Genomic DNA, 144,179 nt, shown 5'->3' on the forward strand with positions numbered 1-144,179 from the left:
GGTCAAGTTGAAAATTTTATGAAGTATGGTCTGGAAGTGGAATTAATGTAAAATGAAGATTGATTATTGTGGAAGCAAATTTGAAGGATGATCAAAGATCATTGAGGAGCAACAGAGCCATATTTGATCAAGGAGAATCTAATGATGCTAAATAGAGACCTGTAACTAGAAAATTCAGTTGCATCTTGTTCAGGTCAATTCATTGTTGCTTTCTAACCATTGTAGCAGTGATTTCAAATCTCTTAATAGATTTGGTTTAACAACCATTTTGTAAATCTTCTAACAAGGTGATAGTTCAGTTGAATTGTTCTAAAGACCTCTAGCAAGGCCACTCCTAACAGGGTGATTAAATCATCTAATAGAGTCACACCTAACAGTGTGTATTTTAACCTTTAATAGGGTTGGCTCCTAACAAGGCTCACTCCTAACAGGGCTCACTTCAGAAGAGTGAAAAATTGGTGACTAGTTACTTGGTGGTTTTTCCCATATTGGTTTCTTCATTAAATATGGTATCTCTTGTGTTCATTTTGTTTTCAGTTACATGCATGAATGCTTGAAGATAAGTAATAATTTAATTTACTAAGTTACAAAATTTTTTTACTGAGTATCAACAACAACTAGATCTTTAGGACATCTAAGGGATCTGTGGATTAATTTTTGTGAGTAACTGATTCACCCCCCCCTCTCAGTTACTCTATCTTTATTCCCAATAGAAGTAACCATTTTATGCCCCAATACAATGGAAAAATGTTTCAGTTGGCTTTGAATATTGAGGAGAAGATAAAGAGAAGGTAGGATAATTCAATTAGGGGTAGAATAGGAAGAAATAGTCAACAAAGGGGCAAAGGAAAATTTCCTAGAAACCAAGATAAGAGACCATAAGATCATCAACATAATGAATAGTGGAATGATAGTGGTAATAAGGGTAAAATTTCTCATAGGGGTGGCAAAGGATTCAAAAGTCAGAGGAGATCATTTGGAAGAGGTAGAGGATATGAAGGTGGATAGGGAAGAGGACATAGAGTCCTAAAATATTATTCTTGTGGGCAGCCAGGGAACATAATGGATCAATAGCCACTCAAAACCACGAATGATCCTAACAATGCTAAAGAAGAAGGAACCAACTAATCATGAATGACGAGTCTAGTAGTAGTAATAATGTAGCACAAGTTGGGAGTGCAACACCAATATTTGATGGGGAGAACGTGATGCTAAGAAAGACTATGCTGAAGATGTCCTTGAAGTTAGAGCCACCAAAAATATAGTCTATATTTATGTTAGGGTTAACCTCAAATAGAAATAATAGTTACATGAAAATATAACCAATATTAGAAAATAATAGATCACACATAAGAGAACACAAGACACTAAGATATAATGTGGTTCACCCAATCCCTGAGCTACATCCACCAACAACAAGTCCAATATTATTATTATCCAATGATTGCATTCTGCAATCACTTACAACTTAATACCACAACAAGAAGCTACAATATCACCATCACATTGTGAAATCCCTAACCCTAATCCTTTTTATACAAGCTTTTCACCACTTAGAAAATTAGGGCTAGAATAAGTTGTCCAATAGGAAAAATAGTAGCTGATGCCTTTTACAATATAGGGGCATTTTTGTGCTGCCCCTTGACCTCATATTGGAGGCACTATCCTCAAACCCCCATAGAAATAATATGACTAGAAAACCATGTCAAATAAACCTCCGAGTCTAATTAGGATCCACATCACAACAATTTAGAACTCAAGGAAAGGCCTATGGTAAGCTATACAAAATCATAGTTGATTCAGGATCGATAGAGAATGTTGTATCTTTGGAAATGGTTGAGAAGTGTAAACTTAAAAGATTGCCTCATATAGCCCATCACAAGATTTCTTTGTTGAATAAGAGCCAAATTTTTAGACTAGAAGAGAAAGCATGGGTAGATTTTGAGTTAGGTGAATACAAGAATAAAGTCCTATGTGAAATCATCCCTATGGATGCCTTCCATTTAATCCTAGGAAGACCATGGCAATATGATGTGAAAGCCCAACACAATGGGGAGAATAACACCTATTTGATAGAGAAGGATGACAAATAGTTTAGAATGGATCTATTATCTAATCACATGGTGAAAAATAATGAGGACAGTGCAATTAGACTATTTAGAGGTAAGGATGTAGATGACTAAGGAGGAAGATTTTTAAGGGTATGCCCTAATAGAAAAGCCAAAGGATGAGGTCAAGGATAGGGAGCCACTACTTGAAAAGGTTAAAGACTTGTTAAGATGATATCCCTCACTAGTTGCAAAGGAAAAAAAAAGGAATTACCACATGTTAGGAGCATAAGCCATCAAATTAATTTGGTAACTAGTGCAACATTCCCAAATAAACCTGCCTACAAACTCACACCGCAACAAAATGAAGAATTAAGTAGAAAAGGGCTAGAATTACTCAACACAAGATTGGTGAGGAAGATTTTGAGCCCATGTGCATGCCCTTTAGTTTTGGCACCCAAGAAGGATGGTAAGTGGATGTTATGTTTTGAGTCAAGAGCAATCAATAAGATTACAATTAGGTATAGGTTTTCCATGCCTATGATTGAAGATCTAATGGATTATCTAGGAGATTCATGTGTATATTCCAAGCTTGACTTAAACTTAGGATATCACAAAATTAAGATTAGGTAGGGAGATGAATGGAAAACAAATTTTAAGACTAATGAAGGACTGCATGAGTGGCTAGTAGTGCCATTTGGCTTGAGCAATGCTCCTAGCACCTTTATGAGATTGATGAATGAGGTATTAGCGAAATTCATTGGTAAATTTGTAATAGTCTATTTGGATGGAATTTTGATCTTTAAAAGGAACAAATAAGAATACTTGGAGCATCTTGGAATGGTGATGAAGAAATTGCATGAAGAAAAGTTACACATCAGTTTGGAAAAGTGTGAGATTTTTAAAATTGAACTAGTTTATCTTGGGTTTGTGATTTCAAAAGGTTGCCTAAAAATGGATCCTAGTAAGGTAGAAGCTATTTTGAATTGGCCTAGTCCTAGGAAAATGAGTGATTTTAGGAGTTTCCATGGCTTAGCTACATTTTAAAATTTATTAAAGGGTTCAGTGGGATAGTAGCTCCCATACTTGATACCATCAAAGGGGGTCAAATGCAAGTTCAGGTGGACTGAAACAACAAAGAGGAGTTTTTTAATTCTTGAAGAAGAAGGTTGAATAAATTCCCACTCTAATGCTACTCAACTTTGATAAGGTGTTTATTGTGGAGTGTGATGCTAGTGAAATAGCTATAGAGCAATCTCAAGTTAGGAAAATCATCCCATTGCATTCTTCTCAGAGAAGTTGAATGAAGAAATGTAGAAGTATTCCACTTATGATCTTTAAATATACTCCATGGTACAAGCCTTGAAAAAATGGAAGCACTATCTCATGCCAAAAGATTTTATAGTTTACACAAACAACCATGCCCTCAACTTTCTAAATAGACAAGACAAGCTCAATCACAAACATGTTAAGTGGGTGGAACAAATCCAAGCCTTTAATTTTTATATAAAGCACAAGAAGGGAATTTCCAATAAGGTAGTAGATTCTTTGAGTAGAAGGATAATTACAATTCAAGAAGTCAAGTTGTAGAGTGTGGGATTGGAGTAGATCAAAGACCTTTATAAGGAAGATTCTAATTTTAGGGAGACTTATAAGAATTATTTGGATTATACTAACACTTTTCATGGGAGTTCTTTTATTATGTATTGTAGGATGCCCTATTGTTCAAAGGTAGTAGACTATGCATCCCTAAGTGATCAATGAGGGAAAACATCATCAAAGAAAAGCACAATGACACACTTGGAGGTCATTTGGGACAGACAAGACATTAGAACAAGTGTCAACATTCTACTATTGGCCTGGAATAAAAAATGAGGTAAGGAGATACGTTAAGAGTTGTTTAATTTGTTAAAAGGCCAAAGGGACATCATCAAATGTAGGGTTATATCAACCCTTATCAACACCTACAAAATCTTAGGACATTATAAGCATGGACTTTGTGCTTGGGTTACCTAAAATTGCTAGGGGAATGGATATGGTATTTGTAGTAGTTCACAGGTTCACAATGATGGCCCACTTCATCGCCTATAGAAGCAATCATGATGCCTCTCAAATTGCAAACCTTTTCTTCAAATAAATAGTAAGAATTCATAGGCTTCCAATGACTATAATGACTAATAGAGACAAAAAATTTATTGGACACTTATGGAGAACATTGTGAAAAAATATTGGCACACATTTGACCTATTCATCAGCGTATCACCCTCAGATTGATGGCCAAACTGAGGTAGTGAATAGGTCTCTAGGAAACTTAGGTTTTTAACAAAGCAACATGGTTTGATTTGGGACCAAGTGATCAATAATGCAAAATATGCCTACAATGACTTAGTTAATAGATCCATAGGGAGAACAAATTTTAAGGCAATATATGGGTTTCACCCAAGGGGACCCATGGAACTAAGGGATGCACATGAAATGAAGTCAAGAAGTGCCACAAGGGAGACACTTGTAGAGCTAATGAAGACAATGCATTACCAAGTGAAGGATCATTTAGAGAAGTCAGTGGCTAAGTATAAGGACACGGTAGACCATAAGAAGAAGGATATTCATTTCAAGGTGGGTGACCCAATCATGGCATTCCTAAAAAAGGATAGGTTACCTAAAGGAGCAGGTAGTAAACTACAAATGAAAAGAATTGGTCCATGCAAAATTTTGCAAAAATATGACAATAATGCATATGAGCTTGAATTACCACAAGGGAGAGGTATCTCACCTATCTTCCATGTAGCATACCTCACATTATTCAAAGGGGATAGTAGAAACATGAGTCCAGACAACAACAATAGGGAAGATTCTAAGGTAGAATGGGTGAAGGATTTACCACCCAACATACTATTACAATTGGATTGCATATTGGACACCAAGATAGTCAAGAAGACAAGAAAAAAAACCTACAAGGAGTACCTAGTGAAATGGAAAGACCTACTAGAGTCTTAAGTAATATGGATGATAGAGGAAGACATTGTGAAGCATGAAACCACTCTTTAGCACCTAGCAACTCAAGGGACTTGAGCTTTTCAACTGTGGGAGTATGGTTCAGGGGCCCAAGGTCCTAACTAGCTAGGTCAAATCATAATTTTAACATGTTAGAATGGTAATAAGTTTCCAAGTTAACACAAAACAATATGTTAGGTTTCAAGCACCTCTAGAGTTCATTTAAGCAATTTTAATCATGTTTGTAATAAGACCTATGTGTAAGATTTGGGTTAGTCAATGTTGGTCAATGTTGTGATTGACCAAAATTATGCATTTTCATGTTTGTTAGAAGTCTATTATGTTTTATCATGCATTTGTATACATTTGAAGGTATTTAGAGTTGTGAGACAATAAAAGATGAAAAGTTGTCAAGCAACAATTTTTGTTGTTGAGAAATTTTGGCAATTTTTGGAAGGCCAACAGTCATGGCAATTGAATGATTGATCAAATGTGAAAGGAGAAAGGTCAAAATTAATGACCTATATATTGTTTTTTTCAACCAAGCAAGGGGTTGGTGTTGGAATTCTTTAGAATAACTAAGAGGGGGGTGAATCTATTATCCAAGGTCCAGATGCATAGATAAAACTTTTCATAGCTTAGTGAACCCATAATACATTTATTATTATGCATGCATCCATAAGATTATGCAATAACTTAAAACTTGTAGGTTACTATCAAATCAATTTGCAGAAATGTAAACATGAAACATAATAGATTTAGCAACACAATTGACACAATATTATACATGGAAACCCAATTTGGAAAAAACCACCAGTAACATGCTACTAAAGATGCCCTGTAAAAGGCCAACCCTATTAAAGGTTACACTACACATTGTTAAGTGTGATCCTATTAAAGGATTTCAATCACCCTATTAGGAGTGAGCCTTGTAAGAGGACTTTAGACCATTCAATTGGAATGTCACCTAGTTAAAGGATTTTACAAATGAATATTAGGTCAACCTTAATCCAAAGGATTTTCCCTAGACTGATACAATTATTACAGAGTAATAATAAGGCTTGATCTAATAAACTTACAACTCTATTTGTAGATTAGAGATCACTATTTCAGTCCTCCATTCTGCTTGGCTTTCACACATTTCAATTCTAATAGATTGTTCACCCTTTAAGCATTCATAATCTTAAGCCTTCTTGCTTTACATGCCAATGTAGACTCTTCTATTAGATTACTTGATGAAGCAATATTCTTTGACTTCTTGTCTCCCTTAGGTTCTCACACATGACAACCCTTGCTTTTGACTAGCTATCCCTTTAAAGAGAAAATTAAGATGTTTTTCCATTCATTCTCCATCATCCAATTTAGGGTTAGGATAGATTAGGTAGGATTCAATGAATCTACCCCTAATTCTATATCACTTCTAGAAACTTCTCCTTCAATCCTCTTTGAATTTTCCTCAAAATGGTTTACCATGAATTCTATGCCACCAGCTCACCATTATTATCTTCCACCTAGTTCACATAATCCAAGAAAACAAACTTGTTGGCTTTGATCCATCAAATTCACGATCTTTCTAATAATGCTAGCACTTGACATTAACTTTCTTCTGATGCTTGGCACATACTGCGTTGCTCAACATCCACTAAAAAATCACTCGACACAAACTAAAGTTTATTGGTGCTCGAAATCAACTAAACTTTACTCAACATCCATTGTTTTTCTTGGCTCACACTAAAATGAACTTTTACTCATTTTCAACTAATTTTTTGCTTGGCATGCACTGAATTTTCTTGGCACCTATTATCCATTTGCTAAGCTTGGTAGACTAACTTTGTTTAACTTGTTCTACTGAACTTTCTTAGTGTAGCCAACCTTTGCAACCTTAAGTAGATTGTCAATGCACTATGATATCACTAACTTAGCTAATCCTTGTATTCCTTTGTATATCATAACTCAACCTTTCCTCTAGATACTTTTGTTACATCTTTTTGATCAAATCCTCTTCATCAATCAAATAAGTGATAGTACTTAAATCATATAAGCAGTTGTCTTACTAGAAAAAAGCAGGTTTGACATCAATGACAAAATAATGATTGAAACACATTTATCATACTTGTATCAATCTATTTTCAATAGTCTCCCTTGTTAGAAATGATTGAATTGATAATAAGAGTTGTTGGAATGATAAAGAATGTTCTCAATCATTGTTTTGTCATTGATGTCAAACTTGCTACTTGCAGGAATGACAATTGCTTTAGTGATCCAAATACTATCAATTAGTTGGTTGACAAGGTGGTGGAAATCAATAAGATGTAACTAGAACACCTAGAGAAAGGTTGAAGTTATGATGTTGTAATGAAGTACTAGGATCAGCTAAGCCATTGATGAAAAAGTGTATTTGATAACATACTATAAGATACAGAAAAAAGGGCACACTGAAACATATTAAAGAGGTTAGGTGTTAGCTAAGTCTCTTACAAAGCTCAACTAAGAGAAGGTGCCGAGTATATCATATAAGCCGAGTGATCTTCAGGTGCCGAGTAAAGAGTAGGTGCCGAGTAACACAGTTTGCTGTAGGTGTCGAGTAACACAATTTTCTGTAGGTGCCGAGTAACACAATTTTTTGTAAGTGCCGAGTAACACAGTTCTGTGTAGATGCCGAGTAACACTGAGATGCCGAGCATCAGTAAAACAAATAATGCCGAGTTGCTGCATTATTTCGAAGATTGAAGATTCGCCAAAACTAAGCCGACAAGGTTATTACTTAGAAGTTTGTAAACTAAATAGAAGATAAGAATGATGAGCTGGTGGCACAGAACACCATGTAAAACATTTTTGAGGATACAGCTGGTGAAGTTTCTAGAAGAGAACAAGATATAGGGTAGATGCATTGTATTTTACCTAATCCATATTGAAACCCTAAAAGTGAAGAGGGAGAATTGAGCAGCAAAGGCATATCAGATCTCTATATAAGGAGTCATTAGTTAATGAAAAAATTAATGAGAGAGGGGTGGTCAAGCATGAAAGTGTAAAGTGCTGAAGAAGGTGGAAAAGAGGAAAGGGAGCATAGTTACTCTGTTTCAATAAGTAGACCCCTGATATGGATGCATTAGTATAGTGAGTTAGAAGACTCAAGGAGACGAAGCTTGAATAGATGACAAGCAGTCAGAGCTGAAGAGATAAAAGCCAAGCATAAGGACTAAACTGAAAGTGTGATATGAAATCTGCAAAGTATGTTGTAAGTTATATCAGATCAAAAGTTCATTGTTGTTACTTTCTAGCAATTGTAACAATTAGTTTAAATCCTATGGACTTAGGTTGGTTTGATAGCCATGAGATAAATCCTTTAACAGGGTGACATTTCCAGTGAATGTTCTAAAGTCCTTTAACCAGGCCCATTCCTAACAGTTTGGTGAAATCCTCTAACAAGGTCACATTTAATAGTGTGTTGTAAGCCTTTAACAGGGTAGGCCTTTAACAGGGCATCACTTCAGAAGAGTGAGAATCAAGTAGCATGTTACTGGTGGTTTTTCCCAAATTGGGTTTCCACGTAAATCATTGTGTCATGTGTTGATCTTGCATGTTTTACCTTTGCATGTTGATTTACTGTAACTTGCTAATATGATTGATTTAAGCTTGGATGGTTAAAAGGTTTATGAGTTCACTACATTTGGTGAAAAAAAAAAGAAGTTTTATTAGGGAATTTGGGACCTTGAATAACTGATTCACCCCCCCTCTCAGTTATTCTAAAAGATTCTAACAATTGGTATCAGAGCGGACTGCTGATCCAGTTTAAAAGGACTAGAAGCAGAAAAGATCAAAATGCCTAAGAGAGAAGTTCCCAAGCTCAACAAAGACAACTTTGTTGCATGGAAAAGTTTGATGAAACTACATCTTGGATCCATAGGAGATTATGCCCAAAAATTAATTATTACTGAACATGTCAATCCAACAAGTGCTCCTACTACAGAAGATATGAAAAACAAGCAAGAACATAACCAGACAATGCTGGAGATTGCCTCTGCACTTAGCTATGCTAAATTTGATGATATCAAAGGATGTGACACCACATTCAAAATGTGGAAAGCCCTATCAAACATCTATGGAGGAGATCAGAATGTACAAAGAGCAAAAAGAGAAAGTCTTAGAGGAAAATTTGATGATATGAGAATGGAAGAAAATGAGAATGCTGTTCAGTACGGTGCAAGAATAAAAGAAGTGGTAAGTGCGATAGGATGTTTGGGTGGTCAATTGGATGAAGATACTGTTAATAGTAAGTATTTAAGAACCTTGCTCCCTATCTATGCTATTAGAGTATTAGCAATACAGGAACTAAGATGTGTGCCAGGAAACAATCTAAGTTTTGAAGGTATCATAGGAAGACTCATTGCATTTGAGTTACTAGAAAAAAGCAGGTTTGACATCAGTGACAAAATAATGATTGAAACACATTTATCATACTTGTATCAATCTATTTTCAATAGTCTCCCTTGTTAGAAATGATTGAATTGATAATAAGAGTTGTTGGAATGATAAAGAATGTTCTCAATCATTGTTTTGTCATTGATGTCAAACTTGCTACTTGCAGGAATGACAATTGCTTTAGTGATCCAAATACTATCAATTAGTTGGTTGACAAGGTGGTGGCAATCAATAAGATGTAACTAGAACACCTAGAGAAAGGTTGAAGTTATGATGTTGTAATGAAGTACTAAGATCAACTAAGCCATTGATGAAAAAGTGTATTTGATAACATACTATAAGATACAGAAAAAAGGGCACACTGAAACATATTAAAGAGGTTAGGTGTTAGCTAAGTCTTTTACAAAGCTCAACTAAGAGAAGGTGCCGAGTATATCATATAAGATGAGTGATCTTCAGGTGCCGAGTAAAGAGTAGGTGCCGAGTAACACAATTTTCTGTAGGTGCTGAGTAACACAGTTTTCTGTAGGTGCCGAGTAACACAATTTTCTGTAAGTGCCGAGTAACATAGTTTTGTGTAGATGCCGAGTAACACTGAGATGATGAGCATCAATAAAACAAATAATGCCGAGTTGCTGCATTATTTCAAAGATCGAAGATTCGCCAGAACTAAGCCGACAAGGTTATTACTTAGAAGTTTGTAAATTAAATAGAAGATAAGAATGATGAGCTGGTGGCACAGAACACCATGTAAAACATTTTTGAGGATACAACTGGAAAAGTTTCTAGAAGAGAACAAGATATAGGGTAGATACATTGTATTTTACCTAATCCATATTGAAACCCTAAAAGTGAAGAGGGAGAATTGAGCGGCAAAGGCATATCAGATCTCTATATAAGGAGTCATTAGTTAATGAAAAAATTAATGAGAGAGGGGTGGTCAAGCATGAAAGTGTAAAGTGCTGAAGAAGGTGGAAAAGAGGAAAGAGAGCATAGTTACTCTGTTTCAGTAAGTAGACCCCTGATATGGATGCATTAGTACAGTGAGTTAGAAGACTCAAGGAGACAAAGCTTGAATAGATGACAAGCAGTCAGAGATGAAGAGATAAAAGCCAAGCATAAGGACTAAACTGAAAGTGTGATCTAAAATCTGCAAAGTATGTTGTAAGTTATATCAGATCAAAAGTTCATTGTTGTTACTTTCTAGCAATTGTAACAATTAGTTTAAATCCTATGGACTTAGGTTGGTTTGATAGCCATGAGATAAATCCTTTAATAGGGTGACATTCCTAGTGAATGTTCTAAATTCCTTTAACCAGGCCCATTCCTAACAGTTTGGTGAAATCCTCTAACAAGGTCACATTTAACAGTGTGTTGTAAGCCTTTAACAGGGCAGGCCTTTAACAGGGCATCACTTCAGAAGAGTGAGAATCAAGTAGCATGTTACTGGTGGTTTTTCCCAAATTGGGTTTCCACGTAAATCATTGTGTCATGTGTTGATCTTGCATGTTTTACCTTTGCATGTTGATTTACTGTAACTTGCTAATATGATTGATTTAAGCTTGGATGGTTAAAAGGTTTATGAGTTCACTACATTTGGTGAAAAAAAAAAAAGTTTTATTAGGGCATTTGGGACCTTGAATAACTGATTCACCCTCCCTCTCAGTTATTCTAAAAGATTCTAACATCCCTCTTTCAAAAATCTCCCTTTTTGGAATTGATGGCAAACCAAGCTGATCAACCAAATAGGCTAGGTTAAAATAGTAAGACCAACAAAATACCCAAAAAGAAAATACTTCCTTGTATTGAAATTTCTCCCTCTATCAATGACTTTCATCTTCTTCATAGGTTACAAAAATTTAGACAATCAGATAATTAATTCATCCTTATGACTCCCTCTAAATTACTTCTTATTTCTCCCTTCTACAATAATCTCCCTCTTTTTAGGTAGATGTTATCAACAGATACACTTTTTTTTTTTCAACATTTCTCCTCATACTGTGTGTTAGGATTTCTCACTCTTTGTTTCCCCCTCTTTCTTGCATTTTTCCTGATCAGTAACTATCTACTTCTTTGACAACTATGCTAAAGACTTGTCATATGAACATGTAGATATGAACTTCTTTAGTTTCTTCTATGTCACCTTGCTTGTGACTAATTTGTAGGTTCAATTTTTTGATTACTTTAGGCAACTCCTAAAGTAAGATCCACTGCATCAATTTGTAACATATGTGAAACAACTTGTTTGACGCAAGGTACTTGTTTGTTACTTAGAAAGGATTTGATAGGGGTATCACCCCTAGTAGATACTCATAAGCATCCTTAGGTAGTGCTTTTGTGAGGATATCAACAATTTTCTCTTTTGTGTTAACATATTCCATCTCCACCTCTTTGTGAACTAATTCTCTCAAGTAATGATACTTGATTGCAATATGCTTAGTCTTTGTGTGCATTACTAGATTGTTTGATATATTTATAGTACTTGTATTGTCACAATGTGATCTCCTCCTTCATGCCTTTGAGTAGCCATTTGATCCATACAATGTTTGTACAATTTATAGTAGTAGCAACATATTCAGCTTGAACAGTAGATTGTGAAATGCAGTTTTATTTCTTGCTAGTCCATGTGACCAACCTCTTGCCTAAGAAAAATGCTCCTCCACTAGTGTTTTTTTTGTCATCAATGTTTCAAGCCTAATTAGGATCAGTATATGCTCTTAATTCAAATTTCTCATTTTTCTTATAGTACTAGCCATATTCCTTTGTTCCTTTCAGATATCTCATTATTCTCTTTACAACCATCAAATGATTCTCCCTGGGATTAGTAGGGAATCTTGCAATTATCCCTATAGATAATGCAATGTCAAGCCTGCTATGTATTACATATTGTAAATTTCCAATCATAGACCTGTACAATATTTGATTCACCTCATTTGAATCATCATTCTTTGAAAATTTAAGTCCTATCACCATAGGTGTACTTATTAGTTTGGAATCCAAAACATTTTAGTATTTCCTTAATATACTTTGATTAAGTGATGTATATAGCATATTTCATTTGATATACTTGCAAACCCACAAATAATTTGATCTCCTTAAACATAGACATTTCAAATTCTTGCTTCATTTCATTTGCAAAAGCCTTACATAAAGCATATTGACCTCCAAATATGATATTATCAACAAAAATTTCAGATAAAAAAATATCTTTTCCTTTCTCTTCCTTCATGTATAGATTGTTGTTATCATCAATCCTTTCAAATCCAATCTTCATAAGATACTTATGAAGTCTTTCATACCATGCTCTTGGTGCTTGTTTCAAACCATATAGAGCTTTGTGTAATCTACATACCATATTCCTATTGTTGACATCAACAAATCCTTCTAGCTACTCTATTGAAACTTCTTCCTCTAATATGCCATTTAGAAATGTAGATTTAACATCCATTTGATAAACTTTGAAACCATTTTATGTAGAATAAGCAAGTAGAGTTCTTACTCCTTCTAGTCTAGCAACATGAGAAAAAGTTTCTCCTTAGTCAATTTCTTCTTCTTGTGCATAACCTTTGTAGACTAATCTTGCCTTGTTCCTTGTGACTTTACCATTTTCATCTATCTTGTTTCTAAATACTCACTTGGTGCCAATCACATTTTTGTCTTATGGTCTAGGAACGAGAGTCCATGTTCTATTTTTTTTTTTTCTAATTTGTTCAATCTCTTCTTCCATGGCTTTACTCTTGTCCACATCTTTTAAGGAATTTTTAACTATTTTAGGTTCTTTCATGCTCAAAAAACATGTATTATTTCTCAATTTATTTCTTATCATTGGTTTAGCATCTTTATCTCCAATAATTTGTGTAGCAGGATGATGTCTCTTAACATATTTGGACAATCTTGGTTCAGCTGTAGTTTTTTTATTTGGTCTTTCAACTTTAGAGTCACTATGTACATCTTTGTTAGGTAGCTTAGCATCTCTTTCATGTACACTAATCTAAGAATCAAAATTTACCTTGACTTCATTCTATAACTCAACATTAGAATGTGGCTTGGTTCCTGAATGTAACTCGACATTCATAGTATGTGACTCGATAGTCACTAAAACTTGTTGTTGGTTTGCAACATCTTCTTCAACAAGCATACCTTCATAATGTTATAAATGCTTTAGAATAACTGAGAAGGGGGAAAATTAGTTATTCAAGGTCCAAAATGTCGTATTCAAACTTTTTCATCAAGTAAAGTGTGCCCATCAAACTATTCATTCATCCAAGCTTTAACTTTCCTATTTAGCAAGTTACTGTAAATCAACATGCAAGCATAACACATAAAAGATCGACACATAATAGTGATTTACATGGAAACCCAATTTGGGAAAAACCACCAATAACATGCTACTCAATTCTCACTCTTCTGAAGTGATGCCCTATGAAAGGCTTGCCCTATTAAAGGCTTACAACACACTGTTAAATGTGACCTGGTTAAAGGATTTAACCACCCTATTAGAAGTGGGCCTAGTTAGAGGACTTTAGAACATTCACTTGGAATGCCACCCTATTAAAGGATTTACAAATGGTTGTTAGACCAACATAAGTCCATAGGATTTTCTTTTACCCTAACTGATACAATTGCTAGAGAGTAACAATAAGGGGTTTTGACCTGATTATAGAATACAACTCAACTCGTAGACTTCAGATCACTTCTCAGCTCATATCATCGCTTGTCTTTTACTGTCAGTAGCTTTGACAACTTTCCCTCCTTTCAAGCTTAGTCTCCTTGAGTCTCCATGCTCAATGTACTAGTGCAGTCCTCTCTCTTTGACTACTTGTCAAAGCAGAGTCTCTGTGCTCTATTCTTCCTTCTCCTAGATGTCTTCTCCTTGACACCCTTCTAACCACTTTTCAATTTGGCACACTAACAGCTCTTGCTTCTTGGTCTATGACTTCTTAAATAGAAGTCTAGGAGTTTCTTTTCCCACTCAATTCTTTCCTCCTTTAATTTCAATTCGTATGGATTAGGTAGGATTCATTGAATCTAACCCATATTTTTTTTCTTCTAGAAACATCATGAAGAATCCTCTTGAATTCACTCAAAAATGGTTTACATAAAATTCTATTTCACTAGCTCATCATCCTTATCCTTCAATTGGTTCACAAAATTCAAGATAATAACTTTGTCAGCTCAGATTCAACAAATGTTTGTCATTTCTAATAATGCAACAACTTGACACTATTAAAATTTTGGTGCTTGGCACATACTGTGGTACTCAACATCAACTATGTTTTACTGATGTTTGGCACCTGAAGTTTACTCAACACCAACTAAGATTTTTTGATGCTTGACACATGTTACTTTTCTCGGCAATTAAACTTCACTTGGAACCTAAAGTTCACTTGGCACACACTAGATTTTCTATTTTCTTAGCTTCAATTGAAAATTTGCTTAGCTTAAACTAGCTTGCTAGGCACCCACTAATGAACTTAGTTTAAGCTTTGCAATCAACCTTGTTCTAACTTATACTTCTAGTGTTTCTTAGTGTGGCCAACCTTTTTATCTTTGAATATGTTATCAATACATCATTTAACCATTGTCTTAGCTGATCCTTGCACTTCATTACAAAACCATAACTCAACCTTTCCCTTAGGTGCTTTTGTTACATCTTTTTGATCAAATCCTCTTAATCAATCAACTAAGTGATAGTACTTGAATCTTATAAGCAATTGTCATTTTTATAAATAGCAAGTTTGACATCAATGACAAAACAATGATTGAAAACATTCTTTTAACAACAATCTCCCTCTTTCAATCAATCTTCTTCATCAATGATCTTTTTAATCAGATTTCCAACAATCTCCCTCTTTGGCATTAATGGAAAACCAAATTGATCAACCATCAAACCAAATTATTTAATCTAGTTATCAAAATGCTAACTAGGTTAGAACATTAAGTCAAATGCCAAAAAGTAATTTTGTTACCATTAGTTTTCACATCTCCATCTTTTGATCCACTATCCTGATTGCTTCATTTCTACTTCTCCCTCTTAGTTGTTGTATCCTTTTTCTTTTCTTCTCCCCCTTTGTATGCATTGTTCATCTTTTGCTATTTCTTTGTTCTGATTAGCTTCTCCATCTTTTCCCTCATACTGTTGATCAAAGGCTATTGATTAGTTTCTTGATATTTCTCCCTCTTTGACAACAATGCCAAAGACATATTATCTCAGCATCTTATCATGCAAGTGTAGCATTTGTAAGTTCATTCAATTTCTCCCTCTGTCACCTTGCTTATGACTAATTTGGAACTTCATCACTTTAATTACTTTAGGAGTTATCCTAAAGTAAGTATCCTCTACATCAATGTGTAATATTTCAACAATTAACTTATTTAATGCAGGGTAGTCTTGCTTTTTCTTAAGTAGCCTTGGCTAGGGGTATCACCCCTAACTTACCTCTAAGATGCTCAAAAGCATCTTTAGGAAGTGCTTTTGTGAAAATGTGTACAATTTTTTCCTTTGAGCTAACATATTCCATCTTCACTTTTTTTTCTTCCACCAATTCTCTTACATAGTGATACTTGATTGCAATATGCTTAGTTTTAGCATGCATTACATGGTTCTTTGATATGTTGATAGCACTTGTATTATCACAATAAAGTATCATAGGCTCATTTACCTCTTCCTTCATACCTTGCAACAAATGTTTGATTCATACAATATTGGTTGAATTGATAGCAGCTACAACATATTCAGCTTCTGCTATGGACTATGAGGTACAACTTTGCTTTTTTCTGGTCCATGTAATCAATCTTCTTCCTAAGAAAAGTGCTCCTCCACTGGTGCTTTTTCTGTCATCAATATTACCTCCCCAATCTGCATAAGTGTAGGCTCTTAGCTCAAACTTTTCACTTCTCTTGTAATAAAAACCAAAGTCATCAGTTTCATTTAGGTACCTCATTATTCTTTTTATTTCCATCAAATGATTTTCTCTTGAATTTGCAAAAAATCTTGCCATTATTCCAACAACTAATGCAATATCTGGTCTACTATGTACAACATATTACAACTTTCCAATCATTGATCTATACAATGTTTGATTCACTTTAACTAACTCATCATTCTTGGATAGCTTGTGTCCTTTCACCATTGGTGTGCTGATTGGTTTTCAGTCTTCTAATCCAAATGTTTTGAGTATTTTCTTGATGTATTTTGATTGGGTTACAAATATGCCATTCTTCAATTGATGTACGTGCAATCCAACAAAGAATTTGATTTCTCCAAATGTTGACATCTCAAATTCATGCTTCATTTGATTAGCAAAATCTTTGCATAGAACATCTTTTCCTTCAAATATTATATCATCAATAAAGATTTCAGATATCTAAATATCTTTACCTTTTTCTGCCTTGATGTAAAAGTTGTTGTTGTCATCTGTTCTCTCAAATCCAATCTTTACAAGATATTTGTGCAGTCTCTCATAACATGCTCTAGGTGCTTGCTTCAAACCATAAAGTACCTTATGTAGTTTGTAAACCATATCCTTGTTGTTGTCATCAATAAATCCTTCTAGTTGTTCTATGTAGACTTCTTCTTCCAGTATACCATGCAAAAAAGAAAACTTCACATCCATTTGGTAGACTTTGAAACCTTTGTAAGCAGCACATGTAAGTAATGTTCTTAGTCCTTCCATTCTTGCAATAGGGGAAAATGCTTCCCCATAGTCTAGTCCTTCTTCTTGTGCATAGCCTTTGCAAACTAGTTTGGCCTTATTTCTTGTTATCTCACCATTCTCATCAAGTTTGTTCCTAAACACCGATTTGGTACCAATTACATTCTTGTCAGCTGGTCTAGGAACTAGGGTCCAGGTTTTGTTCTTTTCAATATGATCTATCTCTTTTTCCATAGCTTTATACCAATCATCACCTTGTAATGCATCTTTCACTACTTTGGGCTCAACCTTGCTCAATAGACATGATTCATTTCTTAGTCTATTCCTTGTCATTGATCTGGCATCCATGTCACCAATGATTTGATCTGTAGGGTGATGTCTTCTTACATACTTGGCTAATCTTGGTTCTATCCTTCTTTCCATGTTTGATCCTTCAGCTTTAGAGTCATTTTGTTCTTCTCCATCTGGTACTTCATCATCTCTTTCATGTATACTATTTTCAGAATCAGAATGTACATTTTCTTTATTATACAACTTAGCTTCTAAATTTAGCTCAACATTCATTGGCTATGATTCGGCTGATACTAAGATTTGTTGCTGATTCCCAACTTGATTGACATCATTATCTTAAATAGTCATTCCTTCATAGAAGTATACAAAAGATCTATAATCTTTTGATTTCCTAGAATCATCAACTTAGACTTCTGCATGTTCATAAAAATTTACATTTGCACTCTTCACAATCTTGTTAGTATTAGTATTCAAACACTTATATGCTTTGCTTCTAGTGGAGTATCCAAGGAATACACCTTTATCACTTTTTGCATCAAACTTTCCATTTCTAGTATCTTTAAGAATATAGCATTTAAAACCAAAGACTTTGAAATGTTTTACATTAGGTTAGTGACCATACCGTAGTTCAAAAGGTTTTGCATTTGTTCATTTCTTGACTTGAACTTTGTTCAGGGTGTAAACAATAGTGCTTATAGCTTCTCTCCAATACTTTAGAGCATCATTTTCCTTCATCATTAAGGTTCTTGCACAGTTTATCACTGATCTATTTCTTCTTTCAGCAATACCATTTTGTGGTAGAGTTCTTGGTGCTGATGTTTGCCTTTTGATACCTTTTTCATTGTAGAATATTTCAAATTTTTTTGATGTAAACTCTCATCCTCTATCTAATCTTAAAAATTTAAGACACTTTCTTAGTTCTTTCTCAACTATGGCCAAATACCACTTGAACATTTGAAATGTATCATATTTTTTCTTTAAGAACATAGCAGTCATCATCCTAGAATAGTCATCTACAAATAGCATTATGTATATGTCTCCTAGGTAGCTTTTCACTTCTATTGGACCACAGAAGTCTATATGGACTAGCTCTAGTACTTCATTGGAAGTATATATTTTTCTTTTGAAACTAGACTTAGTCATATTTCCTAGTTGACATTGTTTGCACATTGTATTTTCAAGCTTCTTTAGTTTAGGCAAACCTTTGACTTTCTTCTTTTTGCTGATGCTAATCAGATTGTCAAAGTTAACATGAAACAGTCTTTTATGTCATAACGACACATCATCAAGTCTAATAACAAGACAAGTTGCATCTTCCATATCTAGGTAAAATAAATTACTCCTAGTTTGTTCACCTTTTCCTATCAGATTTCCATCAGTGTCATAGATCTTGGCAGTCTTGTTTCCAAATTCTACTTTGCAACCTACATTGCCTAACTATGATACACTCAACAAATTGTAGTTCAGTCCTTCAACAAAGTAGGCATTATCACATGAAATTTTCTCTATAAGTTTAGTAGGACCTTTTCCTTTGATTTGACATGGAGCATCATTACCAAATCTAACACTGTTTCCATCATATTGAGTAAAGGTAATAAACTTACTTTTGTCTCCTATCATGTGATGTGAGCAACCATTGTCTATGATCCACTTGTCATTTTTGTTTACACAAGTTACTAGTGCTATAGCTTCATCTTCATCTAATTCATCCTTCATGGCTACATACACTACTTCATCATCATTCTCATCAGAATCTTCTTTAATAATGTAGTATCTTTTGCCTTTGTCCTTGTAATCTCTGCTATCATCTTCTCTCTTATTCTTGTACTTGTTTCCTTCTTTTTAGTTCTTCTTTTGTGTACACCTTGCAGCAATATGACCTACTTCATTGCAATTAAAACAAATAATAGGAAGCTTACCTTTGAATTTACCTTTGCCTTTATGGAATCTTTTAGCTAGTAGTGCTTCTAACTGTTCCACATCTTCCTCATCTATACTACTATCACCAGATGCATGTTTTCCTTTCCTACTCTTTTTCTTTGATGTCACCTCCTTAATGTCTTTCAATGTTAGCTTGGCCTTGAAAGTAGATTCAAAGTTCTCAGGTCTGTAGTTGTCAAAGTTTGACAATTCAAATGCAGTAAGTCTTCCCACTATTCCTTCAAAGGTTAGTGTGTTTCCTTGTACACACCTTAGCTCTTGGATGGTTGAAACTCTAATAGCATAGATAGGGAGTAGGGTTCTCAAGTATTTACTATTGATAGTCTCTTCTTCCAATTGACCACCCAAACTTCTTAGTGCACTTACCACTTCTTTCATTCTGGATCCATATTGAGCAACATTCTCACCTTCCTCCATTTTCATGTCATCAAACTTTCCTCTAAGGCTTTCTCTCTTTGCTCTTTGAACATTTTGATCTCCTCCATAGATATCTAATAGGGTTTTCCAAAATTTTAATGTAGTGTCACATCCCTTGATGTCATCAAATTTAGTATAACTGAGTGCAGAGGCAATGTCCAACATTGCCTAATTGTTCTCCTTACTTTTGTTCAAATCATCTGTAGTAAGAGGTCTAGCTGGGTCTACATGTTCTATTTCAATTGAGGTTTTTTCATAATCACCTATTGATCCAAGGTGCAATTTCATCATACTTTTCTATGCAATGAAGTTATCTTTGTTGAGCTTGGGAACTTCTCTCTTGAACATCTTGATCTTCCTACTTCTAGTACCTTGAAACTAAATCAACAGATGGCTCTAATTATAACTGCTTTAGAATAACTAAGAGGGGGGGGGGGGGTGAATCAATTATTCAAGGTCCAAAATGTCCTATTCAAACCTTTTCATCAAGTAAAGTGTGCCCATCAAACTATTTAGTCATCCAAGATTTAGCTTTCCTATTCAACAAGTTACTATAAATCAAAATGCAAGCATACCACATAAAAGATCAACACATAACACATTGATTTACATGGAAACCCAATTTGGGAAAAACCAACAGTAACATGCTACTCAATTCTCACTCTTCTAAAGTGATGCCCTGTGAAAGGCTTGCCCTGTTAAAGACTTACAACACACTGTTAAATGTGACCTGATTAAAGGATTTAACCACCCTGTTAGAAGTGGGCCTGGTTAGAGGACTTTAGAACATTCACTTGGAATGCCACCCTGTTAAAGTATTTACAAATGACTATTAGACCAACCTAAGTCCATAGGATTTTCTTTTAACCTAACTGATACAATTGCTAGAGAGTAACAATAAGGGGTTTTGACATGATTATAGAATACAACTCAACTTGTAGACTTTAGATCCCTTCTCAGCTCATATCATTGCCTAGATTTCAATCTCTATAGCTTTGAAAACTTGCCCTCCTTTCAAGCTTAGTCTCCTTGAGTCTCCATGCTCAATTTACCAGTGCAATCCTCTCTCTTTGACCACTTGTCAAAGTAGAGTCTTTGTGCTCTATTCTTCCTTCTTCTAGATGTCTTCTCCTTGACACCCTTCTAACCACTTCACAATTTGGCACACCAGTAGCTCTTGCTTCTTGGTTTGTGACTCCTTAAATAGAAGTCTTGGAGTTTATTTTCCCACTTGATTCTTTCCTCCTTTAATTTCAATTTTTATGTATTAGGTAGGATTCATTGAATCTAACCTATATTTTGTTTCTTTTAGAAACCATGAAGTATCCTCTTGAATTTTCTCAAAAATGGTTTACATAAAATTTTGTGCCACTAACTCATCATCCTTATCCTCCAACTGGTTCACAAAATTCAAGATAACAACTTTGTTGGCTTAGATTCGACAAATCTTTGTCATTTCCAATAATGCAACAACTCAACACTATTGAAATTTTGGTGCTTGGCACATACTATGTTACTCGGCATCAACTGTGTTTTACTGATGCTCGACACCTAAAGTTTACTCAACACCAACTAAGATTTTCTGATGCTTGACACCTATTACTTTGCTTGACACTTGAACTTTACTCGGCACCTGAAGTTCACTCGACACACACTAAATTTTCCATTTGCTCAGCTTAAACTAGCTTGCTCGACACCCACTAATGAACTTAGTTTAAGCTTTGCAGTCAACCTTGTTCTAACTTATACTTCTAGTGTTTCTTAGTGTGGCCAACCTTTGTGTCTTTGAATATGTTATCAATACATCATTTAACCATTGTCTTAGCTGATCCTTACACTTCATTACAAAACCATAACTCAACCTTTCCCTTCGGTGCTTTTGTTAAATCTTGTTGATCAAACCCTCTTCATCAATCAACTAAGTGATAGTACTTGGATCTTATAAAAAAATTTCATTCCTACAAATAGAAAGTTTGACATCAATGACAAAACAATGATTGAAAATATTTTTTTGACAACAATCTCCCTCTTTCAATCAATCTTCTTCATCAATGATCTTTTCAATCAGATTTCCAACACATAAAAGTATACAAATGATTTGTATCCTTCTAGTTCTTTCATAGGTTCAGCCTCACATACTTCTTTATATTCATCAAATTTCACATTTGCACTTTCCATAACTTTTTTAGTGTTAGTATTCAAACACTTGTAAGCTTTACTTCTTATAGAATAACCTAGAATATCCTTATTCTCTTTTTGCATCTAGTTTACCATTCTTGAAGTGTTTGAGAATATAGCATTTGCTTCTAAATACCTTAAAATATTTTACATTGGGTGAGTATCCATACCATAGTTCAAAAAGTGTTAAATGAGTACCTTGCTTGACTTGTACATGGTTCAAGGTATAGGAAGCTGTACTTACAACTTCTCTCCAATATTTCAAAGCAACATTTTTCTCCATCATGAGTGTTCTAGCATAGTCCATTACAAACCTGTTCCTCCTTTCAGCTATTTCATTTTATGGAAGGGTTCTAGGAGCAAATGTCTATCTTTTGATACCTCTAACATTACACAATATCTCAAACTGATTTGATGTAAATTGTCCTCCTCTGTTAGATCTTAAACATTTTAGACTTTTACCTATTTCCTTCTCAACTCTTGCTAAGTACCACTTAAACATTTGGAAAGCATTAGATTTTTGTTCCAAAAATATAACTATCATTATTCTAGAATAATCATCAACAAACAACATAATTTACTTATCTCCTTTCTAGCTTTGCACTTGAATTGGTCCACACATGTTAGTATGAACATTCTCTAGTATTTCTTTAGAGGTATGAGTTTTACTCTTTAAACTTGACTTTGTCATTTTTCCTAACTGACATTATTTGCACATTATATTATTAGGCTTCTTCAACTTAGGAAAACCTCTAACTTTTCTCATGTTACTGATACTAACCAAGTTATCAAAATTAACATGACATAACCTTTTGTGCCATAGCCACACATCATCAAAATTTATAACTAGACAATAGAACCCTCTATGTAAAGGTCGAATAGATTAATCCTAGTCTGATCACCCTTTCCAATCATTTTTCTATTATTATCATATATTTTAGCAATCTTGTTTTCAAACTCAACCTTACGTCTTGAATTATTCAGTTGTGACACACCCAATAGATTATAGTTAAGTCCTTCAACATAGTATGCATTGTCACATAAAATCTTACCTATGAGTTTGATGGAACCTTTTCCTTTTATCAAGCATGGTGCATCATTACCAAATCTTACACTATTTCCATCATAACAATTCAAGGTAATGATCTTACTTTTGTCTCCAGTCATGTGATGTGAACACTTACTACCAATGATCCACTTGTCATTCTTGTTCACACAAGTCACAAATGTAGTTGCCTCATCTTCATTAGATTCATCCTTCATTGCAACATACACCACTTCATCATCATGTTCATCAGATTCATTCTTGTTTTCTCTTCAACAATGTCGCAAGACTTCTTTCCTTTTTCTTTATAATCCATGCTATCATCATCTCTTCTACTTTTGTACTTGTCACCACCTCTATAGTCCTTATTCTCTGGACATCGAGTAGCAATATGTCCAATCTCATTGCAATTGAAACAACTGATAGGTAATTTACTTTTGAACTTTCCTTTACCTCTATGGAATATTCTTTCTAATAGTGCTTCAAGTTGATCTACATCCTCCTCATCTATATCATTGTCACTAGACACATACTTTTTCTTTTCTTTTTTGTCTTCTTCTCATCAAGTTCCTTCAATGACAGCTTAGCTTTGAAAGTAGATTCAATATTCTAGGGTTTGTAATTATCAAAGTTAGATAGCTCAAAAGTAGTGAGCCTACCTACCAAACCTTCAAGAGATAGATTATTCCCTGGGATACATCTCAATTCTTGTATTGCAAAAACTCTAACATCATATATAGGTAATAGTGTTCTTAAAAATTTTCTTAGTATAGTACCATCATGTATTTTACCATTAGCTCATATTATTGCATTAACAACATGTTTGATCTTTGATAAATTTTGAGCAATATTTTCACCTTCTTGCATTTTCATATCATCAAACTTACCTCTGAGACTTTCAACTTTAGCTCTTCGAACATTGGTTTCTCCTCTGTAGATAGTGGTTAAGGCACCCCACATTTTCTTTTCACTATCAAGATTTTTGATATCATCAAATTGAGCATAGCATAGGGCAGAGACAATTTCCAATATTTCCTAGTTGTGTTCTTTCTTCTTTTTCATATCCTCGGTAGTTAGGGCTCCAGTAGGATCAACATGCTCAATAGTGATGGTAAATTATGCATGATCTCCAAGTCCTCCAAGGTATAGCTTCATCAAACTTTTCCATGTAGGAAAGTTGTCTTTATTAAGCTTGGGTACTTCTCTTTTTGACATCCTGATCTTTGTACTTCTAGTACCTTCAAACTATTCCTCTTAAGCAGATGGATTTGATACCAATTGTTGGAATTATTTAGAATAACTGAGAGGGGGGGGAATCAATTATCAAAGGTACAAATGTATAGATAAAACTTTTCACAGCTTAGTGAACCCATAAAAAAATTATCATTATGCATGCATCCATAAGATTATGCAATAACTTAAAACTTGTAGGTTACTATCAAATCAATTAGAAAAAATGTAAACATGAAACATAATAGATTTAGCAACACACTTGACACAATGATTTATGTGGAAATCCAATTTGGGAAAGACCGACAATAACATGCTACTCTTTTTCACTCTTCTAAAGTGATGCCCCATGTGTAAGGAAACTTGGCAACAAAGAATATAACTGTTTCCACATAACCCATAATATATATGAAATAAATATGGAATTAAAATCCACATGCAAGAGAATAGACAACATACCCACAAAATTGTGACACAAGATATACCCTAGAAAACCCTCAGTTAGGGAAAAAACCCAGCCTCCAAAAGCATCCATCACCATGTATTATTCAGCAAACAAATATCATTGCCATACAACCATGGAAGCCTTCATGACCATAGCCACAACCAAGAAAACTATGTGAACAAGCACAAACCCACACATTCCATGCCATGCTTACAACCTTCACAAATGCTCCCTTGGCTAACATTTAATATTGGGCTTTTAATTCTTTTTCCCAATATTAAATAATTACATGAAATATTATCACAATGTTACAATAAAACTCATCAAGAATATTCCATGGAAATCTTTACATGTTGCATATCCATCTAGATGCAACATTACATAATAAAATGAATAAAATAGAATAAAACAATATTATGCAATGTGTGCAACATCCATTATCTCAACACCTTGAAATGCCAACCTTGTTAAAGGTTACAATGCACACTGTTAAATGTGACCCTATTAAAGGATTTCAATCACCCTGTTAGGAGTGAGCCTTGTTAGAGGACTTTAGACCATTCACTTGGAATGTCACCCAGTTAAAGGATTTTATAAATGATTGTTAGGTCAACCTAAATCCAACAGATTTACCCTAGACTTATAGAATCATTAGAGAGTAACAGTAAGGCATGATCTAATAACAACTTACAACTCCATTTGTAGATTACAGATCACTATTTCAGTCCTCCATTCTACTTGTCTTTCACACATTTCAATTCTAATAGCTTGTCCACCCTTCAAGCATTCATACTCTTAGCCTTCTTGCTTTACATGCCAATGCAAACTCTTCAATTAGGTCACTTGATGAAGCAATGTCCTATGACTCCTTTTCTCCCTTAGGTTCTTACACATGAAAACCCTTTCTTTTGACTAGCTATCCCTTTAAAGATAAAATTAATATCTTTTGCCATTCATTCTCCATCATCTAATTTAGGGTTAGGATAGATTAGGTAGGATGCAATGAATCTGCCCCTAATTCCATATCACTTCTAGAAATGTCTCCCTCAATCCTCTTTCAATTTGCCTCAAAATGTTTTACCATGAATTTTGTGCCACCAAATCATCATTCTTATCTTCCACCTGATTCACATAATCCAAGAAAACAAACTTGTCAGCTTAGATCCATCAAATTCATGATCTTTCTAATAATACTGGCACTTGACATTAACTTTCTTCTAATGCTCAACACATACTGCGTTGCTGGACATCCACTAAAAAATCACTCGGCTCAAACTAAAGTTTCTTGGTGCTCAACATCAACTAAACTTTACTCGACATCCACTATTTTCCTTAGCTTACACTAAAATGAACTTTTACTTGGTTCCAACTGATTTTAGGTAGGATGCAATGAATCTACCCCTAATTCTATATCACTTCTAGAAACATCTCCTTCAATCCTCTTTGAATTCGCCTCAAAATAGTTTACCATTAATTTTGTGCCACCAACTCATCACTCTTATCTTCCACCTGGTTCACACAATCTAAGAAAATAAACTTGTCAGCTCAGATCCATCAAATTCATGATCTTTCTAATAATGTTGGCACTCGGCATTAACTTGCTTCTGATGCTCGACACATATTGCATTGTGGACATCCAATGAAAAATCACTCAGCACAAACTAAAGTTTACTGGTGCTCAACATCAACTAAACTTTACTCGACATCCATTATTTTCCTTAGCTCAGAATAAAATGAGCTTTTACTGGGTTCCAACTAATTTTTTTCTCATCTTGCATTGACTTTGCTCGACACCTACTATCCATTTGGTCAAGCTTGACAGACAAACTTTGTTTAACTTGTTCTTCTGAACTTGCTTAGTGTAGCCAACCTTTGCAAGCTTAAGTAGATTGTAAATGCACCATGATATCACTATCTTAGCTAATTATTGTACTCCTTTGTATATCATAAATTAACCTTTCCTCTAGTTACTTTTGTTACATCTTTTTGATCACATCCTCTTCATTAATCAAATAAGTGATAGTACTTAAATCATATAAGCAGTTATCTTACCAAAAAAAGTAGGTTGACATTAGTGACAAAATAATGATTGAAACACATTTATCATACTTGTATCAATATATTTTCAATTGTCCCCCTCTTTCAAAAATTGGTTGTGGTATAGGAGTTGAATCTATAAAAGTTGACAAGTTTTGGTTGGAAAGCACACAATACTATTATGACAGTGAGTACTTCTTTGTGTATGTTTTTTCCTCATTAGCTCATAGTTTGAATTTTTTCATTTTAGAAGTTTTCTTTCATCTTTTTGGGTGTTGTGTTAAGACCTTTAGGTTCCTATAAATAGCTAGGTTAAATTTTTTTCTTTGTTTATTGCTCACTGGTTACCCTAGACAACAGTCAGGGTCTGAGGGAAGAATGAACTCTCCCTCCTAAATATATTGGTGGAAAAGTCTTATTTTATGAATGGATCAAGGGGATAGGATGGAAGAAATTTTTTTGGAGTTAGTTGTTATGCCACTCACTAGCTTGAGAATCTTTGGAGCTTATTAAGCTAAGCATCTCTATGTGCTTGGCAAGCAGAAAATCGCAAGAAGACATTGCAAAGATCAATGGGGAAGGTGCAGATGATTGAAACCAAGAAGTTAAAGACTATTTAATATTTCCATGGTGTTGGTATGAAATTTATGAAGTTGGTTATAAAGCAAGTTAAGAGTTAGAGCAAACTGTGGTGTTTAGCTTTATTATGCCTAAACTAGAGCTCGATAGGTAAAGGGTAAGAAAGGAAGAACTAAGTACCATATTTTGGGGTTTGTGGGGTTTGAATGACTTACTAAATATTATCAATTTTTTTGATATCTTATTTTCAAGATTTTTAAAATTTTAATGGCTAAGACAGTGAAGTAGGGCTATAAGGAAGAGCCCCCAATTAGGTCTCCTAGTGCAATTTACTGTTTAACCTTAGGAGAGTGCCCAAAACCTATTGGTTGGTCTTTAAAGTTGGTGGAAAGATGTTAGGTAGTGAAAGGGAGTGTAGGAAGGCTCAAGATCTGAGAGAGTTCAAGGGAGTGAGGTGTAAGTTGAAGTTTGGCTACCTTTTGAAAGCTTGTGGGTACCTAGAAGGTGGAGATGGATTTGAAAGGAGAATGTGAAGGGATAGAAAGGTCATTCACCACATCTCTAGCCAAAGGTAGGTCCTGAGGGACTTGAAACAAAATTTATAGGGCTTAGGAGAAGCTCAAGGAAAGGACAGTGAGTGTATTTGGTTAGTTACACCAATTACTTGCATCATTTTCCCAGGAGCTTTTGTTGGAAAGCTATGGAATGGTTTAGTAAGATATCACCTCCACTTAAATCCTTTGTTGAACTTTAAAAAATATTTGTTCAACACTACTCATACAACATTCAAACACTAATCACTATGTTGTAGTTGTGAAATCTTAAGTAAAAACAAGGTGATCCTTTTATCAAATTCTTGCAAAGGTGGAGCAGGTTGCATTCAAGATACCCATGTTAAATTCCTTAAAAGGAAAAGATTGATATCTTATGAGTAATATTGTTCCTAAACTATATTTTGACCTTAGAAAGAAACTATTTGACACATTTTTTTTTATAATAGAGATTTTTTCCACATATAGGATGTCTTGGTCAAACAAGGGATACGTACCCTCAATAAAGACAAATCTAATGGCAATAACAATAATAAAGAAATGGGTAAGAGAAAAAATTGGAACAAGAACAAAAAAATTGTTAATGATGGAGTTTTTGATACCTCTAAGCCTAAGGAGCCTATGTTTTATTTGTCAAGTGGAATTCAATGGGAAAAATCTGTTAACAAGAAGGGATCTTTAGTGAATTCTATGGTGATTGTTCCTTCAAACCCTTGATGCAGACTTCAAAAGTGTGTAAAATATAGCTTTGAGATTTTTTTAGGTGATAGTTAGTCGATGGGCTATTTAGCCTAAGTGAAACAATTGTATATTTGGGTAGTTGACAACTAAAGGTAAAATGCAGTGTAATGATTATAACATTTGTAGTGTCTTTGACTATTCATAATGTTTGCAAAGTTATTAGAAAAGCTTAATTAGCCATTTGCAACAAGAAAGGAAGGTTGAACACTTTTTATTATTGCATGACAAAAATTATCCCCATTGAAGATAAAAGAGAAAACAAGATAGATGAGTAGAAGGGTACAACTCATTTTGGAAGTATGAAATGTGGTAGTCTTTTTTGATCATTTTAGAAATGTGGCACCCTTGTTTTATAGGAAAACACTACAATGCTTAGTTAGATCTATGTCTAAAGTATAAATTTAACTTGACTCTAGCCAAAGAGGTTTTTGTATATGACTCATGATATGATATTGTATAGGTATAAATTTTATAGATTAAAAATCTAGAGTAGGAGGAAGTATAAAAAAGGGGAAATTAAAAAATTCCTAATTAATGACTTGTGAGGAACTCATAGGCAAGAAAAATGAGAAAAGATGTAAAGAATTTGAATATTAGGAAAAACATTCTACTTGATAAGGATAATGTGAAAATATTTTTCCCCACACTTTGATAAGCTCTAAAAACCAATTTGGTCAAATGGATACATGTATACATTATCACCCTCATGAACACATCTATTACTAGGAATTTTCTCTTCCCAAATATACTAGAGAAGTAAGTTTTGTCAAAGACCATAAGGGAAATTATTCTTTCATTGTCATATATCAATGCCATAATACAAGCATTTCCATGTCAATCCCCTTCCAAACATAATATTAGTTGTGTGGTAAAGATTACTTGACATTGTAGTCAATTACTTATGATAGCCTTTTGGAAACTTTTCTCCTTTTACACTTCCATATTTGAATTTTTCAAACCCAGATTCCATCCAATTGTCTTATTATGTTTAAAGAAGATAAAGTAACTTGAGATTTTCTTACAACAACAAAAAATGTTGCCACATTCAAGAGATGTGGAGTAACATGGACAAACTATTTTTTGATAAGTGCACTCCAAAAGGTGTTCATCTTACAATAATTAGTGGACGGAACATCACTTTATGAGATTTTATTACTTTTGATCTTTGCATTCAAAATTTTAAATCAAATATCAAAATTAGGATCTACAAATACAATTAAAATTATTATTAGAAAGGAATGGTGGGGGATGGGGTAGGGTGAATCAGTTATGTCTAGTTATCCTACAATCCCTTCAAGCAATTTTAGTACCAAAAAAACTTCACAAACATGTATAGAAAATACTCAGTGTACACATCCAACTTATCATTTAACTCTTAAAAATAATTTACACAAATAACATTCACACAATTAACACCACAATTTTAATATGGAAACCTTGTAAAGGGAAACACGACTTGAGACTGGCAACCCAAAAATTTCATTCTTTTAAAGTGAGCTTGGCTAAGAGCCAACCTTATTAAAAGTTACATACACATTGTTAATGTGACTTTGTTAGAGAATTTTGCCAAAAGATCATCTAGACCTTATCACTCCTTGATCCTGTCTAAAGAATGGCCTACTCTAAAGGACTTACAAACATTACTAATTGATTTTAACATATAGGATTTCACAAAATTGTAAGGTCCACTCAATTTTTTGTTATTTTTTGCTACAATGATTATAAATTAGCTATAGAAGTGATTTGTTAAGTATAGAAACTACCTTTTCTTTTTTAGATCTATATTCTTTGATCTCTCTTCATGTGATCTCTCACTCGATTGATTCACACCTTCACTTTCACCAAATATGCTCCTTGCTTTCCTCTACTTTTCTTAGTTCACCTTGCTTTGTTCTTCTTCTCAACACTTTGCATTCACAACAACATCAAAAACATAACCAACATAATAAGAAATATGCGCAACAACAAAAATTGTTTTGATCTCCTCCTGAAATAGTCATCTTTGGGACTCTAGATTCTTCCATCTATTTCCACTTAATCAAAATCATCAATTTTAGATTCAATATACTTTACCACATAGAAAATAGAACTTTGCATATAAATTTTTATACTTCCTTATACTTATTCATTCTCCATCATTAGATTCTTATTGCATTTTTTCAGTCATAGATCTTGTAGAAAAATTTATCTTATGCATTTGAGAATCTCAAACTTTCCATATTTCTATCAAAAGTCAACCTTAGATTCAAATTCTCCAAACTTGTTCTTCCAAATGTTACTCTATAAATATAGCATGTTACTCAGACAATATATCACTCAATTAATACTAGACTTGTTAAGGCAATACTAAATTTCTTCTTACTTTTCCAAACAACTCCATCAATACTATAGTCATTTAGTGAATAAAATATACCTTCATAAACCTTTTTACTTGGTTAAGCTTATGTACTTCAATACCTTATAATATTTCATGATTGTAAAATAATCAAACCAATATTACATTAACACTATCCAAATCAATCAAGTACCCATTGAATACCATACTTATCAATTATGTCTTCAACATAATTCTTCAAATTCTCTTCATCAATCAAATTATTGAATACTCTACTAAGTTAGCACAATGTCTAGACAATTAAGACTAACATTAATGACAATATAACAACTAATGAGACTCTTTACATACATTCATAACATTACCTATTATATTATCAGCTGGGACTAACAATCTCCCCCTTTGGAATTGATGACAACACATAACATGAGATTTTACATTAAAAAATACTACATAGGAAAATTAAATGTATGTTTAGTCAACAATACACTTTTTATCTTTTTTACTTCATCTTCAGGATCTCTATAACTCTGTTTGTATCTTGAGCATCAACAACAATCTTTATCAACATATCTCCCCCTTAGGATATGATCTCATTTTGCTCAACATTCTTCTATTTTCTTCATATTAATCTTCATTATTTATTCTCCCTTTAGATTCTCTCTCTTCAGTGTATTCTCCCCAATTTTTTTAATATACATTCTCCCCCTTTAACCATAATGCCAAAAGGTCATTATAAATTTCAATATGAAACTTATAAAACTAGCTTGTAGTTGTCCTTATACCTTGCATGTAGGGTATACATTAGTTTCATCACAATTATTCTCACAAGTTTAGAAATGTTTCTAAAGTGTGAACATTTGCATTAACTATTGAAAGATATGACAATTCATCCATGAATTGATGCAACATCCACCTTCACCTAGTGGATTTTTGATAGGGGAAGGACCCCCAGTTTACCTCTTAGATACTCAAAATAATCCTTAGGTCATGGCCTGTTAAATATATCAACAACTTTTTTCTTTAGAATTCATATATTCAAGGCTTACTTGTTTCTCTTGTACTTTCTACCTCAAATAATGATACTTTATTGATATGTGATTTTTTTGCATTCATAACCATAATTTTTGAAATATTTATTGCACTAGTATTATCACAATAAATAGTAATAGGCTTGGTCATCTCTTCTTGCATGCCTTCTAGTAGTTGCTTAATCCACACAATATTTGAACAATTGATTGCAATAGCAGTATATTCAACTTCAATAGTGAATTTTGAAATACAACTTTTCTTCTTTCTTATCCATGTTATCAATCCTTCTCTTAGAAAAAAGCTCCACCACTTTTATTTTTTCTATCATCAACATTACTAGCCAAATCAGCGTCTGTGTAAAGTTTACGATTAAATTCATCCTCTTTTTTATACCATACAACATAATCTTCAGTTCCTTCGAGATATTTGAATATCCTTTTTACAATAGTCATGTGTATCTCCTTTGGTTTAGATGAAAACTTTGCAATAATTCTAAAAAAAAGTTCAATATTTGATCTGCTATGTACACCATACTGTAATTTACCAATCATAGATATGCATTGAGTTCATTTACCTCATCATTGGTGTCTTCTTTTGATAATTTAACTCTAGTCACCATAGGTGTACTGAATGGCTTAGACTCGTCCATCCCAAATGTCTTCAAGATTTCTTTCACATACATAGACTAAGTCACATATATACCTTTTTTTGTTTGACACACTGTAGTCCAATGAATTTTTTTATCTCACCAAACATTGGCATTTTAAACTCTATACTCATTTGTTCAACAAATGTCTTACTCAACATGTCATTTCCACCAAATATTATGTCATCAATAAATATCTCAATAATCAACACCATATCTTCATATTCATTTTTCAAATATAGATTACTATTTTCACTTGTTCTAGCAAATCCGATCTTAATCAGATAAGAGTATAACCTTTCATACCATGCTCTTGGAACTTATTTCAATCCATATAATTCTTTGTTCAACTTGTTGACCTTGTTCTTTTGGTTAGGTTCAACGAATCCTTTAGGTTTTTTAATATATACCTCCTCTTCAAGTATTCCATTTAGAAATGTAGATTTGACATCCATTGATATACTTTTAACTTATTGCATGTAGCATAAGCCAACAATATTCTTACTCATTCCAATATTGCCACAAACATAAAAGTTTCACCATAGTCTATCCTTCTTCTTGTGCATAACCTTTACAAATCAATCTTGCCTTGTTTCTTACCACTTCTCCATTCTTATTCAACTTATTTCTAGAAATCCATTTGGTTCCTATCACATTCTTATCTATAGATCTTGGAACTAGTGTCTAGGTATTGTTCTTCTCAATTTCATCAATCTCTTCATTCATAGCATTAACCCAATATTCACTATCTAATGTAGCCTTTATTGTTATTGGTTCAAAATCAATAATCAAACAAGTAGTGTTTGTTAACTTACTTCTTGTTTGTACTCCAACACTCCTGCCTCCAATTATTCATTCAAGTGAATGATTCTTTCTCACATATTTGGCCAATATAAGTTATGCTCTTTGGTTTCAATTAGTTTCTTCACTTGGTAGGTCTTGAACTTCTTCCTCAAGTTTAACTATCTGATGTATGGGTAAAGCATTATATAACTCAAGTGTCATTGGCTGATGCTCAGTAGATCATTGCTGTAACTTAGACAATGTATCAGGTGCCTCTTCATAAACATATACAAACTTGTTATAATCTTCACATTCCTTCTTACTCTCCACATCATTCTTTACTAAAAAATCATCAAACCTTACATTTTCACTTTCAATCATCTTGTTAGTAGCTTTGTTCAAACATTTATAAGTTTTTCTCTTAGAAGAGTAACCAAGGAATATACCTTCAACTTATTTGACATCAAAATTTCCATTCCTTGTATCTTTGTGAATATACCACCTACTTCCAAAAAAATTAAAATAACTTACATTAGGTGTGTGACCATACTAGAGTTCATAGAGTGTTTTATTTGTTCATTTATTCAATTGAACTCAGTTAAGAGTGTAAACAATAGTGCTAATTTGTTCTCTTTAGAATATTTGAGAAACCTCATGTCCTCACACAATCCATAATTGATCTATCTCTCCTTTCAACAGTCCCAATTTTTTGTGGTTTCCTCGGCATAGACCACTATCTTTTAATACCATTCTCAGCACAACAATTAGTGAATTCAATAGAAATAAACTCACCACCTCTATAAGATCATAGACATTTCAAAGATTTACCAGTTTCCTTTTCAACTCTATCTTTATATGTATGGATCTCTTTCTTGTGATCCTATCAGTCCATAAGACAACTTTAATTTGTTGTGTCAACCTCTTTGATTATCTTCTATATTCCTCTTTATAATGCAAATAATTATTTTATTTGCCAATTATGCTTGTCGATTACCCTAAGAACAATAATAAGATATGGTATTAAGGTAAATATTTCTATTAACAATCCATTTTGTTATTCTTGCACCACAAAAATCTAATGCAATATCAGAGATGATAGAATTAGGTACACTAAAGCGTGCCACCAAATCCTAATAGAAGTTGAGGACTAAAGTTTCATTAGCTTCTCTCAATATGACTACATCATTCCACTTGGTAAAGTAATATGTAGTTGTTAAAATGAATTTATGACCTAAACTTGAAGGAGGATTTATTGGTCCTATGAAATCAAATCCCCACTTTGCAAAATTTTTGAAAACAATTAGTTAATTGTGCATTGTCTTTGATGTTACACAAATTTCATTTCTAATTAGTGTATGCCAAGATCACTTAGGCGATGAAGATAGTTTCATGTGTCTACCAAGCATTCTAAAGTTTGCCAAGTTCAGAAGACATTTTCTTTCGAGTTCACTCAGGTGACAAAGTGAAGTTCACAGAAGTGGAGTGTTAATCGATCTCAGTTGGTTAATGAAGAAAATGTTGGATGGAACTAGTATCAACCAAGCTCACTTGGTTACCAAAGGAACTTTGTGAATATGTAGGGTAAACTAAGTTCACTTGGTTAACATAGGAAAATTATTTTTGAGTTAGTGTCTACCAAGCAGGGTTGACTAACAAAGGATTTTCTTGTTTTGGTATAGTGAGTTCAATTGATTTGTTTGTTGGTTCTAGCCAACCGAGGAGATGAATACTAAGTATTCTAAGTTGTATTCAAGTTAATTTAACAATGTGTATGATATAAATATAAGGTCAAGTTGAGGATTGAATGAGTGTAAGTAATAGTAAATTGAACATGCTTAGAGGAAGTGAATTAGAAGGATAAACAAAATATCCTTGTTGAGATGCAAAGATACATTCAATCAGAATGGATCAAGTATACAAGCCAAAATTGAGATCTATAATCAACAATTCAATTGAATAAAAAAATAGGTCATCTCATTGTTACTCTCTAACCATTGTAGCAATGATCTAAATCTCTTAACAGAGTTGGCTTAACAACCATTTGTAAATCCTCTAACAAGGTGATATTTCTAGATTGAGGTGTCTAAAGACCTCTAACAAGGTCGCTCCTAAAAGGTGATTAAATCCTCTAATAGGGTCACACCTAATAGTATGTTTTGTAACCTTTAATAGGGTTGGCTCCTGACAGGGCTTACTTCAGAAGAGTGAAAATCAGTAACTAGTTGCAATTGGTGGTTTTCCCCAAATTGGGTTTCCACGTTAAATATTGGTGTCACTTGTATTCATGCTATTTCTTTTATATGCAACTAAGTTAAATAAGTCCAATCATAGAAAATATCTTAAGTTTTGCATTTTTTGAGTTACCATTTCTATTTTAGTGTTTGCTGAGTTACAACATGTACTAGTGTAAATCGAGTGTCTATGTATTAACTAAGCATCAATATTTTCAATGAAGTTTATGTTATTTATTGACATCTAAAGGATTTGAGATTTATTTTAGTGGTAACTAATTCACTCCTCCCCTCTTAATTAATCCTCTTATATTTCCAAAAATTGGTATCAGAACTTCTTGGTGCTTACAGAGAAAGGTTTCAAGGACCTAAGCTAAAGATCAGGATGCCTTATAGGAGAGAGATTCCCAAGCTAAACAAAGATAACTTCTAGACATGGCAGGATCTTATGAAGTTTCACCTAGCAACCATCAATGATTTAGGTTTGAAATACTTGGAAAATGCTTACAAGGCTCCTACTAGAACATTGACTATAGAAGAGATTGCTGAAAAGAAAAATCATAACATCATGTTGATTGACATTGCATCAACTCTAAACTATGCTAAGTTTGATGAGGTCAAAGGATGTGCTACTGCTCATGACATGTGGACCAAACTAAAGGATATCTATGGAGGTGATGATAATGTAAAAAGAGAAAAGGTAGAAAGCTTAAGAGGTCAGTTTGATTAGATAAAAATGAGAGAGGATGAAAACATTGCAAAATATGTTGAGAGAATCAAAGCCAGTGTCAGTGCTATCAAATCCTCTAGAGGAATGATTGAAGATGTGACAGTGGTAACAAAGGTACCTAGAACCCTTCTTCTTATCTATGCAATCAAAGTGTCTTCTATTCAAGAGATGAGATGTGTTCCAAATAACAAGATAAATTTGGATGCTCTAGTTGGAAGATTGACTGCATTTGAACTAGATAACTATGATAATTATACTCCTAGTTCTAGCAATCTTGAGTGTGCTTTTGAAGCCAAGGTATCAATCAAGAAGAAAGCAAAAAGATCTAAAAGAAAAAAATTTGAAAGTGAAGAGGAAGATAGTTTTGATAGTGATCTTGAATCCATTGAAGCATTACTTACAAGAAGCTATCCCAAAGGAAAAGGAAAGTATAAAGGTAAAATCCCTTTAATCTATTTCTCTTGTGAAGAATTTAGACACATTATTGCAAGATGTCAAAATAGAGAAGACAAATATGAAAAGAAGCACAAAAATTACAAAGGCAAGAGGGATTTTAAGAACTTCAAGGACTACAAGGACAAAGGTAAGAAATCTTATTTTATGGCTAAAGATTCAGATAGTAATGAAGATGATGAAATTGCATATATTGCTAAAAAAGATGAATCTGATGACGAAGGAGATAAAATGATACTTATCTCTCATGCTAGAAAAAATGAGACATGGATTATTGATAGTGGCTGCTAACATCATATGACTGGTGATAAAACAAAGTTTGATAATATAGAACATTATGATGTTGGAAGTGTGAGAGTTGGAAACAATGAACCATGCTACATAAAGGGAAAAGGTTGTATCTCACTAACCAATGAACTTAGATGTGATAATTATTATTGGGTTGAAGGACCAAAGCATAATCTACCGAGTGTGGCATAGTTGAATAACATTGGATTCAAGGTAGAATTAATGAATGGGAAGGCCAAATTTTTGGATGGAAAAGGAAATATGGTTGGGCCTAGAAAACAAACAAAGGGTAACCTATTCTACCTAGATTTTAGTGAAACTTCATGTTTTATTGCTCAAGTAGAAGAAAGCTAGTTGTGGCATAAAAGGTTATGTCATGTGAACTTTGATAATCTAATCAAAATAAGTAAGAAGAAAAGAGTAAGAGGTATTCCTAATCTAAGAAAACCTGATATGGGCCTATGCAAAAATTGTCAAATTGGTAAGATGGGAAAGATAAGTTTCAAAAGCAAGGACTATCATTCTAAAGAAGTCTTGGAGCTAGTTCATATAGACTTATGTGGACCTATTGGAATAGAGGGTTATAGTGGAGATACATATTTTATTATTTTTGTTGATGATTATTCTAAAATGATGACTATAATGTATCTAAAAGAAAAGTCTGAAGCATTTCAAAAATTTAAGTGGTATCTAGCAAGAGTAGACAAAGAAACTAGAAAGAAGCTGAAGTATTTGAGATCAGATAGAGGTGGTGAATTCATTTCCAATGATTTTAATGAATTTTACATTGAAAGAGGAATTAAGAGATAAGTATCAGCTCCTAGTACACCACAACATAATGGTATAGCTAAAAGAAGGAATAGATCCATCATAGATTGTGCAAGAACTTTAATGATAGAAAAGAGTGTTGCAATCAAATACTGGAAGGAAGTAATCAATACTGTAGTGCATACCTTAAATAGATTATAGTTGAAGAAAGACTCAAATAAAACTCCTTATTAACTATGGTATGGCTAAAAATGTAATGTAAGTTACTTAAAAGTATTTGGTAGCAAATGTTATATCTTGAAGGAATCTAGGAAAGCTAAATTTGATGTCAAATGTTATGAAGGCATATTCTTAGGATACTCCTATAAAAGCAAAGCATATAAATGTTTGAATTTATCAACTCACAAGATCATAGAAAGTTCACATGTAAGAATTGATGAGTTTGTAGAAAAGAGTGAAGAAGAAAGTAGCAAAGAACCTAAGGATTACATAAAGTTTGTCTATAATGAATCTGATACATTGAAAAATCAAATTGGAAGTTAGCAGATTTCACCTCCCGAGTCACCAAAATCTCTAAAAGCTACTGAGTTCTAACTAGTGCAACCTGAGTCATAGTCTAAAGGACCTGAGTGGTAGTCAGAAGCTACCAAGTTGATGCTAGAGAAAATTGAGTTTGATGGACTTGAGTCGCAGATAGTGGGATGCAAGCTTGATACAAAAGATCATGGCAAGGTTAGTGGAACAAATTCCAAATCCAAAGTACCCATGTTAGTGAGATATTTTAGAAAGAACCATGCACTTGATCAAATCATTGGAGACAAGTTAGATGGAACAATGACAATAAACAAATTGAAAGGTACATGCTTGCTTAGTGAATTTGAACCTAGATCAATGAAAGATGCTTTGGATAATGAAAGTTGGATTGAAGTTATGAATGAAGAAATAGAATAGATAGAGAGGAATAAGGCTTGGACCCTTGTCCCCAAAACTAAGGATAAAAATGTAATTGGCACAAAGTGGGTTTTCAGAAATAAGTTGAATGAAGATGGAGAAGTTTCCAAAAATAAATCAAGGTTAGTATGCAAAGGTTATTCTAAAGAAGAAGGTATTGATTATGGTGACACTTTTTTTCTCCTATTGCTAGATTAGAAGATGTTAGAACTTTACTTTCTTATGCTTCACATAAATGATTTAAAGTTTATCAAGTGGATGTAAAATCTTCATTTTTGAATGGAATTCTTGAAGAGGAAGTTTACATAGAACAACCTAAAGGTTTTTTGGATCCTATAAAAAAGGACATGGTTTATAAATTACACAAATCATTGTATGGTATCAAGAAAGCTCCTAGAGCTTGGTATTAAAGACTTCATAAATACTTGATAAAGATTAGTTTCCAAAGAACAAATGATAACAGTAGCCTATATATCAAAGAAGGACCAAACAAGAAGATTTTATTAGTTAGATTCTATGTGGATGACACTTTATTCATAGGAAATGATAATTTATGATAGAAATTTTTAGAAGAGATGAGTAAAGAATTTGAGATGTAAATGTTTGGAGAGATAAAATTCTTTGTTGGATTGCAGATGTAGTAGAAGAAAGATGGTATCTATATTACTCAATCCAAATATATCAAGGAGATACTAAAGAAATTTAGAATAGAAGATTTAAGACCAATTGAAACACCTATGTCTACTAGACATAAGATTTCCAAAAATGATGATTCAAAGGAGTTATATCAAACCAAATACATATTAATGATTGGAATATTGCAATATGTAGTGTACACAAGGCATGATATTGCATTAGCAATTGGTATAGTAGCAATATTATTAGCAAATCCTAAAGAAAATCACATGATGGCAATCAAGAGAATCATGAGGTATCTGAAGGGTACTGAAGACTATATATTATGGTACAAGAAAGGAGGCAATTTGGATTTGAAAGCCTTCACAGATGCTGATTGGGTAGGAAGTATTGATGAAAGGAAGAGCACTAGTGGTGGAGCCTTCTATCTTGGTAAAATATTAGTGTCTTGGACAAGTAAGAAGTAAAATTTTATTTCTCAGTCTACAATAGAGGCAAAATATGTGGTAGCAATAGTTAATTGTTCCAATTTTGTTTGGTTCAAGCAACTATTGGCAAGTATGAAGATAAAAATCAAGGATCCTATGGTTATATTCTTTGATAACACTAGTGCAATTAATATAACAAAGAATCCTATGTTGCATACCAAAACCAAGCACATTTCTATAAAATATCATTTTTAAAGAGAATTGGTATAAGATAAAGAGGTAAGATTGGAATATGTGAATACTAAAGAACAAATTGTAGACATATTCACTAAGCCATTACCTAAGGATGCATTTTTGTATCTAAGAGGTAAGTTAGGGGTCATTCCCCTATCTGAAGCTCACTAAATGAAGTTGAGTGATGCATCAACTAGAGCATGTTGAAGATCAATTAATTGATGTAATATTAAAAAGGACACATTGCATATGAATTAGGACATGAGGTACATTGATATTCTATGAATATTGTCTTTGGAATGAGATGTCAAAGAGGGAGATTTTTCTATCATATCTTAGAAATTTTCTTTGAAGATATCAAAGAGGGAGAACTTGGTTTGATATCATAAAGGGAGAGTTTTCTATCAGAAGAAGATGTTGAAGACAAAGTTTTGTTGATAGAAGGAGAAACTGAAGGTAGAGGGAGTTCACACTAATAGAAGAAGTTCTCATGGATGAGAATCATAATAAAATTAAGGATGTTCCTTACTTTATTCTTTCTCTAAAAATTTAATTGTATTATGACATGTTGTATTTCCATCAATGCCAAAGAGGGAGATTGTTGAAAACAATTGATTAATTGTATATTGTTTTTGATGTTATACAAAATGTCTTTGCCAGTTAGTGTATACTGAGCTTAGTCAAGAGATGAAGAAAATTTCTAGTGTTTTCCAATCATTCCAAAGTTTTCCATATTCAAAAGACAGTGTCTACTGAGTTCACTTGGGTAACAAAGTCAAGTTCACAAAAGTTGAGTGTCAACCAAGCTCACTTGGTTAATGATGGAAATGTTGGATAGAACTAGTGTTAACCAAGTTCACTTGGTTACCAAAGGATCTTTTTGATTATGTAGTGTTAATTGAGTTCACTTGGTTAACATAGGAAAATCATTTCTGAGTTAGTATCTACCGAGCAGGGTTGGCTAACAAAGGATTTTCTTATTTTGGCTTATTAAGTTCAATCTATTTGTTTGTTGGTTCTAGCCAATTGAGGAGATGAATATTAAGTATTCTAAGCTATATTAAAGTTGACTTGACAATGTGTATGATATAAATATAAGGTCAAGTTGAGGATTGAATGTGTGTAAGTAATAGCAGATTTTAAGATGTTTAGAGGAAGAAAATTAGAAGGATAAGTAGAATATCCTTGATGAGCTGAAAAGATACATTCAATCATAAAGGATCAAGTATACAAGCTAGAATTGAGATCTATAATCAGCAATTTAGTTGCATTAGAAATTAGGTCATCTCATTGTTACTCTCTAACTATTATAGTAGTGATCTAAATCTCTTGATAGAGTTGGCTTAACAACAATTTGTAAATCCTCTAACAAGGTGATATTTCTAGATTGAAGTGTCTAAATATCTCTAACAAGGCTGCTCCTAATAAGATTATTAAATCCTCTAATAGGGTCACACCTAACAATGTGTTTTGTAACCTTTAACAGGGTTGGCTCCTAATAGGGCTCACTTCAAAAGAGTGAAAATTAGTAACTAGTTATCATAACTTGACTGGTTACCATTTTGATCTATATTATTGTAAATCACTAAAGTACTACCTTGTAGCTGAATAGAATCTTGAAGACTTGTAGAAATATATTCACACATTACTTTACCTCAAATCACCTTAGTTACCTTAATTTGAACACCACATTCCATAACTTTACTAATCCAACTAGCATGCTTGTCATTTAAATGTTGTTTTAGAAGGAGCTCTTTAAGGATCATATGAGCAACCATAAGATTAATATTGATTCTCATAATTAAATACTTTAACTTTTTAAGACTCCTTATGGAAACAAGTACATATGTTTCTAGAAAGGATAAGCACTACTCATAACCTTATAAAGCTTGACTAAAAAATGAAATGGATTGTTCAAACCCCTTTGAATTCTAATGTATTTGGGACCCTAGATAATGATTCCTTTAACTCTTGGAAGGCTTGCTTACCTTCTTTGCTCCATGTAAAGATTGTAGTCTTCTTCAACATTGTTGGTACATACGCAGCTAGGGATTGGTTAGGAAATCTAATATTTAATGTTTTTGTTGTATGGGTGTGAGACTTAGGGAATTTTGGATGTGTTTTATATAAGTTCATGTTGACCATAGTAGGAGTACAACAGGGATTTTTTTCATAGGGTCTTATAGCCTTTTACTAGGTGCAATTAGGGGCTAGCAAGTTATAAAGCCCTCTAATTGGCCCAAAGCATGATGGTGATGTCATCACAAGGTCAATATGATCTAGGAAGATTTAGGATGATTTTTTTACCTTATTTGAGTTTTTTGGTTAATTTTGGGAAGAAATGGAGGTAATTTGACTAAATTGGGGAAAAGTTGGTAAAAGATGTAAAAGTTGCATTATGCAACTTTACAACTTTTAAAAGTTGCTTGAGCAACTTTTGTCAAGAAAGTTGAAAATATATGGAGAGGAGTAATAAGGGGTAAATAAACACCCAACCACACTATATAAGGCATGACAAGACCTATGGGCAGGGTTGGATTCTCATTGTACAGATTGAGTGTTTTTGCAATCAGCATTTGGAAGCAATTTGTATGCAATTTATGTGTTATTGATGACAGTAGGTAGTTAGAAGTTAAAGATTCATACTATCGCCTATGAATCCTTTGAATTAAATTTTTTCTTGATTTTTTGTGTTGGTAGATAGGAGTTTTGATCATTTTGTTTACCTTTGTAAAATTATTTTGGGGTTTACACTGTCACTGGTTTTGCCCAAGCAGTTGTTGAAGATGGAGCTCTAACTCACTTTCCTACAGTCCATTCTATATGGCCTCTTGGGGGATAGTGATTAGACTCCATGTAAATAATTTTTACAAAATAAAGGTCCATCAAATATAGAGGAACTATTTTTAAGGTCTTGTCCCAGGTGAGCCTGTGGTGAGTCCGGCTAGGGAAGGCTGTATAGAAATAAACATTTATTGTAGCGAAGTAAAGATAGAGTCAAAATTACTTTTTAACATAGAATAAGGAAGTATTATCATAATACCATTAAGTGGATAGGAAAATACCAATCCTAGAATAGGCCTAAAACAACATTGACTGTTGAAGTAACCTATAAAGCCTAAAAAGCCCAAATTTTCACCTAATTTAGGTTAGGGAAATGGATGGAAGGATATGACTTCAAGGCCCCAAAAATATTTAAGGGAATGAAAAATTAACCAAGAAATATAAAAAATATTTTAGGGTTCTTTTTGAAGGCATTGGAGAAAAATCCTATTTTATTGCTATAGGAGACCTAATTGGGGCTACTAGCCTTTTAGGCCTATTTGTGAAGAAATGAAGAAATCAAATGGGAAAATGAAAGTAATGGGACTTATGACACATTTATTTGGTTGAGTTAAAGTGGTTAATAGTACCTCCACACCTCTACAAGGCTTGGTTCAATATTTGGAGGTGGAGAGCCTTATTGTTGATTCAAGGGCTATGGTGAATGAAGTGAGAATGGATCAAGTATTGACTTGATTAAGGAAAATTTCTTGGTAGTTGGGTTAGCTAGGGAGACTAGGGGAACCTTAGGTAGTTAAGATCCTATAGGTGACAAGTGGTATGGGAGAGATACCCTAAAAGTCTTATAATATGGTAAAGAGCATGAATTAGTGATTGATTCATCCAACCTCCTTATCAGAGTGGTATCAAAGCCTCAAAAGATTAGGCTTGTGGATAAATGTTTCAGGCTAAAGAATTAGTAGAAGAAACTAAAATTGTGACCAATGAAAAATTGGATAAGAAGGTGAATGAGAAGTGGAAGAAAAAAATCCTTCAAAGATAGATTAGCCCAAATAAAAGATATGTTGGATTAGGTAGAAGAAAAGATTGATGAGCTCAGGGAGAAAGTTGATGGGAAAAAACTAGAAGTTACTATACAGGATGAAGTTCCTACACTAGACCCTATTCTCATAGAAGAGTCTTTCTTGAAAGTATTGAAAGCTATGTGTGGGAAGGCACTTGAAATCATTTCATTTTTTAGTGGAAATATGGAAGCATATCTAGTCATGGACTAGATAGAAAGGATGGAAAACTAGTGTGATGGCATCATAAAGGCACATAAAGTTAGGGTGGAAAAATCAAGGGTGAGAGGCTCTACTTTGACATGGTGGAAATTTATTTAGGCAGAGAGGGAAAAAGAAGGTAAGAAACCAATCTAATTATGGAAAGGGATGATTTTTAAGGCGAGAGAAGCATATATGCCAGAAGACTATGAAATTTAGTTACCCCAAAAGAGGCAGAATATGAGGCATAGGGATCTTTATTTAAGTTGGACTACACTAAGGAATTTCAAGAGCTTTGCATGAGGTCAAATGTGGTAGAGGATGAAAACCTCAAGGTAGCTAGATACCTAATTGGCCTAAAATGGAACATTCAAGAAGAGATGACTCTTCTTAATCCTAAAATAGTGCATCAATGCTATCAATTAGCTATAAATATTGAAGAAAAGAACAAAAGAAAGCATGATAATTCCTCCAAAGGTAGAGGTAGAGGGAGAGACCAAAGAGGTCATAGAGGTGGATAACAAAGAAGAGGGACTGAATCAAGGAGCCAAGGGGAGTCCAAAAGCTATAGAGCATGAGAATGACACCACTCCAAGAGGAGGCCATGTAAGAGGAAAATTAACTCAAGGGGTTCTAGTAGAGGAAGAGGTGAAGGCATAAGTAACTCATATTTTTCTAGCATGAAGTGCTATAGTTGTAGACAGTTTGGTCATCTTGCTTGTAGGTGCCCTAAGAAGGCACCCTCTTCTAATAATGAGAAAAGGATAGGATATTCTCAAGAAGAAACATCAAGTGTCAAGTCACTTAAGATCAACCATATTGAATTATAAATGGGGGAGAACCTAATGTTTAGGAGGGTTTTGGTTAGACAATCTATGAAGGAGGAACCAAAGCAAAGGAGAGCCTATTTCAAAATTAGGAGCACAATACTTGGCAAAGTTTGCTAGGTTATTGTGTGTTGAAACCAATTATGTATATTATATGTTTTCTTTGATGTTACACAAAATTTCAAGCCTTACTAAGAAATCATTGATTACCTAGCTTACTCAGACATCAACGACAATCTCCTATGTATGCTGAGCATTCAATTGTAGAGACAATTTTAACCAAGCTTAGTTGGTTAATGAAACAAATCTAGTATCGGCCAAGTTCACTTGGGTACCAAAGAAAAGTTAGCATGAAGTTAGTATTGACTAAGTTGGGTTGGTTACTATTAGAACTCCTATTCTAACCAGGTTGGGTTGGTTAATGAAGGGATTCTTAGTGTTGATTGAGTACTCAATCTTGTATTAGTCGATTGTCAATAAATTATGTTTAATAAATTTATTGGTTAATTCAAGCTAATTTAAGGGTTAATATTTGATTGATTAAAATAATATTCAAGCCAACTTGATAAGCTAAATCATATATATGAAAGGTCAAGTTGAGGATTGAAACATGGAATAAGAAAAGGAAGATGGATTAAGGAAGTGAGTTTGAATGATATATGTAAAGGACAAAGAATTTGATTTGATCGAGTTGCAAAGAACATTATGATAAAATAGGATCAAATAATCAAGCCAGAAATGGGATTTGAATCAAAAAATTTAGTTGCATCATAAAATCATGTCAATTCATTGTTACTCTCTAATAATTGTAGTAGTGAATCAAATCTCTTAACAGAGTTAGCATAATAGTTATTTTGTAAATCCTCTAACAAGGTGGCATTTCTAGATTGAAGTGTCTAAAGATCTCTAACAAGGCCACTCCTAAGAGAGTGAATTAAATCCTTTAATAGGGTCACACCTAAGAGTGTTTTTTGTAACCTTTAATAGGGTTGGATCCTAATAGGGCTCACTTTAGAATAGTGAAAAACAATAACTAGTTGTGATTGGTGGTTTTCCCAAATTGGATTTGCACATTAAATCTTGGTGTCTCTTGTGTTCATGTTATTTCCTTTATGTTTCTACAACTAAGTTAATAAATGTTAATCACATTAATATCTTAAGATCTAATTATCTGTGCTAATTGAGTGATAGTAGTATATCCAATGTTAACCAAGTTACAACAAAATATTCAGTGTTAATAGAGTTACAAGTTATTGGTTCTATATTGTGTTGACATCTTAAAGGGACATTTGGATTTGTTTTTTAGTAACTAATTTTCCCTCCCCTCTTAGTTACTCCTTTCCATTTGCAACAATTGGTATTAGAGCTTTGGTTCGTATAGATAAGGTTTCAAGGACCTAAGCTAAAGATCAAGATGTCTTACAAAAGGGAGGTTCCTAAACTGAATGGAAATAACTTCCAAGCATGGTAGGAACTCATGAAGCTACATTTGGCAACCATTGGAGACACATGCTTGAAATATCTAGATAAAAAATATGTGGTACCTAGTAGACCTTTGTTTGTGGATCAAATTGTGGAAAATAAGAATTACAACATAATAATGATTGGCATTGTCTCTACTCTCAATTATGTTGAATTTGATGAACTCAAAAATTGTCCTACTGCTCATGAAATATGGAACAAGCTAAGATATATCTATGGAGGAGATGTTAATGTAAGGAGAGATAAGGAAGAAAGTCTAAGAGATCAATTTGATTAGATGAAGATGAGAGAAGATGAAAGCATTGCACAATATAATAAAATAATCAAAGCAAGTGTAAGTGAAATCAGAGACCCAGGAGGGAAAACAGATGATGTGGTAGTAGTTAGCAATGTACTTAGAAATCTTATTCCTATTTATGCAATTAGAGTGTTATCTATTCAAGAGATGAGACATGATCCTAAAAATGATATAACTTTGGATGCACTAGAGGGAAGGTTGACAACCTTTGAGTTAGATAACTTTGATAACTATGTTCCTAACTTTGGTAGCATTGAATCTACATTTCAAGCTAAACTATCACTCAAGAAGAAAGGTGGAAAATATAAAAGCAAAAATTTTGACAATGAAGATGAAGAAAATTCTAATGATGACCTTGAAGTCATTGAAGCCTTTCTTGCAAGAATATTCCCTAAAGGAAAAGGAAAGTACAAAGGTAAAATACCTCTAATATGTTTTTCTTGGGAAGAAGTTGGTCACATTACTGCAAGGTGTCCAAACAAAGAAGGAAAAGAAGAAAAGAAGTATGACAAGTTCAAAGGAAAGAATGATTTCTAAAGTTACAAAGACTACAAGAATAAAGGTAAGAAATCTTGTTACATCGCTAAAGACTCTGATAGTAGTGATGAAGATGAATTTGTTTACATTATTGTAAACCATAAATCAGATGATAAAAATGATAAGATGACCCTTATTTCTCATGTTAGAAAAAATTACGAATGGATTATTGATAGCGGTTGTTCTCACCACATGAATGGTGATAAATCTAAATCTGAGCACTTGGAACACTATGATGGTGGGAGTGTCAAATTTGGAAATGATGAACCTTGTTGTGTAAAAGGAAAAGTTGCATTACATTGATTGATGAACTCAGGTGTGATAATGCTTACTGGGTTGAAGGATTGAAATACAATCTCATTAGTGTGGCACAATTGAACAACATTGGATTTAAGGTAGAATTCATGAATCAAAAGGCCAAACTATTAGATGGGAAATAAATCCTAGTTAGAACTGGCAATTAGACAAAAGGTAATTTGTTTTACATAAACTTCACTAAAAATACATGTTTGCTAGCTCAAAGAGAGGAACCCAACTCAAAGACTATGGGAACCAAGTCTCAAATAGAGGAGAGAAAGTTGTAGCTAGTGCAACCTAAGTTGCAACCAATGCAAATTGAGCAATAGTTAGTACAACTTGAGTCATAGTTAGCAACGAAGGAAGTCGAGTTGCAGTTAGAGGAGATAGTGAAGACCTTTGGAATGGAAGATTCCAAACTAGTTGGAACACCTATGTCTACTAGACATAAGTTATCCAAGGATGATGATTCAAAAGAGGTAAATTAGACTACCTATAGATCTATGATTGGGAAACTTCAGTATGTGGTACACACAAAACTTGATAGTGCATTAACAGTTCGTATAGTGGCAAGATTTTTTGCCAATCCAAAGAAAAATCACATGATGGAAATAAAAAGAATAATGAGGTATCTAAAAGGTACTAAAGATTATGGTTTGTGATATAAGAAAGGAGGAAAATTTGAATTAAAAGGCTTCACTAATGCTGATTGGGTAGGAAGTATTGATGATAGGAAAATCACTAGTGGTGCAGCATTCTTTGTTGGAAAGAGACTAGTGCCTTGGACAAGAAAGAAACATAATTGCATCTCTCAGTCTACAATATAAGCATAATATGTTGCAACAACAATTAATTATTCTAACATCATTTGGTTTGAACAAATGTTGTTAGGTATGAAGGAAGAAATCAAGGACCAAACAATTATCTTCTATGATAACACCAATGCAATTAACATATCTAAGAATCTAGTGATGCATATCAAGACAAAATAAATTGCAATAAAGTATCATTTTCTAAGAGAATTAGTGCAGAAAAAGAGGTGAGATTGGAATATTTGAATACAAAAGAAAAAAATGTAGAAATATTCACCAAGCCTTTGCCTAAGGATGCATTTTTGTATCTAAGAAGTAAGCTAGGGCCCATTTCTCTATCTGAAGCTCACTAATCAGATTTTAGTGGTGTTTCAACCAATCATTTTTGAAGATCATACAAGTTGATGCAATATTGTCAGAGCATATTTCATATGAATTAATACATTAGGTACATGGAAAATACATTGATTATTTTCTTTGGCATAAGATTTGAAAGAGGAAAAGTTTTCTGGGAGTGTTTACTGTCTTTAACAAGTTCATGTCAGAGAAAATCATTCTACAGGGAGAGATTAATGTCAGAAGGAGTTTTCATTGATAGGGGGAGTTCTCATAGATGAGAATTAGAATGAAACTAAGAATATTATCCTTACTTTTATTTTTCTCTAAATTTCTTTATATTCTAACATGTTGTGTTGCGATCAATGCTAAAGAGGGAGATTTTTGGAAACAATTGTGCAAATTGTATGTTGTCTTTTGAAAACCAATCTTTAATAGTTCTAGGTTCAAACTTAGTAAGAAAACATCTACCTTTTAATTTTTTTCCTTGTCATTGTGCCTTTTGACTATTCTCTAATGATTTTCTTAGGTGCATGATGCCTTCTAACATATCTAGCCAATGTAGGTACCTTCTTCTTGGATTTAGAACTTGTTTCATTCTATTCATCATGCTCAGGTCCCATTGTCTATAACTCAAGTCTATTAGAATGTGACTCAATTTGCAGCTAAGAAGCTCAAACTTGAGAAGATACCCCATGCTAATCCATTCAAAGTGACATGGTTAAACAATGACCAAAGTGTCCTTGTGAATGAAAAAGCATGGGTGGAGTTTTCTATTGGTGGATACAAGGATAAGTTGATTTGTGATGTCTTTCTTATGGATGCATGCCATCTTCTATTATGTAGACCATGGAAATATGTAGAGGTGTCATCTATGATGGGAAGGAGAAAATTATTTCTTTTAAGAAGGGTGGTAGGACATTCAAAATACAATCACTAATGGAGGATGAAGAACCATAATTAAATACCCCTAGTGTTTTGTTGAGTAGTGGAAAGGAGTTTGTCAACATCCTACAAAAAAGTAGTGAACGATATTCTATGATGGTATAACATAAGAAAGAAGAGAAGACCATTCCAACACCTATACCAGAGGAGGTACATAATTTTATTAGTAAGTTTAGAGATATTGTTAGTGATGGAATACCTACAACTTTACCTCCTAAAAGAGCTATTAGTCATTAGATTGACTTTATCCCTAGGGCCTCATTACCTAACAAGGTAGCCTACAAGCTCACTCTAGAGAATAACCAAGAAGTGGCTAGACAAGTGCAGGAGTTGCTAGACCAAGGATTAATAAAGAAGAGCATTAGTCCTTGTGTAGTGGTAGTGGTATTGGCATCTGAGAAAGGTGGTAAGTGGAGACTTTGCACCAATTCTAGGGCTATTAATAAGATTACAATTAGATATAGGTTTCCAATACCTAGGATTAAGGATTTTATGGATTTTGTAGTGGGATATAGGTATTTCACTAAGTTGGATTTAAAGAGTGGCTACCATCAAATCAGGATCCAATAAGGAGATGAGTGGAAAATAACATTCAAAACCACAAAAGGTTTGTATGAGTGGAGAGGTATGCCATTTGGGCTTACAAATGCTCCTAGCACATTCATGAGGTTAATGAATGAAGTGCTTAAGGACTAAATTGGAATGTTTGTGGTAGTATACCTATATGACATAATCATATTTAGTAAAACAAGGAGGAACATATGAAACACTTGGAGATTCTGCTCAAAATATTGCAGGAGGAGAAGTTGTCTATCAACTTGGAAAAGTGTGAATTCCTTAAGTAGGAACTTGTGTATGTAGAAATTGTAGCATCACAAGGTTCATTAAAGATGGACCCAAGGAAGGTGGAGGATATCTTTAATTGGCCAAAACCAAGCATAGGGACAAAGGTAAGGAGTTTCCATGGGTTAGCTCAATTTTATAGAAAGTTTATTAGGAACATTAGTGGTATTTGTGCACCAATGTTAGACACCATGAAAGGTGGATTAAAGAAAAAATTCAAATGGAATCTTGAGGTATGAAGAGACTTTGAAATATTCAAACAAGAAGTGGCTACCATACCTATCCTATTATTGCCTAGTTTTGATAAGTTTTTCATAATGGAGTGTGATGCAAGTGGGATTGCAGTTGATGTAATGCTCGGGTAGTTTGTTCTCTTAGCCCTATCCTTTCCTTAGGAATTGCTTAGGATTTATCTTAGCCTCTTAGGGTTCACCTTAGCTCCCTAACCACTAGAGGATATCTATCCTATCCTCCAACTCTTCACTACCTAGTTACACCAATGAATTGGCTTCTTGCAATCACCTAATGCATTGCTCAAGCTATCTTGTCAAATTGAGTTTTTGACCAATCTTTCTCATTTGTCAAACTTCAAGGAGTGAGGGAATCCCTTATGATGTTTTTAAAATCACTCAACCTCTTGGACTCAATTCCAATAGGGTTTTCTACTGATTCCTACAAAACTATCCAAGTTGCATCAGTTAGGCCTAATTGAATTAACCCTTTTAATTGAGTTTTTAGGCCACAAGTCCAAATTTCTCTAAACAAGGTGCTAAAATAATCATGGATCCAAGTACCCTTTTTTAAAACCTAAAGTATTTCATGGGTCTTAGTTCTCCACTTGTCCATACATCATAAAGCTATAACCATGCCTAAAAATAAGGGTTTCAGGATGGTTAAGACTATATTTGCTAGGTCCAATCCAAAAGGGAAACATAAATTCTTGTAGACAATCCTCCCTATAAAATTAGCATCTTAAAATACTCTCCTTCCCACTCCACAAGTGGGATTGAACAATTTATCATATTCAACCCACCTTTAGCCACTTGCAAACACTGATTTCCATAACTGGGTGCTCAAGACTTGCTTTTGGAATTAGTTTTAAAATGCTTACCCAAATTTCTAGGACCCCATAAAATATGTATAGTATATAGACTGTCCCCACTCCCATTTCTATTAAATCTATGAAGAACTAATGGTAGGAACTCATGGGGAGCCATTCTTGCAAAAATGGTCAAAACTGGACCAATACAAGGCATTTACAAATGAATTTAAAAACCTACTTAAATGGACACCCACAAAATTTAAATATGAATGGAAGTACTATAATAACATGAAAAATAAGGATCCAACACAAGTATGGGTATTTCAATCCATTAAGCAATACATTTAACTAAGAAACTCTAAAACTATCACAAACTAGATTGTATTTCGTGGATCCACTTGCACAATATTGCTGATTACAACCTCCAACCCTTGGGATTAATATTCTTCATGGTTTTATAGGTTCAAGAGGTTGTATTTGGTTAGAATAACTATCATCTTCTTATTTTTTTTATGCAACTTTTCTATCAAAAAGTTGTCTAGCAACTTTCAAAATTGTTGACAACTTTTTGCATTTTGGAACAATTTTGCTTTCCTTCACTTGGGAACTTCCAAACCTGTCCAATATATTAATGATTTTTAGGCATGATTTGGCCTTCAAGACATCAATTTACATGATTTTTTTTCTATTCTTTCCCTATTTGACAACTTTTGCACATTTAATATCTTCTCCCTTTCTTGCTCTAAATTACATGTATGATCTCCAATCCATGCAAAAGGATGTGAAAACATCATGGAGGACAAGATAACTCAAATTAAATCAGTTAACTCCCTTTAATTTGGGAATCTTCCTTTATGACTGAACTTCACCTTTAATCCAGACCATTGATTGGAATCGATCTCAACCATTGATGGATTCCAGGAAAGTCTATTTAAGAGACCCTCATCTCTTCATTTTGGAGGAGGATGAATTAGAATTTGCATCAAATTGCTGCTGGAATTCATACTCTTATTTGCTCACATTTTCTCATATATTACATACATTTGCATCCTTAGCTTAATTTCATTTAGCATAATATGCATATGATTAATCTAGTTTCCTTTACTTGTTCTTAGATTAGAATGCATTTCTCATTCTAGATTAATCTGCATAATCATATAGATTAATTTCATTTCTTAAATCCTTCATTCTTAGAGGGTTTGGTTGCTTAACACCTCAAATATGAGGATATCTAACAACAATTCCCTTTAGATAGAAGGCAATAGGTCACCTTGCTGGCTGATTTTCGGATGAACAATCCAATGTTCATTTCGAGATGAATCCACAAATAAAGACCGTGTTGAAGTGTGTGTGTTAGCAGAGGCCGCATATTCACGCATACACCTTTATGGTCCTAGACCCATGACCCCTAACACAAGAAACACTAAATAATCAAACCAAAATATCTTAGAATGACAACTTCACCTAGGAACAAACAAAGAGATGACCTAGTAAGGTTCAAACTCACCCTCTTATTGACCAAGTGCTCATACACAAACCAAAACATGGAGCTTATCAACTAGGTGCTCATACACAATTAGTAGGAGGAGTAATAGTTAAGCCAAGAAGGTAAACCCATAGCTTTCTTTAGTGTGAAGCTCAATGAGGCCAAGAAGAAATACTCTTCTTATGACTTTGAGTTATATGCTCTAGTGTAGTCATTGAGGAAGTGGATGCATTATCTCCTACCTAAGGAATATGTGGTGTTCACTAATAACTAGATACTTAGCTACATTAACACTCAGGAGAAGTTGAGCAATAGACACTTAAAGTGGATGGAATACCTACAAGCTTTCACATTCACTATTAAACACACAAGGGATAACTGAATAAGGTGGCAGATGTGCTAAGAAGAAGAATTCTAATAGTACAAGAGGTGCAATTTAAAACCATTGGCATAGAAAGTTTCAAGGGCTTCTACAAGGATGATGAAGATTTTTTTGAAGCATATAAGGTATGTTCTAATTTTCAAATTCATTTTCATAGTCAGTTCTCTAAATATACTCTACAAAGTGGATTGTTGTTTAAGGGGAATCAATTATGTATTCCTTAAGGATCAATGAGAGAGAACCCCATTCAAGAGAAGCACAATGGAAGTCTTAGTGGCCATTTTGGCATTAATAAGATATTGGAGTTGGTTTAGAGGTTTTACTATTGGTCCAAGTTGCCAAGAGATGTTATAATGTATGTAGATAAATATGTAGTGTGTATGAAAGAAAAAGGTGATGGGAGTGCATTATCATGGACTTTGTGGTAGGTCTTCCAAAGACTAAAACATGATTGGACAATATCTATGTGATAGTAGATAGGTTTAGCAAGATGAGTCATTTATCCCTTGTAAAACCACTCTCTATGCTAGCTACATTGCTCATTTTTTTTTCAAAGAGATTGTAAGAATCCATGGATTACCCTTAAGGATAGTTTTTGATAGAGATGTGAATTTTATGAGTCACTTTTGGAAGACTTTGTGAAATAGGATAGGACTTAATCTATCATTTGGTTCAGCTTACCATCCTTAAATAGATGGTCAAATTGAGGTGATCAATAGAGTATTAAGTAGCCTTCTAAGATGCCTAACCAAGGAGTATGGATAGATATGGGACTTGATAATTCATCAAGTTGAATATGTCTACAATGATAATGTGAATAAGACAATAGGGAGAAGTCCTTTTGAGATTGTGCATGGTATGCACCTAAGAGGTCAACATGCAAAAGATTTTTCTCAGACCATGAAAAAGATACAAGAACAAGTGAAGAAGAATATAATAGAGGCTGCTCACAAGTTTAAGACCAAGGTAGATATGTCAAGAAAGGACTTACAGTTTGAAGTATGACACTATGTTATGGTTCACTTAAATAGAGTGGGTCCATGTAAGGTGTTAGAAAAATATGGACAAAATGTCTATAGGGTAGAAGTTCCTATAGATCTAAACATTTCACTAGTGCTCAACGTGGTTTATTTGTCAAATACAAGGGACCATGTTAGAGGTAAGTTAGAATAATAGGGAGATACTTGAAGATGTCAGTACTACAACCCTACCTCCCAAGGTGAAATAACAAGCTAAAAGGATCTTGGAATCCAAGGTAAGGAAGTCTACTAGGCACAAGACCTACATGGATCACCTAAGCCAATGAAAAGGACAACTAAAAGCTAAAGTTACATGGGTAGAGGAATAAAATTTCAAAAATCTTGGCATTGATATGTCTCTGATTTCTCCTCATGTTTGAAAGCTATGCAGAGGGGGAGAATGGTGTAGGAGCACCTAGGGGTTGCTTAGAAAATCTAATGTTTCATGTTTTTATTGTGTGGGTGTGTGCCTTCAGGAATTTTTTATGTTTTGGATATAAGGTCATGTTGACTATAGTAGGAGTACAATAGGGATTTTTTTCCTAAGGTCTTAGAGCCTTTTACTAGGTGCAATTAGGGCCTAACAAGTTGTAAAACCTTTTGATTGGCCCAAAACATGATGGTGATATCATCATGTAGAAATAGGGTCTAGGAAGGATTAGGATAATGTTTTTACCTTAGTTGAGGTTTGTGTTTAAGTTTGGGAAGAAATGGAGGTCATTTGACTAAATTGGGGAAAAGTTGCTAAAAGATGTAAAAGTTGCATTGTGCAACTTTGCAACTTTTAAAAGTTGCTTGAACAAATTTTGTCAAGAAAGTTGAAAATTGATGCAGAGGAGTCCTAAGAGGTAAATAACACCAAAACACCCTATATAAGGCATGACAATACCTATGAGTAGGGTTGGATGCTCAATTTACGGATTGAGTATTTTTGCAATTAATATTTGGAAGCAATTTGTATGCAATTTCTATGTTATTGATGAAAGTAGGTAGTTAGAAGTTAAAGATTCATATTTTCACCTATGATTCCTTTAAATTACATTTTTTATTGATTATGTGTGTTGGTACAAAGAGTTTTTATCATTTTTTTACATTTTGTAAAATTATTTTGAGGTTTACACTATCACTAGTTTTGCCTAGGTAGTTGTTGAAGACGGAGCTCTAACTCACTTTCCCACCATAAATTACGTAAAACCTCTTGGGGATAGTGAGTAGAATCCATTTAAATCATGTGAACTGAAGTAATGGCCTTAAAATTCAAATGAAGTATTTTTAAGTTCTTGCTCTAGGCGAGCCTATGGTGATTCGACTAGGGAAGACCATACAGAAATCAACATTTCTTGTAGAGGAGTAAAGATAGAGTCAAAATTCCTTTTGGAAATGGAATAAGTAAGCCTTACCATAATCTTATGAATTCAAAAGGATCATAAAAATCCTAGAACAAGCTTAAAACAATATTGATTTTTGAAGCAACCTGTGAAACCTAAAAAGCCCAAATTTTCACCTAATTTGGGTTAGAGCAATGAATGGAAGGATATGACCTCAAGATCCCAAAAATATTAAGGGGATGAAAAATGAACCAAGAAACGTAGAAAATATTTTGGGTTCTTTTGGAAGGCAAAGGAGAAAAACTCTATTTTCTTGCTATAGGAGACCTAATTTGGGCTACTAGATTTTAGGCCTATTTGTGAAAAAATGAAGAAATCATATGGGAAAATGAAATTGATGAGACTTCTAACATACCTAGTTGGTTGAGTTGAAGTAGTTGATAGTACCTCCATAGATCTAAAAGATCTAGTTCAATATTTGGAGGTTGAGAGCCTTATTATTGATTTAAGGGCAATGGTAAATGAAGTGAGAATGCATCAAGTATTGACTTGATTGAGGAATAATTCTTGGTAGTTGGGTTGGCTAAGGAGACCAGGGTATCCTTAAGTAGTTAAGGTACTATAGGTGTCAAGTGGTGTGGTGAGACACCCTAAGATTCTTTTAAGAAGACCAAGAGCATGAATTAGTGATTGATTCATCCAACCTTCCTATCAATTGTTAGCATAGGTTTCGAAATAGCGCCAATGTTTGGAGCAAATCTTCTTAGGAAAGTAATTGTTTTGAGCAATATTTTCAAACCTTCCTCATGTGAATTTTATGGTAAGGAAAGGATTTCACTTACTCTCTCAAGGTTTATAGTCATTCCTTCTTTTGACACAACATGACCCAATAATTTTCCTTTATGAACAATAAATTAACACTTCTTTAGGTTCAATAAAGCCCTAAACTCCCTACACCTTTCAAATATTTTCTTTAAATGTTCAAAGTGTTCAAAATTTTCTTTTTGAAAAATGGTAATATCATCTAAATAAATCAAGACAAAGTTGTTTATCAACCTCATAAATGCCATCTCCAAAGCTTTCTGAAGTGTAGCTCTTGTATTTGATGGACTAGATGACATCTTCTTGTAGGCCATGCTTCCTCTTCTAGTGGTGAATGCTATATTTTATTGATCCTTTTCATTAACTAGAATTTGATTATAACTATTGAAACCATCCAGTAAAGAGAAGCATTTTGAACTGATACAAACTGCAAAATCTACTCCATTAAGGGTAGAAAATGATGATCTTTCAATAAGGTTCAGTTCAAATCTCTGAAATCAATAGATAAGTTGATTTCACCAATCCTGTTTCTCCTAGGTACAATATTTTATACCCAAGATGTATGTTTAATGGGAAAGATGATGTTACCCTCTAACACTTTTAGCAATTCATCTTTCATAAGTTGTTTAAGCTTGGGATGTAGTGGCCTTTGCTTTTGTCTTATCGACTTTGCACCTCATTCAAGCTCAATAGTATACTAGGATAAATGAGGTTTAAAAACCTTCAAATAATGGTACTATCATGCAAAGACATCATCAAGTTCTTGACACAAAGAAATAAATAGTTGTTGTTCAACTAGAGTACACACCTTACCCAACTTTAAGAACTTATCTGTCATGATCTCAACAAGTTCATAATGTTCTTCCTTAACTGAAATATTATCTTATCTTTCCAAACCTGATCACCTCAATTGAAAATAGACTTAAGGGTGACTAGTCCCTTGGGTAATTTATTACTTTTTAACTAAATAAACTAGTTACTGTATTGCTATTGTATCCTTTTCTGATTATTATTTAAGAATTATGCTTCTTCAACTAAGAGATTAAAAATTTGTTCTTCATTCTCAAAAGCATGCTATCTAACATTATTATCCAATATACAAGGCTTAACACCAATCTTGACATAATTTTGAGTTATGTCATTATTCAAGTCATTTGGGATATCAAACTCACTAGCCATAGCTGCAAGGTTATCTGCATGCTTATTTTGACCTCTATGTACTAGAATGATGTTAAATGCATCAAATTTCAATAAGATCTAATACCGTATACTTATACAACTTTATAACATCATTCTTGGTGAAGTTAGGATTACATATCTAATTTACAACTAATTTTCAATTGCCAAAAACCTTTAAAGTGGTATTTTTTTTTTGTTTCCTAGCCCATTCTAAGCCATGAGTTAGTGTAGGATTTATACAACTAAAAGAAAAATGGAATGTATAATAATAACTTTCACCAAAGGGAGAGATAACTATGAAACCACCTCCTAATCTATTTTTCTCCATGAGCCATTGAAATAGAGATTCCAAACTTGATAATCTTGTTTGTCCTCTTAAATTCCCTTCTCTTTTCAAGCTCTAGAATGAAATATTTCTCATGAATAATGTAACTTCTTAGGTTAGAAGAATTATGTATGATAGAAATATCATCTTTACTATTCTAAAAACCCCACTCATCAAGACCAATATCTGGTATACCCTCTAAAAAAAAGGACCATGGGAAATAAACTCCTCTAAATTATGTAATGTAAGATTAGTGTTTATATGACTTGAAATATAAGATTCAATATGAAACTTAGCTAATTAATTAGAATAAATGGTCACTCTAGTACCATACCTAGTCCTAAAAAACATATGTGACCAATATGATGACAAACATCCCCCTAAATTTGTAGTGAAATCCATACTCAAATAAATACCAGAAATGGTGGAAAATCAATAACATATAGATCTTGAGAAATTGAAAAGTTAGGACATGTATGCAAAGTCAAATATATATTCTTAATGACACCAAATATATTAGTAGATGACACATTTAAATTTACCACACTTTTCTTTACTAGTTTGTATTCCAAACCCATCTTCTCAACCAATTATTTGGGAATTAAATAATTGCTATCCCTAGAATCAATCATGATGCATAAGGAAATCACAAATAAAAAAAGTAACATATAAAGGTGGAGGATTTATCTCTTTTTAATCTTTGTAACCTTTTACTGGTATATCTTCTGCAACCAAAACCTTTGGTTGATCAACAAATTTATCTTTAATGGTAATCCCAACCAAGGTCTTCACCATTTTTTCACATTAACTTGACAATTGGAGAACATCCTATAATAAAATGATATAGAGATCATATTCTTTATTTGATAAACAATATTAAAATAAAAAGTTTTACCACCTTGCTATTCTTGAACATCAACAACTACCTTTGATACCAAGGGTAATAAAACTTGCACTTAAGTTGTTGTCGTCATTGTTGTTCAGGATCAACTTGAACACATGGTAGGATCTTGACAGTTGGTTGGTTTTGTGGGGTATTTGCACCTATATAATCTTGTACTTTGGGTAATTTTTACTATTTTTATTTCATTATCTATCAGACACAACTGATGCTAATGAATGGAAGTGATGCTAATGAGGAATGAGGTAAGAATTAAGCTATGAAGTATATATAAAAGAGTAAGATTAATTATATGTTATCATTGATGTCAAGCTAATTGATAGTTTGATTCATGTAAGTTGAAAATCATGTGAAGGATGTGATGTCAAATAGAGAAGTGGAAGATAAACATAGAAAGTGAGATGTAGAAGTGATGTCAAGTATGTGAACTTGATTGAGAAATTAATGAATTGGTCTATGATAGGATAATATTGGTTTTATTATTTTAAATTATTTGATGAAGTGTTAAGATGATGCATAATAAATTTATTTTGGTCGGTAAAGAAAGGAAAACAATTGCAAAGTGAAAAGGTATGAAATCAGTGAGTTATCTCAAGCTAGTAATGTTGGTTGGCAAATGAAGAGGAAGGAAAGTCAAGAAAGTCAAATGTTAACAAATTAGGAGATGTAACTTAGAAAGGATGGTTATTGAGTGAGCTTAGTGTTAACCAAACACAATGTTAATGAAGTCATAGAGGTGTTCAATAAAGGAAGAACATAATTAGGTAAAGGAGAATGGTTTGTGGAAGATCATGTAAAGGACAACATCAAGTGAAGATCTGGACTATTCTTGCAGATTCCAAGATAAGGACAAAGTCAATTAGTTAGATAAATGAATAGAATTAACAAGGCAAGATCTAATGGTGAATATTTGAGATGTGTTTTGAGATCCAAGAAACTTTCAAGTTCTAAGGTGGAGATAAAGATAGCAAGATTTGAAAAATCATTTACCTAACGCCAAATTTATTGAACTTGAGTTATTTAATGACAATGTGGATGGGAGGAATTCATGGAAATTATGATGAATGAGATGAAGTGGCAAAAATTTATCTATTTAAGGAAGATATACAAAGCAAAATGCTGCTAGTCTATTTGCTAGTCAAGTTGGTGGCAAAGTGTTGAAGGAGTTGATACCAAGTATATCTGAAGTGCAAAGTGAAGAGGAGTGAAAGTGTTAGTGTAATGACCAATAATTAAGGAATGATTTGAGTGGAATGGATATTTGGACAAAAAAGAGGTAGTTTTATATTTATTGGATCACTTCAATATTACTCTCTAACCATTGTAGTAGAAAATATCTTAATCGAGTGGACTTAATAATTCCATTTGTAAATCCTTTTGTAAGGTGACATTTGATTAAATATTTATACATCCTTTAGATAGGACACTCATTGAAGGGTTGTGAGCTCTAGATGATCTTTGGTGAAAAACCCCTAGCAGGGTCACTCCTAACAAGTGTGCTTGTAACCTTTAATAAGGTTGGATCTTAATCGAGATCACTCTAGAAGAGTGATTTATTTTTGGGTGAAAATTCCCAAGCTTTTTTTACTAACTAGGTTTCCACATTGAAAATGTTGGTCTCAATGTGTGATTGATTGTTTTCAAGCTTATTTCATGTTTATCATATGCATGCTATTATTAATTATTGACACTTGGTAGGAAGTTGAAATTCATTTGCAAGAATAAGGTTGAAGAAGTTAATCTATTTACCAAGTTTATTTGATGATAAGTATATATTTTTTATAAGTGTGGTGACTTGTTTAAAGGGTTCGAGGATAATTGATTGAACCCTCTCTTAGTTATCTAACAATTGGTATTAGAGAGAAGGTGCTTGAAGGAATAGGTTTAAAGTACTTAAGCTAAAGATTCAAATATGTATAAGAGAGAGGAACCAAAGTAGAATAAGGAGATATTTCCTTAATGAAAATGTAGGATGATCTGTATAGAATTAGAGACTCTACATTATACTACTTGGACAATCAATACACATCACCACCCTTGGACCTATAGAAATTGTACAAACAAGAGAAAATCAAGAACATAACTTTTTGATGATAGAGATTACTTCTTCCCTTAATAATGTCAAATTTGATGATTTTAATGACTATTCTACTATGAAGGAAATGTAGGAAAAAATTATACTTGTTCTTAGAGTATGTCATGATGTGCTAAGGGAAAAAGGTGTGTTATGTCCTGCATATCTATCCCTATGTTTTGTGAGAAAAACATTGGGTCCCCTCTTTTCACCTTTTTCTTGTCTTATTACTTTGTGGTTTGTTTCAAGTTTTAGTGTTTAGGTTGTCAATCTCTCTTGTGTGGGAGAATAAAATAAAATGTCCCCGACCTCATGCCAAGGCTCTATGTTTGATAAGAAATCTAATATCTAGACTTGTTAGGAACCCTTTTCCTTATGTATTTTTTTGGATACACAAAATTTTTATAAGGCTCAAGTTGGATACATAACAAGGTTTATTAATAAGGAACAAGTACAAACAATGCACCCTTTAATTACCATGATTGAAAAGTTATTTAAAATGCCTAAAGGGATTAATTTCCACTTTGCTCAATAATCACAATTGTTCTCTACAAGAAGAAGTCTTCATTTTAGTTTCCACCTTTCCCACACATGGTTATTTATTAAGTCTTCAAGTACAATGGTGGGTTAGGCTAGTTCTGGTTCTTGTTCGAATAGGGAAAGGTCCTAGCAATGTGATACCTCTACAAGTTACTGTTTTTACCTTTGCTTTGCTTTTTTTTTACAATCTGTTCTTTTCTCTATTTTTTACATCATCTATCTTTTCCTTTCTTCATCTCTTTGGTGTTATTTTGTTTTATTATTTCACCTTCTTGAGCATTTTTTTTTTAATTCATTTTTTGAATTTTTCTTTTTGTTATTTTGGTTTTTCTATTTGTTTGTCATAGGGAAAAGTTTTTTTGGTTCCACCCTCTTCACATGCAAGACAAGTTAATATTTCTTCCACGAAATGTGCTTAGTATCTTAAATTTTGGTCACTAGTTGGTGGTTCAAATTCATGGTACAAGATACATTCTACCATCAGAAGTTTTTCTTGGCTCTATTGTTTTCTTTTCTAGGTTGTGTAGTCTAGAAGTGCAAGTTTTCTTCCTTCAATTTTTTTGGGTGTTGGCCCTACCAAGCTGACACTTTGCATCTTGGGTGCCTTTTGGTTCCATTTTTTTCCTTTGTTTTGCATGGGGTTGGATCATACAAGTCAAGTTGGTTTGTTTGGCTTGACCACAAGGTTGAATACAGACTTTTATGGGTTCTTGGTTGGTGGCTTTGACTCTGAAAGTTATAGTATGGGATATGTTGTCACTATTAAAGGCACACATATAGCCTCATGTCTAGTGGGTTAGTGGTGGCTTGTTGACACTGCATTGACAACCCTTTTTGTGGTTTTGGGTGATTGTAAGAGATGATTTTTACCTTTGATCACCCACCAAGATTCATAACCTATCCTTGGGATGAGTGCTTTGTGTAATTAATAACAAGTTGGTTGGTATTTAAAATTTAAATTTTTGTCACATCAAACTACACAAAATTTACTAGTCCCATGTGTCACATGAGTGAATATTGAATAATAGTCTTGTCAATCACATTAGGACAACTCAACATCATAAGTCACTTTTCTTGATTCTTTGTTCAGACAACACAATTTGGGATTCTAACAAAGAATAAGTACTAAATATCTTGCAAGTATGAAACTATCTATTTTTGTGCTCACAAGTTTAAATGTTATAGGTTTTAAGAGTTTGAGGATTTTGTCTCCCATGACTAGTGAGAGGTAGTTTTTAACTTCTAAGGTATGATTTCCAGATACTATCTTTTGTCTTTTACCAAATATTAGTTTGCTTGTTTTTTACTCCTAGATTTTTTATTCTCTCAAATATATCATATTCATCTTCAAAGGGGATGGAGGGGCACAAGGTCTTGGGAACCATAAATCCTAAGCTTGCTAAAAATAATGTATTTTAAAAGGATCATGGAATTAACTGATATCTAGTCCTCATATGTGCTAATAGATACTAGCTTTGGAGGATTGAATTTTTTTTGGGTATCAGAGCATGACAAGAACCAGTGGAAATTCTAGAAGATGGTTGTTGCCTCTTAAAATAGGCAGCTCTAAGAAAAGACAAGAAGAAAATTTTCCAAGGGTTCTAGGCCAGTTGAGTCCCAAGATTCTAATAATGGAAGGACCAGTTGTCAACATAGAATCAAAGGTGTCCAAGAAGGAGAAGCCATAGAAGCAATGAGTTCACAAAAAAAGGGTGCTCTTATGTTCAACACCCCCTAATAGGGAGTCCAAAATATTTATCTTCTAAGATCAATGAGGCTTCCCCTTATATATCTAATGTATCTTGTATCATGTCATAGGATGATGCATGAAAAGGACCCTACTACATATAATATTTTCAACATTAAGGGGTTCTCTTGGTTTCATTCAACACCCATTAAGAAGGAGCTTCACTTCCTTTTAGAAGCACCACAACTCTACAAGGTAAAGTTTTGGGTCCCAAATTCCTTCTTCCTTATGACCCAGTTAGGTGAGCTTGCCTTCTATTGTACCTAACACTCAAGGTTTTGAACTCGAAAGTCTTGGAACTCAAGTCCTCCTACAATATGGTCAAATGTTCTAGGATTTCTTTTAGAGGTGACCATCCGCCACTATTTTTGGCTGATAGACTTATTAATGATGTGATGGGAAGTTAATGATAATAAATAAATTCATTTTTTTGACTAGGCATTTCCCTGTGTAACTAATGTATTTAAGGTTGTTAGAGAAGTGGAGTTCTCTTATTAATTAGTGGGCATTTCGAGGAGATAACTAGAAAAAATTTGATAGGAAAAGGATGTAAACATCACTATTTAAAATGATACTTCCCTTGAGAATCCCCTCTTTACCTTCCTTACTTATTTCCACCATTTTCATGGCTATGATTTAGTTTATTTTATTACATAGATGTTTCTGCATGAAGATAGTAGTAGATAGTGCTAATTAAGGTGGTAGGTGAGTTAGTTAGGTTTAGAAGTTGTTTTTCAACTCGATTTATAATGCCCACCTATAAATAAGAGAAAGAACAACTTTTCTAGGGTCAATAAAGTTGATGATTGTATCATCGATACTATTGTAACACCATACTTTATGAATGAAAGTAATACCATCTTTTTGTAGAAAGTCTTTTTTAAACCCAATGCATTCTGGTACTTATAATCTATGTTTTGAGTAAAGAGATCTTGGAATGCTTTCTATCAGATTCATTTAACTTTGAAAATAGTGATATATTTCTATTTTGTTGCTATTAACTTCCTTGGCTTTGATAAAATTTAAATGACTTTGTGTACTTCAACACTAGTTTCATTTGCAACACTTATGTGTTAGATTGATTGATCAAGCATAGGTTTAAGTTATCCTAACATTCAAGCATGTATTGTTGATAATAATGGTACAAAAGTAAAGTATAGGTAGATTAAATTTCTAAATTGGTACTCTCTTAATTTATGTTATTCACTTTCCTTTCTTTCCCTAGTTTCGTCCTAATATATTTTCCCAACTCTACTCTAGTGATCCATTACCTTACTAAACATAGATGAAAATGATGAATCTTTAGATTTCCTTGTTATAAATTATTCACCTCCTCTTCTAAATTTGCATATTCTTGCATGATCAAGACCTAGTCTATATGGGAGCTTGGGAGTGGAAAGTTTTTGCTTCCCATTCTTTCAGGTGATATAAGCCAAATATTCAAGTCTAGTATAATTGTTACCCTGTTGGTTGGATGTAAAATAAAGTTTCATCAATAGATAAATGTTACTAGAAGGAGAACCTATCCAAGCCTTTGTAGTTTCCCTACACCTTGTGGTGAGTCATGGTGTTGTTTAATTTTGTGCGGTGTAAGAACGAGCATAGGAAAGTTCATGTTTATCAACTTGGTGAGATCTTGGTTTTGAACTGGAAGAACCTAACTGATATTCACCTAAAAAACCATTTAGTGAATACCTCATCCCCCTTAATTTGTGTTGACTTGATTTCCTTTCTACAACTTTCCTCTAGTAGTTCCATCCATTTTCCTTCTCTACAAAGTTTGTATAACTCAAAACTCTTGTCCGAAATAAGAAAAACAAATAAAAGAAGAAGGGTAAGGTGTCCACATCTCAACACTACTACACAAAGTATACCTGCATCCAAATTACCAATTGGGACAATGAATATCCCATAATAAATTGCATTTCTTAGGGTACATTTGTCACCTTTGGAAACTTTTTCAATATTACATACTATGTCATCCCACCCCAAGAAACTATGTCTAAAATTTGAACATTTGGGTCCTTGGATGGCATAATAGCACATCCAGGAATTTAAGGATGCCTTGGTTAGAAATAATTTTGAGCACAAGGTGTGGTTTGCCATCTATTCCCAATGAATCTAAGTCCTAATGAGTTGAATTAGTACCTTAACCTCCTCGCTAATTCCATCAGTAGATGGGTTGATATGGAGAAGACCTTCCTCTTAACCTTTTACTCCCAAATCAAACTTTCACTACAGCATCATTAGTTTATTGGAATATGAGAAAAAAAAAATCTTTATGCCTTTACTAATTGGTTCCAATGTGCTCTTAGGTGATGTTTATATGTCCTTTCACCAATACTAAAACTTTCCTTGAGGACTAATGAGTCAAGCTAATGTTTATTATGCAGACCAAACCTCAAGGAGATCAGGATACATTGGCCAATGTCTATGCCTTGGCCTTGAAATTATTAGTCCCAAATTACTGAGTGGTTAATAAAATCATGATACAACATGCCATTTCATCTTAGTCTGAGGGATCTCCCCACTTGAGTAGTTATAATACAATCCCTATAGTAGAAATTTACGCCTATCCAACCTCCTACTATACTTATGCACCACAAGAAGCCCCTCTTATAGCTCCTAATTATTCTCATTGGACTCAAAAAATGGTACCTCAAGTACCCAAGGCTATGCTTCCTACCTCAACCACACAGGCAATATCATTAGATGAAGTCCTTACCTTTCTGTTAGCTAGCCCAAGTGGGTGAAACCTTGCAGATCCCATCACTTTGACATGCATGTAGATGTAATCTTCACAATTGCCTGATCAATTTATATTCCTATTAGGTGAAATAGAATAATTCTAGAGGATTTTTTTTGGTATGACTAATGATATAAGCCAATTGAAACTAGATAAGACTGCAAAAACCAATCAACATTGTGGTCTCCCATAACAAGGGAACATATTCTCAGGACAAAGAGGTTCTTACAGTACAAACAATGAAAGCTACAATCAATAGTCAAGTAGTTGAAAATAGAATAACATACCAAATAATGAGGATGTTCTCCCAAGACAACTTGACCATCAAGGGAACACAAGGTGTAGTCATTCGACCCATATGGCATAATTTTACCCTTTATAAATTGGTATCGGTTATATGCTACTTGGTCATACTCAGAGGCAACTTGTACCACCTTGGAGAAAGTAATTCAAATGTCTCACTCACATCTACAAGAATAATCCAAAAAAACATCTCCAAGGACTTTGGTGGAACCCTTTAACTCTATCTTCATTTGAGAGACTATCTTTTACAAGTAAGAGGAACATGATAAAGAAGAACCTATTTTCCAAGGGTCCTTTGATGACTCCATCCCTATGCACAAGGCCAATGATTATACTAGTTTGTGACCTCCTTATAACATGAGGAGCCAATTTAACAAGGGATCCTTCATAATGTCAGTTTTACCTAAGAATACATTTGTCCCTCAAGACCCTCATGCTAATGTTAATCCTCCTCCTCCCAAGGGATCGACACCATAGCCTCATGATTTTATGATGAAAGGATTTGGGTCCTCTAAGGTGAAGTTTGATATTTGGAGGGTAATAAAAAGTACCAATACCACCATGTCCCCAATGGATGCATTATTGAGATCCACAGAGTACAAGAAGGCCCTCATACAACAACTTGATCTCCCAAAAATGCACCCTGCCACCATGAAGAGTTTGAATTTCAATGATGCCAACACATCATTTTTTTAGGGAAGCACTAAGGATGCTACTTTACTACTCAACATAAAAATATATGGGGAAAAATTGCATAACTTCTTGGTTGACTCTAAAGCTTCTAGCAACATTATGCCCTTATCCATATGCATAAAACTTGGGTTGGTCCCTACCTCATCAAAATGTGTAGTAGTGCATCTTGATAAAACTATAGTCAAAATGGTAGGAAATATAAATAAAATTCAAATCATCCAAGAACCTTGGGTGTCCAGTGTTATTGATATCCAAGTCGTAGACATCCCCAAAACTTATGGGGTGTTGTTAAGTTAGAATTGGTCAAAGGATCTTAATTGTTAATCTTTACAAACTTTTACCACTTGTAAATTCCCTATAGAGGGGAAGTAAACCAAATCAAAGTTGATAGAAAACTCCAAATGAAATATGATCTCATTGATTATGATTAGGTGCGCAAAGTCATCTATGCTCAACTTTAACCTAGTCTTTATCGAGCCATAAAGACCTTGGCCTTGGATTTCATTCTAGGAGAAATGTTCCTTGATGAGGACCCAACCATCACACAAAGGATTCAATACCTAACTATCTATTTGAAATATGAACCTTCAAGGTGATTGTGCCTCCATACCCAACCTCCTTGATGATTCATGTTTTAGAATCTATTACAAGGGTCATTTTGAGTTGGAATGAGAGCCATATGTCAATGTGGATTATGTTTGCCTCTTAACCCTCTAATGATCATATATGAAGGGATAACCATTGAGGGGCCCATCATGGTGTCTCCTCCATAGGTAACTCTAACCCCTGTGTCCCCCACCTTGGAGGAAAAGTTGGAATCTCCTCCATCCTATCTAGTCTTACCCTCTACTCAACTCTTGAAGTATTTACCCACATATGCTGACCTATGGACCCTAAAATTTGAGTGATCCTAGGCCAAATATGGATCTAGTGTAGGGGTAGAATTAATGAGCCTAGGAGGGAAATATTTCCTTTCTTCCTATCATCTAAAATTCAAATGCACAAACAATGTGGCCAAGTACAAAGCTTTGGTCTTCGGCCTCCTATTTCCTCTATGGAAAGGAATCACCCACCTTTAGGCCTTAGGATATTATAGATCATCGTTAAACAAGTTCAAAGTTAGTTTAGCTTCCATAAAAAATGGTTGATGACATATTGCAACTAGGTTTGGGGCCTAATTGAGGACTTTGACAGCTTCAATATTGAGGTCATCCTGTGAAAACACAACTATGTCCCAGATGCTCTTGTTGTGTTTGCCAACACCCTTGAACCAAAGGTTAGTTCCCACCTCCAACACTTATTGGTAGATATAATAGAAACTCTATCCATTCCAGAGAACATAAAACACTTCCAATTATTTGAGGATGATTGGCATATTCTTTCCTTCTTTGCCAATAATGACATATTTCAAGACTAGATCTTTGAAGAGGAAGAACAAAATGATAGAGGAAAAGAAAATAATATGGGAGAGATCCTTGATCTCCCTATAAACACCATCCCAAAGGAGATGATATCCCTTTAACTTATTTTTGACTCGTACCCCTAGGTGAAAGATAGACCTCCTCCCTACTTTGAGGGGGGAAATATGAGAAAGTAAATCTTGGGATAGATATCGAGGAGAAAAACATATTCATAGGAACCTCCTCCTCCATCAAGGAAAGGGAAAATAATCTTGCGATCCTCCAAGAATAGATTCATATTATTACATAGAGCTATGAAACCTATAATACATCTATGATGACACATGTTATACCCCTCAAGCAAGACACCAAACCATTTAGGAAGAAATAAATACCAATAAATTCCCTGATCAAGACCTTGATTTATCAAGAGGTTCAAAATCTACTAACTAGAAAGATAATATTTCCTGTTTGACATACCATGTGGGTAGATAATCTAGTCTCAATCTAGAAGAAGAGTGGAGAAATTAGGTTTTGTGCAAACTTCCAGAACCCAAATAACACATTAATAAAGGATAACCATCCTTTTCCTTGGCTTGAAAAATATTTGTAGATTATAAATGATGCAAAAATAATTTCCTTCCTAGATGGATATTTGGTTTCCAATTAGATAATGGTTGGATACAAAGATCAGCTCAAGACAAAGTTCACCACCAAGTGGGGGACATTTTCCCATAAATGAATGCCCTTCAGATTCATCAATGCTAGGGATACATTTCATAAAGTAATGGACATGACCTTTGAGGGATTAGTTAACAAATACATAATCCTCTATATGGATGACTTGAAAATCTTTTCTAGGGACATATGTGTTCACCCTACTCACCTTGCCAAAATTTGTGAGAGATATCATTGATTTAGTATTCCTTGGACTCCAAGAAATTCATATTTGAGGTCATAGAAGAAAATATATTAGGGCATATCATCTCTAAAAATGGTATTTCCATGAATCCCGAGAGAGTAGAGGCCCTTTTGAACTTACAAATGTATTACAACAAGAAGGAAATAAAGTCTTTCTTTGAAAATATAAACATTGTCCAAAATTCAATCACAGGAATCATAGAAGTTATGAAGCCACTAAATGACATGATAAAAAAGGACAACACAATTGATTAGTCCTAAGAAAATAATGCTCTCAACTAGATAAAATAGGCTATAGAAGCTCTGCCCTTTTTTCGTCTTGACTATGATCTCCCATTCTATATCTATTCATTCACTTCTGCACACTCCATCATTGTTAAATGATCCAAATAGTGTAAGGAGAGGAGATACCCATTTATTTCATGAGCTTACCCTCCAAGAATACCAAAATACATTATTCCACCCTTGAGAAACAAGCATTCACCCTTATTTGGGTAGTAAATAAATTTAGGCACTATATTCTTCAGAGAAAGGTATACACAATCATGGTAGACCAAGTGGTCAAATCATTGCTCATGTAGAGGGAACTCAGTGAAATCCAAGGAAATTAGATGACTATCTTTCAAGAATATGACTTATAAATGCAACTAATGTGACTAGTTCATGGGAAATGATTATCAAAATCCATGGCCTTCACAAACCTACATATAGAATGCCGTACTTATACCATGGAATCTCTAACTCAAGACAATTGGTATAAAAAAGTGTACCTTTTTCTACATAAAAAATGTCTAGAGGGACTCCCAACCCATAAACTTTGTGTGTTCTAATTAAAAAGTGCACATTTCATGATGAAGGGTGGAACCCCATTTCAATACAACTTTGAAGGCATATACCTCAAATGCCTTGACCAAGAGAAAGAAAGAAAAATAATTGATGAGTTCCATAGACAAAAAAAAATCATGCATGGCTCTACCTATGCAATCACTCATCATATCCTTAGGGATAAATATTATTGGCCCTACTTATTCTAGAATATCCATAATAACATGTGTAAATGACACACATGTCAATCATTGCCTCTAGAGAGTCAAATCCTACAATGCCCCTTAACCTAGTTTTTGATGCCAAACCATTCACTCAATGGGCATTTGATTTCATCAGGGAAATAAACCCTAATTCATTCCCAAAACACTAGTACATTATAATAGTGATAAATTATTTCACTTGCTAGTATGCAACTATTCCATTTAAAAGAAACATGACATATGTAGTGATCCAATTCATTAAGGAGAACATTGCTACTATATTTGGGATGCCTTTCACCCTCATGTGCAATAATGACATATCATTTGCCTCCACCCAACTCTTGGAGTGGGCTTATGATAGAAACATTACCTTGAAATATTTGATTAATTACTATCTATAAGGTAATGGAGTAGCATAGAGAACCAACAAGAATCTCTTAGTGGTTACTAAACATTTTCTAGAGAGAACTCCTTGGGACTAACATCACTAGCTTAGGTTCTTCCTTTGGGAAGATCACATTTTAACCAAGGAAACCCTAGGAACTTTTGCATTCTAATCGGTATATGGCTAGAATCTAGTGTGCCTCATGAATCTATAGATTCTAGTCTTGCAATTCATGAGGGAGTTCAATGAAAGGGACAATATTGTGGAGGTCTACCTCCTCAATCTTGGCCATCTTGAAGAATAGAGGGATGAAACCCTCAATAATTTTAATAAACACAAAGAAGTGGTCAAATGATGGTTTGAAAAAATATTTCAATACATGGCCTTTTAGATTTTGGACCTAGTCCTCTTTTAGGACAAGGCCCACAAGAAGAAAGAAAAACATACCAAGTTCTAGTGGCTCTAGATATGGCCTTTTTAGATCTCAAAGATTTGTGGCACTAATGTAATCACCCAAAAATGGTCATATAGACTATGAGCCCCCTTTCTAGCATTTAAAAAAAAATTATCTATCACTTATTCTTGATCAAATCATCATTTTGCTATCTATTTAATTATAACCTATGGTTTGACTACCTTATCCTAAGTCTTTTATTTAATCAAAAGAAATTTCTCCCTTTTAATTTAAAAAATGTTCCAAGTCCTCCTTATCCTAAGTGTGCACACAAAAAACATTATTCCTATTTTAAAATTAAAAGAAAAGGCTTTTTGTCTCACATGAGTTGCACACTTTCCAAGGTGAGTGAAATCTTCATTCTCCTCCACACATCTCTCTAACCTTTTTGAACTCCACTATTGATCTTGATTAGGTAGGATTCATGTGCACATGGATCACTCAAGATGAATCCTCCATCCTTGATTGGACCTCTCTTGCCTCTTAATCTCAAACATCCATTTTTCATTAAAAAGGAGGGTTCTCTCCTCATTCTCTAATCTAGGTCTTTTTTGCTAATGTTATGTTATAGATTTTCTTGGAGATTTTGGAGCACTTGGAGTACTCATTTTTCATTCATATTGCATCTTCATTCTCTTTTTTGCATTGTATCTTCATGGAATACTATCTTAGCTTTCCTTTATGCTTATAGCTTAGATCACATAGTTTAACTAGGAGGCTTTGTAATACTTGCATTCTTGTCAGCTTTGCTTGCATCTTACATTTCAAGTTAGTGTAGCTTGCATTGCACTTGTATTGTGATTCTTGGATGTTAGCACTCTTTCTCTCATCTTTGATTCTGTCATTCTATGGTACATCTTGCAATGGTTGCATAGCTTGGTTCATTTGAGAGCCACCATACTTCTATTTGCCCCTTTGAATGTCAGAGATAGAGAGATATAAGCCACCTCTCAAATCTCTCTTTCCATAATATTTAGGAATAAGGGTTTATAGAAGTTGCCAAAGTTTTGGTATACAGTTTTGGCTCTGACTATAGGTCTGGACAACCTTGTCTAGCTCTTTATTTTGCATTTTTGTCACACTTTTAGCTTGCTTTTTTGGGTTTTTCTTTTTACAAATAGAAATATTGTGTGATACTCTACTAGTATTGTATGATACTTTCTACTATATTGATATGATACACTACTAGTTTAGTTATTATATTGGTTTGTGTATTCTATCCTACTTATGTTCTATAAATTATCCCAATGTTTGATACAGAGCATCACACCAGGAAGAACTATCGCATGGGTATATGGGGAAGTATTATATGGTACTATTGCAGACAAAAGTATCACCCAGTCTATTTCACTTAGTAATTTGGTTTTGAGTTTGCATTTTCATCTTTAAAATTTGTATTTTGGATTTTTGGCTTTCCTAATAGTTCCTAACAAGTGGTTTTGCAAGGTAGTTTTCAGATTTCACCAATCATTTTGTGCCCTAACCCTTGTTGTTTTGTAGGTGCTCTTTCTTTCTCATTTTCTAAGGACATTGCTAAAAATTGCAAAAAGGGCTACCAACATTTATTGTATGGTTTCCTAAGTAAAAAGCAAAAAAAAGCAAAAAAAGTTTTTCATGTGTCTTCTTTTTGTTTCATGACATATACTAGTTTCTTAATTTCTTAGGAACATAAAAATCATGAGGGTTCATTTTTGGTAGGAGATTATGATCTTCACCTTTTGGGTGAATCATAAATCTTGACCCTTCATCAAATCAGGAAAGTGGGTGTGATACTCCAATCTTTAATTGTTTTAATTAAATTGCTTGATGTGTTTGGGGGAAACATTAGGGAGTTGGAGAGTGTGCTCTTCACCTTTTAGGTGAATCAAAAATATTGAACTCTTTTGTGGGGATCCATTTTGTTAATCTTCTAGTGAGATTCATACCTTTATAGGGCTTGATATTGGTGGAAATATACCAATTGGAATGACCCAAAGTGGGAACAAGAAAAACCCAGCTAACCCAACCCACTATATTCACAAACCCCTTGACAAAGGTCAAAGCCTTGGTGGGTATAACACTTGATGTCTCTTAGTGAAAGTAATTATGGGATTGGGATCACGAAAAAATCACTATGTGGGTATGCTTAAGGTACCCTTCTAGTTGTGAGGTTTGTTATTAAGTCCCACATTGGGAACAAGGGGGATGTTGTGAATGGGACCCTTACTAGAAACTTTAGGATTTAGAGGTCACTGTTTTTATCCTCTCAATATTTTGGTGCAAGGATTGATCCTAGTGGACTACCCAGATCAGCCCAAGATTTACACTCACCATATGTGTCCCTTTAGTTGTGTGAATATCACTTCTACTAAAAAGCAATTAACTATTTTAGACATCCACTTTGTGTGAGGTGTGGGGAAATCAAGTTGTGGGCTAAGGTATTGAGTAATGAACTGTAACCTTTAGGTAGATATTTCTTGGAGTATTTTTTATTTATGCTAGGCCCATGGAAATCTATTGAACATACACATGGAAATAGTCTTCATAGGATTTTTTCTTTAAAAACCTTCCAAGTGTTTGTATTGACAAGGCTTCTTTATCTTTTTTCCAATTGCTTGAAGACGTGTGTTTGTGCTAGAAATTGCTTTCAAAAAATTACATTATATTTACAAACTAGAAATAAAATCTTTTATACCTATCAAATTGCTCAAAAAAGTGAAAAATTGGAGTTAAACATAGGTCTCATAGGCACAAATTTATAAAAAATGATCTCTACTGAACTTGTATTACACTGCTCATTTGAAAAATATCATACGCTACTTATGGACTATAAAAAGTATCACACTATCATACATAGTTTGTTGCATTGTTACTTTGAATTCTATTGCATGACCTTTTGAGAATCATTGCATTACTTAAAACTATCATGTTGGTATTCTCACAACTATTGTATGAAACTCTTTGTTGAACTTGTATCACCTTGGCTTCTAAACTCTATTGTATGAGTCTATTTCTTACAAAAAATTGGCCTTTTATTTCATTCTAGTTGAATAGGGGTGTTTGTATTTGGTCCTATTGTGTTCCTACGCTATAACTTATATGTTTGGCTATGTTCTATGCTAAAAATATTAGCTTGGCTTTTTTGATGAAAACTTGATTTCATAGATTGTTCACTTGTCAAGCCTATTTATTCTACCTCTCTGGCTATTTTCTATTGGGATTCTTGCCTATCTCCTAGCTTGAGTCACTAGTGTCATAAGTTGCTTGGACACTTTTGACAAGCTATTATCATTACTATATTTCTTGACAAGTGAACATCTTGACTTTACATGTTGTAATTCCAAGTGCTTTGTGTCATCTTATTAAGCTAAAAATTTTCTATTGTACATGCTATTACCACTAGGCTACAATTTGGTCAAGGGGGTCATCCTTCATTTTTCTTTAAACAAATAGCTTCTTTGACTAGGTCTGTATGTGAGAAAAACTTTGAGGGTGAACCTATTTTTGACAAAGTTGAGGAAGACAAGTCCACCACCTGATATGATCCTATTAGTCATTTTGGTAGTTCTTTTGATACCCCATTTGATACTCCTAGATCTTAAAATAACATTTTTTTTCATCATGAATCAAGAGGAGAGACTATTGCCTAAATGCAGTCTTTCATATTAGGAGAGAAGACATTGAAAGAGAGAAAAGGGATCACTCAAGATGAACAAGCTAGGCTAGAACAAGAGAAACTTTGGAAATAATGGTAATAATACCCCTCCAAGAACCCCAAGATCACATGTTGGGGGACATGCATCACCACCTAGACACTCACAACCTTCACATAATGAGAGTGAAGTAGATAATGAGGTTACCAATAAATACCTCATTAGGTTCCAACAAGACAAATGTGTATAAAGACTCACTCTCAAAACATTAGAACAATATGGGGATCAATAGTTTGAGTATATGAAAAATAGAGGTCGAAGAGTACCCAATGAGTTTGATGTCCAAAAAATTATTCAAAAGAGAGAGCCAAATGAAAGTAAGCTCATAAAGCAAGAAGTTCAAGAGTTACAAAATCAACTTGAATGAATTCAAATGGAGAAAGAAAAACCTAAAACCTCATTTTTTGAGACCATATGTGCTCATCCTTTTGACAAAATTCTTTATGTGATACCATCCCAATGGATATAGAGGTTCCCAAATATGATAAATATGATGGAAATGGTGACCCACATGATCATGTTAGACACTTTTATGCACTTAGTATGAATTTTATGCATGAGAACACATATCTCATGAGGCTCTTTCCTAGAATCTTGAATGGGAAATCAATGGAGTGTTTCATTAAAATATCCCCTCCCCTTAAGAAATTTGATGAGCTTGTAGAAAATTTCATTTAGCATTACTCATAAAACATACAAAACCCCTTTACCATGCTAGACTTAAGCAACATCAAGAAAAAAATAAGGGGAACCTTTTGCTACATACTTGTGAAGGTGGAGAAGGTTACACTCTAGGTATCCTTATCAAATCCCTAAAATTGAAAAGATTTATATCTTCATTATAACCCTTGTACCTAAGTTATACTATGATCTTAGGAAACAAATGTTCACCACATTCAACGAAATGATTAAGGGTGCCCATCAAATTGAAGATGTTTCTATCAAGAAGGGGATATAATGCTAAACAAGTACAAAACTAGCAATGGAAAGGGTAAGGACAAGGGAAAACCATGGAACAAGAATAAGTATGTTTTTAATGATGGTATGGTTGATGTACCTAAGACCAAGGAACCCACTTTCAACTTAGCTAATGCTATCTTAGCAACTAAACTTCAAGAGGCTACAAGAGAAAATGATTCCAACAAATCCCTAACTTATCACAAGCTTAAGTTCACAAAGTCTTCTAAGCCTAAACGTAACTTCACTCCATTGGCTAAATCATACAATGTAATCTTAAAGACATTTCTTGCTAACAAGCTCATTATGCTGCCCAATAATTCAAGGCCATATGATCTCGATGTCAAACCACCTTGGTTGAGGGATGATCATTTTTGCAATTACCATAGAAACAAGGGTCATAATAATATAATTGTCTTAATCTCAAGGATGTGATACAAGATCTCATTGATGAGGGAAAGGTTTCTACTGATGGGTTGGTTAAGAACTTTGATCATAAAACTTTTAAGGACCTTATATCAAAATATGAAGAAGGAGAAACTTCAAAAACAAACAAAAAGGATAATTATGCTAAGATCAATTCTACATACATTAAAATTGACAATATCATAAACATGCTTGAACCTATTGAGGAGATTGTCTACATAATGGGACCCAAATTTGATGTATAACCTAACTATGATACTGATTAAAAAAGGCACAAAGTGATTTTGAGAGATCTTGATTCCTTCCAACACTTTGATAGAAATAGACCTATGGTTTCACATAGGGTTGTTGGCTCCTCTTCTTCATGTGGTGAAAGACTAAACATTGTCACTAGGGCCAGTCTAAGGTTGTCCTTAAGGTTACATATAATCCTAAACAAGCTACCTCATATAAGTAAAATGCTATCATTTCTAAGTATACTTATGAACTTGTTAGCCAATTACAATGGACAGACACTCAAATATCTATCTTTAAGTTTCTAGAGTTATCTCCTTTACATAAGGAGATCCTAGAAAAGGCTTTACACACAACTAGTGTCCCTACTAATATTGGTGTAGATAAGTTCCAAGCTATGGTGAATCATATATCCTCTCTGCATTACCTTATATTTTTTGAAGAAGATGAAAATTAACTTAGCCACCCTCACAACCTTTCAATACACATTGAAGTAAAAATCCATTATACTTGAGTCCGACAAGTTTTGACAGACAATGGTGTAGGGTTAAATATAATCTCTTTCAATTTTGTTCAATAGTTGGGACTATGTAGATTTTCTATTGATCTTAGGCACAAGATCACAATTAAAGCTTATGATGAGTTTAAATGTTTTTCCAAAGTTCTTATTGTGCTCCCTGACTAAGTTGGCCCTATGGAAATGGATGTGGGTTCCAAGTTCATGACATTCCACTTGAATATACAATTTTTCTAGGGAGACCATGGATACATGATATACATGCAATTCCATCAACCTTTCATCAATGTATAAAGTTCCCCTTTAATGGTACTAAAGTTATGATTCTTGGAGATACCTCTATGTCAATAAACACACTCACTCCCATTGAAATATTAGTTTGAGCAAAAAACTTGCTAATAAAGTTATTTTTGGAAATGTAAGGTAGGCAAGGTTTATTGAGAGGGGAGGGGTGAATCAAGAACCAATAAAACTTTATCTTAATTCACCAATTAATCCTTCATATAATATTATGATCTAATTGCATGCATGAAAGAATGAAAACAATAAAAGATTCATAACAATTTGACACAAGATATGGTGACCCAAAAACCTTTCAATTTGAAAGTAGAACTGGGGTGGGGATGATACCCACAAGCTTTACTTCTGTAGTATAACGTTAACCTATTAAGGATTATAATTGACTACTTTTGGTGATCTTACCTATTAGGAGAAATAAGGATTGTGAGGTCCACCTTGTTAAAATATTTACAAACATACAATGAAGTATGCACTTGGTTAAGAGATTTAGCAAAAGACTGTTAAGTCTACCCTATTAAAGGATTTGACTAATGCACTTGTTAAGATGAACCAATGGCTTATCTTTGATTTGCAACTCTAATTTGCTAAATGAGATTCCTTGAATTAAAATGATCACTTGAATGTGATATATAAATCTCTACTATCCCTTATACTAGTTGTAGCCTTCTTCAATTCACACTCCTACTCATTATATTCTTCTTAACATACTTGTTTGTATATGATCGAATGCATTACATATATAATAATCCAAATGACAACTTACTAGAGTCAGCAATACCAATTTCATCATAATTGACAAAGTTGGCCCAACTACTATAACTTAGGTTTTGAACACAAACTCAGTGATGGTTTGATACATATATCTCTCCTATATACATACAACTAGAGTATAGTAAACTTCTCCTCCTTTTACAATATCTTTTCCCTCTTTACATATTACTACTTCACCTTTTTGACACAAAGACAAAGATGGAATAAGATATACAGAAGAAGGTGAATCATCTCATTAATGAGCTTCAAAGAAATAAAAGACCTACTTGCAATCATTCTAGTAAGATAGGTCATACATCAAACAAATGATGGAGTAATAGAAAATCAAAATTCAATGGAAAGTGTTTCAATTGTAATAAGCATGGTCATAGAGCAAGTGACTGCACAAAGAAACCTAAGCTTAAAGGTAAATATCACAATTGCAAGAAATAAGGACACAAATCTTCTAAGTGCAAAACCAAGAAGCAGAACCTAACAGAATAGATTGTGAAAGAAATATTTGGATGGGATTACAATACATGGTGTAGATGTCACTATTGCGGTGAATTTGAGCACATTGGAGAAAACTATGTGAAACATCACATGAGGAAAATAGATACTACAAAAAGATGTTTTATTTTTACAAAACTTGGACATCTTGCCAAGCACTATATGAACATATGTTGAATTGAAGATAAAAAGAAAGTCAAAGATAAGAATATTAGAAAAAATGAGGCAACAATGAATACCAAAATCTCTAGAGAATGCAAACCAAGATCATGAAGTGGATGACACCCAAGTCAATGATTTGGATGGCTCAATCATTTTAACTTAGTTCCTTATGGAGATCACTGGAACTATGATTAAGAAAAAGTCATCTAACATTAGTTCTAACCAACAAGAAGAAAGATCCATATCAACATTCAATATGCATAGAGATCACTAAGTATAATGAGAATTAGGAGACCATACCAAGCAAGGTTAGTTTGCAAGACCTTACCAAGCAAGGTCGAGTTTCATATTGGAATGAGTTACATAGAGAATTGCAATAGATCAAGTAGAGTTATCTGCTATTCTTAGTTCTTTGGAAACATTTGTAAGCAATGTTGTTTCATTATTTGTCAAACTGAGTGACACATCTATCTTCACAAAAGAGAGCAAGGATAAACTATTCAATATAGATGAAGATATAAAGGCAAGTGCGCACCAGCTACCACTTGATCCAAGTCATAGTTTTGCACATTACTCAAAGATCAAATATTTGACAAATCTATAGGCATAATTATTGAAGGAAGAAGCTAGAATTTGGGCCACACTTGCAAAAATTTAGGGGATGATTCTTCCAAATATGGATGCATTGCAGAAACACATTGCACATGCAATGACATGTTGACATTAAGTCAAGTTTTTTATTAGTGACAACACTTATTCAAATTTTGTATGGTTACCGAGCTCATTGATCAATCTATAGTGTTTTCTATGTATTTAGTAGCCACTAAGCTTTACAGTTCTTACTAAGCATCCCAGTGGTTACCAAGCTTCATAGTTTCTACCAAGTCAGAAATTCATGTGAAGTGGAGTTAGTGTTTATCAAGTTTAGGTATGGTAAATGTGTAATTTAGTTTCTACCAAGTTACACAGTATCTACTGAGTCACTAGTGTAGACCGAGTTTGAGACTACTCTGAGATGATTAGTATGGACTGATCCTCTACTTCTACTAAATGCATGAAGATGCCAAGTAATGACAGTGGATGTCATGTATTAGAACTTCACCAAGTTAGTCTTTAGAACCCGAGTATCTTCATTCGAGCCAACTTTGTAGTATTGGTGTTAACTTGTATATTAGCTGACTTTTGTAGTTTTGTAAAATTATATATATATATATATATATATATATATATATATATATATATATATATATATATATATATATATATATACATATATATACATATATACATATATACATATATACATATATACATATATGTAATGTATTGTATCATATCTAATGAGTGAAAAAGGAACGAATAGATGAATGTATGTATGCATGCAAGTGCAAATCAGTAGCAAAGTATATTGTAAGGCCATATCAGAAAAGGAGCAATAAAGTCATATTTATCACATAAAGGTGACCAGTACTTCAAAGAATCTCTATCAGAAAATTAGTTGTAAGCTAGAGATCAGTTGTTTCATTCTAATAGGTTAACCAATTCAAATCCTTTAACAAGGTAGAATTAACAATCTTTTGTCAAATCTCTTTACTGAGTGCATACTTTGTTTTATGTTTGAAAATCCTCTAACAAGGTGGACCTAGAAATCCTAATTGCTCCTAACAGGGAAGATCATTAGAAGTGATCATTGTAAGCCTTAATAGGCCAACTTTATGCTACAGTATTGAAGTTTTGTGGGTATCATCCCCACCCCAATTTTACTTTCTATTTGGAAGGTTTTTGGGTCACCAAATCATTTTGTGTTCATGTGCCATGAATGTTTATGTTTTTAGTTTCTCATGCATGCAGTTTGATCAAATTGAATGATTTAATGGTTATTGGATTATTGGAACTAAGATCTAAATTTGATAAAATTTTAAGGTTACTGATTTACCCCTCCCCTCTCAGTAACCTAGCATAGTCATGAAAATTTCCAATAATTGGTATCAGAGCATTTGTGGTTCTTAGGATAAAGCTTAATAGCTCGAGAAAATATCAAGGACAATGGAGATATTTAGACTTGATAAAGAAATTGACAATGAAAAGATAGATCTATAAATGGCCTTTGTACAACTCAAGAAAGCCAAAGAGAAACTTTCCCAATCTTTGAAAAAAAGGAAGGAACTTGCAAATCAGATGAATGATCACCAGTACATTGAAGAAAAGATTGAAGACCTTTTCCCTTCAAGAAATTTAGATGAATAAAATGATGCAATCAAATAAATTTTAGAGAAGAATGGTTCCCTGCAAGAAGAAATAAGAAAGCTCAAAAGAGAACAAGAAATTTAGTCAATAAGGCTATGTGAAATCTTGGAGCAAAGAAATAAGATGAAAGAAAAAATAGATGGAAGAAAAAATGAGATCTAGAACAAATTCATTTAGCATGAAGATCTTATAGATAAAATCTCTAATGCAAATGAAGAAATCATGAGTCAAAGGAAAATCAATGAAAGATTAAGGAATGATCTAAATTCAGAAAGACAAATCAATGAAAGAATCAAAAGTGAGTTGAGATCTGAAAAGAAAATCAGTGAAAGATTAAAGAATGATCTAAACACTCAAAAGAAAATTAATGAGAGAATGATGAAATCTCAAGTAGATATGAATCAATTGAATCAATTGAATGAGAAAAATCTCTATAGACAAAAGGGTAAAGCAGGAATTGGATACAAAGAAGAAGGTGAATCCTCCCAACAAGGTGCTCAAAGGAATCAAAGACCTACTTGTAATCACTGTGGTAAGATAGGTCATACATCAAACAAATGTTGGAGTAATGGTAAAGAAAAATTCAATGGAAAATATTACAATTGCAATCAACATGGTCACAAGGCTAATGAATGCAAAGAGAAACCAAAATTTGAAGAAAAATGTCATAAATGCAATAAACAAGGTCACAAGGCATCAAACAACAGAACCAAGACATTCAATCCAATAGAGAAAATTGTGAAAGAAATATTTGGTTGGGATTATAACACCTGGTGCAAATGTCATTACTATGGAGAGTATGGACACATTGACATGAACTGTGTTAAATATCACACAAGGAAAAGAGATACCACCATAAGATGTTTCACTTGTATAGAACTTGGTCATCTAGCCAGGAATTGCATGAATATAAGTAGAATTGAAGATGAAAAGAAAGCTAAGGTAGACAAAATCAGAAAGAAAATGAGACAACAATGGATTCCTAAATCCACTAAAGAAGTAAGTCCAAGCAATGATGGTCATGTCACTCAAGAAGTGGGTGACTCCACCATTTCCAATTAAGCTCTTAAGCAAAGATTGGAACTATGTTATCACAATCACATCTAAATAGTTCCAAAGTTGAAAGAAAGAAAAGATCCAAATCAGTATTCAAGATACTAAGGGATCATAGAATATTAGATTAGTTATCACTAAGTAAGGTTGGGTCATGGACTCTATCGATCCATGTTTGGTTACTGAGCTATAAAGCATTCACTGAGCAATCTGAATAGATAATGGATGACAGGCTATCACATATGGATGCATACGATCATACATAATGATACTTCCATAATGAGCATTAATGGGGAAATGTTATCAAAATCCAGGAGATCAAATTCATTTTTCACCAAAATTTTGAAGTATTGTTGTGATCAAGTGAATTATAGAGCACTAGAGTGATTTCGAGTGATTTGCAGTAATTTTTTTTGAAGTTTTCCATAACCTACCAAGTAGCCATGGCAACATCAAGTAGTACCAACAAGAAAAAGAAAGGGTTAGAAATGTTAGTCTGAGGAGTTGAATGCAAACTACTAGATTTCAAACTTGTACCAACAATTGTAGAAACCCTCGATCCAAATGGAGCACAATCACAAATCCCTCCTAAGGTACTGCTTGTTAACAATATTTGAACTCATTTTAAGTATGCAATTCAATAAATTTGAAACCTAGAGATGGATGAGGCCCTAGGTGAATTGTGTGTAAATGGTGTTCTTAAGCTCGAGCATAAGCATTTGGAAGATAAGGGTTTAACCCACATTCTCGACCTGCCCCAAAGTTTCCAAATCAAATGAATTAGATACATCCTAAGTTGAGTTCAAAATGGTTAGTTATGGCTTGAAAAACCAATCTTGATCACTAAGAAGATGATTCATCGTATCACCAGCCTTCCCATGCTTTCCAAATCCAAAACTACTAAAACCCTAGGTCGGGTAGAATTATAGAAGAAAACCCTAGCTGTGTGGGACAATAGAGGTATGGAGATTAGTAGTGTATCAGATGTAGAATTGAAATTTGGCATACATGTGATAGCTCACAAGACCTACAATTCTAGTCATTTAAATAGTGTGTCATGTGAAGTATTTAGACTTGGCATTCAAAGTCATGAAGAACAATCTATCATTTGACCTTGCAGACTTGTTGTTAAAACAATTTAACAAAATCATGGAAAGTATAAAGACATCCAAGAAAAATCCTTGTAAATTTGGTTCATTGTTGACATGTCTATTTTTCTATGTTCAAAAGTTTTTCCCTTTAAAAGGAATAGTCATATGGAGAAAGGATGTGCCAGTTTTGTCTCAAATTAATGAATATATTATAGAAATGGGTGAGAATTTTGTCAGCATAATGGACAACTACTTTGATGTCTTCAAGGAGAAAATGAATAATAGATTCAAGATTCCTAGGAAATTGGTTGAAGATTACAAAGATGATGTTTTTTTCATGGTAGACAGTGACAAAGTCTACATTCAAGCAGTAAAACCAAGAGTTGTATGGTTAAAAATTTTTCCCTATAAGGTAAACATTGATGAAGTAAAAGACATAATTGAGGCCTTAATAAATGAACCTCTTGATCCAAAGGCACCATACTTTGGAACATATGATGAGGATAAGGCAAGGATAGAGCTTGAAATCAAGCTTCCTTAGGCAATTAACAAAGGTAAGAGGAGAATAATAAAACTCAAATCCAACACACCTCTTTCGTTGACTGAGGGTAAGGGAGAAGATGATGATGATGAAGTAGAGGATGAAGATGAGCTAGAAAAGGAAGTAGAGCCAATAAAGAAGAAAGGCGAGGTGATCATCAGCAATCCACCCAAGCCATCCACTATAGTGTTTTCTAGGAGATCCAGGAAGAAAGATAGTGAAGTTGTGTTTAGCAAGCCTCCTCTCACCTTCCAAGAAAAACTAAAACAATTGGAAGAAGGTTTAGGCATAACCAATTTCAAATCATTGCAATATGAGACTAGGACAGAGGCTAAGAAGAAGCAGATTGAAGAATTGGTGCTAACCAAGCTGAGCAAATGGAAGTATTCCCTTGATTAGATAGCCTCCTAGATTTCTAATGATATTTTAGAGAGATTGAAGCCAAGATGGGACTCAATTATGCAGATAGTAAAAGATATCTATGAGCAAACCCTAAGACAGTTGTTACCAAGCATTACCAATGCTAAAGTAAAAGAGTCTTTGAAGAGAAATGAAGAAAGGATGACTCTTAGATTTAATACTTATTTAATTTTGTTGAAGGATATAGAGCATGTAGTCAAGAATGCTACAGGCATGTGGAAAATCATTTATCACTTGCATAAATAGAGTGACTCTCCAATAAAAGTTAAGGATGATGATAGTGATGATGATGAAGAAGGAACAAAATTTTAAACAATATAGTTTGACAATGAAGAAGTTGAAGAAGATAAAGAGGAAGAAGCTACTAAGGAAGAAAAAGAAGATGATGAGGAGACTAATCCTATAAAGATACTAGTATTAGTCATTGCCTCACTTCCTCATTATCCTAGCAAATCAGCAGCTACATCAAGTTCAGAGATAGCTTCAACAAGTTTGATTGTAACCACAGTAGATGCATCAAATGTCCAATTACTCATTGATCCCTTACAACTCAACACATCACTAATGGAAGTGTCTACCACTTCATCTACTAAGCTACAACCTCCCTCTTCTTTATTTCCTGAGTCAGCTTCAACAATAGTGAGTACATCATATTCCACAATTTTGTGTTCTTCAACAATAAGTACAATTTCAAGTTCTACAATTTTGAACTCTATAATTTTGTTTTCTACAGCTTTAGATACTTCTATAAGTATATCAGTTTTGGATTCAGTAAGCATACTAGTTAGTATTCCATATTTTGATACTATATTAGTTTTTATTGCTAGTCCTACTATCTTTACTATTGTCTCCATTATGGATTCTAAGGCATATGTTCAAAGGTAGTTGAACCTAAGGCTCAACCAAGTATAAGACTTTTGAGTGGAAAAGAGATAGAGGAGGATATTGATCTAGATGAGGAGATTGAGATTCCAAAGTGCTAAGAATATATTGACTGAGGTAATAGGTGTTGAAATTGATGCTTCTCAACACATTTTATTTCAATTGGAAGAAGCAGTCCAAAAATTTAATTAGGACTCCAGTGGTCAAGAAAAATTGATTGAGAAAGCAAAGAAGAAATTTGATAACAAAGTGCTTGAGCACATTGCTCAACAAATTGCCATCTAGCAAGTGGAGCTTTCCTCAATTTTGACCAATCTTCAAAACTCTTGCACAAATATAACATCACTTTTTGGAAAATTATATAATGTTGCCAAGTTCACAAAAGAAATAAAGAGCAAACTGACAAAGATTGATGAAAATATGAAGGCTAGTGCATAGCGGTTGCAACGTGACCCTAGTTCAAGCTCTGCACATTATATGAAAATTAGATTCTTGTCAGATATGTAGGCAGAGTTATTGAGAGAAGAAGCAAGGATCTGGTCTTCACTGATATACATCCAAAATATGATCCTTCCCATCATGGACACAGTGCAAAAACACATTGTTTACTCAAAAACATTGATCCATGACAAAAATTTCTCAGTTGCAGATCACATGATAGAATTCTCTGTAGAAGTCCAAGTTGCTCTACAAACGTGAAAAATTTTGGAGGAAAATTGGGATAAGACTTTAGCACTCATACTTAAGGTACATTTTGAGTTTCTTTCTTATATTGGTGTCTTTGTGTAAATAAGATTTGAATAAATCTTTAGCATTATTGTCAAAAAGGGGGAGAGATAGTGTGTATATATGAACGATAGTATGAATATTGTATGGGGGAGAATAATGTAAAAGAAAGGAAAGCATATTGTACATACTTACAAATACAAATTTTGAAAAATCTTAAAAATAGTACCAAGCTAGTATCATTGTAATGTATATAAGTTTTGGCTGATAAGTGTTTTTGTCACTAATGCCTAAAGGGGAGATTGTTGACATTAAGTCAAGTTTGTTATTAGTGACAATGCTTATTCAAATTCTATATGGTTATTGAACTCATTGATCAATCTACAATGTTTTCCATGTAATTCAGTAGCCATCAAGCTTTAGAGTTCCTACCAAGCATCCCAGTGGTTACCAAGCTTTGCAGTTTCTACCAAGTTAGTAGTTCATGTGAAGTGGAGTTAGTGTTTACCGAGTTTAGGTATGGTAAACATGTAATTTAATTTCTACCAAGTTATACAATATCTACTAAGTCACTAGTGTAGACCGAGTTCAAGACTACTTTGAGATGATTAGTATGGACCAAGCCTCTACTTCTACCAAATGCATGACAATGCTGACTAATGATAGTGGACACCGTTTATTAGAACTTCACCAAGTCAATCTTTAGAACATGAGTATCTTCATTTGAGCTGACTTTGTAGCATTGGTGTTAATTTGTATATTGGATGACTTTTGTAGTTTTGTAAAATTGGATTGATATATATATATATATATATATATATATATATATATATATATATATATATATATATATATATATATATATATATATATATATATATATATATATGTAATGTATTGTATCATATCCAATGAGTGAAAAAGGAATGAATAGATGTGTTGAAAATATTTAGGACAAGGTAGGTTATTGAGAGGGGAGGGGTGAATCAGTAACTTATAAAACTTTAAAACAATTTAGCATTTTCCCCATTCATCATTCATTCATCTAATCTACTGCATAACTAAAGGAACAAACATTTATTGCACATGTACACGGAGATTTGGTGACCCAAAAACCTTCCAAATAGAAAGTAAAACTAGGGTGGGGATGATACCCACAAAACTTTAATACTACAGTATAAAGTTGGCCTGGTAATGCTTACAATGATCACTTCTAGTAATATGCCATGTTAGGAGCAAGTAGGACTGCTAGATCCACCTTGTTAGAGGATTTACAAACACACAGTGAAGTATGCACTCTGTTAGGAGATTTACAAAAAGACTGTTAGGTCCACCCAGTTAAAGGATTTATAAATTGATTCACCTATTAGGATGAAGCAGTGGATCTTCTTACAACTATTTGCTGATAAGATCCTTGTTGCATTGATCACCTGATGTGACAGGTATAACGTTTCTACTCCTATGTTGACCTTGCTGTATTCAGTTTTATTTTGCTGCTGATTTGCTTTTACTTTTCTCAAAATATATCAATAGCTTCTTCATATGAAAAAATTACCCCCTTTTTTTATACACCATACCATGTTACAAATGATATCATACATTACATATATACCATTTCAATATTTACAACTACAAGGTCGACCAAAATACAAGGGAATAGAACGTTACTGAGTCAGCCAGATAATAGAAAACTCAGGTTCCTCAAGCTGACTCGATGACCTTCTGATACTCGGCATCATCATGCACTCGATAGAAGTAGAGGCTCAGTTCATACTAGCCACACAATACTGCTTGGAACTCGATAACCATTGGTGACTCAGTAGATATAGTGTCACTCGATAAAAGCTAACTTCTTCGTTTACCTTGTTGTGCTCGTTGAACACTAAGTCCTTTGTTTACCTTCCTGTGCTTGGTGAACATTGAGTTCTTTATTTACCTTACTTTTCTTGGTAAACAATGAGTTCTTCATTTATCTTCCTTTTCTCGATGAACACTGAGTTCTTCATTTACCTTCTTTTGCTCAGTGAACACTAAGTTCTTCATTTATCTTCCTTTGCTCAGTAAACACCGAGTTCTTGATTTACCTTCCTTTGCTTGGTGAACACTGAGTTCTTCATTTACCTTCCTTTGCTTGGTGAAAACTGAGTTCTTCATTTACCTTCCTTTTCTTGGTGAACACTTAGTTCTTCATTTACCTTCCTTTGCTTGGTGAACACTGAGTTCTTCATTTACCTTCCTTTGCTCAGTGAACACTACTGAACTGCCCATTCACTTGATATCCTTTGGAATGCTTGGTAAGAACTGTTTACCTGCTGAACTTATAAGGTAGCCACTGAATGCTTGGTATATACTGTAGACTAATTGATGAGCTCTGTAAGCATTCAGAATTGAATAAGTGTTTGCACTAATGACAAATATATCATAATTCCAACAAGATGAATGTATGTATGCATGCGAATGCAAATCAATAGAAAAGTATATTGTAAGGCCATATCAGCAAAGGAGCAACAAAGTCATATCTATCACATGAAGGTGATTAGTACTTCAAAGAATCTCTATCACCTAATAGTCTTTTGTCAAATCTCTTTATCGAGTGCATACTTCATTGTATGTTTTCAAATCCTCTAACAAGGTGGACCTAGCAGTCCCAATTGCTCCTAATAGGGTCGATCATCAGAAGTGATAATTGTAAGCCTTAACAAGCCAACTTTATGCTACAATATTGAATTTTTGTGGGTATCATCCCCACCCCAGTTTTACTTTCTATTTGGAAGGTTTCTGGGTCACCAAATAATTGTGTTCATGTACTATGAATGTTTATGTTTTTAGTTTCTCATGCATGCAATTAGATCTAATTGAATGATTTAATGGTTATTGGATTATTGCAACTAAGATCTGAATTTGATAAAATTTTAAGGTTACTGATTCACCCCTCCCTTCTCAGTAACCTAGAATAGTCTTGAATATTTCCAACAAGACACTCATTCATGATAACAATTTCTCCATAGCTTATCACATGATGGAATTATTAGTAGAAGTTCAAATTGCATTACATGCAAGTAACGTATTACAAGAGAATTGGGACAAGACTATGGTACTAATTTTGAAGGCACACTCTAATTTCTTATCACATTTTGGTATTAACATATAGATATTATACACCTTATGCATTTATATCAAAAAGGGGGACTAGTAATATGTAAAGAAGGAGAAGATATTATAAAAGGAAGAGAAGTATACTATACTCTAGTTGTATGTATATAGGAGAGATATATGTATGGGGAAGTAGTATAGTAGGATGCAGATACCTGTACAAATAAGTAGAAAATATCTTTACAAAAGCAAATTTCAAAAATAAAAAAAATAGAGTATGTCACCGAGCCATTGTAGCTGGAAGTCAAAACCAAGTTGAAGACACATAACTATGATAAATAAAGTTTTGAATTACAGTTTTGGAGTTCATTTTTTTTTGGTTTGATAAGTGTTTTTTTCACTAATGCCAAAGGGGGAGATTTTTTAAGTTAAGGTCAATTTGTCTATTAGTGATTCAAAACTTAGTCAAAATGGTTACATTGCTACCAAGCTCTATAGTTGCTACTGAGTTTATTATTAGTTTGTAGTGTTAACCAAGTGATTCAGTTGTTCTTGAGCCAAGTAGTCAGAATCTGTCTACCAATTATTTGAGTTAGTTTGTAGCAGTTACCAAGCTATATAGTTTTTTACTGAGCTTCACACTCAATATACAGTGCAAACCAAGCATAGGAGAGGCTATCGAGCTATTCAATGGAAGTGAAGAAGATAGTAGTATTAATCAAGCTCTATAGTGTTAACCAAGCTCTACAGTGTCTACTGAGCTTGCAATGTTAACAATGTGAATCTTGTGTTGATCAAGTCATGTAGTATCAACCAAGTGATTTAGCATCTACTGAGTTTCTCAGTATTCACCGAGTCACACCATGCTAAGTTCAAGCTGCTTGGAAGTTAATAGTATGGAATAAGCTTCAAGTTCAACCAAGTGCCAAAGTTTTTTAAGTGTTGATAGTTTTTTTTATGTATCAGAACATCACTGAGTTTGTCTTTAGAACCATAGTTATAGTATTTGGGCCAACTTTGTGAATTATAAGAAACTTGATAGCTATTGAATCACTTGGTTGACACTACATAACTCAGTCAACACTAGATTCACATTATTAACATTGTAAGCTTAGTAGAAACTATAGAGCTTGGTTAATACTACAAAGATTGATTAAAACTACTATCTTCTTTACTTCCATTGAATAGCTCAATAGCCTCTACTATGCTCAGTTTGCACTGTACATTGACTGTGAAGCTTGGTAAAGACTATGTACCTTGAAAAACACTTTAAATTGACTCAGGTGCTTGGTAGACACTATATTCCAGCTAAATTGGCTTAGGAACAATTGAATCACTTGGTTAACACTGCAAATTAAATGATAAGCTAGGTAGCAACTATAGAACTCGGTAGCAATGTAACCATTTTGACTAAGTGTTTAGTTATTGATAGAAAAATTGACCTTAATGTCAATAATTATATCATCACTTGTTGCTTGTGAGAATAAGTTAAGAATGATGATCATTTGTATGTGAGAATATACTTTAAACTCTATTGTTGCATTGCCATTTTCTCTACAATCTTATGGAAAACCATTTGATAGTATGAAGCCCTCATTGTCAGCTATGACCATCTACAACACATTTGTTCAATCCTCAATCCCATTTGAAGATGAAAAAGAAGATTAAGATAATGGGGATAAGATATATAGAGAGGAAGACCTAGTTAATGAGGTTATACTTGCTACAACCATTTTTCCCAAGAGGTATGGAAAAGGCTATGGGTTATCCTAGACACAAAATTTTAAGAATAATAAACATGCCCTTTTGAACCTATGAGTCATACTAAAGGTTTCAACAGTAAGGACACAAATAGCTTAGGCTATGGGGTTGATAACAATCTTCCTATTTATGATGAAGAACCTAGCATAGCTAGTGATTTTGATGATGAGGTTAAACCTATGACTAATAATATTCTAGAGGATGATTTCATTACATCTACCTCCATCCTTTGGGGAGAAGATCTACCTAATGATCACACAACTATGGCTTCCATTTCTAGACAACCCAAATTTGAAGAATCTGACGTAGAGGATTCTAATAGAGAAATAATTAGAAGAAATATTGCCCACCTTATAGCTCACAATCAAAGCTTTCATTCAAATGAATATGAATGGGATTCTCTTTCTGACACATCTCATGAAGTGGGAGTAGATGTTGTACATGCTTATACTAATCAAATCAAGGAAGTTGATGAGTCTTTCATAGGGTTTGATGAGTTAAACTCTTAACTTTCATTAGTGGATCACATTGATGTTCCTAGGTCTTACCCCAATTTAGGTACCTTTGGATATTTCCTTATAGTATTGGATTCTCTCATCACTAGAGATAATTCCTTCTATATCAATAACCTTGAAGCTTCCTCATCATTATCCCTCATGTATCCAAACCTCATTGATTAGTCTATACAAAATCAACGGCCTAAGCTACCATCATTTCAAAATGATTATGATATCACCTACTATCTAAATGCTATTGAACCTGTAGTCTCTTCTACAAGAGAACCAATTATTACATTTAATGAGTTAGATATCAAATATCTTAGTCATAAATTAAAGAGAAAAATGAAAAAAGGGAGCTCTAATGGTGAAAACCACTTTGTAGCTATGTCAGATCCCAAAAATAGTAAAAATAAAGATGTATCTAAGGGCAAAAACCTCTTTGGGGCACTTGATGATGAGGTACTTGGTAGTCTTCCAAGCTATTTCCAAGATAGACCATTAGTTTAAGTTGAGCCTACACAACCTATCAGCCTTGGTTTAGAAGAGTCTCCTAAGATCATACATTTATCTCAGTCACTGTCAGTTGAAGAAAAAGAATAGTTCACTTAATTATTTAAATAAAATAAAATCAACTTCGCTTGGACATATGAAAAATGCCTGAGATTGACACCAATTTAATCATCCATCACCTTTCTATAGCTCCAAGTGTCAAACCCATCAAGAAAAAACTAAGGAATCCACATGTTACCATGCTAGTGAAAGATGAATTAGAGAAGCTCCTAAGTGCAAAATTTATTAGAGTTATAGATTACACTAAATGGATATCCAACATTATACCTATTTCAAGCTATGACAAGTCCATTTGAGTTTGCACAAATTTTTGAGGTTTAAAGAAGGCTTTCCCTAAGGATAAATTTACACTTCCAAACATTGACATTATAGTTGATATGACTATGGGTTATAAAATTTATTCGTTGATGGATAGATTATTGGGATACAACTAGATAAAAATAGCTCTTGAAGATCAAGAAAAGACAACTTACAATTGTGCTTGGGGTATCTTTTGCTAGAATGTTATGCCATTTTTCCTTAAGAACCCTAGTGTTAGCTGTCAACAAGCCATGACAACAATTTCTCATGATATGATGCATAAAAATATGGAAGAATATGTTGATGGCACCCTTTCTAAGTCCAAAAAAAGAAGCACTCACTTAGATACCTTGAGTTTGATATTGAACCACATGGAATAATTTCAACTTAGGCTCAATCCCAAGAAGTTTTATTTTGGTATCATTTTTGACAATTTAATAGGTTACATCATATCCTCTAAGGGAATTGAAGTTGATCCTAAGAAAGTACAAGCTATAGTAAAAATGCCACCTCCTAGAAACATAAGTTAATTGAGAAGTCTTCAAGGGCATCTACAATCTATCGGGAGGTTTATCTCTTAGCTGGCTAAAAGATCTTAACCATTCAATAAGAATCTACTTAAGGAATCTACATGTGTGTGGAATGATGAATGTGAGAAGATTCTTTCTCAAATTAAGGATAATTTTTCTATACCACCTATTCTCATGCCTCATATTCTTGGGAAGCCCTTGAATATACTATACATTTCAACTACACATTACTAGCACAACACATATTTTCTTATGAGGTCAATTATAATAACATTATAAAATCTTTCCTTGCTATCATAGTTTCCTCTCAAAAGATGTGACATCACATGCTTTCTCATGCTACCAATTTGGTTGTGAAAATTGATCCTCTAGTTAAGTACCTTCTAAATAAAGATGTGCTTATGGGAAGGCTTTCTATGATTCTATCTAAATTTGAAATTCAATATGTCAAATGTAAAGCCATTAAAAAACAAGCTATTGTAGATCAGCTCACTGATTTCCTATTCCAAGATAATGTCCCTATGTAGATAGAGTTCCCAGATTCATCAATTATGTATGGTACAAAAAAAACTTGGAAAATGTTCTTTGATGGATATCATACCTATAATGACATTGGTGTTGGTTTTGTATTCATTACACCTTATGGCTACACAATTCCTAAGTCCTATAAGCTATTGTTCCCATGAACCAATAATATAGTAGAATATGAGGCTCTCACTAATAGTATCAAGTTGGCTATTGAATGGAGGATATCTTAGCTACATATTTATGTAGACTCCCAACTTGTCATAAATTAGATTAATAATGATTATCAAACCAAGAATGGCAAGTTGATTCCATATAAGAAAATAGTTGATGTTCTAAGGAATTACTTTACCTTTGTCACTTTTCAACAAATTCTTAGGGATAAAAAAAAAGGTGCAAATGCTATGGACACTTGGGAATCCATTCTCCAATTACAAGAACATGAATCTCAGTTTGAATTCTTGCTAAAAGGGCTACATTAACCTGCCTATAATTCCATTGACAATCGAGTTATTTTTACTATCATTAGTCATGAATCTTCTCAATATGCTACTATTTAATCTTACCTTCATGACCAAGTTGTCCCCAACAACCTCACTCATAATGAAAAAAATTCCAACTCATTCACAATGCCTCCTATTATACCCTTGTCTCTAGTGACTTGTATAGGATGGGTCTAGATGGAATGCTTCTTAGATTCTTGGAAATATATGAGTCCAAATAGGCATGAGCTGAAGTCCATGATGGTATTTTTGGGTCACACTCTAATGGCCTTGTGATTTCTCAAAAACTTCTTAGGGTTGGTTACTATTGGCCTACTATGTAGGTAGATATTGTGCGTTATGCCAAGTCTTACAAAAAGTGTCAGCTACATGGTAACTTGATTCATGATCCCACATGAATTGATTCCATCCATCACACATTGGTCTTTTCAGCAATAGGCCTTTTATCTAGTTGGAAAAATACATCCTATCTCATCAAATCAACATAAGTTTATCATCATGGCTATAAAATACTTCACTAAGTGGATTGAGAATGTCTTTCTTTTTGTGGCTATAGGAAAATATGTTTCTCTATTCATATTAAATCATATCATCTATCACTATAGTATTCCTTCCTCTATAGTAATAGATAATGGAGGATAGTTCAAGAATAAGGACCTTAGACAATTTAAAAAAAAAGTTTAAGATCAAACAACATTGGTCCTCTATCTATTACCCTCAAGGGAATGGTCAAGCTGAAGCTTAAAACAAGATGCTACTAAAAATATTACATAGACCTATACATAAGTTTTGGAAAGAATAGCATCTACAAATTAATCTTGTGGTTTGGGTATATAGAACTAGCATACACACACTTATTGCAACTACTCCTTTTTCTTTGGTTTATGGTTTCAAGGCTATTTTACCACTTGAGGTTGAGATTCCTTCTTTGCAAGTCTCCTTGAAAGGGCTAATCGCTAATGAAGATTATATAGCTATGAGGATACATGAGCTTGAGGTCCTTGATGAATGTCTTAAATTTTCTTTTGATCATATGAGGGATTACCCAAAATGTATGTCCACCAATTATAATAAGAAATTTTATCCTAGAGAATTTCAAGTTGGAGATCTAGTCCTTAGAGAAAATCCAAAAAATCAATAGAATAGATAAAATAAGGGAAAGTTTGAACCTAATTGGCTAAGTCCTTACATAGTCACTATTACATTTGGATCTGGTGCTTATTATCTCTCTACACTTGAGGGAGAAAAACTCCTTGATCCCATTAACATATTGAACCTCAAGAAGTTCAATGCTTAGTGCTTTTGCTACTCAATTCTTGTACATATCTTGTGATCCTAAAAAAAATTTAAAAAAATAAAAACTAAAATTACATATAATGCTAAAAAAATCCTAAAATTAGAAAATGTCTTGAAAAAATGACAATCTTAGTGAAAACCTAGCAATAGGCACTTGATGCATCATCAAAAAAAAAAAAATCTCAAAAAAAATACAGAAAGTCCTTAAAAAAAAAAACAAAAAAATCCTGCCAAGTTATGAAAACCTATAAGAAATAGGAATTACTTGATACCCTTACATCTATGTTTGTCAACTTCTCACTTTTACTCATGAACCACTCATCTCATCTTCCTTTGCCTTGCCTAGCTTGGAACTGACTACTGTCTAGGTCTAGGGGGACATAAACTATATAACTTATAAGGGTCTCCTTGTTGCATTGGTGTTTCTTTAGTAGCTCACTAAAAAATATTTTTCAAGACTTCCCTTGACATCAAGTGTTTCTCAATACTCATCAAATTCTTTAGCTATAGTCTAGGATGTTGTTATACTTCTCATTAGTAGACTTGAGTCATAAATATATAGACATGTAACTTATATATACGTACTTCAACTAAACATTGGTTGAGGCTTGTTGAATAAATTAATTTGTGTGCTATCTATGATGATTTATTTATTGAATGTTCACTCCCTAATAGTCTCTCAAGAATGTCATAGACTAGAAGACCAGGGGCATGGGGCACATTTTCTTTACTTTCTTCTTATGGGTATACCTTGTCGATCTTAGGTGTCATGAACATCTTTCTCATATCACTTGAAACTTAGGATATATTACATATCATCCTTGTCATTTTCTTCTAAGTGTGTACTTATGTCCATCTCAATATTTTGTCTCTTGATGTGAGAATAATCTTGCTACATCAAAATTTGGGGAATCTAATTGCACTGTCATTTTGACTTTTATGTGATGCATAGGTTGAGTTCCCACATACTTGTTTGATATGGATCATATTTATATCCTCATGATTATACTAGTGATGATTTTATGATCTTCCAATGTCCCTAATAAGGTTTAATGATAAAAACTAGGACCTAAGTATATAACCGTTGTAATTGCACCTTTGCATACTAGCTTGCATTTTAGGGTTCATTTTGAAGTACAAATTTTCATGATTGAGTGTTGAGAGAGTCCTCTTTATCTTTCATGGATGTGTTAGCTAATTGTGTTCATCTCCTTTCACTTCTTTATGATCATGTCTTTTTCTTTTCTTTGGTCTTATCGAGCTAATGCTTCTTTAATTCCTATCATCACAAGTGGTTAGTCTCATCATCACATCTAAATATATCCAAGTGCCTAGTTTTCAAATTATGAGTCTATATCATCACATGGAGCTAAGCATATGAGAGGGAAATATTCATAGATCCACAAGCATATCAACATAAGATGAGTATATATAAATATGAGCATATATATCAACATCACACAAAAATATAGAAGTAGATAATGAAACATAAATAAATACATCCATTACATGAGCATATAAAAGAGACAAGTATGCAATGCTGATCCAAAATTTAGAATCTCATATATATGATGGTGAAATGTCAAGTATACACCCAACATGCTTAAAAAACATGGATAAGTGTCTCTTAAAATGATACATCAATACTACCCAAAGGACATAACACCTAGGGGACCTAAGAATCACTCCCTCCATGCAACCAAGGAGGAGGTGCCTATTTCCTATTTGGTGGTGGTATCACTCCCTCTAACCTCTTGCTCTCTCAGAATAGAGAGGTATCTATTGACCCTCCAACACTACAACTATATATACACCCTGATAATACATTGTTCTCACTCCCTAATGCCCCACCTCCCACTGAGCCTCTGCTAGGTCCTCTTGTAGAGCCTAATCTTATGGCTATGCCTCTACTCTAGCGTCAATCAACTACTGATCTCTCATAGCTATTGTCATCCATGCTGTTGAAGCTCTACCTCCAAGGCCCTAATACTTTGATCCCTCAAATCCTCTCCCCCAACTGGTACAAGTTTCTCCCCGCCTTCTCTCTACCCCTCTCTTTATCCACCTGAGAGCATCCAATGAGTCTCTTTTCTTCCACTGGCTCTATCTCCCCTCCTCCTCCTATGTTTGGATCCTACTAATAGATCTCGTGTAGCTATTGGATGGACCCCTAGAGATTTTGGATCTATCCCTACCTCTACCACCTCTCCCTCCATCTCCACTATCTCCTCTATCAACCCCATCATTATCATCTCATCCTTGGCCATTATCCCTTGGTAGTGCATAAGGACTCTTGAATGTGGGGAAAGGTCATCTCCTCATATGTTAGGCATAATCTAGAGATACTCCTATGTCTTTCACTACTATTAGATACTCCTAGGTTCTCTACTATAATGCCCATGTCTCATGTAATCATTCAACATAATCTAGCATGGGTAACCATACTAGATCCTCCTCCTCTCTAAACTAGACATAAGTATTTGTCTCTATAGGCACTCTTTGTCTCTACCAAACTATTTCCATATGTGACTAATCAAAAATCTCTCCATAATCCTTGCATGCCTCCCAAATAATGGCTAGTTATAGAAAATATACCCTAAATCCTTGTATGCCTCCTACCATTCCTCAAATCGTACATAGGGTCTCCACTTAAAAGAGGATAGCTCATCCAATATCTATCTATATAAGGCTACATGAACACTATGAGGCTATGCGATGAAGCCTAAATACTTGTAGATATATGGGTACCTCCTTTCCCATGGTTACACTCTTGGTTGGATCACTATAATGTGATCCCAAGCCCAAACATGTGCAAGTATGGCCCTACATACCCAAATCCTCCCCTTCCTATACATGATGTCATGGAGCTCATGATACATATCTTCTAGGATGGCTAGTCTAGATGCAATTCATCACAGCCTTCCCATCAAATCCATCACCAATTTTCCCCATCCATACAAGAATACCTTTTGGCTCCTATTTGTGATCAATTCCTATGCTATGAGGGACCACACAATACATGTCATTAGATAATGGGCACCATAATAGGAAATCATCTGCTCCCAACCTATATACCTCTCTAGGATGGTCACATCTCTGAATACATCTTGTAATGTGGCACTGTCATCTATTGGGGTCTAATCAAAGTAAACCTTTGATACATAAAAATTTGCATCAATATTTATACCCATAAGACTAAGTACAAAATAAAATTGAACATGCTCAACACACTCACCCATGACATGGAACTCATAGGATACAATATACATCCTCTAAGGTGATCATCACCTCACAAGTCAAGAGATAAAAGGTGTTATGCTTATTGTGTCATCTCTCTACTAGAGCTATCAAAAGGCCATGGTTGTCCTAGATATGGGGCAATCATAAAAAGCATTCAAATCCTATTCTCTCTAGTATCCCTTTGTCTAAAACATCTAGCCAAGCCACTAGTCAAATCCCTACAACCTCAGGAACTCTAATATTAAGGGCTAAAAACACCTCCTACATATAAAAATGCATCCATATGTTAGCACCTATCAGATTACAATCAAAATGAAACTAAAAAATCATAACTCAGTTACTTGATCAAGAAACTAAGACTTCAAAATGACGAACAACATAAATTTTTAAATAACAATCATTAAGTGGCTGGACAATTCTTATATGATACTTTCTATTATACCCATGTAATATTTTCTAGTGGTGTGATACTTCACCTTGTATTGTACATTAGATGAGTGAGTCCAATACAACAAAACTCATAGAAGAGGCACAATATAGTATTGATGTCAAAACTATCATATGACAATGTGCACTATACTGGTGTGATAATTTCTAAAGTATCGCATGAAATTTTTTGAAACCTATCTAAAACCCTAGAAAAACATGATAAAAATCCTCAAGATCACTCAGAAAAGATGCTAAGATGTTGAATACTTACCAATGGACCATATTGCAAAGGTCAGTTGTGATACTTAGCTGCATTCAAATTAGTGTGTCATGGTCAAAACTTCTCCCTAGGCCATGACTTTCTCTCTCTATGATCTAAGCTCTCAAAAATCCATAAGATAAATGATCTAAAAATGACCCCTTGGGCCACTTATATATACCCTTTTGATCTCTTTTTGAACTCCTTGGACTTGTGCACAAATTGCACCCCTAGCTGATTTCAACATCACGAATATATATTTTGGATCAAAATAGAAATTTGGTTCATCTTGATGGTCAAAAAAGTATTTTAAAATTTATTCCTTCCTCTACGTAGCTGGATGACCTTTTGAGGCCTAATCTTAGAATCTTGTTGGGGCAATCATCATCTCTTATTTTCTTCATCATTTCTACCCTCTTCCACTTTTCTTATTTTATTTCACTCCATTTCATTTCATATTTATTCTTATTTTGACCTAATTCTAATGCTTTATCTTTCTTGGTCAAATTTAGTCAAATTGGGGCATATATTCACTACTTAGTGGTCACTCTTTGGTCTTAATTGCTTATTTGTTATCACAAACCTTTATTTCTCTCTATTCAATCTAGATCCATCTCATTTTGATTTCAATTTTGAGGGGGTAGGAATACTTTATCATTTCTACAACTTTCTTTTATGCTATGACTATCTATTCCTCAAGAGCATATGTTTGATCTTTCCATTTTCTCTTGATCTATCTACTTTCTTTAGCAACTTGGCTTGACATATCAATGCTCATCTTGGGTATTGATATTGTTTGTCTCTCTTCTAATACCCAATTCTGCTGCTAAACACTTGTGCATTCAAAATTTTCTATCTCTTTGTGCTTTATTCTTCAGAGACAAATCTATTTATCTATCACTTGTCTACTATCTTCATTCTTTGATGTAATGTGCTCAAAAATCAATCACACATTAGTCAAAGAGGGGAAAATTTCATCACCCAAAAATTATTATCTAGACTATGAGCCCCCTTTCTAGAATTTTTGCTTAAATTATCTATCGCTTATTCTCGATCAAATAATAATTTTTCTATTTATTCTATTATAAAATATGGTTTAACTACTTTATCCTAAGTTTTTATTTAATTGAAAGAGCTTTCTCTCTTTTGATTAATAAAATTCCTCAAGTCCCACTAATCCTAAATGTGCACACATAAATCATTTTTCCTATTTTAAAATTAAAAAGAGGCATTTGTCCCACATGAGGTGCACACTTTCTAGGGTGGGTGGGATCTTTATTCTCCCCCATACATCTCTCATCTTTTTGAACTTCACTGTTGATATTGATTATGTGGGATTATTATGCACATGGATCACTTAAGATGCATCCTCCACCCTTGATTACACCTCTGTTTCTCTCTCCTCATTCTCCAATCTAGGTCTTTTATGCTAACATTATGTTGTAGGTTTTCTTGGTGATTTTGGAGCAGTTGGAGCACTCATTTGGCATTCATCTTGCATCTTCATTATCTTGTTTTTATTGTAGCTTCATGGCATACTAGCTTATCTTTCCTTTATGCTTATAGCTTAGATCACATTATTTAATTAGGAGGATATAATACTTGCATCTTTGATTTTATGTTAGTGTAGCTTGCATTGTGATTCTTGGATTCTAACACTCTTTCTCTCATATTTAAATCTCTCATTCTATGGTACACCTTGTAAGGGTTACATAGATTTGTTCATTTGAAAGCCACCATAATTCTATTTTCACCTTTGCACATCACAGATAGAGAGCTATAAGCTACCTCTCAAGTCTCTCTTTCCATGAGATTTTGTGGGAACACGGGTTTGTAGAAGTGTGCCAATATTTTATTATAAAACTAATACCTATCATCTCAGTTCACTAACTGGAGAGCCTACCATCTTTCCCATCAATGTGAAATTTCTCAAATATTACTTTGAATAAGGAGAAGAGATAAGGGTATGTATTCCCCCTCTATTGTACCATATGTATATTTCTTTGTAAGTATTTCTCTAGTCTACCCCTAGATTCACCTTGTAAATTCTTTTTTCTTATTTTTGCCTTTTCTTTGTTGGTCATTGTAAATAGTCTGGTTGGGTCTTGGTTTTGTTTCATCTTTTTTTGGGGCTTAGTTTCTTGTTCCTCCAAGTAGGTGGCTATTCTTTGTATGGGACTGTGCAAATTAATGGAAATTTGTTTATGACATTCAAATACTCCTTTTCTTACCTTGCAAACTCCCTCTGGTCCTACTTTTTGTAGGTTAAAAAATACAAGTACGAACTTAGGGAATGACCAACTTTCATTGAATCTGGATAACTCTGCTCCTATCTCAGGATAATGACCAACTAAGTTGGAAAGGAAAAGGGAAGATAAGAATCATGATAATAATAGAATGACTAGATCGATCATGCTCAAACTTGATAGAACTAGACACTAAGTGATGTCTTGGGAAACTGGTGTCTTTTTCCTTCCAAGAAGAAATAAGAAAATGTATAAGGATGGGATGGTAATAAAAGTACCCCCACATGAACAAAATAAATTTGTTGATTTTGTGTAAAGAAGTATCATCTCCCATGCCTTAAATATACACAATAATGAAAAATATAGGAAAGATATCCATGGGTCTTAAAATTGTACGATATCCAAAAAAAGCTAATACAAAAAGTCTTGAGCAAGCTTAGTTTCTCTATTTTCTTTGGGAATTAAATGATACACCCCCTTTTAATGCACACACTTCAGGACTTAGCATTGGTAAGTTCATGGATAATGGTGAGTTATGATGTTCATACTTAAAGTTCATGCTTGCATGGATTTTCTTCACAAAGGTAAGGCACTAGTGTAATTAAATGATAAGTTATGGAGTTCTCAAATGCAAGCTATTTGTCCAGAAGATTCATCAGTTATTATACCTTGCCTACTTGTCCCTACTTTTGTGAGAAAAAATTTGGGGCCCCTCTTTTTCCTTTTGTATTGTCTCATTTGGGACAAGTCCTTTTTGGTTTGTTTTGGTTTTTGGTGTTTGAGTTCTTACGTCCTTGTCTAAGTTTTCAGTTCCTCTTGTATGGGATAAGAAAGTAAAAGATCCTCAACCTTGTACCAAGGGTTTAATATTGATGAAAAAATTAATCTCTAGACCTGTCAAGAACCCTTTCCCTTGTGTCTTTTATGGTAGGAAATGACTTTTGTGGTCTCAAATTGGATGTGTGGCTAAGTTTATTAATAAGGAATAATTACAACTTATGCAACCTTTAATCATTATGATTGATAAGTTATTTAAAATATCTTAAGGGGGAAATTGTCACTTTATTCAATCATTACAATAGTGCCCTACACAAATAAGTCCTTGTTTTGGTTACCATATCACCTGCACATGATCATTTCTTAAGTCTTCAAGAGCTTTGGTGGGTTGGGTTAGTTCTGGTTCATGTTTAGATAGGGACGGGTCCTAGTGCTATGGTACCTCTACAAGTTAGTATTCTAGCTTAGTTTTTTTTCCCTTTTCTTTTGTTTTCTTTTCTCTTCATAATTTGTACCTTTCTCTAGTTTTTTTTCATCTACCTTTTCCTTTCTTTTTCCCTTTGGTATCCCTTTTTTTGCTTTTTTTTCCTTCTTAGGCATTATTTTGCTGGTCATTGTTCAACTTTTTCTTGTTTTTGTTTTGGTTTCACTATTTGTTCTTCATAGAGGGGCTTTTTTTTGGCTCCACCCTCTTCATATACATGTTTATATTTATTCCATGGAATGTGCTTGGTATCTTGAATTTTGGGCACTAGTTGTTGTTTTAAATTCATGATACATGATGCATTCTTCCATAAGAAGGTTTTCTTGGCTATGTTGTTTTCTTTTTTAGGTTGTGTGGTTTGGTGGTGTAAGTTTTCTCTCTTTTGTTTTTATGGGCGTTTTCCTATTGAGGGGACAATTTACATCCTAAGCACCTTTTGGCACCCATTTTTTCCTTGGTTCTATGTGGGGTTAGATCCTATAGGTCAAGTTTGTTGTTTGGCTCATCTAGAAGGTTGATGACATGCCTTCATGGGTATTTGGTTGGTCACTTTAGCTCTGAAAGTTATGAGTGTGGGATATTTTATCACTATTAAAGGCATCCATGTGACCTTAGCTCTAGTGGGTTAGTGGTAAATTTTTGGCATTGTGGTGGTAACCCTTTTTTGGTCTTAGGTGAATGTAAGAGGTGGTTTTTTCCTCTGATCATCACCATATTGCATCACTTAACCTCAGATTTTGTGCCTTTCATCGTTAAAAAAAAGTTGGCTAGTATCTTAAATTTAAATGGTTGTCACATCTAAAGTACACAATATTTATTGGTCCCATGTGTCACACGAGTGAATATTGAATAGTAGTCTTGTCAATCTCGTAAGGACAACTCAACATTGTAAGCCATGTTGTCAAAGTCTTTTCCTAGGCAACACAATTTGAGATTTTGGTGAAGAATAAGTAATGAATATCTTACAAGTGAAAAACTATCTATTTTTGTGAGCATAATCTTAAAAATATTGTAGGTTTTTAGGGTTTAGGGATTTTGTCTCCCGTGACTTGTGAGAGGTAGTTTTCAAGCTTTCAAAGTCTAACTTTTAGACACCATCTTTTATCTTATACCAGTCTTGGGTTTTTTTAATCTTCTATATAGCATAGTTGTCTTCAAAAGGAACATGGGGGCACAATTTCTCAAGAACCATAAATCCTAATCCTGGTAAAATTAATCTTTTTTAAAAGGATCATGGTATTAACACATACCTGGTCCTCATAGGAGCTAATGGATACTAGCTTAAGAGGATCAATAAAATTATTTGGGTATTGGGGTAGGAAAAGAATTGGTGTAAATTTCAAAATATGGTTGTTGTCTTGTAAAATAGATAGCTTTGAGAAAACATGGGAAGATAATTTTCCAAGGGTTCTAGGCTATCCAAATCCCAAGGTCCTAATAATAGAAGAAACAATTACCAATACAGGATGAGAAGCATCCAAGAAAGGGAAGTGAGGGAAGCAATGAGTTAACAAATGAAAGGGAGATCATATGTTTGAAACCCCCTAATAGGGAGTCTAAATAATTTATTTTCTAGGATCAATGAGGCTTCCTCTTCTATGTCTGATGCACCTTGTATCATGACATAGGATTATGCATGACAAGGGCCCTAGTACATGCATGATTTTCAAAATCAAGGGATCCTCTTGGTTTGATTCAATACCTACTTATAAGGAGCTTTATTTTCTTTTAGAAGCATCTCAACTCTACAAGGTAAAGTTTTGGGTTTGTGATTTTTTCTTCCCTATGACCCTATCAAGTGATATTGCCTTATGTTGACACTCAAGGTACCAAACCCAAAAGTCTTGGAACTTAAGTCCTCCTTCAATGTAACCAGATGTTATGGGATTACTCCCAAAGCTAACCATCTACCACTATTGTTGGCTGAAAGAATTATTAATGATGCAGTGAGAAGTTAATTATGGAAGATAAATTCCTTTTTAATTATGCATTTCCCTATGTAATCAATGCATTTAAGGTTGTCAGAGAAGTGAAGTGCTGTTACCAATTAGTGGGCATCTCGAGGAGATAAATGGTAGAGATTTTGCAAGAAAAACATGTAAAGATCACCATTTAAGACCATATTTCCCTTGGGAATTCCACATTTTCCCTTCCTCACTTCCTTCCCCCCTTTATGGCTATAATTTAACTTATTTTATTTTGTAGATGTTTTTTCATGAAGATATTAGTAGATAGTGTTAACTAAGGTGGTAGGTGAGTTAGTTAGGGTTGGAAGTTGTTTTCCCACCTAATTTTTTAATGCTTGTCTTTAAATAAGGGAAAGACCAACTATTCTAGGGTCAATAAATTTGATGATTTTATCGTTCATACTATTGTAACACCTTACTTCATGAATGAAATTAATACCATCTTTTTCTAGAAAGTCTTTGTTCTACCTAATGTTTTTAGGTATTTATAAGATGTGTTTTGAGTAAAGGGATCTTGGAGTTCTTGCTATGAGATTACTTTACCTTAAAAACTTCTGAGATCTTTCTATTTTATTTCTATTATCTTCCTTGGCTTGGATAAAATTTAAATGATTTTGTTTACTTAAGTACTGATTTCATTTGTAGTACTTATATGTCCTAGATTGATTGATTGAGAAAATATTTAAGATATCCTACCATTCAAGCATGCATTGTTGATGATAATAGTGCAAATATAGTCTATAGGTAAAGTAAATTTGTAACTTTATAGACTCCTTTATTTCTATTATTTTCTTTCCTTTCTTTCCCTGGTTCCATCCTGAGATATTTCTCCAATTATGTTAAAGTAATCTATTGCCTAACCAAACATAGAGGGAAATGGTGAATCTTTAACTGATATTATTATAAATTAGTCACATCCTCATGTAATTTTTACTATTCTCACACAACTAACATCCAATCTACAAGGATCTTGGGAGTGGAAAGTTTTTTCTTTATATTTCTTTCAAGCAATATTCATTGACATTCCAATCTAGTGACAATCATTAACCTATTGGTTGGATGCAAAACAAAGTCACCTCAATAGACTAAAAGTCTAAGAGGTAAATTTGATGACATGAGAATGCAAGAAGGTGAGAATATTGTGTAATATAGTAACCAAATGATGGAAGTAGTTAATTCTAGTAAAGGAGATGGAGAAGTCATATGTGAATAAGTTGTGGTAAGAAAAGTTCTTAGAACTCTATTACCAATTTATACAGTTAGACTTTCTACTATTCAAGAGTTAAAATCCATACCTGATAAAGTTATTACACTTGATGCTTTGGTTGGTAGATTGAATTCTTTTGAGTTTAATAATTTTGATAACTATTTACCAAAGATTGAAACTTCTTTTAAGTAATCACTAACCATTGGAAGTTCAAGGACATAAAATAGATTACATTGCAAACAAGATGAAAGTGATTATGAATAAGAAGATAATGATCTAGAGTATCTTGAAGTACTACTAGAAAAGAGGCTGCTGAGAGGAAAAGGAAAGTATAAAAGGTAAATTATATATGATCTATTTAAAATATAATAAAGTTGGTCACATTGCATCTAGATGTCCTGATAGGAACATGAATGAAAGGAATAAAAAAAGGGAGACTAAATACCAAGAAAACTAAGACTACAAGGGAAAGAAAACAAGTCTTATTACCTAACAGAGGAAGAAGATACCTAGTATGAGTTTGTTGATCAAGAAGAAAGTGAGGAAGCTGTTTATGTTTTAATGAAGGGTGATTCTAAAGGAGAAGAAAGGTATGAAGAATAAAAATCTCCAATTTCTCAAATTAGTAAGAATGATACATGGATTATTGATAGTGGTTGTTTACCTCATGTAACTATTGATATTGGAAAATTTGATAATATAGAGCATTATGATATTGGATTTGTTAAACATGGAAATGATGCTCTATGTCCTATGAAAGGAAATTGTTATATTATATTGAATGAGAAGATTAGATGTGATAATGCATACTGTGCATAAGGAATAACATACAATCTATTGAGTGTGGCACAAATGAATAACATAGGTCACTAAGTGGAGTTTCAAAACATAAAGGTGAAGATATATGATGGTGAAAATCTAATTGGTGCTAGACAAAAAAATGAGGTAATGTATTCTATCTATATTCTATTGAGGCTATATGTTTTATTTTAATCACTAAAGATGTTTGGCTATGATACACAAGGTTATGTCACATAAATTATGATAACATGGTCAAGGTTAATAGGAAGAAAAGAGTGAAAGGTTTACCAAGGTTAAGAAAATCTGATATAGTGATGTGTATAATGTTAGATTGGAAAAATGACTATGTGAAGTTTGAAAAGTAAGTCTTACTCATTTGATGTTGTATTGGAATTGGTTCATACTGATCTATGTGGTCCTATAAAAGTACAAAGTTACTATCATGATAGATATTTTATTTTATTTGTTGATGATTTCTCAAGAATGATGTCTATGATGCTTTTGAAATAAAAGTATGATGTATTAAAAATTTTAGATGGTAAGGCAAGAGTTGGGAAAGAAATAGGAAATCAATTGAAATGTTTAAGGTTGATTGAGGAGGTGAATTCATTCTTGATGAGTTTACTATCTTTTTCAATGAGAATGGAATCAATAGACAACTCTCTACATCAAGGACCCCACAAAAGAATTAAACAGCTAAAGGAAGGAAATGGTCTATATTTTATTATACTAGAATACTATTTATTGAGGAGGAGGTTGCAAGGATACACTAGAGAGAGACAATCAATATTGTTGTCTATACACTTAACCGATTATGATTGAAGAAAGGTACAAATGAAACACCTTATGAACTTTGTTATGGGCATATAATGAATGTTAGCTACTTTTAAAATATTTGGAATTAGGCTTTATATTCTAAAAGATGCTAGGAATAAAAAATTTGAATCTAAAGATGATGAAGGTATATTCCTAGGTTATTCCATTAGGAGAAAGGCTTATAAATATTGGAACAAGGTTACAAAAAAATGGTAGAAAGTGAAAATGTGAGAATCATTGAGTTTGTAGAAAAGAATGATGGAGAAAGAACTGAAGACTATCAAAGACTTGTCTATGTACAAGAAGGATGACCAAGTACCCTATCCAAGAAACAACTAGGAGTCACCAAGTAACAACAAGAAATACCCGAGAAACAATAAGAAACAACCAATATACCTCTTGAAACCCTACTAGGTGGAGAAATTTCTTAACAATAGAGAACCAAGCCTTTATTAGAAAAAATATGTTAAAATGAATCATTCAATGAACTAGATAATTAGAGAAAAGGATGATGGAATCATAACAAGAAGTAAGTTGAGAGAGAACACATGTTTGATTTCTAAATTTGAGCCTAGGACAATTAAAGATACACTAGAATTAAGATTGGATTAATGCAATGAATGAAGAGATTGATCAAATTGAGAAAAAAAAAATGGAAATTAATAACAAGACTCAAGGATAAGAACTTTATTATTACAAAGTGGACTTTTAGAAATAAGCTAAATGAAAATGGAGAAGTAACAAACAAAGCAAGGTTAGATTTCAAAGGATATGCAAAAGAAGAGGGAATTGATTATTTCATGACATTCTCCTATTTCTAGATTAGAAGGTGTCATGATTTTACTTGCATATGCTACTGTCAAAGGATTCAAAGTTTATCAAATGAATGCAAAATATACATTTATGGAATGGAATTTTGGAAGAGGAAGTTGACATTGAACTATTGACCCTAAAGGCAACCTTGGTATTGTCTATTAGTGCAAAAAACTTAGTCCTTTACAAGGAAAAGTTGGTCGGTCAAAACTGTGACTAAGCCACAATGAAGGTCAAGCTACAAAGAGAAAAAAATCACAAGTTCAATATATGTTGAGCACATAATAGTCACCAAGAATATAATAGTTGCCGAGCTATCTAGAAGGTAAAATATAGTATAAGCCAAGTGACATGTGAGAAAAGTAGTTTAGAGAGGAAATAGATTAGGCCAAGTATATTATATGCTGAGGATCATGAGGAATAATCAAGCACGATCGAGCATCAGAGGTTATATGTGCCAAGTTATGTAGTTTTTATAGATGAGTTTGGAATACCACACAATCTTATGTAAACCATTTTTCCAAGTATGTAACTTGTTTCTATGATCAAGGTCATAAACAAGGAGGTAATTACACCTGTAATCTAGTATCACTAATCCCTATGTAGTATAAAGAACTAATAAAAATAAAATGAAAGATTAAGTAGAAAAAAGGATGAATGATAATTATTGATTACGATGTAGATAGATTCTTAAGATTTCCATATAAGTAGGGATTCAAGACTGAATATGTAGTTGTGAGTTGGAGGAATTCATGTATGCAAAGCTAAAGGAAAATTAGTGAGTATCAGTTTTTGAAGGACTAAAGGTGAATGAGTAGTGTAGTGAGTAGATATTGTAGAATAGTCACATTGAGGTGATCAAATATTGGAGAGAGAATATATGTTATTAGAAAATTAGTGCAAACCAAAGGATCATGGAACTATTACATTCTAATCAATGTATTAGGTGAATCTCTCAACATAGTGGTCCTAATAGGCCTATTATAAATCTCTTAACAAAGTAATCACTTAGTTGTGAAGTTTAAATCCTTTTGTGAAGATAGCCTTAATAGTCTTGTATTCTTTTAGTATACCAAACCCCTCACAAGTTAGATCATTCGAAGTGATAAAATTGTAGCCCTAACATGTACTTTATTACTGCAATAGTGAAGATTTTGTGGGTGTCATCCCCATTATATTTTTACCTTTACATTGGAGGGTTTCTGTGATACCAAATCTTGTGTCAAATGTTGTTTACCTGCTTATGTGTTTTGATCATATTATTAGATGTTAGATATGTTATTAAATGATATTGCATGGTTGATTACATACAAGGTTAAGGTTTATGAGGTGTATGATGAATTATGTTTATTATGGTTAATGTGTGAAGTGTTAAAGTTTTTTGGAAGATCTTGATTCAACCCCCTCTCATCATCTTACTTTCCCATTATAATTCCAATAATTGGTATCAAAGATTAGTTCTCTAGGTAAGAAGTCTAACCACTTGAGAGTCAAAGGTCTTGGAGATGGTAGCCTACAAATTGGGAAAGGTGATTGAAAATCATAATCTTGATTTGCATATTACATTATAACAAGTTAATACTACAAGGGAGGAACTAAGGAAATCCTTTTAAAAGAAGGAAGGAGATGGTAGTCCAACAACATGACACATAATACTAGGAAGAAAAAATTGAAGACATATCTGATAAAGGAAGATCTAGTGAATATGATGTAGCAACAATAGATCTATTAAAAAATAACAATAATATGAATGAAGAAGTAAGAGCACTAAGGAAAGAAAATGGAATGCACTCAATAAGACTATGTGAAGTCATGAAAAAAAAGACCTTGGGGGGGGGGGGGGTGTGAACTAGTCATCCTAAGGTCCAAATGTTCCAATTATACTTTTTATCACTTTTAACAACTCAAATTTATTCATTATTCCACTCGGTCTCTATATTAACTTAACAATAACTAAAACTTGTAGTTCACTTTCCAAATAGTAACCTACTTGTAGAATATAAAAGAAATAAGAAATAAAACACATCAAATACTATTCACACAATTATGACACTAAGATTTAACATGGAAACACAATTTGGAAAAAACCATGAGTAACATGCTACAGACTTTCACTCTTCTAAAGTGATCTCATTTAAGAGACAACCCTATTAAAGGTTACAATACACACTATTATGTGTGACCCTCTTAAAGGATTTAATCATGCTGTTAGAAGTGGCATGGTTAAAGGTCTTAATAACATCCCATTAGAATGTCACCTTGATTAAAGGATTTATAAATGATTGTTATTTCAACCTTGATAAAGGATTTTTAGAAACTAAAAAAATGTTGATCTGATAAATGCAACTCACTTTGAAAATACAAATCACAAGGTAGCTCATTTTTTGATCCACTAACCAGCCTCCATTTGTATCTCTATCACTGGTTCTCTTGGAAAACTTTCAAGCAATCACACTTCACCTCTGCTTATATTTTCACAACCTTCTGCTTGAGTTCACCAAGCAACATAATTAACAACTAGTAACCTTATCTAGGTTATCCTAATGCCTCCTTAAATATACATATTTGACCTTTTTTCACTTAAATATCACTATTGATCTTAGGGTTAGGTTAGATTCATTAAATCCTTCTATAATTTCGTTTCCTCCTTCTGCTAAGTAGATACTTCTCAAAAATTATCTATAAATCCATGCTTAGGAATGTTAAAACATGGTTTATCAAGCATTAAATTCTCTAACACAACAATTATTATCCTTTATGTGCTTTGACCAATCCAAAAATTCAACTGTGTTAGTTGAGAATCTAAATTCCTTCACAAACTATCAAATATTGTCACTCAATCAATGCTATCAAATCAAATACCATTGCTTTGCCAATATTGTGTTCCTTGACCTCAATCATCACTAGAAAAATTAGTCAATACTAAGTTCCTTTCTCAAGATACTCTATCTTTTTTGATGATTGGTTGACATTATATTTTCTTAGCTTCTATTGTTACTTGGTTGACACTAGCACAATTCAACTTCAACTATAAGTTCCTTAATATTTCGATCTATTGCTTAGTTTAGCCTATGCATTTAGTCTTTCATTGATAATCTCTACTAGGCTTCAAATCAATTATGTCTCCACTTAGTATAATTATGCCAACTAATCAAGTGCCCATTGTAGTTCTACATAACTTAATCTTTACACTAGGTCTTCTTGTTATCTCTTCTTTCCAAATCCTCTTCATTAATAGAGTGATATGACACTTTTCTTAGGTAGAAAATGTCTAACTAGTAAGGTTTGACATCAATGGAAACATAAAAATTATTCTAATTGTAGTTTGCAACAATCTCCCTCTTTGATTTTGATGGAAATACCTCAAGATACCATGAAACCTAAAAATTGATTCAAGTATCCTATTTGATTTTCTCCTTTCCACTCCCTCTATATTCAGTAACTGATCTTCATATCCTTAGTTTCATTCTGATTCTCATCTCATAATCCAACATCTCCCTTTCATTCTAATACACAATACTTCTAGACACAAATTGTAGAACATGTGTAACAACCCCCTGAAACAAGTATAACAAATCCCTCTATCATATCAGAACATTCTCTCTCTCTCTCTCTCTCTCTCTCTCTCTCTCTCTCTCTCTCTCTCTCTCTCTCTCTCTCTCTCTCTCTCTCTCTCTCTCTCTCTCTCTCACTCTCTCATACTCTCCCTTTACTCATTCTTCTCATGCCAACTCCATAAAATCTCCCGCTTTAACAATTACAAAGACATTATAATACATCTCACACATTTTTACTATGTAGATAACTCTATGTGATCTCTATGAATTAGATTATCCCTCTATCCCACACAAGGAAGGACAAGGAAAACTAGGGCCAAGGGCACACCCAGCTCTCTAAACCACCCTAAAAGAGTTAACACAATGGAAGCAAAAACAAAGAACAACAACCAAAGGAGGAAGAAGAGTAAAATAATTTCATAGATTCTTCAAATATTCAACATACATGCCTAGATATAAGGCCTTATAGGTTATGACTAGATACAAAATACATTCATACACAAAGATTAGCATCAAATTATCACTTTCCAATTGTGCTCTGCAATCCTCTTCAAAACTACTTGAAAACTCTTAATTACCTTAGTTCCTAGTTTAAACACTCTATTTATACTAGCCAAAATGGCTTATAGATCATTCTAGAACATGTAGAAGCCACAAGTTGGCTCTCAACAAATATAAAATGAAAATAAACTAAAATTAAATACACAAGTCAACCTACATCAGCAATTAACTAGCCTACATCAGCAATTAACTATCCAAAACTTGATGTCCAAGAAAAATCACGATATCTCCTAGCTCCAATTGAGTTAGAACTTGCACTTTAACCTATGGGTAGATATCTAGGTCCTCTACAACCCCTTAAGTGCACAAAGTCTGATTCATCAAGGAAAAGTGTGCATCCATTCCGAAAGTTGAGCACAAAAAATTGTCACATATAACTGCCAAAAATAGATGTTCTGGGAGAATTACCATAACTCCTAACTTATAATTACCATGATCTCTTCCTTTGTTCCTTTCAACAATTTCTTGATCCACACTATGTTAGAACAATTAACCACTACTGCAAGATATTCAACTTCTATTGTAGATTGAGAAATGTAGTTCTATTTCTTTCTTATCCATGAAACTAATATCTTTGATAGAAAGAAAGCTCCACCACTTGTGTTCTATTTATCATCAACATTTCTATTCCAATCTACACCAGTTTACACTTTTAATTAAAACTTTTTATTTTTCTTGTCATACAGTCCATAGTCCTTTATTTGTTTCAGGTATCTCAATATCATTTTTGTAACCATCATGTGATTCTCCTTAGGATATGAAAAATATCTAGCAACCATCCTAACAACTAATGTAATATATGGTCTTCTATGAACAACATATTGCATCTTTCCTATCATTGATTGATACAAAGTTTGATTCACATCTATAGGATCATCACTCCTTGAAATTTTATGTCTAGTAGTTATAGGTGTACTAACTAGTCTCGAGTCTTCCATTCCAAAGGTCTTAAATATCTCCTTAATGTACTTGGATTGTATAATGTATATACCCTTCTTCAATTGATATACTTTCAAACCAACAAAGAATTTTATCTCTCCAAACATTGAAATCTCAAACTCTTTCTTCATTTCATTAGAAAATTATTTGCATAATGAATCTTTTCCTCCAAATATGATATCATCCACACATATCTCAACTAACAATATCCCTTTTTAAGATTCAATCTTCAAGTACACATTACCATTGTCATTAGTCCTTGCAAAACCAATCTTTACCAAATATGTGTGTAACCTTTTATAGTATGCTCTAGGATCTTATTTGAATCCATACAATACTTTCTATAGCTTACATGCCATATTCCTCTTGCTTGGATCAACAAATCATTCAGGTTGTTCAATATAGACTTCTTCCTCTAGTATTCCATTCAAAAATGTAGTGTTGACATCCATTTGATACATTTTGAATCATTTGTAAGCACATATGCAAGAAAATTTCTCACTCCTAACCTTTTAAATGGGGTACATGTCTCCCCATAGTCAATTTCTTCCTGTGAATATCCCTTGCAAACTAGTCTTGCTTTGTTTCTTGTGATTTCACTTTTTTCATTCAACTTATTTCTGAATACCCACTTTGTACCAATAACATTATTATACTTTGGTATAGGTACTAATGTCTAGGTCTCATTCTTCTCTATTTTTTCAATCTATTCATTCATGGCTACAATGACATTTTCATTCTCAAGTGCATCCTTGACTGATCTAGGCTCATACTCACACAATAACCATTTGTCACTCCCCAATCTTTTTCTTGTCATAACTCCTAAATATTTGTCCCTAACAATTTTTTTTGGTGTATGATTTATTCTTACATACTTTTCTAGCATACATTCTTGACTTCTTACTTCTTGTTGTTTCTCTTTAGGTTCATCTTCTATATTCACTTCAGGTAGCACTTCTTATATCTCTACTTCTTCTTCTGGTTATTCAAAAATCACTTCCATATACTCAATTTCAACTTCTTGATGCTTAGAAGCCTACTACTATGACTCAACATTCACTGGCTGCTCCTACTTGACAACTTTCTCTTTAGGCATAGGTGGGGTACTAGGCTCTCCTTCATAGACATATAGAAAATTCTTGTAGTCTTTAGGTTCCTATTTGTATTCAATTTCATTTTATTTACATATTCATCAACTCTAACATTTTCACTTTCCAAAGCTTTGTTAGTGCTATAATTAAAACATTTCTATGCTTTGTTTTTAGAAGAATATCCTAGGAATATGCCTTCGTCACTTTTAGCATCAAGTTTTCCATGTATATTATCTTTTAGTATATAACCTTTTCTTCCAAATACTTTGAAATACTTTACATTATGTGCATATCCATACCATAACTGAAAAGTTGTAACATTTGTACCTTTCTTGACTTGTACTTGGTTCAAAGTATAAACAACTATAGTTATAGCTTCTCTCTAGTACTTTTGTGAAACATTCTTCTCCATCATCAGTGTCCTATCACAATCCATAATTGATCTATTCCTCCCTTCAGATATATCATTCTATGGAGGTGTCCTTGGTGCTAATATATATTTCTTGATTCCTCTACCATTGTAGAATATGTTGAATTCCTCAAATATAAATTCACCTCCTCTATCTCATCTAAGAAACTTCAAAATTTTACCTTTTTTTTTTCAACTCTAGCAAAATACCACTTAAATAGTTAAAATGCATCATATTTTCTTTAAGAAATATCACAGTCATCATTCTAGAGTAATCATCAACAAATAGAATAAATTATTTGTCACCACAGTATCTTTTCAGTCTAATAGGTCCACAAAGGTCAGTATGAACCAACTCCAATATATCATTAGATGAATAGGTCTTTCTCTACTAGACTTTTTCATTTTACCCAATTGACATTGCTTACACATTACATTATCAAGTTTCTTCAATCTTGGTAATCCTCTTACTCTTTTCATCTTCTTACCAAATTATCAAAATTCACATGACATAGCCTCTTATGCCATAACCAAATATTTTTATATTGCACAAACAAGCATGCATCATTAGATAGGTCTAGGTAGAACAAGTTACCTCTTGTTTATTCTCAACTTCCAATAAGTTCTCTAGAGCCATTGTAGATCTTAGCTTTCTTGGGTTGAAACTCAACTCTATAACATAAACTATTCAATTGTGCAATACTCAAAAAATTGTAATTCAATCCTTCAACCCAATAATCATTATCACATTTGATCTTATCAGTCAATATTATTTATCCTTTACCTTTCACAAGACATCATGCATCATTACCAAACTTATCACAACTTCCCTTATAATGTTCTAAGGTTTCAAACTTTCTTTTATCACTAGTCATATGATGTGAGAAACCACTATCAATTATCCATCTACCACCTTTACTTGCATATGAAATAAGTGTTGTTTTCTCATCTTCATCAAAATCATCTTTTATTGCAATATAAACAACTTCTTCACCATAACTATCAGAATCACTATTAGTAATTTCTTCTTTAGCAATGTAACAAGATTTCTTACCTTTTTCATTGTAGTCTTTATATCCTTTTTTGTCTCATCCATCTCTTTTTCCTTGGTAATTATTGTACTCTTTCTTTTTATCCATGTCATCCTTTTCAAGACATCTTATAGTAATATGACCAATTTTATTGCATAAAAAATAGATTATAAGAAGTTTATCTTTAAATTTTCCTTTACTTCTAGGTAACCTTCTAGACATTAATGCTTCAAGATCATCATCAAATTATTAACTATCACTATCTTCATACTTTCCTTTCTTCTTCTTAGACTTATGTAGAACCAATTGTGACTTGAAAGCAAATTCAATAGTAGGGGCAATAAATTATCAAAATTTGACAATTCAAAAGCTGTAAGCTTCCCAATTAGGCTATCCAAGGTCAAATCATTACTAGGAGTACATATTTATTCTTTTATTGAAAAAACTCTAATAGCATAAATAAGAAGTAGGGTTTTTAGTACCTTGTTGATCATAGTTTGATCACTAATTTTTCCTTTAGTTCCTCTAATTATATTCACCACTTCTTTGATTTGGCCACAATATTGTGCAATGTTCTCACCTTCTTTCATCTTCATATCATAAAAATTCCCTCTTAAGCTTTTTGACTTAGCTCTTAGTACATTGTTGTCTCTACCATGGATCTTTTACATTTTTTCCCACATTTTCTTTGAAGTAGTACATTCTTTTATATCATCAAACTCTAAGTAACTTATGGAAGATGCAATCTCTAACATTGCATGATTGTGTTCTTGTTTCTCCTTTATTTGCTAGGCTTTTAGAGGTAATGGTACTATAGCATAGTTATGCTCAAGGTAGAATACTATTGAATCTCCAATTCCAACAATGTGCAACTTCATCAAACTTTTCCATGTAGGGAAGTTCTGCTTGTTCAACTTGGGTACCTCCTTTTTGAACATCCTGATCTTTAGCTTTAAGTCCCTTACAAATTTCCTTATAAGCACCACAATCTCTAATACTAATTGTTAGAATGATTTTAAAATAAATGAGAGGGGGGTGAATTAGTTATCCTAAGGTTTAGATGTTCCAAATTAACTTTTAATCACTTTTAACAACTCATATTTATTCATTAGTCCACTTGGTCTCTATATCAGCTTAAAGTATAACGAAAACTTGTAATTCACTGTTCCAATAGTAAACTACTAGTAGAATGTAAACCAATAAGCAATAAAACACATCAAATACCATTAACCCAAGTATGATAACTAGATTTAGCATGGAAACACAATTTTGGAAAAACCACCAGTAACATGCTACCAACTTTTCACTATTTTGAAGGGAGCTTGGTTAAGAGCCAACCCTATTAAAGGTTATAATTAACACTATTAGGTGTGACCCTCTTAAAGAATTTAATCAGCCTATTAGGAGTGACCTATCTAAAGGTCTCAAGAATATCCCAATAGAATATCACCTAGATTAAAGGATTTATAAATGACTTTTAGGTCAACCTTGATTAAAGGATTTTAATTGATACAATGGTTAGAAAGAAACAATAGGTTGATATGATAAATACAACTCACTTTGAAAATACAAATCACAAGGTATCTTATCTATTGGTCCATTGACTAGCCTCCATCTATATCTCTATCACTGATTTTCTTGGAAAACCTTCAAGCAATCACACTTCACCTTTTCTTATCTTTTCACAACTTTCTACTCAAGTTCTCCAAGAAACTGAATCAACAATTGATAACCTTGTCTGGGTTATCCGTACGTCTCCTTAAATATGTAGCTTTAATCTTTTTCCAATTAAACATCACTATTGATCTTAGGGTTAGGTTAGATTCATTGAATCCTTCTATCATTTTGTTTCCTCCTCCTTTTATATACTTTTCAAAACTTCTCTATGAATCCATTCCTAGGAATGCTCAAACATGGTTTATTAGGCATTAACTTCTCTATCTCATCAATTACTATCCTTCATTTTCTTTAACCAAACCAAAAATTCAATTATGTTAGTTAGGGAATCTGAATTCCTTCACAAACTATCATATGTTGTCACTTAGTAAATAGTATCAAATCAAATACCATCTCTTGGTCATTACTGTGTTCCTTGGCCTCAATCATCACTAGACAACTCAGTCAATACTAACTATCTCACTTAACATACTTTGTCTTTTTTGATACTTGGTTGGCACTATATTTTCTCAACTTCTAGTATCACTTAGTCAAAAATAGCACAAATGTACTTAAACTATAAGTTCCTTAATCTTTTGCTTTGTTGCTCAATTTAGCCAATGAATTTAGTCTTTTATTGATCATTTCTACTAGGCTTCAATTCAACTATGTTCTCCACTTAGTGTAATGATTAAAAAACACATTATCTTTCCAATGTGCCAACTAATAAAGTATCCATTTTAGTTCACATAACTCGAGCTTTCCACTAGGTATACTTGTTATCTCTTTTTTTCAAATCCTCTTCATCAATCAAATGATATGGAACTCTACTTAGGTAGAAAATTTGTCACCTATAAGGTTTGATATCAATGAAAACATAAAAACTATTCCAATTCTAGTTTCCAACAAGGTAATGCATTAAATTGAGATTATAATATTTGGGCCAATTTTCATTTATGTGTCAAGAATGGACATATTGTAGAGAATTGTGTAAGAACACATTTTAGAGGAAGATCTAGAAAATGGAAGAGGTTTGGTATGACATGTTTTCATTGTCATAAGGCCAATCACCTAAGAAGATACTATAAGAATCAATCATCGACACCCAATGATGAAGAGAACAAAGGAAAAACAAAAGTTGGTATTGAAGGAGTAAGAAGCAAGATGAATCAAACCTAGAAGAAGAAATCATAAGGAAGAAATAGTTCAGATGAAATAGTTGAGATCACCTAATCCAATGGATCATGTGATTCAACCAACACAAACTAAAATAAAGAACTAAGTATAGAATTTCATTTCAAATTGTCAAATTAAACATTGGCTCCTTAGATTGAAAGCATAAAAGTCCAAGTGAGCATAAGATAAGATGCATAAGAAAATATTTGATGTATGAAGAATAACTAACAATATCAACTGAGTGAATGTGTTTGGATATTGAGCTGCAAAGTTAGTAATGAATGAGTATATGTATTGAAAATTAAAAATTATTAAGTGGTCAAGCAAATTTTTTAACAACATCCAGGTCATGGCATTGGCCAAATTTTTTTTGAAGGAATTTTGAGAAGTGTTACTTTTGAGTTTCCTAGTTGTGGCCGAGATAGCCTGTAATGCACCTGCTCTAGGTATGGAGCATTAATGAGGCCTATTGTGCTCCCATAATACACACCCCATTTTGAGATCCCTAGTTTCAAAACTTCTTTGAGGCCTCTAGTCAAGTGCCTTAGTCAGTTAGGACCCTCCTTTGGGTCAAGGTTAAACTTTGACCCTCAACTAGGTAGTGTTGGGTAGTCGAATAGAGGAAAAAAATCAAGTTGTTATACTCCTTAGTGCATAAAATCCATATATATGCACATGCACACTTCACCTCTCTCCAAGGATGCACACCTCCATAGATGTGCACCCTCTAAGGTGTGCACCTATAGAGGTTCTCACCAAGGCATGGGTTGGGCCTATATAAACCCCCAAGGTACCCTTCTCCTAATTGTCTTCTACCTCAAACTCCACAAGCACACCTTCACACCCTTGAGAGCTCTGCAATTGAAATTTTTTTAAGGTCTGTGTCTCCAATGCTCCAAAAAATAAGGTATAACCACACAAATGAAGGTGCATACATGCACATGTGCATACCATCATTTGGTGCACATCTCAACACCTAATATAACTGCTCCTTAAGGAAAGACAACCAATGCAAATTGTGCATGTGTGCAGTTGCACACATGTGTACCTTGTGTAGTTGCACACATGTGCACCTTGTGCAGATGTGCAATATGTAAAAATATGCACATTGTGATCAAATAGAAAAGAAAAAGAGAACCATGCACACCTTGTGCACCTACGCAGGTGTGCTAGGTGCACTAGTGCATAAAACATGACCTTTAATGGGGGTTTTGCCAATTTTAGCTAGTCTTACTTAATTTTTTCAGCAATCTAGGTCCTATATAAGTCTAATTAGGGTTTTCTAACATCATAATACTAAATTTTTTCTTCTTGTATAGATATAATGGCCTCATCATCTTCTTTCATGGTAGAAAAGATGGCACCAAAGCTAGTAGCTTTCAAGTACTAGGGATCTCCTGAGAAGTCTAGATTCCAAGACAAACATACAAAGATTTTGGATAAAAAACTTAGCCATATTGACTGGAATGCTTTCATGAAACTTTGTAAAAAACCAAAGGAAATATTAGTGATGCAATTGTCTCTAACCTACAGTGGGTTAGCAAACGTATTTTTCTTCACACACTACATTAGTTCAATCCTCCAAATTGATCATGACATTGGCTCAAAATTATGTGTCAGAGGAGAAGATTGTAAAGAATGTGACATGAGAGATATTCCTCAACCTTAGACCTTAGAATAATAAGAATTTTTAATGCCTCCCAAGGGTAGACCAATAGCTCCAGATATCCTATGATGGGGATGATAGATGGTATAGGAAAAATGAGAAAGAGACCAAGGAATCGGCGCAATCCACATTCTTGATTGACATGACACCCTTGGGAAAAAGAGTGGGAAAGGTAGATATGATGTGAGGTTACATGCAAGATAATGTTGGATATTCAATTTTTCTCTTTAGTAGAGTGATGTGCCTTCCTGTGACTGATCACCTAGAGACATGGATGGTGCACTTCATTGAGACCATTAGAACAACTAAGATGCCTATTTATTGGGCCACCATCTTGAGTGAAATTTTGGATGAGAAAATGATCTAGGTCAAGATTGATCCACATTTTTACATGACATCTTATGTAGTGTATCTACTAGTAGGTAGAACCACAGACTACCTAGGGTTGTACAGGAAGGGAAACATGCAAGACACAAATGCTTGGCCCTATGTGATATATCTATAGTAAGTGAAGAAGAAGCTCCCATTGCAAAGTGTGGAATATAAGGTGGTAAAAGATGGCTTCATATTTTCCATCATTAGATTAATTGAAGGTGACTATGCCAAAAGGATGTCAATAGAGGTGAAAACAAGGATAATTGAAGTAGGTGCATAGTACATCTTGTTCAAGACCTTTACCTATCTCTAGGTAGCTGGTACTCTCTTGTTCCCTAAGAAGCTCCCAAAGTACTATTCACACCAGCTCATACTATTGGAGATAGCTTGTCAACTTACTTCTGTGTATGATAGAGTGAGGAAAAAACATAAGAAAACATGAGTTTGGACAATCACCATTAGAGTGTTCAAAGTAAATAAGAAGCGATATATTGCTACCTTCGACTCAAAATGGGATCAATATCCCTTAGAAGATTATTAGGCTCCACACCCAAATTTTGATAATATTGGGATGGTTCAACATCTTGTTGGCAAGAAGTTTGTACATGAGGAAACATTGGAGGTGTTGGGACTCAAAATTGCATCCCAATTTTGAGTACCATTCTAAAATTTGAGTCAAATTGAGCCCTTATAAGAGCTTTTCATGCATGTGTACCTAACTTTCATTTTAAGGCATATGAGGTGTTTTATGTTTATAACACTTGCATTTAGTATATGCATGCATCCCATAATGATATATTTTCATTCTAGGTCATTTTGTGAAGTTTCATTTTGAGCATTTTTTAAATCTACATTTTTACCTAAGTGTCAAATAACGTCTAAAAGCATAGCTTGCATTTGAATATCTTGGACCTGAATAAGTTTAATGATTCACCACTTTTAGTGTGTTTAATATGCATATTAGAGAACATTTGTTTCATATTTCAAGTCATTTTGATATGTTTTGACTAGGTTTTGAATCCCTCAAATTTGGTTGTTTATTGTTGTCATGTTGATGCATATTTCTCAGAATTTTGAGAAGCCCTAACTGACGAGTTATAATTTTGACCTAGTTGACCAAAATGAGAAAATTCATTTTGCACTATATTATAGGGTCTAGACAATATTAATGTTCCATTTTTGAGCATGTGACAAATCCGTTTGACTAGTTTTCAAACACGATTCCAAATGGAATTAAGGGTAGATTGATTGGTAGCCTAATTCGGGATGTCATAACTCTGAAATTATGATAGATGAGACCAAATGGATTGTACCACTATGTTCTACTCTAAAAATAATTTAAGTATGCCAATTTTCAAGTCTTGACAATCCATTTGCAGACTAACCAAAGTCAATTCTATTTGTGAAAATTAATGTTCTATTAGTTCCCAGTTCTATAAATCCAAGTACCTAACTTTGAGTACCTACCAAATTTGTCCAGATATTCATCATGAGCACAAATCATAGACTTACTCTATCCTTGTGACAATAAACTAATGCCCCAGTTTTCATGCCGTCAAGTGTTTGTTTGACCTATTTTTTAAGCCAAAACTGAATGCATTTTATTGTTTTTTGACATGTTTCTTTGCAGGCAATTTCAAGTGAGAAACTTTGATGGTCAATATCTTTTGACCCAGATGTTGTCATGACATAAAATATGATAGGGAATTTTTTTTTTGAATATATAATCAATGTGCTAGTTTTTAGAGCTCAGTTAGATGTTTTTATCAATTTTTAAAGCTGGCTCATAGGCCTTCCTGTCAAAAAATCACAATTTACATAATGTGTTAAAGTGAATTTTAAGTTTTCACTTGGTGCTCAAATTTGAATTTGAATAGTTCCAGTTGATTAACTGGTCAATTTGAAGAGTCAGGTGTTTGAATTTGAATTTGAATTTTTAGCCAAACCCACTTTGGGGCTTGACTAACTTCAACAAATTGATAAGATATCGGGGATTCAAGTTGTTCAAAAGATGTTATAGTGATTATAATCATTTAAACATTTTTTTGCATGAACATCATCATTCAATTTTAAATAGGTATGAGGTTACACAGAATGAATAGCAAAAAGGAAACAAGCAGAACATGCCAATAAACTCATGGCTAGTTTTCAAAAAATGATAAATCCTGTAGTACATTCTGAACATTTCTATGGGGTAGAACTTCAAAATAATAGTTTCTTCTCCTAATGGGCTCACAAAATTCAAGAAAAATAATTGGACTTCTTCAGATGTTTTCCCACTTAATCTTTGCAATCCTATCTTTTGAGTTGTGAGGAAATAAATGTATGGGAAATGATAGTGTTAAATAGGGAAGCAACGAGTTTTCTAAAAATCTTTTGGACATTGGAAGGAAGCCATATATTTGGAGATTTGAGTGAAAATAAAGAAAAAGGCATGAGAAGAAGATATATGTGTTTCCCCTCACACCTAGATTATAAGGTAGCTACTCTGCATTTGTGAAAGTTGGGAGCTAGATTTACAAAGTTTTCCACTAATCATGCTATTTACTTTAATCTTCTAGTTGAGGGTCCTCACAAACTTTTCTACTACTGATATTAAGCTATGCATGATTATCTCATGGCCATCCAATTGCTAAATCATCATGAGTAGGAGAATTTAAAGTACCATTCTATCACAGAGAGAGCTGGGATCACATTAAGAGAGTTTCCAAATGGGAAATAATGCAAAAAATTAGGTTTGAAGTTGACATCAAGAATTCCATCAACAATAAGGGGCTTAATCATTTTATTTCTTGTCTTCTACCATAATAGATTGTAGGCTCTGCTAAAATTTCCATTTCATGTGCAAGAATTTGCTACGACAAGAATAGAGGCATTTTTTTCTACTTGAAATATAATAGAATGATGGGCCAATTTACTACTCTAAAAAAAATTTTGAGAATTTTTATTCAGCCCTGGTTTGAGAGTTTGATTAATTCTTCAAGGTTTGTATTTATAATTTTTTCTTTTCAGTAGTAGTTGCTCACATTGAAGTACAATCCACATCCTCTCTCATTATGAACATTCCCATCAAATGTCTCATGGATGGGTAGGTTCATGAAGGAGGGCATGAAATCTCACATAAGTTTGCTAATGACCTTTTAGTTCCATATTTTCTAGGGCATAACTTCCTAAGATCTTTCTGTACACAAGAATTCATATCATAGTTGTCTTGAAAGACACATGTCTTTTGAAGACACAAGGTTTATGTGGGGCCTATGACTAGCTAGTTGAGTAGACTTAAGACAAATTTTAATATAACATGTAGGTGATTGGATGGTGATGTGGTGATAGGAGGTGACATGACACACACAAGGAGACCAAATTCATAAGTTTAGAAATGTCATAAATAGAGATACAAAGTTACAAGGAATCTTGATATTGTAAGCACTAAAAGGTGGACTTAAGAAGCCACAGGAATTTGTATGGTCAGGGAGAGGAAAGATGAAGAGTTGTGAACTTACGTGAGCATATATTTGGGAATTTGTGAGTCTGGGAGGATCATATTGTGAGGCCAACATCCCAATGTTTCAAACTTATGCTCGAGGAGATGTGGGTCCTGCTTGGTGATTTGACCAATGAAAATGCACCACATGGTGCCCAGGTGGCAGGAGAGATAAGGTAAATTGAAAAATTTTGAGATATTAAAATCCAATATTCTCCAAATTGAGCACTCATTCTAAGATTGGAATAGTGAGAAATTTTTAAAAATTGATTATATTGTATAGTTACAACTATATGATTTTAATTTTTATTTTAAACATTTAAAGTGCTCTGATAATGACCAAAGGCTAGATTTCTCAAACAAGCACCATCGGCTTCATTTTTGTCCAAAATGTGAAGTGTAATATACCATTAGAAATGGGAGAAGATGAAGTTCTCAAATCTACGGTTAGAATATGTGGAGTTCATTAGTGGTGAAAGTTATAGGAAAATTTGTAAAATTAGGGGCATTCTTAGTAGAACATGTATTTTTCATGGAGTTTCATAATCAGTTGGAAAACAAACATAAAATTTTGTTGGCTCCATATTTTGGGAAAATTTCCTTAGAGGTGTTATTTTTCCTTTGCACACATTTTGCAAGCATTTTGGCATATGTTTTAGCAGTAGATTTGACATCTTTTGTAGTTAGTTCTATTTCCATCATTTGGGTAGTTTTAAGAATTCTTCAAATAGAATGGTGGAGATCTAATTTTTTAGTTGAAGGTAGAAAGAAGAGAGAGGCTTTGTAGCAACATGGGATGAAGATTCAAGTAGACATGTGTAACTTCTAGATTAGATTCAAATTCTTCTTCTTTCTCTATATCTTTCTCTTTTTCTCTCATTCTAGGGGTTGGTTCCAATTGATTAGAAAGTTTTACATTACTATGATACCACCTAAGTTGGTTCCCAAGTTATCTAAGAAATTTATTAGCTAGGTTTCCACCATTCTCAACATTTCTCTCTTGTATGACCAATAGTTAATGAAGTTTTAGAGATAGTTCTAGTTTATTTAGTTGTTTCATGAGTTACTTTCATGCATCCTCATGTATTTGTTTCAAGGAAATGAATAAAATGCAGAAAATGAGTTTATTTTCAATCTGATTCTTGTCTCTTCTTTATATTGTTTCTAATCTTCTATGGTTTGTGAACAAAAATCACAAATCTAGTTGCAATCTATTTTAGGTTGTATGTTTGGTATATTTTGCTTATGATTCAAGGAGTCATGTAAATGCTTGATTTACCATAATGGGGTTGTGGGTTTCATGAAGGGATAGGTCAAGTATGAGACTTAGTCTTGATGTAGATGTATGATTCACAAGGTGAATGGATAGATCTGGAGTCTTGATATATGAGATGTATCAATGATTTCCAAGGATGTGTGTTAGTAATTTGTGGAATTGTCCAATATATAAGACACTGATCAGCTATAGGATCTAAATATTTTGTTGTCCATATCCTGGTTATGCTAAAATCAACATATTAATCAAAGTCTTTTCCCTTTTGTGTTGAAGAGTTGAAAAGATTTTCCCTTAGCTTGTCAAGTTCATAGGTCACGTTATTGGCTATTTCATGTCTATGTTGTTTTCATAAGCATAGAAGATTCATGGGTTTTCATTTGGTGAATATAGATTTAGATTTATGGTTTTAGGGACTACTCATGTGTAATCTATAGGTTCACCCACCTAGGTCTTGTAGAGCCTAATGAAGGAGTATATCCTTATAGTTGGCCCCAATGTTTGAATAGGTATGTTGAACATGGGAATTAGCTACCCCTAGATGTATTTGTTCCTACCATTGGGTTATTCAAAAGTTGTTAATTTAGGAGCCAACAGAAGGACCATTGGATAAATGTAGTAGATGACTATAATGTCCACATTAGGGACTATTATAGGATGATTCTATGTCTAGCAGGAAAGGTGCTTAACATGGAGATACCATTAAAAGTGTGGGACCAAGATGTCTTTGAGATAATGGATCCCTTGTACAACATGGATAAAATCTATGATAGACCCATCATGAATGCATAAATTGGGCATGAGGAAAATGATGATATTGATCATTAGGGAAAACATGTAGTAGAACTTACAAGGGAATGGATCAAGAAGCTATTTTGGATGGATCTAATTCCATAGGTCATACCTCTCTGGGCTACAACCATGCCCAAGAAAGGGAAGGGAACCAAAGTCACAATATTGACCTATCGTATCAAATCCCTAGTGAGGCAAGAATTAGTACATCAATATGAGTGGGAGGTCAAATATTTTGAGATTGAAAAGGGAAAGGGTAAGAGGAAAAGGGTAGGCCCAATAGAAAGAAAGCAAGTGGCCAAGGCCCAAGAAGAAGAAACCTAGCAAGAGCCAGAGCAAGTTGAGCAAAAGAAACAACTAGAGAAATAATTAGGTAGAACCTCTAAAAGATCAAGGGGTCTCACCATCTAGAGCCTTAGAGGAAGAAGCCTCTCTATTGATGCCTAAGAGGGCCCAAGTAAAAATAATGGTGGTAGGTATTAAAAGGAGAAAATTAAATAATAAGAGCACTTCCTTGGCATAGGTGCCAAAAACCATTCCTAAAATAGAGGATCACAAAGATGGGGAAAAAATTGAATTTCTCCCTTTAAATAAAAGAACTCACTTAGCTAAGGTGAAAAAGGAGTAGAGAAAGAGAATCTCTACTCAAACACCTCTATTTGTCCCTGGGGAGCCTATCCAGGTTGAAACAATAGAAGATGGACACTACAAATGGATAGAGGAAATGGTAGGTGAGGGAGCCAATATTTTTTACCTCTTAAAATTTGGCTTTACACCCATACGCATTAAGATTTTGGGTGAGAAAATAAGGGATAATCTCAAAAATGAGTAATTAGGAGAGGATTGGTGTAGTGCCTCTCATGTTTGCAATCTGTACCTTATTATATTTTGATATGAGAGATACTTGTTACTCATATTATTGTTATATTCGAGATGACCTAAGGGTCAAATGTTATAATTTGATTTCAGTATCATAGATGTTAGAATATTATGATGTTCAATTGATCATAATTTCATGATGATGCCATTTTGAGATGACTGTATGTTTTATGATGATATATGGTTATCCAGTATTTGGACATATCTCTGATTATGTTAGATGTGGATTTAATGCTATGCTGATTTACTTCATTCTTGTTTTGTTATGCTTTATGTGAATGTGAGTGATGTAAATGGATTATTTTAGTATATTTTAATGAATGGTTAAATTAGATATTTAATGCATTTATTGCTTTGGCTATGTTATTATATGCAATTTTACTTGATCATGTGTTTTAGTATGTAGGATTTAGATCTCTAGAAGTGGCACATGGAATTAGTCATTCAACTATTCATATTTACCAATGTCATCCCTATATGGTCGATGTATCTAATTTAAATGTTTAAATTAAACCTTTCAATGATTTGATAAATCCAAACTCATTTGCAATATGTGACTAGACTAGTGAACATGTCTGTGCATTTAGAGGTTCACATTTGTCGTGAAAGTTGTTTAGGAATTTTTGTGATTTTAGGTTTTCAAGATTTATTTTAATTGATTTTAATTTCTAGAAGCTTTGCCATAGATGAATTCAAATTACTTGGAATAGTATGTTTTTTTTGGGTTGATTCAGTGTTTAGCTAGTCTTCCTAGTTATTCACCCTAATCAATTATTCACTCGAAAAGTGAATAAGTATCCAAAGAGGAAATTAATTCCCCACTTCTCACTTCTAGAAATTACAAGTTTGAGAGCTTTTCCCAAAATCCTCTTCTAGAGGATTGTGTTTCTATTACTTGTGAGAGCTATAGGTGTGGTATCTTAGCAAGGTTAGTCTCATTGAATCTAGCTCGGGGAGACCTTTCTTTGCAGCGACTTTTGGTAGCTTTTGTGGGAAATTTATTTTATCTGGTTGATTCCTATTTTAGCCCTTTTGGATATTAGGTAGGGATCTCCCATTTTTGTGTTTCAGCTCTATTTCTACTTCCATTTCTATTAGTTTTATGTTAAGAGGTTGAGAACTAGTGTTCCCCTCTATTTCTGATTAGTAATTCTGCTCGGTTGGATGGGTATGAATGTTTTCCTATTTTTTAGGATGAGGGTTTGGGGTTTCACACTGCTATGTTGGCCATTTTTGCATACAATTTATGAACCTAAATTTTATTGTATTTTTATGGCTTTTGTACCCTAAGACCAAATCAGTTTTATTTTCAATTTTTTTGAGTTTTGGCATTTTTACCTTGATTTGTGTGCTACCTAGTTTTCTTAGGTTTTCATGGTATGATGTTGATCATGAACTTGGATCATCCATAGGATGTTAATTAGACCATTCTTGCACTTTTATGTTGCATTGGGATGTATTCCACATCCGTCCTCCCAAGATTTTATTCATTTGAGTGTTATTTTTTGCTTGTGTTCTCATCTAGCCCTTGTGTTATGATCTTCATGATAGTGGTGTGCCACACACAAGCATGTGCACATGTATTTGTTGGGTGACTTGTGATGCCTCATATCCCATTTATATTTCAATTGAGTTATGTTCATTGGGGTTGGGTTGAGAATATGCATTCGTATGGGAACTCATCATTGTGATGAACATGGGTATGTAGGGTAGCATAGAGGGGCTTCGTTTGCAACCTTGGTGATTATTTCCTAGAGGGTTAATGTACAAAAGTTCTAATTAAGTGATAAATAAATAAATAAATTGGTTAATAAAGGAAAGATAATAAAATGTTAAGTGAGAACCCAGTTCAGTTTAAGGACACTTGTTATGTGAGCACCTAGTTAAGTCCAAGGACATAGGATTGTGTCCCTTCTGTTGGGAAGTTGATGCTGCTAGGATTGTGCACCTTCCATTAGGAAGTTGATGCTACCACCACTAGCTTGGACTACTTGATGCCAAGTTATTTACCCTCCAGTGAGCCCCTACATAGTGACCCATAAGGTGTCTAACCAAGATCTAATTCACTTGCATTGTCTCATGATCTTGGTTGTAGTCCTCTTTACTATCTTGCATGAGTATTAGCCATGTACATTTTCTTTATGTGTGTTTGTGGTTGGATCATTATCTCCATGAGCATGATACGAGTGGACCTATATGTTTCACATGGTTGGGAAGCATAGCTATCTATGCTACTACTAGGAATAGGTGTACTAGATGGTTTATTGTTCCAGTGTGACCAGTGCTTGATGGTCACTTGGTATATTTAGGATTCTGGAGTATGCTTCCTTGTGACTTATGCTTTCATTGGAATTCTTGGATATCATGTATAGATGATGTTATTTATTTTATGCATTCCATTATTATGACCCCTAGCATATGATTAGATGATGTGATTTTCCTTGTTGGAGTATCTATTGCTTCTTTGGTTTAGCATGTTAGATCCCTACTCTTATGATGATATTATGTTTTAGTAGTGACATCCTCATAAGATAGCTTCGACTATCTAGTTGGTAGTTTTGGATGTTATGCATGGGGGATGGCTAGGGCCTTTGTGGTCTCATGATGCTATTATGGTTGGGAGGAACCACAGATAAGTTGTGTTGTTTTTGTACATTGTGATGTTGCTTTCAATACATTTCATTTACTGCTATATTTTTGATGGTTAGATGCAGTTTCCATCTTCTAGTTATTGATTTTGAGTGTCTAAGCCTCGATTTGTGGATCTGATATTCCTTGGTGTGGAGGAATTTTTTCCCCTATCTTCTCATCTTGTGTTTTGCTTGCTTGAAGTTTTAAATCCTTGCATGAGATTGTACTTTCTCCTATGCAAGATTGTACACTCTCCAACATGAGATTTGGAATTTTCTCATGCCAATGCTTGTATTTCTTTGCATGCTTCCTAGTATTTCTTCATGCAAGCCTTGGCATCAATACAATTGTTTTTGGTTGCTAGGCTAGGAAGTTCTTTGTACAAAAGGGTAGTTTCTCATGTGGCATGTTGCACTCCCTCAAGTGAAAAATAGGGGCATCTCTGTTATTTTCCAAAGAACACAATTTAGTGTTTAAAGAACCCTTTAGGATTGCTTAATTTTCTAGGCTCTAATAGATCAAAGACTATTCATTTTGTTGTCATCTTTGGTTTTTGTCTTTTAGTTGAGCCTATTAGTTTGGTAGTGGTGTTTGGAGATCTGTTGGTGTTTTGATGTTTGTCTAAGTCATTTTTTGTGATCATTGTGATCCTTGTATGTTGAATTTCATGTGCATCCATACTTGTTTGAAAAAAATAATCTTGCCTTTATTTATCCTTGTTCCAAGGATCTCTAGATGGGGAATTACATCTAGTATTAGAGCCCATGTTTCAACATTGGGATCTTTGTGTTATGTTTCCACTATGTTTTGTTTTAGTGCATGTATATTATCTTATGTTTATTATTTTGATATCTCATTATGGTTATGCTCATAACTCTTATGCTTCTGATGTGTGATTCTAATCTTATCTTGTTGCCCCATAGTGATGTCTGCTAGAACGTAGACTTGGTTGTTGGGGTGGCAACCAAATAGTTGTTAATGAAGAAGAAAAACAAGAGGAAGAATGTAAAATTGGTTGAGGAGAACATGATAAAAATAATTAGGGTGGCATTGGGGCATTGATGCCAATGCTACACAAGATTCTTTCTCAATTGGGGGAGAATAGGATAATAACAATCAGGATGGCATTGGGGTATTGATGGTGGTACTACAAGAGATTCTTGCTCCATTAGGTCCTCATCTAAGGGAGAACCAACATGACCATGGCTGGGAAGAAGGATCTCATCATCAAGATTCCCACATGTTTGAGCATAGAGAGGAGAAGCATGAACAATCCCATATACTATTGGGTGGCCAAAGACATGATCAGGGTGGTAGGAATTGTGATGATGAGGATTCCATCTATTTGGACATTATAAAGACTCTTCAGCAGTCCAAACCTCCATTTTATGATGGCAAGGGAGGTGGCCTTAGGGTGGAGACTTGGTTATTGGACATGGACTATTACTTTACCATGTATCCATATACAACCAATCTAAAGGCCCATTGTGCAATTATGCAAATGAGAGACCACACATCCATTTGGTGGAATATAGAGGGGTAAAATCTCTAGATTAGCATCACATATCTCACCTAGGATATCTTTGAGGAGAGGTTCTAAGAGAGATTCCTATCTCCTTAGTTTAGAGAGGCTCTAGTTGATGAGGTCCATGAGATCAGACAAGGGAACATGATAGTCGACCAGTACAAGATCAAATTATTTGAGCTTAGGTAGTACTCATGTTGTAATCATGATGATGTACTCCATGTACAAGAACATGCAACTACTAGTTATTATTTGTAATTACCTAACATTTTTTCCAAGGTCTAAAGGACTCCCTTATTGGAGAGGTTTGTATGCATTAACCTAGGACACTCATTCTGGTAGCAAAAAAGGCTTGGATTGCTCATAGTAATTTTTCTAGAGGGTTTAGTGGTAAATTAGGTTCTTAGAACCATGGTGCTAGGATTTTAAAGTAGGATGCATAGGTTAACTAGTCCTTTGGAAAGGGCCAAGGCCAATCAGTACCCTCACAAGGTGGTGGTAATCATCATCAATATTGACAAAATGGAAATTGGTCTAAAGGTTAACATAATTCTAGTGCCTTAGGGAAAAAAGGAGAGTGACTAGAGCCATGGCCAGAAGCATCAATAGAACCGCCCTTCTTAGAATAACTAGCAAAACTCTAGCAAGGGTAGTACACCTTATTCTAGTACTACCTAGGGTGGTTGTGAGAACAATTCCAACTTTCTAGAAGAATGTTTCTCTTGTGGGAAACTTGGCCATAAAGAATGGAAATGTCCTATTAAGATGTCTACAAGACCTAGTAGAGGTGCAAAAATATCAAAGCTTATTGTGGGAGATGCTGGTCAGAATCATCAAGTATTAGCGGTGGTTGATAACCATCAAGTTGAGCACTAGGGTACCATAGTCAAGGCTACATGTAGTTATATGGTATTTCATCTTCAATATTATTTGACTTAGGTGCTTTAGATTCTTTTATTTCACCATCTATTATTCAATGATGTGGCCTAGTGGCAACATGTCAGGTCGATAGGTGGTAGATTGATTTAGCCACAAAATGCAAAGTGGCTATAGAATCCTTGGTCAGTGGTTGTAGATTAAACTTTGGTATCTTCACCACCACAATGGATCTTCACATCCTTCTATTAGGATCATATGACATTATTTTTGGCATCGATTGGTTATCCAACCATCAAGTGAATATAGATTGTCAGCATAAGTCAATATAATATGTTTATGACATAGGTGGGTAGGTGGAATTTTTAGGGGTCCATAGAAAAACCTCACTTTGGATGATCTTAGCTAGTTGAAGTTGAGTGTGAGAAAGGGATTTTAGATGTTTTTTATTTCTATAAGTGATCTTGAGGAAGCTTAGAGTTGTATAGTGAAACTTAATGATCGCCCACTCCTTCATCAGTATGTAGGTGTGTTTCCTAATGAGATGCTAATATGTTTTTGCACATTGCGATGTTTCTTTTAGTACATTTCCTTTACTGCTATATTTATAATGGTTAGATGCAATTTTTGTCTTGCAATTATTGAGTTTGAGTGTCTAAGCCTTAATTTTTGGATCTAGTACTCCCTGGTGTGGAGGAATTGTTTCCCGTATCTTCTCATCTTGTGTTTTTCTTGCTTGATGTTTTAAATCCTCATGTGAGATTGTACTCTCTCCTGTGTGAGATTGTACATTCTCCAACATGAGACTTGGCATTTCCTCATGTCCAAGCTTGCATTTCTTTGTGTGCTTTTTGGTGTTTCCTCGTGCGAGCCTTGGCATCAATACAATGGTTTTTGGCTACTAGGCTAGGAAATTATTTGTATAAAAGGGTAGTTTCTCATGTGGCATGTTGTACTTCCTCATGCAAAAAATAGGGGGCATCTCTATTATTTTCTAGAGAAAACAATTTAGTGTTTAAAGAACCCTTTAGGATTGCTTAATTTTCTAGGCTCTAATAGATTGAAGACTATTCATTCTATTTTCATCTTTGGTTTTTGTCTTTCAGTTGAGCATGTTAGTTTGGTAGTGGTGTTTGGAGATCTGTTAGTGTTTGGATGTTTGTCTAAGTCTTTTGTTGTGATCATTGTGATCCTTGTATATTGATTGTCATGCACATCCATACTTGTTTAAAAAAAAATCTTGGCTTTTATTTATCCTTGTTCCAAGGATCTCTAGATGGGGCATTACATCTAGTATTAGAGCCCATGTTTCAACATTCGGATCTCTATGTTATTCTTCCACTATGTTTTGTTTTAGTGCATGTTTATTACTTTGATATCTCATTATGGTTATGCTCGTAACTCTTATGCTTCTGACGTGTAATTCTGACCTTATCTTGTTGCCCCATAGTGATGCCTGCTACATGTAGACCTAGTGGTCGAGGTGGCAACCAAATAGGTGTTAATGAAGAAGAACACCAAGAGGGAGAACATCAAGTTGGTTGGGGAGAACTTGATAAAAAAAAAGGGTGGCATTGGGGCATTGATGCCAATGCTACAAGAGATTCTTGCTCAATTGGGGGAGAATATGATAATAATCATCAAGGTAGCATTGGGGCATTGATGCTAGTACTACAAGAGATTCTTTCTCCATTGGGTCCTTGTGTAGGGGAGAACCAATGTGACCATGGTTGGGAAGAAGGATCTCATCATCAAGATTCCCACATGTCTAAGCATAGAGCAGAGGACCATGAATGTTCTCGTATACTATTGGGTGGCTGAAGACATGATCAGGGTGGTAGGAATTGTGATGATGAGGATTCCATCTATTTGGACATTATAAAGACTCTTCAGCAGTCCAAACCTCCATTTTATGATGGCAAGGGAGGTGGCCTTAGGGTGGAGACTTGGTTATTGGACATGGACTATTTCTTTACCATGTATCCATATGCAATCAATCTAAAGGCCCATTGTGCAATTATGCAAATGAGAGACCACACATCCATTTTCTGGAATATAAAGGAGAAGAATCTCTAGATTACCATCACATATCTCACATAGGAGATATTTGAGGAGAGGTTCTGAGAGAGATTCCTATCTCCTCAGTTTAGAGAGGCTCTAGTTGATGAGGTCCATGAGATCAAACAAGGGAACATGATAGTGGACCATTACAAGATCAAATTATTTGAGCTTAGGTTGTACTCAAGCTATAATCATGATGAGGTACTCCATGTACAAAAACATGCAAGTGCTAGTTATTATTTGTAATTACCTAACATTTTTTCCAAGGTCTGAAGGACTCCCTTATTAGAGAGGTTTGTATGCATTAACCTAGGACACTCATCCTGGTAGCAAAAAAGGCTTGGGTTGTTGATAGTAATTTGGATAGAGGTTTCAATGGTAAATTAGGTTCTCAGAACCATGGTGACAGAACTTTAAGGTAGGATACATAGGTTAACTTGTCCTTTGGAAAGGGCCAAGGCCAATCAGCACCCTCACAAGGTGGTGGTAATCATCATCAATATTGACAAAATGGAAATTGGTCTAAAGCTGAACATAATTTTAGTGCCTTAGGGAAAAAAGCAGAGTGACTAGAGCCATGGCCAGAAGCATCAACAAAATCCTCCTTCTTAGAATAACTAGCAAAACTCTAGCAAGGGTAGTGCACCTTATTTTAGTACTACCTAGGGTGGTCTTGAGAAATTCCAACTTTTTAGGAGAATGTTTCTCTTGTGGGAAACTTGGCCATAAAGCATGGAAATGTCTTATTAAGATGTCTACAAGACCTAGCAGAGGTGCAACAAGATCAAAGCTTACTGTGGGAGATGTTGGTTAGAACCATCAAGTATTTGAGGCAGTTGATAACCATCAAGTTCAGGACTAGGGGACCATAGTCAAGGCTACATGTAGTTACATGGTATTTCATCTTTAGTATTATTTGACTCAAGTGCTTTAGATTCTTTTATTTCACCATCTATTATTCAATGATGTGGCCTAGTGGCAACATGTTAGGCTGATAGGTGGTAGGTTAATTTAGCCACAAGATGCAAAGTGGCTATAGAATCCTTGGTTAGTGGTTGTAGATTGAACTTTGGTATCTTCACCACCACAATGGATCTTCACATCCTATTATTAGGATCATATGACATTGTCTTGGACATGGATTGGTTAGCCACCCATAAAGAGAATATAGATTGTTAGCATAAGTCAATATAATATGTTGATGACATAGGTGGGCAAGTGGAATTTTTAGGGGTCCATAGACAAGCCTCACTTTGGATGATATTAGCTAACTAGCTGAAGCAAAGTGTGCAAAAGGCATTTTAGATTTTTTTGTTTCTATAAGCGATCTTGAGGAAGCCTAGAGTTGTATGGTGACACTTAATGATCGCCCACTCCTTCATGAGTATGTAGGTGTATTTCCTAATGAGATACTAGTATTCCACCATAGTTTGACATTGATTTCCACATTGATCTTATACTAGGAGTAGAGCTAATTACATGAGATCCTTACCACATGACTACTTAGGAGTTGAGTGAGCTTAGATTGTATTTCGAGGAATTGTTGGACAAGGGTCATATTCAACCTTGTGTATCCCCATGTGGTGCACCGGTCATCTTTTTGAAGAAGAAATATGGATCATTGGGTTTATGCATTAACTACAAGCAGTTGAATAAGGTGACGATGAAGAACCAATATATTTTGCCAAGGATAGATGATTTGTTTGATCATATGGAGGGAGTACGAGTGTTCTAAAAAATTGATCTTAAGTTGGGATACCATCAACTTCCTATTTAGGAGGTCGACATTCATCAAACAACTTTTCATACACAATATGGGCATTATGAGTTCATAGTTGTACCCTTTGGGTTAACCAATGTGCCATTAGTGTTCATCAGTCTAATGAATGGAGTATTTCACATGTACCTAGATTAGTGTGTCATTTTATTCTTGGATGACATATTGATCTATTCAAATATTGTAAAGGAACAAGGGGTCCATTTAGGCCAGGTATTGTAGTGCTTGAGAGATCATCTATTGTTTGGCCTCTTAGGTAAATGTAGATCCTTATAGCCAAAGGTGAAGTATTTGGGGCATATCATCACTAGTGATGGTATTGCGGTGGATCTAGAGAAAATTTGTACCATCATGGATTGGTCGGTACCCCTTAATGTTTCTAAGGTTTATAGTTTAATGGGATTGGCAAGTTATTACCATCGCTTAGTGAAGGATTTCTCATGTGTAGCTCATCCCATCACTTCTCTTTAGCGAAAAGAGAAGAAATGTGTTTGGTTAGACTAGTTTGAGGCACCATTAATTCCTCTTAAGGAATGTTTGACCAGTGCACCAATCCTTACAGTGTCCAATCATGTAGGTGATTTTATGGTTTTTTATAGATGCTTCATTAGAAGGTGTGGGTGTAGTGTTGATGTAAGATGGTTGAGTCATTGCATATGAGTCTAGAAAAATCAAGGACCATGAGCTTAACAACCCACCTCATGATTTGGAAGTTGTAGCCATAGTGCATGCTCTTTTTTGTTGGAGGCATTTCCTTTTGGGACATAGGTTTCAGTTTCATAGCGACCATAGGAGCTTGCAATATATATTTACTTAGCCAAACCTAAATGCACAACAATGTTGCTAGATTGAGTTCCTATGTGAATATGAATTTGATGGTCAATAAATTAAAGGGAAATAAAATGTCATCGTCGATGCCTTGAGTAGGAGGTAACATGAGATATCCATCTTGTCCTTGGGAGTGGATTCATGAGGCCATATCTTGGAGGCTTTTCCTAGTGACACATGATATTAAGAGGTTAGGGTAGAGATTGAGTTTGGACGTAACCTTAAGAGAATATTTTTAGGTTTTATGCTTGAATTCGATGGACTATTGTGACACTTGACATGTATCTATGTACTGGTGTTGGGTGATCTTCATACTTTGGTTTTGTTGAAAGCACATTGTGCATGATATTCAACACATCCTAGTGTCAAGAAGATGCATGCCAATCTTAAAATAGTTTTACTTTTAGGCAGGGATGAGGCATGATGTTGCTGATTTTGTTGCTTGATGTCTTGAGTGCCAAAAAGTGAACACAAAGCCTCATCATCTAGTGGGTCTTTTGTAACTACATCCCATTCCTGAGTGGAAATAGGATATGATATCTATTGATATTATCATAGGGTTTCCTATGTCATCATGATGACATGATTTTCTTATGGTGACATTGGACAAGTTGTCCAAGGTAGCATATTTTTCACCCATGAGGACATACCACACAACATCTTCTATAGCATATGTTTTCTTGGAAGATATTGTTTGATTGTATGGGATCCCTCATTAGATTATTTCAGATAGAGATCCAATGTTTACTTCAGCACTATGGACATCTCTATAGCATGCATTGGGTGTGCAACTCAATTTTAGTTTGTCCTATCACCTAGAGATTAATGAATAGACTAAGAGTGTGAACCAAGTTCTGGAAGACATGCTGGTGAAGTGGGAGGATTATTTATACCTTGTTGAGTTTTCATATAACAATAGGTATCATAGTTCTCTTAGTACATCACCTTTTCATGCCTTATATGGTAGACCATGTTGTACCCCTTTGAGTTGGGATTTTTTGGAGGATCATGTACTTTTAGGTCTAGAGATGCTTTGGTATATGGAGCAACAGGTTGTTTGTATTAGAGAACATTTAGTTATTTCTCAGGATAGGGCAAAGAAGTATGCAGATGCCCATAGGTTAGATCATCACTTTTTTGTTGGTGACATGGTGTTTTTGAGAGTGTGTTTGAGGAAGAGCCCCATCCATTATGGGAAAGGCTCTAAGTTGGTGCCACATTTTTTCAGACCATTTGGGATCCTTCAAAGGATCAATCCTATTGCTTATTGACTAGTGTTTCCACCTAGCCTATCACACATCTACGATGTTTTCCATGTTTCTATTTTGAGACAATATATTGCTGATGTGACCCATGTTCTTTATTGGAATGCTTTGCAAGTGGAGGACAGACAACTTTCTTTGGAGCTGATTTGTATCCTTTAGCATTAGAGACTAACTTTTAGAACTTAGGGCATAGAGAATGTAAGGGTCAAGTGGAACCCAAGCGATAAGACCTATGCTACTTGGGAAGATGCTACATGGTTGAGAGATTTGTACTCCTATCTATTTGCAAGCTTCTAGGAGTAACCCTATGCCTAGAGGGGGAGGATGTAGTGCCTGTTGTATTTGTAGTCTGTACCTTGATATATTTTGATCCAAGAGATACTTGTTACTCATGTTATTGTTATAATCGAGATGACCAAAGGGTTAGATGTTATACTTTGTTTTCAATATCATAGATGTTGGACTACTATGTTGTTGTTCAGTTGATCATAATTGCATGATGATGCCATTTTGAGATGACAATATGTTTTATGATGATATATGGTTATTCGATATTTGGACATATCTCTGGTTATGTTATATGTGGATTTAATGCTATGATGATTTTCTTTATTGTTATTTTTTTATGCTTTATGCAAACGTGAGTGATGTAAATGGATTATTTCAATATATTTGAATAAATGGTTAAAATACATATTTAATGCATTTATTGCTTCGACTATGATATTATATACAATTTCACTTGATCATTTGTTTTAGTGTGTAGAATTTATATCCTTGGCAGTGGCACATGGAGTTAGTGATTCAACTATTCATGTTTACCAATGTCGTCCTTGTATAGCCGATGTATCATATTTAAATGTTTAAATTAAACATTTTGGTGATTTGATAAATCTGGACTCATTTGCATTATGTGACTAGACTTGTGAATGTATCTGTGCATTTAGAGGTTCACATTTCTCATGAAAGCTATTTAGGGATTTCTATGATTTTGGGTTTTTGGGCTTTATTTTTATTGATTTTAATTTCTAGTGGCTTTTCCATAGATGAATTTCAATTACTTGGAATAACTCATTTTTGGTTGGGATGATTCAGGGTTTACCTAGTCTTCCTAGTTGTTCACCCTAATTGATTATTCACTTGAAAAGTGAATAAGTATCCAATGAGGAAATTAATTCCTCACTTCTCACTTTTGGAAATTACAAATTTGAGAGCTTTTTCCAAAATTGTCTCCTAAAGGATTGTGTTTCTATTCGTTGTGAGAGATAGGAGAATGGGATCTTTGTGAGGTCCATGAGAAGAGAAGAGAATAAATAGATAGGAAGATTTCCTAGATCAAATTTGACCTTGCTTTGTCGTGACTTTCACTAGCTTTCGTGGGATATTTATTTTATCTGGTTGATTCCTATTTTAGCCCTTTGGCTCTTAGGTAGGACTCTCCTATATTTGTGCTTTAGCTCCATTTCTAATTCTATTTTTGGTAGCTATATGTTAGGAGGCTGAGAACTAGTGTTCCCCTCTAATTCTAATTGGTAGTTCTACCTAGTTGGATGGGTATGAACGTTTTCGTATTTTTCAGGATGAGGGTTTGGGCTTTTGCACCATTATGCTAGCCATTTTGGATATGGTGTTTGAACCTAAATTTTATTGGATTTTTGTGGCTTTTGTGCCCTAAGACCAAATGGGTTTTATTTTTGAAGTTTTTGAGTTTTGGGGTTTTTACCTTGATTTGTGTGCCACCTAATTTTCTCAAGTTTTTTTGGCATGATGTTTGTCGTGAACCTGGATCATTTGTAGGCTGCCAATTAGACTATTTTTGCACTTTTATGTTGAATTGGGATGCATTCCACATCCATCTTCTTGAGCTTGTATTTGGTTGAGTGTTATTGTTTTCTTGTGATCTCATCCAGCCCTTGTGTTATGATCTTCGTGATGGTGGTGCAACACAAATGAGCATGCATGAGTGCATTTGTCAAGTAATTTGCAAGGCCCAATCTCCCATTTGTATTTTGGTTGATTTATGTTCATTAGGGTTGGGTTGGGAATATGCATGTGAACAGGCACTCATCATTATGATGAGCATGGGTATGTAGGGTAGCATGGAGGGGCTTCTCTTGCAACCTTGGTGACTATTTCCAAGAGGGTTAATGTAAAAATTTCTAATTAAGTGATAACTAAATAAATTAAATGGGTAATAAAATAAAGATAATAAAATGTTAAGTGAGCACCCAAGTTAGTTTGAGGACACTTGTTATATGAACACCCAATTAAGTTTGAGGACACAAGATTGTGTGCATTTGGGAAGTTGATGCTGCCAAGATTGTGCATCTTCCATTCCAAATTTGATGGTACCACCACTAGCTTGAGCTACTTGATGCCAAGTTATTTACCCTCTAGTGAGCCCCTATATAGTGACCCATAGAGTGTCTGACCAGGACCTAATCCACTTTCATTGTCTCATGATCTTGATTGCAATCCTCTTTACTGTCTAGTGTGAGCGTTAGCTATGGACATTTTCTTTATATGTTCTTGTGGTTAGATCATTATATTCATCAAAACAATGGGAGTGGACCTATGGGTTTCATCTAGTTGGGAGGTGTGGCTACTTATACCACAATTAGTGACTAGTGTATAATGATAGTCTATTATTCTAGTGCAATTGGTGCTTGATGTTCACTTGGTATATTCAGGATTCTAGAGTATGCTTCCTTGTGATTTATTCTTTCATTGGAATGCTTGGATATCATGTGTAGATGATGTTAGTTATTTTGTACATTCCCTTATTATGATATTTACCATATGATTAGATGATGTGATTTGCCTAGTTGGAGTATCTATTGCTTATTTGGTTTAGCATGTTAAATCCCCACTCTTACGATGTTATTATGTTTTAGTAGTGACATCCTCATAAGACAACTCTGACTATCTAGTTGGTTGTTTTGGATGTTACACGCAGGGGATGGATAGGGCCTTCATGGTCTCATGATGTTATTATGGTTGGGAGGAACCACACATGAATTGTGTTGTTTTCATACATTGCGATGTTTCTTTTAGTACATTTCCTTTATTGCCATGTTTCTGATGGTTATATGCAACTTCCATCTTGTGGTTATTGAGTTTGAGTGTCAAGCCTTGATTTGTGGATCTAGTACTCCCCATGTGGAGGAATTGTTTTCCCTATCTTCTCATATTGTTTTTTTCTTACTTGCTAATATGAATCCTTACACATGATTGTACTCTCTCCTATGTGAGATTGTACACTCTTTGGCATGAGACTTGGCATTTCCTCATGCCCAAACTTTCATTTCTTCCTATGCTTCAAGGTACTTCCTTGCGCAAGCCCTAGCATCAGTCCAGTGGATTTTTGTTGTTGGGCCAAACATTTCTTTGTGTAAAAGGGTAGTTTCTTGTGTGGCATGTTGTACTTCTTTGCACAAAACTATCTATTATGTTTTCTCACATGGAAAACAAGGGGCATCTTCACTATTTTCCAAAGAATTCAATTTGGTGTTTCAATTACCCTTTTGGATTGCTTAATTTTCCAGGCTCTGATAGATCAAATATTATTCATTCTATTGTCATATTTAGTTTTCATCTTTCAGTTGAGCATGTCAATTTGTTAGTGGTATTTGGAGATCCATTGGTGTTTGGATGTTTTTCTAAGTCTTCCATTTTGATTGTTGTGATCCTTGTATGTTGATTGTCATGTGCATCCATACTTGTTTTTTTAAAAAAAAAAAATTGTCTTTTCTTTATCCTTGTTCTAAGGATCTCTGGGAAAGGCATTACAATTGGTACTAGTTGCCTCCTCTACCTCAAGGACCTCTTGACATTCCTTGACCACCAATACAAGACATGGCCATAATAATGGATGGGTCAGTAGCTTCACCTCCTTCAACAATTGAAGAAACATCAGAAAGTTAGGATATAATGGAAGGAGATTATGTACAGTTGCATGTTGATGAATTATCTAAAGAAGGACATATAGAAGAAAAAAGTCAACAAATTCCTCTAGATATAGAGGATAGATCCTTAGCTCCCAAGAAAGCACAAAAATTCCTTACAAATATCTCCCTTGACATGAGAAGACTCTAGAGAGGAGTGATAAGGGAAAGGAGTGTACTTTAGAACTAACTTGTTCAGTGAAATATATATCACCAATGGGGAAAACACCATCATCACTAAAGAAGGAGGTCATGTTTGGACAAAAGAAGTAGATGAAACTAACAAAAGAGGGGGGAAATGACAGAATTGATAAAAGTGAAGAAGAAGCTTGAGCCACCTAAGGGTGATGCTTGAACACTTGCCTTCATTAGGAAGAATCAAGATCAAGACTTTCTAGCACATATTTCCAATCCCCCTCCTCATGTAAACATCAAAGAATGGAATTCAAAAGACTATCAAATAAAGGAGGTTATATCGAGAAAGACCATGGTGGATATGACCAAGTTTTTTATCACAACCTCAAGCAAGTGTTCAAACATATGGACCAAGATGAGTCAAAGCTAATAATGCTGCAAAAGAAAAATGAACTACTTAGAGGATACCTAAACAAGGTGGTGGGACCTATAGACCTGGATAATCCTTTAATCTCTCTTGGAGCTGCACTTGGAAGAAAATAGGTGGAGCTACAGATGGATTCATTTTTGGATGCATGTCAGTGATGGCATCATAATTTTGAGAAGAAGGGAGTGCAAATAATAAAAGACAATTTGAACCTATTATAAAATGTCCAAACTAATGCCTATAAGTTGGTTTCCATTATAAACCAATATTTTGGGCTAATGGATGAGGTGCATACTTGGGCTAATGATCTACAAGCACTTAGATCTACAAAGGGGCAAAGGTACTAGATGCTGATGGAGATATATTTAGTAGAGGAGCTATATAAAATAGATTATTAGAAAGAGAAGATATCATCAGGGAAAAGGTCATGGAGGGACTATATGAAGGAATCCAACAAATAAAGATTAAAGCTCAAGATCAAGCTCAAGGTCAGGGATAAGTACTATTACACCACTAGTCTTGAGATTTTTGAAGATGAGTCAAAGATCAAGCTTTCCTTAGTGAAAAAAATAGTTCAATGATTCAGAGATACACTTGAGAATTTTTTGTTAGAAGATGATGTATGATAAACATTTAAAACTGAAGAAGCATAGTTGGAACTAGACACCAAGCTTGAGGATTTTTCCAGATATAAGAATAGAAGTAAGAAACCCCTAGAAATTAGTTAAGAATAAATATAATTCATTACATTTGCCAAAGGCTATAGAAATAAAAAATATAATAGAAAGTTTCAAAAGCATCCATACATCATTTTGGTATAAAGGGAAAGAAAACCTAGATGCTGGAAATTTAGTTTTGACACTTGGAAGTTTTTTTGGATTTTTGGGTCCTATCAACAAGTTGCCTAGGTGTGCAAGTGCATAGGTGAACTTTTCTCAGAGGTGCACTAATAGTTTTGAAGAACAAAAGTGCACTGACAATTAAATATCAGTTACTATTTTAGAGAATTCCATGCATTTGAAACATATTTTGATGATAGTTCAACTCCTAGAGACACCTAGAGAAGGCCAAGCTTTTATTTTTAGAGCTCTTTTAGTACTCCTAGATCATCTCATGGATTCTATCTTCTTATATTTTCATTATTTTATTATTTTAAGTAATGTAAAGGCACATGTGCCCTTTAATTGATATAAAAAAAGGTGGAGAACTACTTACCACCATTTAGAGAGTCAGTTTGTATATAATTAGCTTTATTTTATTATTAGTTTTAGCATAAGTTTGCATTAGGAGAGCTCTCACTCCTAACACAACAGTAGGAGAGGATTTTTTTTAAATACATGGATGTAATATGTAATCTAGATCATTATTTTGATGCAATAATATATGCTATTGGTGCTATCATTCTGAGTGTAGTTATTCTTGCTAGAGTGTGTTATTTTTGTGAATGCATGTTCATGAATAATAATGGAGCCAATAGTTTTATTTTGTTGTTATGATTGTGTGATATTTTAGTTCCAATGTTTGCCTTGTGTTAACAAATTCCAATGTTTTGACAATTTGGAGAAAGGATAATCTTTGTTCTTGCATAGCATTTTGTCTCATGTGAGAGCACTTTCCATGTCCTCACTATTTGATGAAATGTGAAACATCTTTCAATTATTATAATAGTTCCTTTTGATGATTGAAAAAGTGGATTTAAGGAAGTGTTGCTAATAATTTCATTGGTTTCCTACCAAGATCCTTTTGATAATTTAATTTGCAGACATGTTATTACTTTGTCTTATGTTTGTTAGTAATTTCCCTTTTAGGAATTTTCATTAATCTCTTGTTACCCTATCTTTGTTATGTGATTTTCAAACACTTGATTAAAGTAGGAATTCATGTAGTTTCAATGATAAATTTATTTCAT

Source organism: Cupressus sempervirens, chromosome 10 (genome assembly GCF_028749045.1).
Source record: "Cupressus sempervirens isolate cs-2001-9-10 chromosome 10, ASM2874904v1, whole genome shotgun sequence".
Taxonomy (NCBI): domain Eukaryota; kingdom Viridiplantae; phylum Streptophyta; class Pinopsida; order Cupressales; family Cupressaceae; genus Cupressus; species Cupressus sempervirens.